The sequence below is a fragment of the Jaculus jaculus genome, chromosome 14 (genome assembly GCF_020740685.1).
Source record: "Jaculus jaculus isolate mJacJac1 chromosome 14, mJacJac1.mat.Y.cur, whole genome shotgun sequence".
NCBI lineage: Eukaryota > Metazoa > Chordata > Mammalia > Rodentia > Dipodidae > Jaculus > Jaculus jaculus.
In genome coordinates, this window is record NC_059115.1 from 42,859,832 (window position 1) to 43,004,010 (window position 144,179).

Sequence of the window (144,179 nt, forward strand, 5' to 3'; positions counted from 1 at the left end):
GTCTCATTGGAGTCCATCATCTTGGCTCTTCATAGGAGTCTAACTCAGTTCTCAGTTCCAGCTATGTGTTCCTTCTTTCTTAGTAAATCAGAGAGCCACTGATTACTCACCTAGGCTGTGTGCCACTATTGCACAGGTGCTGGTTGCTTTCATATTGCAGTGTCCCCTGCTTGCTCAAAATATTGTTGGCCATTTTTGCCCAGTAGATCATGTAGTGCTTTTCATCACTACATGGGCTAACTATCTGGGAACTGCCTTCTTTCCAGATTCGTCTGGATCTCTTGACATTCTGCATTGGCAGCATCTGGTGTCTTCAGCAATAGGGTCTCACCTTTTACCTCAGATAGTAACTAAGTGCTTTGACTGAAGCCTGTCTTGTTTTGTGAACCTTGTAATTCTCTCTGAGATGAGCAATAGTACCACTTCTGCAGTGAGCATGACTGCATGGGCCAGGGTGATAGAGGCAGAGTCTGTAGATGTTAAAAACACACCAACACAGAAATCCAGAAGCTGCTGAGAGCTCAACACTAAAGTAGACATAAAACACACAAACATTGTTCAGGGAATTTTGTGAGAGAGGGGGCAGAAAGAATGCAAAAGCCACAGGGTGGGAGGGAATGTACAGGGGCATAGTCTGCCCCCCTGACAATGACTGACTGTTGTTCTCACAACTCAAATCCCACAACTGCATGGCTTATACAAGTAATTCCACTAAGAAGGTCTGTTAGTGGAGTGGGGGCAAGGAGGAGGAATGATGGTATCAATATATGATGTATTCATATGACATTTCTACTTATTCATCATCATTATCATAAAAGACAGTTCTCTAACCAAAAGTAAGATCATGATTAATCAAGGACCTTAAATATATACATTTAGAAGTCTGTTTGGTAGGCATTACATCTCTGTTTAACCAAAACACAGTAAGGATAATACTGTTGATTTCCATTAACTTCCAAGCCATAGATTTTGTTTATTTCTCAGTACCAGGCATGAAATTCACCCCACTAACTGGGCCTCATATCCAATCACTGAGCTGTTGATTAACCCTGTAACCTAAGTGTCCCTATTGTACCAGTGGATACAACTCGCTGGGCTGCTTGAGTTTTGTAGCTTGCAGAATCATTGCTTGCTCAGGCTGCTGGAGATGACTTCTCCCATAGCAGCTCAAGACCAGCATGGTTCTGAGCCCATCAACATTGGGTCATGGAGGCAGGGTAGGGCAAAAATAATGGGAAAAAAGGACAGAGGTAGGGATATCTTAAATGAGAATGAACCTCAGGGAAAGGGAAGTGGAAGAGAGGGGACTAAAGACAATAAAAAGACAGAAAGATGATCAAATTACTGTATGTTCATATATTGAAATTCTAAAGAATAAAAACAATACAACTTTTAAAATATTAAATTTCAGGAGTTCATAAGTCCTATAATTTAGTTGTTAGGAAGTCCTTTGGAGGTACTAGGGGAATGTTAGCTTTTCAAAACTGTGACCAATGTAATGGACATAAACAATTTAAGGAAATTTTTACTTTTTCTCCATAATTTCAAAGAATTTATTTCATTCTTTGGTTTTATGCCAGGGAATAATATTATCATCATGGAAGTGTATGACAGAGAAGGTATGTCACCACACTGTGTACTGGAAACAAAGGGTGCAGGACAGAAAGGGATAAGGCGTACTGCAGATATCATCTCTGTGCCTTCTATCATCCAGCTAGGTCACACATCCCAGAGTTTCATTATATTTGCAAAATTGCCTAGGGATGAAGCCCTTAGTACTTGAGTTTTGTGGGATGGGTCAGGGTACATTTCATATAGAAAATATAACAGAGATGAATTCCCTGGGTACTTCCTTCTGCTTTGTAGACATTACCTGCATTCCCTGGATCATGGGATCTTTCTCCATTTTCAAACCAAACAACAGTCATCTCCCACTGTTTCTTGTGATCTTTTCTTTCTCCACTTTTTGTAACTTATTCTCTTGATTCCTTCTTACAAGAACCCTCCGCTTATGAAACACTTACTTGGCCACTAGAAAATTTATGATAATTTTTCCATCACTAGTTTCTCCACATTACCATCTGCTAAATCTCTTTCATTAGATAATGTAACACAATAGATTTTTATAACTAGGATGTCCTTAGGGTTATATCATCTTGCCTCCCATGTAACAAGACTTGAATTTTCAAAATTGACAATGATAATATAAGAAGTGCAAAGTTGTTTATAACAAGTCAGACATTTTCCTTTTCTTAAATTTTTATTAGCATTTTCCATGATTATAAAAAAAAATATCCCATGGTAATTCCCTCCCTCCCCTCCCCACACTTTCCCCTTTGGAATACCATTCTCCATCATATTACCTCCCCATCACAATCATTGTACTTACATATATACAATATCAACCTATTAAGTGCCCTCCTCCCTTTCTTTTTCTTCCCTTTATGTCTCTTTTTAAACTTACTGGCCTCTGCTACTAAGTATTTTCATTCTCACGCAGAAGTCCAATCATCTGTACCCAGGATCCACATATGAGACAGAACATGTGGCACTTGGCTTTCTGGGCCTGGGTTACCTCACTTAGTATAATACTTTCCAGGTCCATCCATTTTTCTGCAAATGTCATAACTTCATTTTTCTTCACCGCTGAGTAGAACTCCATTTTATAAATGTGCCACATCTTCATTATCCACTCATCAGGTGAGGGACATCTAAGCTGGTTCCATTTCCCGGCTATTATAAATTGAGCAGCAATAAACATGGTTGAGCACATACTTCTAAGGAAATGAGATGAGTCCTTAGGATATATGCCTAGGAGTGCTATAGCTGGGTCATATGGTAGATCAATCTTTAGCTGTTTTAGGAAACTACACACTGATTTCCACAATGGCTGGACCAGATTGCATTCCCACCAGGAGTGTAGAAGGGTTCCTCTTTCTCCAAATCCCCGCCAACATTTATGATCATTTGTTTTCATGATGGTGGCCAATCTGACAGGAGTGAAATGGAATTTCAAAGTAGTTTTAATCTGCATTTCCATGATGACTAGAGGCATAGAACGTTTTTTTAGATGTTTATATGCCATTCTTATTTCTTCCTTTGAGAATGCTCGATTTAGCTCCATAGTCCATTTTTTGATTGGCTTGTTTGATTCCTTATTATGTAACTTTTTGAGTTCTTTGTATATCCTAGATATTAATTCTCTATCAGATATATAGCTGGCGAAGATTTTTTTTTTTCCCATTCTGTAGGTTACCTCTTTCCTTTTTTCACTGTGCCCTTTGCAGTGCAAAATCTTTGTAATTTCATGAGGTCCCAGTGATTAATCTGTGGTTTTATTGCCTGACCAATTGGGGTTGTATTCAGAAAGTCCTTGCCAAGACCAATATGTTGAAGGGTTTCCCCTAATTTTTCCTCTAGGAGTTTCAGAGTTTCCGGTCTGATGTTAAGGTCTTTAATCCATTTGGACTTAATTCTTGTGCATGGCGAGAGAGAAGAATCTATTTTCATCCTTCTGCAGATATATATCCAGTTTTCAAAACACCATTTGCTGAAGAGGCTGTCTCTTCTCAAATGAGTATTTTTGGCATTTTTATCGAATATCAGGTGGCTATAGCTACTTGGGCTTACATCTGGGTCCTCTATTCTGTTCCACAGATCTACATGTCTGTTTTTGTGCCAGTACCATGCTGTTTTTGTTACTATGGCTCTGTAGTATAGGTTAAAATCAGGTTTGGTGATACCGCCAGCCTTATTTTTTTTAATTTAATTTTTTTTTGCTCAGTATTATTTTAGATATTCGAGGATTTTGTGGTTCCAAATGAATTTTTGGATTGCTTTTTTTCTTCCATGATGAATGCTTTTGGAATTTTGATAGGGATTGCATTAAATGTGTAGATTGCTTTAGGTAAGATTGCCATTTTCACAATATTGATTCATCCAATCCAGGAAAAGGGGATATTTCTCCACTTTCTAGTGTCTTCTGCAATTTCTCGCTTGAGTGTTTTAAAGTTCTCATTGTAGAGATTCTTTAGTTCCTTGGTTAGGTTTATTCCAAGGTACTTTATTTATTTATTTTTTTTTTGATGCAATTGTGATTGGGAGTGATTCTCTGATTTCATCCTCTGTGTGTTTGTTGTTAGCATATATGAAGGCTACTGATTTCTGTGTATTTATTTTGTATCCCGCTACATGACTGTAGGTTTTGGTCAGCTTGCTAGTAGAGTCTTTAGGGTCCTTTTTGTATAGAATCATGTCATCTGCAAATAATGATAACTTGATCTCTTCCTTTCCAATTTGTATCCCTTTTATGTGTGTCTCTTGCCTTACTGCTATGGCTAAGACTTCCAAAACTATATTAAATAAAAGTGGGGACAGTGGACACCCTTGTCTTGTTCCTGATTTTAGTGGAAAAGTTTCCAGTTTTTCCCCATTTAGTAATATGTTGGCTGTAGGCTTGTCATAAATAGCTTTTATCATATTGAAATATGTTCCTTCTATTCCCAGTCTCTGTAGGACTTTTATCATGAAGGGATGTTGGATTTTGTCAAATGCTTTCTCTGCGCCCAATGAGATGATCATGTGATTTTTGTCCTTCAACCTGTTTATATAATGTATTAATTACATTTATAGTTTTGCATATATTGAGCCATCCCTGCATCTCTGGGATAAAGCCTACTTGGTCAGGGTGAATGATCTTTTTGATATACTCTTGTATTCTGTTTGCCAATATTTTGTTGAGAATTTTTGCATCTATGTTCATGAGGGAGATTGGTCTGTAATTTTCTTTTTCTGTTCTAACTTTGCCTGGTTTTGGTATCAGGGTGATGCTGGCCTCATAGAAGGAGTTTGGTAGAATTCCTTCTTTTTCTATTTCCTGGAAAAGCTTAAGAAGCAATGGTATTAGCTCTTCCTTGAAGCTCTGGTAAGATTCAGCAGTGAATCCATCTGGGCCTGGGCTTTTTTTGGTTGGGAGATTATTGATAAGTGTTCAGATATCCATGTTTGTTATAGGTCTATTTAAGTGATTAATCTCATGTTGATTTAATTTAGGTAGGTCATATAAATCAAGGAAATCATCAATTTCTTTCAGATTTTCATACTTAGTGGAGTATATGCTTTTATAGTATGTCCCTATGATTTTTTTAATTTCTCCAGAATCTGTTGTGATGTTACTTTATTCATCTCTGATTTTATTAATTTGTGTCACTTCTCTCTTTCTTTTGGTCAAATTTGCTAAGGGTTCATCGATCTTGTTTATCCTTTCAAAGAACCCACTGTTTATTTCATTAATTCTTTGGATTGTTTTTTTTTTTTTGTTTGTTTGTTTCTATTTCATTAATTTCTGTCCTAACCTTTATTATTTCTTCCCGCCTACAGATTTTTGGTTTGCCTTGTTCTTCTTTTTCCAAGGCTATAAGGTGAAGCCTTAGGTCGTTTACTTGCGACCTTTCTAATTTCTTAATATAGGCACTTATGGCTATGAATTTACCTCTTAGAACTGCCTTCATTGTGTCCCAGAGATTTTGGTATGTTGTGTTCTCATTATCATTTGACTCTATAAAGTTTTTGATTTCCTTCTTGATTTCTTCATTGACCCGTTTATCATTTAGTAGTGTATTGTTTAGTTTCCATGATTTTGTGTATGCTTGATAGCCTTTCTTGCTACTGATTTGTAGTTTAATTCCATTGTCTCAGATAGAATGCAAGGATTTATTTCAATTTTCCTGAGTTTGTTAAGATTTGCTTTGTGTCCTAATATATGGTCTATTTTAGAGAATTTTCCATGTGCTGCTGAAAAGAATGTATTTTCTGCAGCCTTTAGATGAAATGTCCTGTATATATCTGTTAGGTCCATTCCTTCTATGACTTCATTTAATCCAGATGCCTCGCTGTTTATGACCTGCCAATTGATGAGAGTGGGGTGTTAAAGTCACCCACCACCACTGTGTTCAGTGTTATCTGTGACCTTAGTTCTAATAGTGTTTGTTTGATGAATTTGGTAGCCCCCATATTAGGTGCATATATGTTTAGGATGTAATGTCCTCCTGTTGGAGTGTGCCCTTCATCAATATAAAGTGACCTTCCTTATCTTTCTTGACTAACGTCGGACTAAAGTCTACCCTGTCTGATATTAGGATAGCAACCCCTGCTTGTTTTCTAGGCCCATTTGCTTGAAACACCATCTTCCAACCTTTCACCATAAGGTAATGTCTATCCTTTGTAGAAAGGTAAGTTTCTTGGATAAAACAAATTGTAGGATCCTGCTTTTTAACCCAGTCTGCGAATCTATGTCTTTTCATTGGGGCATTGAGGCCATTGATATTAAGAGATATTATTGAAAGGTGTGTATTTATGTTTGCCATTTTTTTTTTTTTTGTGTGTGTGTGTTTCTGTTTCTACCTGTGCTCTCTTCTGTTAACTAGTATTTGAGTATTGCTTGTTTTTTCTAGGTTCCTTATATGTGTGCTTTTCCTTTTCTTCAGCATGGAGGATTCTGTCAAGTATTTTCTGTAGAGCTCGTTTTGTCTTCAAATACTCCTTTAACCTGCTTTTGTCATGGAATGTCCTTATTTCTCCGTCTATTTGAATGGATAACTTTGCAGGATAAAATAACCTTGGTTGACAGTTGTTATCTTTCAGAACTTGGAATATATTACCCCAAGCCCTTCTGCCTTTAAAAGTTTGTTTTGAATAATCTGCTGTAATCGTGATGGGTTTGCTTTTGTAGGTAACTTGATTTTTCTCTCTAAATGCTTTCAATATTTTTTTTCTTTGGTGTGTGTGTTTGGAAGTTTGATTATAATATGGTGAGGAGAGGTTCTTTCCAGGTTTTGTCTGGCTGGGGTTCTAAAGGCTTCCTGTAACTGCATTGGCACCTCTTTCCCAATTTGGGGGAAATTTTCTTCTATGATTTTGTCGAGGACACCTACTATGCCTTTATAGTGAAATTCTTCTCCTTCTACTATGCCCTGAATTCTTATGTTTAATCTTTTCATAGTGTCCCTGATATCTGGAAATTCCCACTCATACTTTCTTATTAGTTTGCTTTCTCTTTGTTAGACTGTATTAGGTTGGCCACTTGGTCTTCTAGCTTAAATATTCTTTCCTCTCCTTCATCCATTCTAGTGGTGAGATTTTCTACAGAGTTTTTTTTTTTTTTTTTTTTTTTTTCATTAACTGTGTTCTTCATTGCTTGTCATTCTGACTGGTTTTACTTTATTATTTATATTTCCTTATTTATCTTGTATTGCCTTGTTTATTTCATGAAATAGGTGTGCTGCGTCTTCTTTGATTCCTTTTATTTCCTCTTTGAGTTCTTCTTTGACTCCTTTGATTTGTTCTCTGACTTCTTTGAACATAATTACAATCATTCTTTTGAAACCTTTCTCAGGCATTTCCTATAACTTATTCTCACTGGAGGTAATTTCTGATGCATTAATACTTTTAGGTGGGTTTATATCGTCTTGCTTTTTAGTGTTTCTTGTGTAGTAATGTATATATTTTTGCATCTTGGATTAAGTTAATGCTTGGATTTTCTAGCTAGCTGGGTATTCTTAGCTGTATCAATTGATTTGATGTTATATATTTTCAGGGCAGGAGCTTAAGGTGTTAGGTGTGGCTCTTAAGACTCTCAGAGTGTCTACAAAGGTGCTCCTAGGGGTTGAGTTTTCCTGCTGTGAGAGTATTCAAGTAGGCTAAAATACAGGTAGATTCTAAATGTTAACTAAACACTGTACCCATTCAATCAAAAACAACCCCAAGTATCATGCCAGAATAGTAATTATAACAACCAGTTCCTCTATCAACATAGAGGCTAAGATTTCTGGTCTGTTGAGGGATCCCAGTCAGCTTGTGACCAAGTGAGACCCTTCCCTGGTGCAATCCCAGTTACCTTGGATGATTCTGGTCTCAGTCAAGTTGCTGCCTGGTCGTCAGGTTGCTGTTCTGATTTCTGGAGCTGGGCACTGGCTTTTCCTGTGGGGCAAACTGAGCCTGGAAACTGTAGCCCTGCAGATCAGTCAGCACCCTCGCTGCTGGAACTGCTGCTGCTAAAGCTGCCTCTGTTGGGTCTGTCAGCAGCTGAAGCTGCTGCTGCTGCCTCTGCTGCTGCTGCTGTAGCTGCCACTTCTGGAGCCACCGCTACTGCTGGGTCTGCCACTGCTGCATTTACTGGATCTGCTGCTGTTTGGGCCTCTGTTACTGGTGCTGGAGCTGCTAATGCTTTTTACTGGACTCTCCTCCTGCTTGGATCCCGCTGTCGGCTCAAGTTGGCATGGCCAGGTCTCGGTACCACTGCTCTGTTCGCTGGAGCTGGGCTCAGGCAGTGGGGGAGGGGAGGGAGCCACAGCTGCTTTGGTTCTCTCGCTGTTCCATGTGTTCTTCTTCCTTGTGGTCTGCTCCTCTATTGCTCACTGCCGCTCTCCCTTCATGTTTCCTGAGTTGCAGAGAGCTCTTGTATGAGTGGAAGCTCCTGCACCTGGCTTTTCCTGTGGCTGGAGCCGAGCCTGGTGGCTTTCTGATGCACCGCCGCTGCTGCTGCCGCAGTTGGCGGAGCTGCCGGGGCCACTTTTGCCAGCCTGTGTGGCCTCTGGATGCTCTGGATCTCTTCTACTTCTCCACTGCTGCTTCAGTTTCCTATACACCTCAATTTTTAATAAAAGTGTATTTTGCTGAGTTTTTTTGGTCTTTTTCCCCCCATAGGCTGCTTTGGCATGGTACCTACACCGCCATCTTAACCAGAAACAACATTTTCTTATATAACTAAACACAGCTAAGTTTATACAATTAAACTTTATGACCCATCAATTCTAGCCTTGTGTAATTCATCATAATGAATGTAAAATAGATATTTACAAATAGTCATAAGTAAGAATTCATTTAGCATCCTTAACCAGCATAGACAAATCTTAGTTATCCATTTATTATTAACCAAATGATAAATGTTCACTTTGGGACATTCTTATATTAGGACATCATTCCACAATAAAAAGAACCAAACTGGGGCTAAGGAGATAGTCAGTAAAGTGATTGTTATCAAAGTGAGGCCCTGAGTTCAGGTCCTAATAACCATGCATACAATTGGGTGGGCATGACAGCCTGCCTGTAAGGCAGAATTTTAAGGTGGAGGCAGGGATCTGCCAGGCATGCCAGATGGTTAGATTCACAAAAAAAGGCAAAATCTAGGTTCAAGTGACTCTGTATCAATATATATGGTAATGAATCACTGAGGAAGGCACAATATCAACCTCTGTTCTACACACACACAGAAGTTGCACATGCACAACCACATATATGAGCCCGCATTATGCAGTCATGCATATGACAGACATATACTTGCAAAGAGAACAGATTAATCAAATTAATGCTGCATGATACAAAATCCATTGGCCCTGAAATCATTTTTCAAGGGAAAGAAATTAGGCACAAAGGATACCTACTGCATGATTTAATTATAAGGCTCTAAGAACAGACAAAACTGATTTGTTTCTGTGAAAGTCTATGAATGGTTTCAATTTATGGGTGGAAGGTGGAAAGGAACAGTATGTGAAGGAGCTTTCCCATATGATGAAACCCTCTGTGGTTTGGCATGTCAGTTATATGAGTGTATACCAATGTCATAACTTATCAAAAAGGAGACACATGTTTTAGAAAGCTTTAGTATATGATATAACCATAATAAATATTTTTTTCAAACAAGTACAGTACCAGAAATTTCTTGCTACTCATATTGAGCTGTTGACCAGAGAGAACTACGAGGACCCCAAATTAAGACAGCTTTCTATCAAAGCACTTGATTACCTGCCTGAGGGGAAAGATAAGACCCTATTGCTAAAGACACTATATGCTGTCAACACAAAGCATGGAGAGATGTGGCTGGAATCCAGAAAAAAGCCAGTCCCCAGTTAGCCTGTCTAGTGTTGGATAGTTCTACATGAGCTACTGTGGGAAAGTAGCCAACAATGGTCTGAGCAAACAGATGTCTAAACTACTAAAGCAAACACCCTGACAGGATGTACATACCAGTGCAATAGTGGCACATAGCTTTGGTAGATAACCAATAGATTTATGACTGGCTGAAAGATCTGCTCAATATAAAGGAACCCATATCTGGAATAGGGAACAAAATTAGAATCCTATGGAGACAAAGATTATGCTCTCCAGTGTCAAGCTCTCACTGGTCTTTGGCTAAAAGAGGGGTTTACAGACATCAAATTCTCCCTAAATTAATAATGTTTATCCCATTTAAACTATACTGAATTCACTCTCCATTGAAGAATCCATTCTTCTTTTACAGAAGATAGAAAAACCCCAAGACATAAACTACCTCTCACACTTCAGCCAAGCCACAGCTGAAACCACAGAGAAATTTGGGGAGACTAACATGAGTGCTGCTTCCATGCTGAACCTGATAATCAGTGCCAGGGTGTAGGGGACAAACCCTAAATATACTAAACGCCTATCAAAGCAGAGATCCAGAGGCTACTAAAAGCTCATCACTGAAGCAAACTTAACACTCACACACCATGGCTCAGGGAATTTTGTGGAAGAGGAGGAGAAATGATTTTGAGAGCCAGAGGTTGAGACATCATGCCCAGAGGCATTCCCTCCTCCCATAAGAAAAACTGACTGCTGATCCCATAATTCATAAACCACAACCCCATAGAAATACCTGCAACCCCACTGAGAAGGGGCCCCAGCAGAATGGGGATAGGAATGAGGGAAAAGAGGGTAGCAACACATGATATATCCATACAAAATATGTTGTTAATAATAATGACTAAAATATATTTTTATTTATTTATATTTATTTATTTGAGAGCAACAGACAGGGAGAAAGAGGGAGAGAGATAGAGAGGATGGGTGGGCCCTCCAGGGCCTCCAACCACTACAAATGAATTCCAGATACATGCGCCCCCTTGTGCATCTGCATCTGGCTAATGTGAGTCCTGGGGAATTGAGCCTCGAACCAAGGTTCTTAGGCTTCACAGGCAAGTGCTTTAACCAGTAAGCCATCTCCTCAGCACTAAAAGAGATTTTTTAAAGTACATTTTAATTATCATAACAAAACATCAAGTTTCTCTGTAGTATTTTTCTGTTAAATTTTCTTCAAGGTAGCATACTACATTATATTGCACCTGTGTAAAAGAAAACACCACCACCCCCAAGAGAGTTTCCCTGAGCAGCGCTATGAATCAATGGTGCCTTCTCTTTACTCTTTGTTTCTTCTTTTCCTCTTCCTGGATAATTGATTATACTGATTAAGAGCCAGCAACTTGACCTAGCAAGTAGAAAATGATTTTCTTCATTTTAATGTTCCAAAAAAAGGCCCAAGGCAAAATATATTTTACTGCAGTCCATTCTAACAATATTTGGATTCTGAAGTAAAATTCCCTACATCTTTAACTAATGGTTTTCTTTAATATTGTTATGTTAAAATGATTATGTGGATCTGGAATTAATCTATCCTTATCTATGTATCCATCTATGTATGTATTTATCTATATGGAATATGTACATTACAGCATGTTCAGGATTTTATATTTTCCATTGAACTTTATGCTAATTTTTCTTAGAATACTCTGAAACTTCATCAGAATTATTAGGTCACCTTAAAAAGAAAATTGTCTGGGCTAAAGGGATGACTTAACAGTTAAGGTGTTTGCCTGCAAAGCCAAAGGACCCAAGTTTGATTCCCCAGGACCCAAGTTAGCCAGATGCACAAGGGGGTACACTTGTCTGTGTTCATTTGCAGTGGCTGGAGGCCCTGGGGCACCCATTCTCTCTCATTCTCTCTCTCTCTTTCTCTCGCTCTCTCTCTCCTTCTTTCTCTGTCAAATAAATAAATTAAAATTTAAAAAATATTAATAAAAAGAAAAATTAAAAAAATAATAATGATCGGTTATTGAATAGGGCTTTTTTATACAAAAGGATTTATTAAAAAAAAAACAGTAAGACACTACTACATCATGACACTGTCACACTGGGCTTTGAACACAAGACTTGCTCTACAATACTGGGGGGAAGAGGAGGGCATGAAACACAAGTTGATTCTGAAGCATAGCAACTAAGAAATAAAACAATGAAAAGTAAATTTCTTTTAATGAGAACTTAGAATTAAACTTCAGAGGGACCCAACGTCATACTTCCATTCAGGAACTTGATACAAAAAATTTAGTTTGAACTGCTATTAAGTAGGTGGCAGGAGCCACCTTCAAATGAATCTTCAAATTGGAAAATACTGCTTCACCACCTGCTGGGGGATAAGTTGCAAATGGAATAATTTAGTATGGTTTGTAGCTATTTTGATGACCACCTCGCCTGGATACTTTCCCATAACCACTCTGCTGGTCACCACCTCTTCCACGAGCTCTTCCAGCAAACCCTCCTGTAGATCCCCACTGTTGTTGTTGCTGATACTGTTCCTTCGACATGGCTACTTTTATTTCACATTTACTAAGACCAACATTGTGGTATTTCTTTTCCATTTTCTTCTTCACTGGTTCTTCTTCCTTAAAGGTAATAAAGCAGACCCCAGGCCTTTTATTGGTCTTGTTGTCCATAGGGAGCTCTATGGATTCCACCTCACCAAAACCACCAAAGTACTCCCTTATTTTCTCTTCAGGTGTATCTGGAGAATGGCCACCAACATTTTTTTTTTTTTTAAACAGGCTCTTTTGTTTTCATGGCTTTGGCCCTTTTAGGATCAATCACTTTCCCATTCAATTTATGTTCTTTCTGATCCATGACCTTATCTACACTCTCCGACTCTTTAAATAACACAAAGCCAAAGCCCCTCGATCGCCCTGTGATAGGATCTAACTTCAGAATGCAGTCTACAACTTCACCAAATTTGGAGAAGTAGTCCTTCAGATCTTTCTTTGTAGTGTCCCAGCTAAGGCCTCCTATAACCACTGCTTCAGTGTGTCCTGGGGAGGAGTTTGAATGGCTTCGTAGCAGCACGCGCCCCGGTCGCGCAGCGAGGGGCCTTTAAAGGGAACTGGAAGTCTTGAATAGTTTTATATTGGCTACTTATAGACTGGAGAGCTTGGGAATCTAGTAACTCTTCAGTTCAAGAATCTAGAAATTTAAGAATAAGAGAGGGAGAAGAGAGGAAAGTTCATTGTGGTGGTTTGAATGTGATACTTTCAATATATGGCCCCCAATGATTCATGTGTCTTATTAAAATTAAGTTTGCAACTTGATCCTCTAACAGGCAGATCCAATGTGTCACTGCGGTTGGATCTGATTCCAGCCCTAGTGGGTGTGTTTAAGAGCAGTTTGGAGCTTTAGCTGTAGGTGATTGCTGGTAATGATGTTTGCTGGCTGTTTGTTGATGTCTCTTTCTGTTTGGATCTATGGATATGAGCCTGCTCCTCTGTCATTGATATTGTTTCCCTGGAATCTGTAAGTCTGAATTAAACTCTTTCTTTCTATAAAAAATAAATAAATACATAAATAAATAAATAAATAAAAGAAAATTATCTGTAAGAACTATAATTAGTGCTCATAATTTTCTTGTTGAAAATGCTTGGGCATACAAAAGGAGTTTTGTTTCCTTGTAACTAGCATGTGTTTCTCACTTGAAATGCCACAGTATTTTGTTCAGAGTCAGGGATCTGACATAGTCATAGTAATCATTTCAGCAAAACCAAAGCAAACATTGCTGTGCTCCAAGAACTTCTCAGTCTGAATACTGATAAAATTGACAGTCTTCTGCTGGCTTTGGCCAGGACCTCTATTAACTCAAATACTGTCAAAAGAGTGTAGTGGATGTCGTTTGTACATCTTTGAGTTACTCAATTAATAATGCTTCTGTTTTTTGGAAAATCATGCATCAAAGTTGACTTCATATACATATATGTGTGTGTGTGTGTGTGTGTGTGTGTGTGTGTGTTTGTGTATGTGTGTGTATAAACTTTCTTTTAAATTATATCCATTTATTATTGGTGACTTAATTATAAATCTCAAAGACACAATTAATACATAATGATATTTGGAAATTACAGTGAAGGGAAATATTTGCTTGATATAGGCACACTCATTGTGAGAACAAATTGAAAACTTCATTGATAGTATGAATAACCCCAATGACACAATACAAAAACATAAACTAAAAAAGATATATGTATAAATACAACATGTGTACTGGATGCCTTCTTTGTTTTTTGTACTACAGAACTATGGTTTATGTTTTCCTGTTGGCAAGTATCTTTGAGATGACCCAAACCACTATGCTCAAAAAACCTTATGGTAATTCAACTGTTATTTGACTATTAAGGAGAAATTATTTCCACTAACTTTTGAGGATTTCCCAGGAATCAATAAAAACAGTAAAATGGTAAAGACTGACAGTTCACATATAATTTAATACTTTTTATAATGGCTTTTATGAGGGACATAGGTTATGAAATTATCATGCCTTAAATTATCTTATCACTGCCAAAACGGACAGATCTTTAAGAATGCAAACTTGAGTCCAACCAACATTTAATAGCAGCAATGGTTCCCAATATTATATGCCATATGACAAAAATATTTACATAGTTACACAAATATTTTAAACATATATTGATCCATACCCATGTGTTCCTCCAATTTCCTACAAGATAATGGTATTTTGTCAAACTGTTTAAAAACACTAACTTTTTACCCAGTTCACATATTATTAAAATATTTTCTTTGTCCAAATAACAAATATGTGCAATTATTATGGATCTTGTCCAGGTATTAAGTATAACTTAATATGCTATTATTACTTTCCACTTAGTAATAATGGAGCCAATGTTTGATTTATTTATTTATTTATTTATGTAAGAGGGAGAGAGAGAATGAGAGAGAGAGAGAGAGAGAGAGAGAGAAAGGACATACCAGGGCTTCTATCCACTGCAAATGAACTCCAGATACATGCGCCACCATGTGTATCTGGCTTACATGGTACCTGGAGAATTGATCCTAGGACCTTAGGCTGCACATGTCAGCTTAATTGTTTTCTATAGGACTCCTTGATGTACCTTTAAAATGTCTCCTTCTTAGGAGCCCACTCATCAAATTCACAGTGTATGGTGCTATAAAGATATCTGTTACTTTGTCTTTCTCTAAATGAAGGTCTTAATGGCCATACAGAAAGAAAAGGAAACTCCAGATAGGTCAGTGAATTGATTTACTGTTCATGGATAAAAAGGCATCAGAGACATTCTAGATTTAGACGTGAGCTCAAATCCTTCTATAAAGGGCATTTCATGTCTAAAGTTACTAGTATAAATAATCATGATCCATCAACTGGATAATAGAAAAAAAATAACACTCTCTGAGCATATAGCTGCAGCTTTTCACCTTGCAGAATTAACACGTTTTTATAAAATTTTCAAATATGCTAGTTATTATTTTTTTGTGAGGAGAGAAAGAGAGACAGAACTGGAGTTCTTGGACTTCTTGCAACTGTAAACAAAGTTGAGAATCATGTACCACTTTGTGCAGCTGGCTTGACATGTGAACTGGCAAATCAAATCTGGGCCATGAGACTTTGAAAGCAAGTCTCTTTACGCACTCAATTGACTCTCCAGCTCCCAGAACTGTTTTCTGTGCAAGCCATGGTTCGTTTAGTAAACCAATAGCGATATATAACTTCTGAATTAATATATGATAACAACTTTCTTGTGTAGCCTACAGAGACAATTTCCATTTGTTTTTGATTATATAATTCCTTCCCATCACGTGCATGCTTTATCCACTGACAATTCTAACACATTGTGCTCTGAACATGGTGCATTAGCTTCCTTGGATGGTGATAGCAGAATGAGTGGCTTAAAATACCAGAAATTTCTTCTGTCAGTTTGCAGACTGAAGGTCTGATGATCAGGGCTCAGGGTACCTTGGACATCCTGAAAGAAGTTGACATATATGTATATATATATATATATATATATATATATATATATATATATATATATATATATTTTTTTTTTTTTTTCTTAGCTATATTGGGTTACTTGGCAGCCATGGACATTCTTTGCAGTTGCATCTCCAAGCTGTTTGTCCTTACTGATGCACAGCATGTTTACTTTTTTTTTTTTTAATCTTCACCTGTTCTCCTCTCTTTGTTATGAGGCCCATGTCTCCAAAATTTCTTAAAGAACATTATTAATATTAAATCAAAGTCAGTCTTCCAGGATGATGCCAGCTTAATGTGATTCTGATTTAGGTCTGAACACATCTTCTTGGCAAATGTAGCCATATTTGTAGGTACTGAGATTAGCAGAACAGAATAAAGGTGGCGTGAGAACAAAGCTCTGCCAACAAAGGGAATAAGTGTTTATGCTGCCTCTTTTTTTTACTCATTTTCTTTGCATGTTCCTCATGTTTTCCCCACACCCTGCTTGGACAATGATCAGTTTGTTCAACTTAACATACCATCCAAAATGTCTAATTCGTGATATATTGTTTTATCTTTTTTAAAATTTAATTATCACAATGTATTTGACAAGAAACCCTTAAGAATATGAAAATAGCATCCATTCAAGATATTTATTTTCTTTTTTATTGCTTGATAAATGATCTCACACTCTCTCAGGCTGGCCTGACACTCATGGAAATCCTCCTGCTTCAGCCTTCAAAGTGCTGGAATTACAGGCATGAGTCATAGGGACCTGTTTCAAGGTAATTCTTTATAAGATTTATCCATTTAAATTAAGTTGTTTTTAAAACCTAGTTATTTATCTGAACTCAAAATCACATGATAATCATTTAATCTATTCTGGACTAAAATTATCCCTCAAAAAGTATTGACTTTCAGATTGTATTTCCTTTTTATGTCTTTCATTTTAGTAGTTGTATTGGAAGATAGATGATAAAAATGATCATTTTTGTATAATTTAATTAGTAAAAATACAGAAAACATTCCATTAATATCCATATTCTATAAAAAGTCATTATTTGCATTGTTAAAAATACATAAATATTAAAAGTTCACAAGCCACAAAGTATTATTTAAAAGCTATTATGGTCATTCTTTGGGTGTAAAATTCCCAGACAAAAAGAACTGCAAATGGGCCATTACAAATAGATATTTAGCAATTTATGATGGATTATGAGAAGGTCTTGGTGACTTTTATTTTATTAGCTCTGAATGGAATTCATATTGCAATAAAATGAAATTTAGAGAAATATCTTTCATAACATTTACCTGTGGAGTTGTTACCAGGAAGGTGTTTCCCTCTAAATTGTGTGTTAAGTGTAGGAATGTGAAGGTTATTATCTATTGTCAATTTCATTGGGTCAGAAATCAAGTTAAATACTTGAGTTAGTGTTTCTTGTGGGTGGGTCTATAAGGGCATCTCCAGGAAGGATTAAATGAATGTGCACCACCCTCTCAAAGAGTGTGCAACCTATATATAAAGAGGTGCCAGGAAAGATCAGTGGTTGTTTATTCTGTCTTTCCTTCCTTCCTTCCTTCCTTCCTTCCTTCCTTCCTTCCTTCCTTCCTTCCTTCCTTCCTTCCTTCCTCCCTCCCTCCCTCCTTTCTTCCTTTCTTTCTTTTTTTCCTTCCTTCCTTCCTTCCTTCCTTCCTTCCTTCCTTCCTTCCTTCCTTCCTTCCTTCCTTCCTTCCTTCCTTCCTTCCTTCCTTCCTTCCTTTCTTTCTTTCTTTCTTTCTTTCTTTCTTTCTTTCTTTCTTTCTTTCTTTCTTTCTTTTTGTCTGCCTGCCCTTGCTGCTTACTGGAGCCTCTGCCCTGTTACTGACATCAAAATGCATCTTCTTCATCCTTCCAACATGGACTGAAGACTAAAAGCTCTCCAGGAAACTTCCAGGTCTTCAGTGCCAGATTGGAATGGAAGAAGCATTCAACCTAATTGACTGAAAAGCTACTGGGTTCTCAGCCTTACTAGCCTGCCAAGAGCCATTGCAGAATATATTAATTCAGATGGGATTTTGCCCCAGAATATGTTAATGAGAAGTTGATAAATGAATAATTATAAGACTTGTTGTTCAAGACATTATTGCAGGTATGTGATATGTATTTATGAATTGTTAAGTAAAACTGAGTATGGGATACATGCCTACAATCCTAACACTCAGGTTGTTGGAGGCAGGAGAATCACCATGAATTTGAGAACATCTAGGGCTCTATAATTATCTCCAGGCTATCCTGAGCTATGCATTGAAACACATTTCTCAAAAAGTCATAATGAATTTGATATTGCTTTGAAAAATTAACATATGCTACTAAAATCATTTGATTTGATTTGAAATAAAAGACTGTGTTTTGCCCTGATTTCCAAAAAAAAAAAAAAAAAAAAAAAAAAAAAAAGCTTTTTCCATCAGTCTAGCATGGTACTGGAATAATATTAAAATTATTGTTTCTAGTAAATTTAGGTGATTTTATTATTATAGGACGTGACTGATATTTTTTTCACCTTTTAAAAATTTTGTTCTTGTTGTTGTTTGTTTTGTCTTGTTTTTCATTTTTTTCTCAACTTTTATTAACAATTTCCATGATTATAAAAGATTTTCCATGGTAATACCCTCCCATACCCCCCACTTTCCCCTTTGAAATTCCACTCTCCATCATATCCCCTCCCCATCTCAATCAGTCTCTCTTTTATTTTGATGTCATGATCTTTTTATCCTCTTATAATGGTCTTGTGAGGTAGTGTCAGGAACTATGAGGTCATGGATATTTTTAAGCCATCTGTATTACTTCAAAGTTCTGAGTGTTATGTTGATGACCATTATTGACACAGTTTCATATTTATATTATGATTTGTTATTCAAGGTTTCTATATGCAGAACACCTCCAGTTCTTGTACTAGTGTCTTATTTAAACTAATAATGTTTCATATTTACATACATAAAATATGTACATTTTAAAGGGATATATATTTGTGGGTTTATGTCTGTATGAGTGCATATTTTCCTGGAAATATATCCCATTTCTTTGTAAAATAATTAGTTTGCAATTTATTATCCTAAAAAACCACATAAAACAACTTGGAGCCAAGCGTGGAGGCACATGCCTTTAATTCCAACATTCTGGAGGCAGAGGTTGGAGGATCACTATGAGGTCGAAGCCAACCTGAGACTACATAGTGAATTCAAGGTCAGCCTGGGCTAGAGCGAAACCCTACCTCAAAAAAAAAAAAAAAAAAAAGGAACTTAAAGTCTAGGTTTTACAATATACTACATATCTTATCACCTCCCAGACCACACCTGATACACATCAACCATAGACTGCTTTCTCCATCTCCTTCCCTTTTTGCTCATTCTGAGATTGAGCAGTTTTGTCCTCAATGGGCCATTTTCCATGGTTCAACCTGTAATAAAGCTTCATTAATCCCATCCCTTGAGTCAGGGTTTCTCTGCTAAATACACTAAGTGTTTTGCCCCAATGCACTTAGAAGCCTGCCAATTTGGAGTTCTTCGTTATTAGAGCAGAGGCAACTCTGCTTTGGAATCCCAAACTCTTCAGAGTCAGCAAATTCCAGGTCACCTTTATGCTCTCATCTGGCAGCCAAGCGCCTGGTCTAGAGAGTCATTGAGGATGTGTTGTGAACGGGTGTAAAGAATAACATGAGTCCTGCACAAAGAATATCTTAGTAAGGAATCTTGCCATGGGGAATCCACCAAATCGTACAACTTTGTGTACATGTCTAGTATTGAAAAGATAAAACTTGAAATCAGAACAGAGAATAAAAATAACATCTATTACATACATACCATTCCCTACTGGGCAGCCAGGATTTTATGTTCTATATTCTGTACCTTCTGATTTTTAGATGTAATGGATATGCATTCCCACAGGATAGAGGTATTTGACAAACACACAGAGGAAGAACAAAGCACCAACAGGTCCCAGGTGGCAAATCAAAATCTCTGTAGCACCCTAAGTCACACAGGTATAGGGTCAGTGTTAAAGTGAGAATGCATATGAACATACACAGTGGAAAGTCATCCATTAGTGACTCTAATTCATACACTGAATAAGTGAAACTAGATGTGGAAATGGATCATCTACTTGTAACCCTTCAGATCTTCAGATTCAAGAGTTCTGATGAATGAAATACAGTTACTTATATTTTGAGGACCTTGGGGACAACCTGTGGCTAGGTAATAGTTCATTTGTTGTATAACATTATATTTTAAAGATTTTAAGTTAATAGAATTGTCTTTATTAATATAAAACTTGCCTCAAAATTTTAGGAACCTTTCTATCAGTACAGAATTTTTAAATTTTTTTGTTTACTTTTATTTATTTGAGAGTGACAGACAAAGAGAGAAAGAGGTAGAGAGAGAGAGAGAAAGAATGGTTGTACCTGGGTCTCCATCCACTGCAAACTCCAGACGCATACACCTCCTTGTGCATCTGGCTAACGTGGGTCCTGGGGAATGGAGCCTTGAACTGGGGTCCTTAGGCTTCATAGGCAAGCGCTTAACCACTAAGCCATCTCTCCAGCCCACAGTTTGGAAATTTTGTAGGCAGATGCTGTCCACCCTGCCTCACCAATGGTAAAAGTCCATCCAGTATCTGTTCCAAGAAGTTTTATCCCTTCCCAATGCTTTTAATGGAGAAACTGTAGATCACCCTCACAAGGGAATAATACTTGTCAATGTGACTTCAAATGCTCCATCTAGTTAAATAGCTGACAAAGCAGCATGAAGGCTAAATCTAACATGCACTGCAGTGAATAAAATAGGGATTCACAAGATTTCATCTTCATGAACATCTTTGGCTGTAACAAAGAATCAGCAAATCAGTGGTTTCAGTGGGCTAAGACTGAGAAGAGGAAGCGGTGTACATTTTCAGAAGACATGAATAGTCTATCTGTAGTTTTGGTGTACTATATGACTACATGCATGCCAAACTTATAGGAAATATAAAAAACTGAACAAATTTTAGATCATGTAAGATTTATGTAATTTGTCCTTAAAATTGAAAGTGGCTGAGGGAGTCAGTTGATGAGCAAAAGCCACTTAATTTTAATTCTGGATGTGCAAGGGAACTGCTGGAGGCTTGCAAGGAGGAGGTACATGAGTAGTGATGTGCCAAACAGTGAGTGCCCTCTTTGGAGCACAGAGGATGAACAACTCCAAAGAACGATAAAATATTAAAAGGGATGTGTGCTGTAACTTTCCTGAGGTTGTTGTTGCTAAGGAAACATACTTCCAGGGAAACCTATTTACTTTTCCCTTTTGGAGATGGAAAATTATATACATCAAGGGACTGAGAAATCAGTCTATCAACCAATCATTATGTCATCTGCCCATCCATTCATCCATCCACACATCCATCTATCAAAGTTTATGTTCTTTGAAATTTAGCAAACAAGGAAGGAATACTTATTACTTAAATGGAGTATATAAAGCTTAACAATTAACACTACATATTGGATGATTAAAATCACCTTATCTACATAAAACTATCTAATTGAAATAGTAAGAACTCAAGTCATTGTAGTTACATGAGATATTAGGAAAATATGTTGCTATTGAATGTTGGCATTGGAGTTAGTGAAATGTTATGTAAAAGCTTTGCTATGGGTTAACTGGTTGAATTAATGTAAGTGTGGACTAAACTGTGTCAACTTCTGTATGAACAGATATTGTTAACATTAGTAAATTTCAATAATATTTTGTGTTATTTAATCTGGATTGCATTTATGTGGTAAGAATTACTGCATAGGAATCAGCTGATGTCAAAGTTCATAGATACAGACAGAACACTTAGTACTTCCAGTCACATTATTATTCCTACTGCCGATTCTTGTAACCACTAATCCTCTTCTCCAAAGCAAGATAGCCAATGTTATTTAATTCTATCATGTACACTCTAAAGTCACATACTCAATGAAAGTCAGTGTTAAATAATTTTGATAAGTAATATAAAGTAATAATAAAACTAGGTAATAAAATCTATAATACATTCCATTTTCAGCAATACAACAACTTACTAATGATATATCAATATGCCATTAAAATTAATTCATAGTATTTGAAATATCTATGATTTGAGATATTGGGTCTTAACATACTTGTAATTTTCAAGTATCACTAAGAAATAATAAGGAAGAAGAAAATTGGTATGCCATTAAGTAGTTAAGTTGGTTCATAGGCATATTATAAATATTTATTCAAATAAAATTAAATTGACTAAGCAGATGTTTGAATGAATGCTAAACACAAGTTGCACCTGCTCAAATGCAAAGGAATGACCAGCATGTGAGATTTATATACTACCACCATCATTGCTGTTACATCCGGTTTATAACCTGCAGAAATGACTTATTACTGATCTCAGCAATATGAGAAGAATGTTGAAATATATACTGGTATTCATGGACTTAGTCACTCAGCATATTTTGCTTTTTTTTTAGAATTTTTTTGTTCACTTTTACTTATGTATTTGAGTGTGACAGAGAGAGACAAAGAGACTCAGGGAGAGAGAGAGAGAGAGAGAGAGAGGGAGGGAGAGAATGGGCACGCCAGGGCTTCCAGCTACTGCAAATGAACTCCAGATGCATGCTCCCCCTTGTGCATCTGGCTAAGTGGGTCCTGGACTCAAGCCTCAAACTGGGGTCCTTAGGTTTCACAGGCAAGCGCTTAACCACTAAGCCATCTCTCCAGCCCTTGCTTTTTTTTTTTTTTTTTATTATTAAGTAGAACTTGCATGGGCACATCATGTGTTGGTACAATCACTTTCCTCCTCTTTGCCCTCATTCTACTGAGGGCCTTCCACAGAGGGATTCTTGGTATTCACCATGAGGTTGTGGGTTATGAATTGTTAGAGCAGAATTAAATTATTTGGGGGAGTGCAGTGTATCTGAATATTCCCTCCCTTTCTGTGGTTCTGTATTTTTAATTAATAAAAATGTTTTGTTTTGTTTTTTTTAAGTCTGAGTCTCACGTCACCCAGGCCTTTAATTCACTAGGTAACCAAGAATTACCTTGAACTTTTAGTCTTCCAGCCTCTATCTCCCAAGGGGTGGATTATAGGAAGCCCGGCAGTTCCTAGTTTATGTAGTATTGAGGATTTTTTCCAGAGAAACATGCATGTTAGGCATAAACTGCACCAACTTAGCTATATTACCAATTACAAGTAGATATTTTTAACCAAAACATTTCTGAGACACACTTGTATAAAAATCATCATCTAGGACTAGATCTCTAACTTGATAAGGTGATGTGAACATCAAGCTAATGACCATATTGATAAGTTTAGAAATGAACATGTGTTCCACACAGCAAAATCTATTTAAAGTGAAATGTGACTACCTTTATGTTAATATTGGTTGACTGTGAGTAGCTTTGTTTCTACCATTTGTGATGTTTAAATAAAGCTACAATCAAATTAAACATCAACTAAGATAATAATAAAAGCTGAGTTTTAATGAGTTATTAAAAACATTTTATTTATTTATTTAACAGAGGGCTGGAGAGATGGCTTAGTGGCTAGGTGCTTGCCTGTGAAGCCTAAGGACACCAGTTTGAGGTGCCATTCCCCAGGTTCCAGGTAAGCCAGATGCACAAAGGTGGCCATGCATCTGGAGTTCGTGTGCAGTGGCTGGAGGCCCTGGTGCACACATTCTCTCTCCCTATCTGCCTCTTTCTCTTTGTGTCTGTCTGTCGCTATCAAATAAAAACAAGATAAACAAAAATTTAAAGAGAGAGAGAGAGAGAGAGAGAGAGAGAGAGAGAGAGGCTGAGAGAAAACGGTTGTGCCTGAGACTCTAGCCACTACAAAGGAACTTCAGTTTCTTGTGCCATTTTCTGCATCTGGCTTATGTGGGTCCTGAGGTATTGAACCTAGGTCCTTTAGGATTTACAGGCAAGTGCCTTAACTACTAAGCCGTCACTCCAGGCCTTAATGGCAGTTTTGATGATTTTTAAAACCAAGCAATCCTAAAGTTATATATGAGGTATTTGTTTTACCATAGCGCATTATAGTATAATATTAAGTATGCATTTGTATACATTTAGAAAAGCCAAAATCTAGGTTTTGAGTACATGACATGATGGAAAACTTTCTATTGTAAAATGATTACATTCACTAAAATTCTCTGCTAACTCAGGCATGTATGCATTGCAGGAAAAGATGGAATGGAAGTCTTAAATAGTTAAGTTGGTTAACATAAAATCTTGAGCACTGAAAGGGGAACATTTTGCTATTTTTTTTCATCAAAGTCTATCATTGTGGATTTAAAAGAATGTATTAATCAAAAAGGGAATTTAAATATATTAGTGTTGAATGAATCCTTAATTTCTGACAGGGAGCAATATTTGTATGTGTCCAAACTCTGAACTGAACCAGAGTTTGGCTCAGGCAAAGAGGGGTACAGTGGCTTTTAAAAGAATTATGGAAAGAAAATATGCCATCAAATTAAGACAGAATTAACTTCCTTTTAAAGTATACTTTAGATAATTTTCGAGAAATTATGTATTTTCATCAAGTTTAAGACTGAGGAGGGGAATGGTGGTGCATGCCTTTAATTCCAGAAGTACAGAGAACAAGGTAGGAAAATACCCATGAGCTCAAGGCCACCCTGAGACTACATAGCAAATCCCAGTTAAGTCTGGACTAGAGTGAAACCCTATCTTGAGAAAACAACAACAAAACAGACTGATAACTTAGGCTATTCAATAACTAGTACTGTGCTTTCTTCTATAAAATCTAAGAATGAGGAAATCAAATACCCTGCAAACACCTGTGCTCTCAAGAAAGCCACTTATATGTTTTACCAAAATTTCTGTAGGAAAATGGTAGTAGGATGCTGAAATATGTCCTTTTATACCCACAAATGCACATGTACCAAAAATTTTTATCCAACAATAGGTACTTTGCACTGACTTAGTCTAACTTCTTGTTCACTGAAATTTATTCCCAAATTTTTAATGTTCCTTAAACATTATTCAAAGTAGATGATAGTTTACCTTGATTGATTCACAATATGGGATTAATAAAGATTCAACCAAATCAACCCTGATCTACATAATCTAATTGATATTGGCATAAATGATGAAATTTTTATTAGGACAACAATATGAATAATCTGGAAGTAGGTACAGGTTGGCAAAAGATACCACATCACAATGAATTAAAAAAATACAGCTTTTTAAATAAGTAAAGCTTTATTGAGACACAGATGCAACATAATCATTTACATATTGTCTATCACTTCTCTTACCATATAAAGGCAGAAATAAATAGTTCTGATAGACACTCTATGAGTCCTCAAGCTAAAATATTTGACTAACATACCTTTACAGAAATAATTGACTCTCTTTTACTTGAATATATTTGGCTTTTATATAGTTTAGTATAAAAATTAAAATTTACTTTAATCTATATGATCTTATTCCTTAAATAACAAAATAAAAGGATAAGATTCAATTAGTAGAGTAAATCATATTAGTAATGACACATGAATAATATATTTTGAATTGTTTTCATATTTTAGTTTTAGTAAAAAATCTCTGAGTAATGGCCTTGGAATACTTAACATATATACTAAGGAAAGTATTCAACACCAAGCATCTGAGATTCCATGTGCTTTATCACTTAACTTAAAAATATCTATTTTTCCAGCTTTAAGTCTTATGTGTTTGGATATGCGCTAGAATGATATAGCATTTACAGTATAAGTAGCAAGGGGATGTGTTATGGCTGTGGCTAAAATATTGAAATCTGGCTGTGTACTGAGAGATTTCTATGGAGATACTGCACAGTATACAGGGTTCCCAGTACCATGTAAGGTGAGTCTGTGATGGCATTTGACAACGGAATGAAATAAAATAGGACAGAATGGCTTCTCCTTAAAAAAAAAAAAAAAAATATATATATATATATATATATATATAGTTGTAAAGTTGAATGTGTTGGTACATGCCTTTTATTCCAGGACTCAGGAAGCTGATGTAGAAGAAGGGACATGAGTTCAAGGCTAGCCTGAGACACCTAGTGAGTTCCAGGTCTGCCTGGGCTAGAAGGAAACCCGGCCTCAAAAACACAAACAATAAGCCAGGCATGGTGGCACACATCTTTAATCCCAGCACCCTGTACCCAGGAGGCAGAGGTAGAAGGATCCCCATGAGTTCCAGACAGTGCAGAGATTACATAGTGAATTCCAGGTCAGCCTGAGTTACAATGAGACCTTATCTCGAACTCCTCCACCCACAAAAAAAAATACAGTATGTGCATGCATGTCAGAATGCACAGACTCCCACAAATGTTAAATTATATCAGGGGTAACTATTTTTTAATTCCAGAATTATTTTACTAATATGTTTTTTTAACCTTTATTTATTTACAAGCAGAGACACTCAAGAGAGAGGGAGAGAGAGAGAGAGGGAGAGAAAGTGAGATGGAAGGGAGAGAATAGGCTCACCACGGCCTCTAACCACTGTATATGAACTCCAAATGCACTGTGAAATCAGCTTTATGCTGGAACTGTGTGTGTGTACTTTATGCTGGGTCGCTAAGTTTTTCAGGCAAATGCCTTAAACACAGAGCCATATGTCCAGCCCCCCCCCAATATTTTCTTTATGCTGATAAAGTAGTTATGGGAAATGTAGACTTTTGCAACATATGGACAGTGCCCTGGAGGAGTTTATACTCAGTTCCAATAGTTCTGAGGAGAGAGTGTTCTCATTAGCTGATATATCAGGAAAGTAATATAGGATGGCCATATAATTTGAATGGTTGCTGAAAATGATTAGAATTTACATAGAAAAGTCAGAAAACATGAAGGTACAGTATATCTTATGAAAACATCAAATCAATTATATAAAAACATCTGAGAAACCTGGCAATTAGAAAGAAATGTTCTATGAACATATTGGAATATTATTCTCATTTATTTGTCCATATAGTTCTACAAATTCAGAGCATATAGCATATAAGACTGATCTAGTCACTTTTTGAACTTTTCAAGGAATATATGTTTTCATATACCTAATTGCATATTATGTCATATAACTCATAGAACATATGTTTAATCCCCAATATTTTATTTTATTTTATTTTATTTATTTTTGTTTTTCAAGGTAGGGTTTCACTCTAGCCCAGGCTGACCTGGAATTCAATGTGGAGTCTCAGGGTGGCCTTGAGCTCACAGCAATCCTTCTTCCATTAGTCTCCCGAGTGCTGGGATTAAAGGTGTGTGCCACCACACCCGGCTTTAATCCCTGATATTTTAAATACTTATTAAACAAAATAATATATAATAAAATGTTTCGATTTCTCAAAGGTAAATTAGAATTTGGACTCTCCTACGCAAGGTCTGCAGTGACAAACGGCAAAGGAAACACTTTTTCAGGGACTTTGTCCTTATAATGGTTTGATGGATTTGTTTGTTGAAATTTTAAAGCTAAGCCAAAGGAAGGGGAATAATGGAAAGATTTACTTTGGTTTGCTTTACATTACATGCTAGGTGTGGTATAACATAGTAGATCTCACCTTACAAACATAAGTTATTAAGTTGTTATGATGAGAGATCCCCAGTATTACTTACTCTAGCTAGGATTATTGTAGACAATGAGGGAGATTGTTTGATTTGATTTTTTTAATATTTTTATTTATTTATTTGAGAGCGACAGACAGAGAAAGAGGCAGATAGAGAGGAGAGAGAATGGGCGCGCCAGGGCCTCCAGCCACTGCAAACGAATTCCAGATGCGTGCACCCCCTTGTGCATCTGGCTAACGTGGGTCCTGGGGAGTTGAGCCTCGAACCGGGGTCCTCAGGCTTCACAGGCAAGCACTTAACCGCTAAGCCATCTCTCCAGCCCTTGATTTTGTTTTAATTTTTACTATATACATATGTATATATGCATGCATATAAGTGTATACATACATATATATAATATATAATATAATATATAATATAAAATATATAATATAAAATATATAATATATATGTATATAATAGGTCATATGTATACCATATATATGTCATAAATTAAAGCACATACACAGGTATATGCACTTTATCCTATCAACTCCCATTACCATGGAGACCCTCCTCAGTGGTGTTATAAACACCTTAGCCAGTCCCTATGGTGCAGCAGGAGACCATGCCTCAGGGTATCCCTACCCCCTTTGTGCCTCTTACAATCATCCCATCCCTTCTTCCTCAATGTTCCCTGAGCCATGGCAGGCCTATTGGTAGACTGGTATAGTGTTCAATTCTTTGTAGCCTCATATTGATTTTAACTATTTATTTTTATTCATTTATTTATGAGCAGAGAGAGAGAGAGAAAGATACAGAAGAGAGACAGACAGAGAGACAATGGGTGTGCCAGTGATTGTAGCCACTGCAAAAACACTCCAGATGCATGTGCCCCCTTATGCATCTGGCTTATGTGGGTCCTCAGGAATCAAACCTGGGTCCTTTGGCTTCATAGGCAAATGCCTTAACAACTAAGCCATCTCTCCAGCCCTGATTTAATATTAATTGCTTAAATTATTTGTGTTTTTCACATTTTTTACATGTATATAATATATTTTGATACTACTCCCACAAATTGTTCTTCATTGTATCCCTTCCATTCCATTGAAACTCTGCTTCTGGGCAGAAGAGATGGCTCAGTGGTTGAGCCACTTGTCTGCAAAACCTAAGGACCTAGGTTCCATCCCCATGTTACAGAAAGACACAAATATGAAATCTATTTTTGAAATGCATTTTAGAAATATATAGCCAAAACTTAATGGAAACTTACACAAATAAGAATGCATATTCAAAAGAAACACTTTTAAAAGAGCATGGTTGTCCTCAAAAGAAGAACTCAGAGTTAAAATATAAAAAAAAAAAAAACAAAAAACACAACACAAGTTTCATTGTATCTGTCTGTAGCACTTCCATGTTCTTTAATATTTTTTTCTTTCCTTTTATTGCTATGTTTTTGAAAACTTAATTCTCTGTGCTATACTTTTGGCAGTAAAAGAATACCTAAAATGAGAAAACTTCTAAAATTTGGCTTTTTATTAAAGCAAAGATCCATGAAAGCAACAGAAGAGAAACAAACCGCACAAGATTGATAGAGGAAGAGAAAAGGAAGGTGAAATTGATGAATCTAAGGTGATAATGCTGAGAATTTGTTTGGTCCCAAGCTGCAAAACATTCTATAACTCTGCACACAAATGCCTTCCTGCTATTTTTCTAGGTCCATGAGCCTCATATTCCTCTTTATTCTACTGTTGGTTCTTAGTAGTTGCAATTTGATTTCAAAGTTGTAAAGTTAATGTAAGATTTTTATTAGTTTTCATAAATTACAAAAGTCATTCTTGGCATATGTTTCTTTCTTATTAAGTTGATAACATGAGATCTTAATATTTCCTGGTCTCACAATATATTTTGTGATAATTTCATTGAAATTCATTATTTTAAATTAGTAGGTTAATAATTACCTAGAAGAATATAGATCAATTACATCAATTTTGAGTTAAATCAAAGTACAAGGACCTTGTGAAGTATATCATACAGAGATAATGGTCAAAGGTTGATGTACTACAGAGATAATAGTTCGGAACCTATGTATGTTTAATGTGAGCTAAACCACTTGGAAAAATCAGTCATTAGAAAAATGTATTAGTGTGGTAGTTTGAGTATTAAATTCCCCCAATGGGTTCAAAACTTAATTTCTGTCTGACATTGTTCTGAAATTTACTTACACCTTTTGAAGGTGGAAACTTGCTCGAGGAAGTGTGTGATTGCATTTGGTGAAGGCCTTGAAATGTTATAGCTGGACCCCAGGTACTGTTCTCTCTGCTTACTATTTAGTTATGTGACTCAGATTCCTGCCCTGCCATGAACATTCCCTGCAATGATGAACTCTGTTCTCTGAAACAGTAAGCAGAATTGAATTCCGTTTCTACTGTACATTGCTTCTGGGTGAACATTTACTTTCTACAACAGAAAAGGATGGCTTAGTGATTTATTCTATCAATATGCACACGCACATACACACACACACACACACACACACACACACACACACACAAATACACACACATATATATATTCATGATGTCTTAAGTCCCTTTTTTTGTCAAATACAGGTGGTGGATTTTGAATAACATCTTCCATTCCTATGTCAACACCACCCAGTCGCATCTACTGGGCTACACTCAAGGCTGTACAAAGCTCAGTGAGATTCATCCATGCTTAGTTAAGAGGTATTGTAGTTTAGTGGGGTTTTGGTATTTGGTTTAGATTTTAAAAGCACCTTTGCTGAATAAGAGCCATGTGATCTTAGAACATCTGTAACTATTCTAATATTTGGGGTTTTGCTCATGAAATGAATAAAAAATAGCTGATATATGCATTTCCTTATAAATGCAAGATAATGCCATTAATCCACTTAATCTACTGGCTCAGTGAATGTTATTTTTAGAGTGCCTGCTTAGAATGCTCCTCAAAACTAGAGGCCTCCTTTGATGGTTTGGGTATAGAATGTCTATGCCCTTCCCCAAAGATTCATGTGTCAAAGTTTAAGTTCACAACTGGTGGTACTATTGAAAAGTACTTGTATTATTAAGGTGAGAACTTCATAAGTGGACAACATCATTCACGAATGCATAGACAAGTGTGTTATTAGGAGATAGAATCTCCTTTGAGGAGAACTTGTGCATTCTTTCTAATTATACATCTTCTCAATGGATGTTCTCTCCTTTCTCTTCTCTCTTTCTATCCTGCTTTACTGACTCTCTTCCTCTCCATCTCTCTTCACTCATCCACTACCCAGGAAGAGCAATAACTGTTCTAGAATTTGTAATCCCACTATGATGTCTGACCTAAAACCTATGAAAAGTGATCCAGAATAAACTTTTCTTTACATTCACTTTATCAAGTACATTTTTTTTTTTTACAGTGATGGAGGATTAACTGACTTTCTATCACAGTGTCTTAAAAATGTCATTGAATAATGTAAAATAAACATGAGGACAATTAGGTGAATTTTCTACCATGAAGGGCCAAAAAAAAGCAGTTATTTATTCACTTCAGAATCAGTTCATATTCAAATCATTAGTTTTATTTGAAACCATTTCAATTTTATTTATTTCAGGCCTCACAGCTGTTATCTTAGGTAGGCATGCTAAAATCTTTTAAAAAAATTAAAAAAAAATTTTTTGGAAATAGCTACAAATAGTACTTTGGCTCAGAATATTATTTTATTCCTCATAAAAATGTGTGCACACATGTGGAAAGTGTTTATTTTTTCCTTAATCTTTTCCTGGTGTAAAATATCTTCAAGTAAACAGCAAAATTCTATATGATTTGTATCCAGTACTTCTGAGTATCTGAGCAGCTTGCAGGATATGGCATTTACACTGAAGCCAGAGTTGTGATTTCCACACTTACAGAAGTGCATGCCTTATTATTGCTAATAATGAAGAAGCGAAAGTGTTGGACAGCATGCATATGTGTAAAAAATGATAATTAAGAGCTAACTAAACCATTCTGAGCCTTTCTCCAGCTGCTTATTAATTTATTTACTCTCACACTATAGAATATTAACACAGAATTTAAAATAAATCCTTGCAACGTTCTATATTGTGATGAGCTAATTAAGCTATCCCTATATTAATAATCATTGAAGTCTAGCCAATACTAAAAGAAATGTGGCCTTAAAAGAAATTGGGTATTAAAACCTTAAGAAAATTATGTTCGTGTGATTTCAACTATTTTAAAAGTGTGCCCTTGTTACATTCAAAATTATAATGATAAAAATAAAATTCCTATTAAGTAATATCTTCATAAAATTGAGCAAAATGTAAATCTGTAAACTCTAACAATTTAGGGCCAAGCCTGACTTGCAAGCTCTTTGTTTCTTCTGGGAAGCAGAAATATAACAGAACCAAGTAAAGATCATGGTGAGTCCAGGTGGTCAATCCTGCTCCTCTGCTGTAGGCCCATGGGTGCTTTCTCCTGGGCAACTGGGCTGACTCGACTCTTTGTAGTGGCCCCACAACCAAGAGTTGTTCAGCCACCAATGGCAGCTTGCATGAGGGCTATGGCAGTTCAACCACACTATTCAATATCAAATAAACCTTAGAAAAATATGATTTGTTCTGAATTTAGACAGCAAGCTTCTGGATTCTTAATTTCCTATTTTAATTTAATAGTAATTCTCTTGTGTTAGAGAAGAAATGTCTTCTTTATTAGAACTTGATAAATAATTACTCCAACTCCAGAAGAAAATGAGTTGTCTGGCCTCAGGTTCGCTGAGATGAACTTCTAAACCAGGCACGGTTATGGAAGAAGGTATATTTATTGAAGCTTACAGATCCAGGGGAAATTCCATACTGACAGAATAAACTGGCCCTGTATTCATAGGACCAAGCAGAGAGAGAGAGAGAAGCCTGAAGCCAAAAGCCACACAGCACACTTCAGGAACTCCAGGTGGAACTAGGCACTCTGCATGGTTTAGATTGGAATTTCAAATCCATAGCCACACCTTAAGATCCACCCAGTGATACTTCCTCCAGCAAGTTGGCTGCAGAGCAAAACTATCAACTAATAAAACACTGAATATATTGGGGGAACATCTACTCAAACTACCACAGACAGCATGCTTCTGGATTCTTGATTTCCTATTTTCATTTAAGAGTGATTCTCTTGTGTTGGAGAAGAAATGGTTTCCTTTGGTAGAAGTTGATTGACAATTACCCCAACTCCAGAAGAAAATAGGTTGCCTAGCCTCTACTCCCTTACAACAAAGCAAGACAGCAAACCTCAGATGACCAACCTCATTGTGAACATAGTCACATATTGTGTCATGGATGTCTCACTGCAGTCTGTGCTATGAAGGACAATGGGAAAGTGTAGATTGCCCCACTGTGGGTGATAACCAAACTCTATAAAGTATTTCATTACCTAATTTATGACCCTCTCCAACTGCATCTTAGATTTCAGATAAAGCACCAGATATTTTCCTGGGGACTGTACACATGACACTGAAAAGGAAAAGAGAGAAGAAAGGAAGAGAGAGAAGAAAGGAAGAGAGAGAAGAAAGGAAGAGAGAGAAAGGAAGGAAGGAAGGAAGGAAGGAAGGAAGGAAGGAAGGAAGGAAGGAAGGAAGGAAGGAAGGGAGAAGAGAGGGAGGGAAGGAGGGAGGGAGGGAGGGAGGGAGAGAGAGAGAGGAAAGAAAGAAAAGAAGAAGAAGCAGGAGAAGGAGGAAAGGAAGCAAGGAAGGAAGAAAGGAAGAATGGAGGGAGGGAAGACAGAAAGAAAGAAAGAAAGAAAGAAAGAAAGAAAGAAAGAAAGAAAGAAAGAAAGAAAGAAGGAAGGAAGGAAGGAAGGAAGGAAGGAAGGAAGGAAGGAAGGAAGGAAGGAAGGAAGGAAGGAAGGAAGGAAAGAAAGAAAGAAAGAAAGAAAGAAAGAAAGAAAGAAAGAAAGAAAGAAAGAAAGAAAGAAAGAAAGAAAAAAGAGGAAGGGAATGAAAGGAAGGAAGGACGGAAGGGAAGAAGGAAGGAAGGAAGGAAGGAGCTGATTTCAGGCCAAGTACAACTCTAGATAGTTTCCGGCATCATTCTGTGTCATCATTCTCCCTCAGTTATCAGCCACTTGTTAAGATTTTCTGTGACAGTGGGACATTAGCTTCTTTGAAATTCTAGTTGCTCATGCCTAGAGATGGCATACATGTGGACTCACTAATAGTCTGTAAGTAAAACTTTCCAGCATAGGTCACTAAAATTAAAAGCAGTCTGAGGAGCTAATGAGATGTCTCATTTGGCAAGAGGCTTGCTCCTCACATACAAGGATGTAAGATGGGATTTCTGTAATTGTGGGGCTTAGCAATGCACATCTATAATCTCACTGTTGGGAAGGCAGAGACAGATTGACTTGTGAAACTAGCTAGCTGGCTACCTACACAAGGGCAAATGGTGAGCTCTGGGTGCAGTGAGAGATCTTGTATCAACAAAAGAGGTAGAAAGTGACTGAAGAAGATATGCAACAATCATCTCTGGCATCTGCAGGCATACACACATATATGTATGCATTCCTGTACATACACATGGGCCTGCCCACATGAACACTCACAAACACATGTAGCCACACCCCTCTCCACCACACACATGGTACAGCACACTGATGCTAAAGAAGGAGTTCTGAGGAAGGAAGAATGAAACAATGGGATGAGGGATTCTGACTACTGTACAAATGGGGTCAGTGACAACCATGTGTCTATTCATCTATTTAAATAGATGTTATTTCTAGTGTTGATCTCCAAGTTTGTTGTTGAGCTATACTCTGCTATAAGGAAAAGTGCTACCCATCAATGATTCTGGAGATTAACAACTGTCTTCAGAGAACAAAACAGAAAATAAGCAAAACACAGAATAATAAAATATAATCAATTGCACACCAAAAGGGGTAGAAAAATTAATTACTTAAAAAGCAAGAGCACAAGCCAGGAGAAACAGTGGAGGTCATTGAAAGACTAGTCTGTCAAAGCAACTCCCAGCTTAGAAGACCTTTCCTCGGCTTGAAGGAACACTCCTTAATCATCCTGATAGCCCTTTGAGCAAGACAGATATGCTAATTGGATGCCTGGCCCAGTTTTCTAAGATTAAGCAAGTACTTTATTTCATAAACAGCTTTTACACAATTTATATGAGCAAAGGAAAAACCAACACTCTATTATGTATTCCAGGTAACAACCTCTGAAACTATAAAAGAGAATTCATAATATATACTGAAAACAGTAAGAAGACAAGCTTACAATTTTCCCTTCTCTGTCATTAAATACCACATGCTGATATGTCAGGATTGACAAAGGCATCTTTGGGACATGGCTGGGATTCTGAGATTTCTTTCTTTTAAACTCCACACCCCCTTCACATCAATAAATTCTTTGAGCTTCAGTCTCTCACGTCTCTGATTCATTATTTATTGTTTGCTAGGACCACGTATGAAGTACATGGGCAAGTGAAGATTTTGACATCCATCATTTATTCCACCTTTACTTGATAATAGTATCATGATTTCCCATTGGGACACTACTTGTCTCCATTGTAAGCATTAGCATAGGAGTATCAGTTTAAGTTGGCAACCTTAAATCCAGCAATGGATTTATTTATTTATTTTTATTTATTTACATTTGGTCAATGCAATCTTCTTTTCATTCTCTTCTGATTTCTAAGTCAAGAGGAGGAAACCAAGACGGGGGAAAAAGAATAAAAGTAGATCTGGTGTTGAATTTCAGGTTTCACTAAATCCTGTTTCCTAGAGTGGAACTGGTCATTATTTGTGTCCCATTTATACTGGGTCTATCAGATTTTTTTTTTTTTTGAACAGTATTAACAACTTGAAGCATACTGAATTGATATCAATAATGAAGGATCATGATACTTTCCTCAGTACATCTTTTCTTTGCTCGCATGCCAACTCAACTTAAGCACTATAGTTCTTTTTTTCATTTAATACAATGGTATTTAAATGGGTCGAATTCAGGGTTTCATCTTAGAAAGTATTTTCTGGAAGTTAGCTTTTTGGAAGCATTAGTCTACATATAGGGCCAGGGAAAATTCCTATCAGCTAACAGATACTCAATGCAAACAATGGGCATCCTAAATCATATAGTTTCTAGTCCCGCCTTTTCATATCATGACACAATAATATCATCTACAAAGTTCACTTCAGAATCACACAACTGAGTCAATACAGTTTTGAAACATGTCTCATTGTGTGTTAAGTACATTTCTAATTTGGTGTTGGGTTGCTTTTCTGAGCTGCATATAGATGATAACCATAACTTGTTCACTCTGTTATCTCTTTATTTACTGAGTAATGAAAATAAAATCTGGTTTATAAGCTAAAAATATCTTATGATCCTTTAAAATCCCTTGTCTACCACAGTGTAGTATACAATGACTGTTTAATATGTAATATTAATTATATATATCATTTAATATTTATGAATCACACGTGTATAGACACATAATTTATCTTATTCTTGTGGTAATAACATTATTATTCATTAGGAATTAATCTGATCCACAAGAAGCATAATATCACTTTCAGTGTTTTAGACCATTCATGAAAATCTAAAGGTAGGGGAGTGGTGTCTTGTTGAGACCACAGTTAAAGCTATCAGAATTCTGTTAGGTTTTCTATAACATCTAAAATATCTGTATAGATTTATTCTTTGTATTATATCTTCATTTTAAATTAAAAAAATAATGAAAGAGCCAAGTGTCTTGTACAGTCAAGAGGTGAAATACACTTGTATCCATTAGCTGGAATTCTTACAATATAGCCTTTGGCTTCCAAAGAGTCAGAGAGATGGACTACTTAGCATAGCATATTTCCAGGCCTCAAACTGGAATTACTGTGGCAATGAAGAAGGGGTTAGGAAATAGGTAATTGAAAGACAATTGACATTTCACCTGGAATACTTTTTACTTAGTGCTTTGCAGTGTTAGAATAATGTCACTAATAGGCACATAAACAAATTACCACATGACAATTGATGAAGAAATCAATTGAAGCTGTGGAGGCTGGTGAAGAATGAATGCTCTTAACATGAATGGTATCAACATTCAGAACCACAGTGGGACAAAGGCTATTCACAAGGTCCACCTATCACAATTGAATTAATGGTGTCAGATTTGTAAAACATTAGTTGTGAATCTGCATGAATTATGGCAGAGACTATTTTGTTCCACATTTTTTTTTTAATGTGGATTCTGGGTCTTAAATCAGTTTCTCTTCAAAGGAATTACATTAAATCTTTCATACCACCATATGTCAACATCTTATGATCTTGGCACATACTATAAGCTTTGGTAAAGCAAGCATAATGAGGTGAGTTTTAGAATGCCAAAATTTAGGTTGGAAGCATGACATAACTTTGTGTGAATTTTTGTTAATTAATAACAAATAATGGCTGCAGTTTATGAAGTAAATGATGTTAGATTAGTCATTTTTCAGAATAAATAAAAGCTGTACAAAATTTATGTCAGACATCATGGAAGATTTTAGATAATAAAGAGAAAAAACTTATTTTTCTGAATAGTTCTCAGATTCTTCAATATATATATTTCATATGTATGTATTCTGCCATTAAACAATAGTAAATAATATGATTATTTTATTTAATAATTATATATTTGCTTATTTAGTAGACTAATTATATCCCCAAAGTAACTAAAATTTTGTTAGAGAAACTATTGTAAAATCATGATCTACATCCTTACACTTTTGTAAATTTGATTCACCTTTACTAAAAGGACAACTCAAAACTAATGTAGATAATAAAAATATAAAATATTTCTTGATCTGCCACTTATGCAAAACACTGGCCTCCAACTGTGGAAAGCAAGAATGGGCATAATTTGTTTGATATTCTTTGTAATTTTCTTCCTATACAACTTATATACACCATACATAGCACTACGATGTTTCTTATAGAATACATATTATATGTTACATTTGAATGGTTTAATTTTAAGCATTAAATAATATACTTAAAATTTAATTTTTGTCGCATTAACATTCTTCAGAGTCTCACCTATTTCTTTCTTTCTCACTTTCCTTAATTTTAATAACTACCTTATGCTAGTTATCCTTTAATTTCACAGCATTATAGGATTTATTTTAATGACTATTTCATATTACATCTAAAACCAATTTTATTACACTTTGGCCTTAGGTTGAACTAAAACCTATTCCTGTATTTATGATACCAATATTTCTATTGTCCAATAAACTGTTATTGAAATATGACTTTTCTTTATCCCCAGTGGAATATCTAGTATTGGTGTAATAAACAAAATTTCATTATGATCAATTTCAGATAAATCACCTCTTACAACTGCTGAAAACTACTGCATAGGATAATTTTCTTCATAATTAGAACATGATTTTCCTGTAAAAGTTTGTACTTTTCCTCGGGGTTATAATTGCTTTCTTCTCTCTTTCTCTCTTTCTCTCTCTCTCTCTCTCTATTTTTTTACTTAATGTTTTATATATTAAAACTTGACCCTACCTCACAAAAACAACACCAAACAAACAAAACCACAACAACAAAAACTTTTTCTTGATATCTAATATGACTGTCTTTCCTGGGGTACTCATGAACACGGCTTACCACAGTGTTAATTCGGTTCCAATCCAGAGCATCTGTCTGCTGCCAACCTACTAGTTAGTATATATCTTCTGGGTCCATCCACAGTTTCTGGATGCCATGTGCTCTTTTTTCTTGGGTTACTCTTTGATTTTGTAGGGTTTTTCTTTATATTATAGTTATTTTAAATCATGCTTTTGTTAAAAGTACCAATGCCATTTCATGTCATACATGTACATATATCTATATAATTGTAATTTGTTTCATTTGTACTTTTTTCAGTATTAAATTCAAAGTTGTAAACATTTTAAATATATTTATATTTCTGAGACTTCATTAGGGCATGATTGGAATCCTTGATTTCTTTACAGTTACATTTCTAGAAGTTTATAAATAATTTTATTCTACATTTAATACCCATTTTTATTTCTTTGATTATTTCCAGGAACTTCCTTTATTAAATATTTGTATCTCATATTTTCACTTATATTTCTCTTTTTTTTAGATTATTTATTAATTTATTATGAGAGAGAGAGAAAAAAAATGAGTGTGCCAAGACTTCTAGCCACTGCAAACAAACTCCAGACACATATGCCACCATATGTTCCTGGCTTTCGTGGGACTTGGAGAATGGAACCTGAGTCCTTAGGCATTGCAGGCATGCATGGTAACCACTGTCATCTTTCCATTCCTCTCTTTATTTTTCTATTTGAACTCTTTGCCTATGTTTACTATCAGTGTTTGGTTTCTCCCTTTTCATGCTAAGGCTTATTCTATGCTAGAACTCAATAATTTCTCAAGTATATAATTAGTGACTCAATACTACTAAATTTTCTCTTGTTTGCTGAGTTATGCCTGCTTTCTTCTACAGTAGGTCTGAAGTCTGAGTTTCAAGATCCTTCAGTTTATGCTAATATCTCTCTTTTTAAGAATGGCTGAAATGTTAACATCTGAATGCTACTCTCCTCTTCTTTATCTTAATCAGTAGTATGGCTTCATTTTAGTTTCATGGGAGAGTTTGGCTTTTGATCTAACTCTTTCCAAGTTGTAGGTTTAGGTTGCACATGTTGGCTGTCTGGGTACCACACTTCCTCTACCAGATAAAGGAAGAAAGAACACAGTCTTGACATTATTAGCACTGGCAGCCATGTTTGGAGTCTTGAAATTCTTCCAAATATGTACTTTGTATGCACTCAACTTGGGATCTTGTTGAAAGATAAACATCATGTGCCAAAGCCTGAATGTGGGGTTGCTAGCAGGCTTAGTTACTGTGTATAGTATTTACCTAATATTCCATTTGGCCCATGACCTTTGTAATGCTCCCTGTCTCTGACTTCACACTTTCCAGAGACTAATCTTATTTTCTGTTTCACAATCCCCTCAGTCTCACATATAGAAATAATTGAATTTCTTAATCCTTTCAGACTTATTTTAATCCTTATCCCATTTACATCTTCAATTTGTGTTTGCTAAGCACCCATTTACTTATAATTACCATGTAATTTTCTCAATTGTTTGAATATAATAATTTTATATTACAAGTTGATAACATAACAAAAATGATTGGAATGACATTATTTCTAGTATGTTTGCATATACACAATGGGATATATTGGGGATGATACCTGTTACAGTTTCCTTCTTGTTGCTTACACAAAACATGCAGTCAGAAGCAGCTTACAGGAGGAAAAGGTTTGTTTCAGTCTTAAAGTTTCCATGGGAAGCTTTATCACAAAAACGGGCTCACTTCATCATATATCCTCAGCAATGGGACAACAGAAAGAACTCAGGCTGGTTCTGAATATACAGGGCTGGACTCAAGATCTTCCTTCTGCAGACTAAGTAGGAAGCTTTATCAAAAATACCTGAGGTTGCTGAGAGCTCAATACAAAAGAAGACTTAAACCGTACCCATCAAGGCTCAAGGAATTTTGTGGAGAAGAGTATAAAGAATGCAAGAGCCACAGTGTGAGAGGGAACGTCCAGAGGCACCCCCCACCACCACACAACACAATCACTGACTACTACCACAACCCACAACTCCATGGTGAATATCAGCATTTCCCCTGGGGATGGCCCTCAGTGGATCCTGGACAAGAAGGAGAGCAATGATGGAGCCAACATACGATGTATCCATAGAAATTTTCTACTTAATAAAAACAAATTGTGCATTCAAACCATCACACTAACCAAGTTCAAACCTGAAATTGATTTGAGTTTCATATACAGATAATATTATGTTTTATATAATTTTTGTTCTCACATTTGAAGCTTTTAATTTTTCAAAATTATACATGCCCACCCCACCTTTTTGTTTTTGTTTTTGTTTTTGCTTGTTTGCTTGCTTTTCTGAGATAGAGACGTATAGAACCAATGTTGTCTTGAACTCAAAGTGTACATGAAGCTGGCCTTTAACTCCTTCTCCCCTTGCCTTAGTTCCCCAAGTACAGAAATCAGAGGCTGAGCCACCAGGCCCAGCTTCCAAATTATGCATTAAACTTGGGGAATTGACTCTTAAAACATTTTTAACATCAAATATGACAATTTCAGGTGGGGGGACTTATGTACCACATACATTCTATAAGCTAAACTTTCTCTTTGAGATTTTTGTTTTCATCTGTTGTCAACAGAGATAGTAATAATGCAAGGTATATATTCTACAGAGAGCCAATGTCCCATCTACGACTTGACAAGTGGCTGCTTTGCTTCCATACATTATACATGGTTCATGGCTCTCCTCTATATTCTCCAGCATAAGGGAGAAACAGAAGGAGGCGAGATTTGAAAAAAAAACAGTATCTGTGTGTTTGTTTACAACCTTAGATGTTACAGCAGCTTCCCCAGCAGCACAGTAAGGTGGCTTTGACATTACTTTGGTGCCCTCACTTCCGATGGCTTGGAAGTTTGTGGTAGTGTAGGTAGAAATGTGATGTAACCCACAATCAAAATACTGAATAAAAAGTGAAATCTTCATCCATAATCCAATGTGTGTATATTGAGCTACTGTTTTTCACTTAGCCGGTTGTGAACTAAAGTTCCCAGAAAAGCACTGAATCTTTTACACCTACCTCCAGCAAGGATGAATGAACTAATACAACTTCTGTGAAATGCTGCAATACCAAAGCCTAAGTGCCATGGGCTATCTGCAGCCCCTCAGTAACCATTCATTGCCCAGCTATGTGTCTGACCTAACATCCACATGACTACAACTTGATCAGATGCAATCTGTTTTGGAATATACTGACAGACCACCAGCTTCCATCAACCCAAGGGTGAAAGATGTCAACAGATAGCATCTGAGCCCTGTGTTGGATATTTCTCCACTTTGCTGTAACTCTCCTACCTGATGGCCAGTCAACATATTTGAAAAGTGCCTTGATAAATTGTTAACACATTGGAGCATGGAATTTGGGGTAAGCTTAATCTGTGTGCCCAGGCGGTAGTCACTCACATTTGGCTCCAGAATAAACTATCTCATATCTCTTTAGAGATAAGAGCTGTGTCATTTGTGTCAACGCTATGAAGGAATTCCTCAAGGACCAAACCAACCTCCCCTTTCTAATTATAATGCTGCTTAAAAGATGAAATTAACAATTTCTTCTTACCACAATAAAGCTATAGCTTAACATGATTAATTATTTGAAGTCTAAATGGTTACTATATTCACATTTTTAAATTGTGGTAAGGAAATATATTGAAAATATTGATCTAACTTTGCTGTGTTATAACATCAAAACTTTTGTAGTGAAATTATTTTTAAGTTGGAAACAACTGTAATAAAAATATGAAGTTTTGTGAACAGGCATTGATTTGCTAGTATTTGGAATCCAGTTCCCATTTTTGCTTAGATGGTCACCTAGCACAATTTTGCCTCATGATTTGTATGTGTGTGTGCGTGTGTGTGTGTGTGTGTCATGACACATCATGATATACATGCACACTCACATATATTCCAATTTTCTAGCAACTTAGGTGCTCACATGATCCACAAAAGCCCAATAACCCAGAAGAAAGTGGTCAAAATGTGACTGTCTTCTTAGCTGAATGATTCTGATCAGGACCTCAAGAATGTGAGTATCATTTCCCATTTCCAAGACTTGCCTTTCAATTATTTTCAATTTTATGAGCTACCCTTCTACTTTAGAAATGGAGTCAGTTCATGAAAAAAGAAATTTCAGCAATGAAACTTGTGTTGACCAACTGTGATACTATAAATAAACTATGTGGGCCAACATTACTAAGAAAGAAATGATTCCACCACCAAGGTCAGACACAATCTTACCAATTTATGAATTGAATCTCACTCTATGCAAATACAACAGATTCAAATATGACTGCTACATGATTTTTGAATCTTATCTACAAAGTTTAGTATAAGACTAAGAGAAATGATGAAATAAGGAGAAAATAAAGTTCCAGAAAAATGCTAACAACTCTTCCCCCTAACTTAGTTTATAAATACATTATGTTGATATCCAGAAAGATATACTTAGGCAAAAGCTACAGCTGGAAACCCAGTAATAATTGTGCAAAGTAGAATTAAATTTACTGCATATGCATTAAAGTAATGGAGAATGAGAACATATGCTTATCTAAGGAGTGAAGCTGAATGTCTCCCAATATGTGTAGGTTGCTTTGACAAAGTCATACAGACTAAGTTGTTTTTGGACAAAAGAAATTTATTTCTTACAGTTCTAGAGAGTATAATGGCAAAGACACAAGAATATTCTGTATCTGGTTAGGGCCACTAACAAACAAAACCACAACAACAAAAACTTTTTCTTGATATCTAATATGACTGTCTTTCCTGGGGTACTCATGAACACTGCTTACCACAGCGTTAATTCGGTTCCAATCCAGAGCATCTGTCTGCTGCCAACCTACTAGTTAGTAACATCAATGGAAATGACTTCTAATAGTGTATTCCACAAGGTTTTATTCCCTTGCACATGGCTTATAGCATACAACATTTTGATAAACCTGTATGAATTATGAAGGGCAAAGGTTTTTTTCAACACACTGACCATCAAAGTATGGCTCTTCTAATATGGTTACAAGCCTTTTGTTTTTGTTGTTTATCCAAGAAATTTCCATTGATGTTTCTTCTTAGAAAGAAGATTTAAAAAGTTTGAAAGACTTCATCATTTTTTCCACTTTCATGAATTTTCAATAAATAGGCATTTTGCAATGGCATTGTGTGATTCTGAAAATTTGAAATATAGTAGAGCCTTGGGATTACTGCACATGTGTCCATGTAAGAGTTTTGAGGTGGAAGTATTCTGTGCAACTCTCATTTGATACTTGTTATTCATTTCCAGAGCTTGATCTCAGCTGATAAACATTTTTCACTTAGTTGAAAGTGAAGGAACTGAAAGGAAGCAGGTTTCATCTGGGGGATGTTACAGTCACAGTTACTTATGGTTCCCAGCTTCTTACTTCACACCTACAAATGTGTGAAGATACCTTGATAGTGCGCTGTGTGGTATCAGATACTTATTAGTATTCTTAGACATGCCTTTCTGTCAATAAGAAAATGAGGTTTTTTTTTTTTCCTCTTGGAAAGCACTGGTAAAATAAATGTCTCTTCCTAACCATCTTTGAAATAAAAAAGCATTATCAGTGGAAAGATTACAGGTAGTCACAAATTCTTCTCTCCAGAACCATCTGTTTATTTGAAAAAAAAAAAAATTCATATACCTTGCAAAACTTTCTGAATTAAGATTCAGAATACAATCTCAAATAGGTAGTTACAAAATTGAGGATATAGAGTTTCAGCTCAAGGCCAGTCCTCTAACTCCTTGTACCTCATGCCACCTTTCCTTTAAGTATCCAATAGTTTTCTATTCCTGGAAGGAGCTGTGTGAGGAGACTAGGGCTGTCTAGTCAGCGTTAGTGTGTATCAGCTTAATGGAAGACAAAAATCCATGAGAGAAATAGAAATCTTCAAATTATTATTATAATGTTTAATACCTTGTTCAGAGAAGCCATTTAAGTCTGTTTTGAGTATGTTTTTAAAGAGAATCAGTGATTATTGGAGGAAAAGCCATATACCAATACACTACTAGTAAAGATAGGAAGCATTTGCAACAGATACAATATGGGTCTCTGATTTTCTTTGAGATAAACAGAAATTATTTTTCAAAGACTATGAATTTCCAAATTATCCCTGACCACAGCAATGAAAGATATGGAGCTAGCAAGATACATTATGTGGTCAGTTTTTATGTACTATTAATATGACAGGGTAAAAGGCAAATGGTATTTATTATGCTTCCTCATGAACAGAAAGAGGTAGATTGTCAAGAACACAGGAAAATTCTTCCAAATGAAAATAGATACGAAGATTTGCCACTCAGTTTCAGTGTGATGATGGGATGTATGTTATACTCTTATCTATGGAAAGAATACTGTCTCATTCTTGCTTGTCATTCATTCAATTAACAGATGGTTACTACCATAACAAATACTTGAGGTCCAAATAAATTAATTTGAATCACATCAAAGTATAATTATAGGTTATAGAATATAAATTAGAGAGGTGTAACAAAACAAAATGTAATAAGTCTATAATTCTATGCAATGATGGAATTTATGTTTGAAAGGATGGAGACAACAAGGGATGAATTAATATATTGATTTACCAGACCCTTCAGAATCCAATTATTTGCCACAAGCAAGCAGTTCAGAAAGACGTTTGTGAGTCGTACCATGATAAAACCACAGTATTCTGAAAATAGGTTCAAATCTCTTTTAGTACCATTTAGAATTCTATTAAAACAGCACACACTGGGTTTCTCAGAAATCCGTAACAAAGTGCCTGTGGATAGCTTAGAACAGAGACTCATTCCCTCATAGCTCTGAAGGATACATATCCAAAATAAGTGTGTCTATAACAGTAAAACTTTCTCTAATGGTTTTATGGGGAGGGTAATCCCCTTTTCCAGATTTGATGTTCTTTAGTTTGTAAATGCCTCAAGGTAGTCTTATGGTCATCCACACCTTGTTCTTGCTCTCCTTTACATTGTGTTCCTTTTGTCAACTTGTGAATTCATGTACAAAATTCACAATTTTACAAGACCATCGCATTATTTTATCTCAACTTGCCTAATTTTATTTTGTTTTTTTTTCCTAACATAACTCACACTGTTTGGAAGTTCAAAGTGTCCATTTATGAGAGATACAAGTCAACTAAGAAATCTGTATTATATTCTCAATGTGAAACTTGAATTAAATTAAGAAATGGCTGGGATGGTTACAAAGTTAAGATGAAAATGCCTATCTTCCCCTGGTCATTTTTACATTGAGTCTTTGTGATAGCATGCTTATAAGAATTATTCATGTGCCATCATTAAAGAGTATCTTCTAAATTTCCATTATTTGTTTCCCCACAGTCCATGCTGTAGCTATTGTAGATAATACTGCCCAATTTTAAGTAGTTGTGTACACCTGCCTAGTGTTTCAAACATTAGGTCACCTTTTACTTTTCTTTTATGGGACAAATTAAGCACAAAAATCATTAAGAATGAAGCAACAAGCATTAACCACATAAGAATGACACTTAAGTTTACATAGCATTCTGTCTTCACTCAACTCATTATATTAATGCATAGTAGAACACAATCTGATCCTATGAAGGTTAAGATGTGTTGAAGTATTCATACATACATGTTTGAAAACAGTGTTTGTCACATGCAAACTATTTCTACCAGTTTTTAAATAACTTGTATAAATATGCAACGGATGTAAAAAAGGTACTCATATCTATTTGATACACTAATGAATACTGGGCACAATGTTATCTGAGATATTAAAAAGAAGGAGACACCAATTTAATAAAAAGAAATATATTGGGCTGACAAGATGGCTTAGCGGTTAAGTGCTTGCCTGTGAAGCCTACGGACCCCGGTTCGAGGCTCGATTCCCCAGGTCCCACGTTAGCCAGATGCACAAGGGGGCACATGTGTCTGGAGTTCGTTTGCAGAGGCTGGAAGCCCTGGCGCACCCATTCTCTCTCTCTTCCTCTATCTGTCTTTCTCTCTGTGTCTGTTGCTCTCAAATAAATAAGTAAATAAATAAATAAATAAAATAAAAAGAAATATAAATAGAAAAACATTCACATGGAACATGGTAACTTATACATGGGTTTTACATACACGGATTTGGAGAACATGCCGATGGGAACAGCAGAAATTTAGCTCAGAAATTATTTAGTAAGAAAGATAAATAGAAAAACACTCACATGGAACATGTTAAGTTATATCTGGGTTTTATATACACTGATTAGGAGAACATGCTGATAAGAACAGCAGACATTTATCTTGAAAATTACTTAAATATTAACATGCATAACATTCACTTCATTTCTAAATTACAGAGTCTTTTTATTTAATTTATATCAGTGTAGTGCAGTTGATGGAGTCTTCTATTACATTATTCCCACCAAATTCCTACTCATTCCACACATTCTTGAACTATGTTGTTAGGTAGAATTTTTTTTTTAATAGCACACTTCATTAGGGGTCCTAATTTATTAATATTTGTCATTTGTTTTCAAATACCTTTCCCAATAACTGATAGCTGTATTTATGTAGTAACAGTTTAATTTGAGCTTTGTTTTGAAAAAAGATATGTATAGATATATACTGCTATTAATATTTTTATAGTAGAACTTTTTGTTTAATTATTTTATGATAATATATCTTGTAGTTCAGGCTGTTTTCATACATACTATGCAGCTGAAGTTGGCCTTGAACTCCTGATCCTCAACCCTCCATCACAGAGAATAGGCTTGCATCACTATGCTAGACTATAATATTTCAACTTGGATTGTGGTTATAGTCATCGTGGCAGTTTATTATGAATTCAAGTTATTTTAACTTATATTTCATATTAGTTATTTTATCTTGAAAAGCTACCAAATAAAGAAAAATGTCACTTGTTGGCCAGCACACAAAGGGTTTTCATGTGTGTCAGTCTTAAATTACATTCCAATATATGAATCCAATAAAAAGGAAAAGAGCAAAAAACAGGAAGATGCTTCCATGCTTACATTCACCTTTGTAAAACAATGACATATATGTGTAACAGTGAAACCTTCCGGCAGTTACCAAGTAACAGAGCAGCATGACAGTGGTTCTAGGCTTTGAACTTCAGTACTTCAAAAGGCCTTCGGCCTCATAAGATCAGAATGCCTGTGTTTTTGCATTGTTGAAAGAGAGTCCATGTGGGCTCTACTTTTATCTAACTGGTAGTAGAGATGTGTTTATTCCAGCATTACTTCAAACATGTGTGCAATATCTTGCACTATGAGGTCAGGACAGTCAAGGTCCCCAGGCAACAGCTCCATTAGTAAACTTTGGATGTGCACAACAGTGCATGTGGTGTGCTGTTGTAAAAAGTATTGTCATCATGCATGTGACTAAAAAGTCTCTATGACACTAGAACCTTGAGAAATCAAGATCTTAGGGAAAAAGCAGCATGTATCTTTGCATAGTTATGTTTGATGACAACTGTCAGGAAATAAGACTGAGCTAAAAATACTCAGAGTCCATGGTAATACTCTGGGGAACGTTTAAGTCCTGTTTATCAAGATTCTTCTTCATATCCCTGTATTCAAAGGTGAATATGCTCCCTTCCCTTCAGATGATGAAAAAGTACTTCTCAGTGAGGAGCATTAGGGTGAAGTTAAGTGGGATGTACCTAAATTACTGACCTTTCTGTTTCTAATGGGAACACCAGGTGTGATGCTGTGGCGTAGTGCCTTCTGCAACCTTTCAATATGTGTGTCCCTGCTTTCTTCCTACAAACCAACTGAGTGATGCTGCTAGAGAATGAGTTCTCTAGATGTCATCCAAATCCTGGGCGTTTTGCTCTGACTTCATCATACCCTGGCAATGCTTTCCTAAGCCCCAGATGTCATCTACTTAAGCTCCCTGTACACTTTCCAGGGACAGCTCCCATAGCAGATGCTGCCCTTCAGAATCTGCATGGAAATCGGTGACAAGCTCCTTTGAAAGTCAGCAGGTAGATGAAGGAAGGCAGACCTTGTTTGCTTTCTATTTTACAGTGTGTCTGTTATTAAAGCAGAGGTTTTTTTAAATCTCTTTTTTATTTAAGAAACTGACCTCACTATCATAATTATAGAACATGGCATGATTTCTTCTGCAAACAAACAAACAAACAAAAAAACAGAAATTACTGCTAATGTGATTATTGGCTATGGACTGACCAGTTCTATTTTCAATTTTCATTAAGACTAATGAGGGAAGGCATTATGATAATAGTTAAAATATAGATATGCCATTACCACCAACACAAGATGGCATTCAATGACCACCATGAAGGAAGAATACAGCTCAAGGTTAAAGGGAGATGGCATTAAGTTTGGCTTTTTTTTTTTTTTTTGCATTGGGAATGGAAGTATGAATGTAATTATGTTGGACAGAATAAATGATTAATTAGACATAAAATACTTGCACCTACCTGAGAATTGCCTAAATTTTCAGCCAGGTTTTGTAAAATTATCATTATAGGAATTAAAACAAGATGTTGTGGGCCTAGAGAGGTGGCTTAGTGGATAAGGTGCTTGCCTAAGAAGCCCAAGGACCTAGGTTTGATTCCCCAGTTCACACATAAGCCATATACACAAGGTGGCACATGCATCTGGGGCTCACTTGCAGTGGCTGGAGATTCTGGCTCTCTCTCTCTCTCTCTCTGTCTCATGAATAAATATAATATTTTTAAAAATATGTAGTATGGATATGTGTTATTGTTATCTTCTCATTGCTGGAATGAAACACCTGACCAAATGTAGTTGAAGGGAGGAAAGTTAATTTAGGCTTATAGTCTCAAGGGGAAGCTTTATCATGATTAGAGGCTGAAAATCACTACTGCCATAGCAGGTGGAAAACATCATCAAGAGAAGAGAAGAATGAGTCAAACTCAGGCCACCACAATGGCTTGGCTCCACCTTGCAAAGATTCCACAACCTTTCTGAACAGTGCCACCATCTGGGTGGGGATAACTACTGAAACGTATAAGTCTGCGGGGAAAATTACATTCAAACCACAACATTGTTGGGTTTTTGTTTTTGTTTTTTTTTTTTGTTTGTTGTTGTGTCTATTTTTTTCACTAACTCTAAGACTTCAAAAGTCAAAAGTCTCATGTGAGACTAGAAGCAGCCTCGTAACCTTGAGCTTGGTAAAATCAAAACACAAGTATATACTTCCAACCAGATGTTTCCTTTTCAAACGTGAGGAATTGTGATAAAGCAGAGCACACTGGACTAAAAAACTAAAATAAAATAAATGGACAACACAAAAATATCTGAAGCTCCATATATGTACTCTGAGATTCATGAAGATGTCCTTTAGGATGCAAAAGTTCCACCTTTCCAGCCATGCTGCCTGTAGCCTCTCATGTCAGCTGGATCTGCTCAATTCTTCTGCTCTTCTTGGCAGATGTGCAGACATTTGTAAAATCTTGAGGTCCCCATTGCAACTCAGGATTCACCTTCATAACTTCATGTTCTTTAGCAATTACCCACAATTTTTACCCTCAGAAGTTCTTTGTCATGGAGAAATATTTCATGACCTCCATATTTGATCCCTCTTTCCATTAGTCATTCTTTTAATTTGATGTCATCATCTTTTTCTCGCATTATGATGGTCTATTGTGTGTATTGCTAGGCACTGTGAGGTCTTGGATATTGAAGCCAAATTCTGCCCTACAGTTGTATGTAAGGAGTGGTACTTCCTTTGGCTCTTACATTCTTACTGCCACCTCTTCCATAATGGACCCTGAGTCTTGGAGGGTATGAGATGTTTGAGTGCTGGACACTCCTCTGCTGTCCCTTCTTCTCAGCACTCTTAAGGTAGTGAGAAGCATCATTAGGATATATACCTAGAAGTATTACAGCAAGAACATATGGCAAATCTATTTTTAGCTATCTCAAGAACCTCCACAGTGATTTCCACATTGGTTGTGCCAGATTACATTCCCATCAACAGTGCAGAAGGTTTCCTCTTTTACCCCCTCTTCAGTGACATTAATTGTCATTTGGTTATTTTGATGATAACCATTCAGAAGGGGAGAGAGGTGGAATCTCAAGGTAGTTTTAATTTGAATGTTCCTGATGGCTAAGAATGTAGAACAGTTTTTTAAATGTTTATATGCCATCTGTATTTCTTCCAGTGAGAACTCTATATTTAGTTCCTTAGCCCATTTTTTTTTTTTGATTGGGTTGTTTGATTTCTTTTTTTTTTTTAATTTTTTATTTATTTATTTGAGAGCGACAGACACAGAGAGAAAGACAGATAGAGGGAGAGAGAGAGAATGGGCGAGCCAGGGCTTCCAGCCTCTGCAAACGAACTCCAGACGCGTGCGCCCCCTTGTGCATCTGGCTAACGTGGGACCTGGGGAACCGAGCCTCGAACCGGGGTCCTTAGGCTTCACAGGCAAGCGCTTAACCGCTAAGCCATCTCTCCAGCCCTGGGTTGTTTGATTTCTTATTGTTCTTTTTTTTTTTTTTTTTTTTTTGAGTTCTCGCTATATTCTGGATATTAATCCTCTGTCAGATGTGTAACTGGAAAATATTTTCTCCCATTCTATAGGTGTATCTTTGCTCTATTGCTAGTGTCATTTTCTGTACAAATGCTTTGTAATTTCTTGAGATTTCAGTAGTTGACTAGTTCTTTTATTTTCTGAGCAACTGGGGTTATATTCAGAAAGTCATTACCTATGACAATATGTTGAAGGATTCCCCCTACCTTTTCCTCTAGCAATTTTAGAGTTTCAGATCTGATATTTAGATTTCTGATCAACTTGGATTTGATTCTTGTGCATGGAGAAAGACAAGAACCTATTTTTATCTTTTGACATATAGATATGCAGTTTTCCAAGCACCAATTGTTGAAGAGGCTGTCTTTTCTCCAGTGAATATTTTTGGCATTTTTGTCATAAATCAGATGGCATTAGCTGCCCGGATTAACATCTGGGTCTTCTATTCTGTTCCATTGATCTACAAGTCTGCCTTTGTGCCAATACCATGCTGTTTTTGTTACTATGGCTTTGTAATATACCTTAAAATCATGTATGGTGATACCACCAGCATTATTTTTGTTTCTCAAAATCATTTGGACTATTCAAGATTTTTTGTGCTTCAAAATGAAATTTAGGATTTTTTTCTATTCCTGTGAAGAATGCCATTGGAATTTTAGTGGGGATTGCATTAACTGTATAGATTGTTTTTGGTAAGATTGACATTTTCAAAATATTGATTCTTCCAACCTAAGAACATGGGATGTCTTTCCATTTCCTTGTGTCTTCTGTAATTTCTTGTTTGAGTGTTTCAAAGTTCTCAATTATAGAGATCCTTCACTTCCTTAGTTAAGTTTATTCCAAAGTGCGTGCTTGCTTGCTTGCTTTCTCTCTCTCCCTCTCTCTCTCTCTCTCTCTCTCTCTCTCTCTTTCTCTCTTTCTTTCTTTCTTTCTTTCATTTTGAGGCAATTGTGAATGGGAGAGATTCCCTGATTTCATTCTCGTCACATTTGTTGTTAGTATACAGGAAAGCTACCGGTTTCTTTGTATTTATTTTGTATCCTGCTACTCTGCTAAAAGTGTTTATCAGCTCTAACAGTTTGCTGGTAGAGTTTTTAGGGCCTTTTATGGATAGAATCATATCATGTTCAAATAGTCATAATTTGATCTCTTCCTTTCCAATTTCTATCTCTTTTATGAGTGTCTCTTCCTTATTGCTATAGCTAAGACTTTCAGTACTATATTAAATAAAAATGCGGAAAGTGGATACCCTTATTTTGTTCCTGAATTTAGTAGAAAAGTTTTTCACTATTTACTATTTTGTTGGCTGTAGGTTTGTCATAAATGCCTTTTATTATGTTGAAATATATTTCTTCTATTCCCAGTTTCTTTAATGCTTTTACTATGAAAGGATGCTGGATTTTATCAAATGCCTTATCTTCATCTATTGTGATGATCATGTGATATTTGTCCTTCAGATCATTTATATGATCTATTACATTTATTGATTTGCATATGTTGAACCATCCCTGCATCCCTGGCATAAAGCCAACGTGGTCAGGGAGAATAATCTTTTTGATATATTCTTGTATACTGTTTGCCAATATTTTATTCAGGATTTTTGCATCTACATCTATGTTCATGAGGGAGAATCATCTATAATTTTCTTTTTTTGTTCTGTCTTTGCCTAGTTTTGGTATGAGGGTGATGATGGCTTCATGTAAGGAGTATGGTAGAATTCCTTCCTTTACTATTTTATGGAAAAGTTTGAGAAGCATTGGTGTCAGTATTTCCATGAAGGTCTGGTAAAATTCACCAGTGAATCCATCTGGGCTTCAGCCTTTTTTCATTGGGAGACTTTTTATAACTGTTTGGATATCTATACTTGTTATAAGTCTATTTAAATGGTTTATCTCATCTTGATTTAATTTTGGTAGATCATATGAATCAAGGAAATAATCCACTTATTTCAGTTTTTTGAACTTAGAGGTATATATATTCTTAAAATATCTCCTTATATTTGTCTGAATTTCTTTGGTAACTGTTGTAATGGTGCCTTTTTCAAATCTAATTTTATTAATTTTTATCTTTTCTTTCTTTCTTATGGTCAAATTTGCTAAGGATTTATTAATCTTGTTTATCCTTTCCAAGAACCAACTCTTTGTTTCATTGATTCTTTGGATTTTGGGGGGGGGTTCTATTTCACTAATTTCTGCCCTAATCTTTATGATTTCTTCTCATGTACTGCTTTTGTTTTGTCTTGTTCTTCTTTTACCAAGGCCTTAAGGTAGAGAATTAAATTTTATTTGTGAACACTCTAATTTCTTAATATAGGCATTTAGGACTATACATTTCCCTCTTAGGACTGCCTTTATTATGTCCCAAAGATTCTGGTATGTTGTATTATTATCACCAATTGATTGTATGAATTTATTGATTTCCTTTTTGATATCTTCAATGACCTACTGATCATTCAATGTGTATTGTTTAGTCTCCATGAATTTCTGTATGCTTTGCAGCTTTTCTTGTTGCTGACGTGCAGTTTAATACCACTGTGGTCAGATAGAGTTCTAGAAATTATTTCAATTTTCCTATATTTGTGAAGATTTGCTTTGTGTCCTAATATATGATCTATTTTACAGAATGTTCCATGTGCTGCTGAGGAAAAAGTATATTCTGCAGGATTTGGATGAAATGCTCTGTAGATATCTATTAGGTCCATTTGCTCCATGACATCATTAAATTCACATGTCTCTGTTTATTTTTTGCTGGGATGACCTGTCAGTTGATGAAAGTGTGGTATTGAAGTCTTCCACTACATTGTGTTTGATGTTATCTGTGACCTTAAGTCTAATAGCATTTGTTTGATGAAACTGGGAGCCCCCATGTTAAGTGCATATGTGTTTAGGATTGTAATGTCCTCCTGCTGGAGTGTTCCTTTAATCAATGTAAAATAACCTTCTTTACCTTTCCTTACTAATGTTGGTTTGAAGTCTATCCTGTCTGATATTAGGATAGCAATCCCTGCTTGTTTCCTAGGTGTATTTCCTTGAAATACCATTTTGCATTCTTTCACCCTAATGCAGTTTCTATCTTTTTTTGAGATATGAGTTTCCTGGAAGCAGCAAATGGCAGGATGCTGCCTTTTAATCCAGTCTGCAAGCCTGTGTCTTTTGGATGGTGCATTAAGACCATTGATCTTAAAAGTTATTATTAAAAAGTATGCATTTATTCTTGCCATTCTTCTTATTTTGTAGTTTTTCCAGTTTTCGCTTTACTCATTTGTTTTAACTGTTATTTGAGTGTGTGTTTTCTATTTCCTCCTGTGTGTGCTTTACTTTCTCTTCAGCATTAAGAATTCCTTCAAGTATTTTCTGTAGAGCTGGTTTAGTTGTCATAAATTCCTTTAGCTTATTTTTGTTTTGTGGAATGACCTTATTTATCCATCAGTTTGGAAAGATAGCTTTGCAGGATAAAGCAATCTTGGTTGGCAATTGTTATCTTTAAGAACTTGGAATACGTCATTCCAAGCCCTTCTGGCTTTTAAAATTTTTATTGAGTAATCTCATTCATTCTGATGGGCTTGCCTTTGTAGGTGACGTGCTTTTCCTCTGTAACTGCTTTCAATATATTTTCTTTGTTTTGTGTGTTTAGTACTTTAGTTAAAGCATGGCGAGGAGAGGTTCTTCCCAGATTTTGTCTGTTTGGCATTCTAAAAATTTCTTGTATCTGCATTGGCATTTCTTTCCCAATTTTGGGAAAATTTTCTTCTATGATTTTGTTGAAAACAACTACAAAGCCTCTGGATTGAAATTCTCCTCTTATACCCTGAATTCTTATGTTTGATATTTTCATAGTGTTTTGGATATCTTGAAATTCCCATGTATGCCTTGCTATTAGCTTTTCTGTCTACTTGTTGGGCTGTATTAGATCTGCCACTTGGTCTTCTAGTTTAGATATTTTGTTCTCTCCTTTATCCATTTTACTGGAGTAACTTTCCATAGAGTTTTTTTTTTTAAATTTTTTTTTCACTGACTTTATTCTTCAGAACCAGGATTTAAGCCTCTTTTTTCTTCAGTATTTTTGTTTTCTTACTCATGTCTTTTAGTGACCTCTTTATTTCATTAAGCTGGTTTCCTGTGTTCTCTTTCAGAAATTTGTTTTCTTCTTTGACTCCCTTCATTTCTTCTCTGATTTCTTTGAGCACAGATACCATCATTTTCTTGAAATCTTTGTCAGGCATTTCATCTAAAAGAGTGTCATTGGTGATCATTTCTGATGGATTTATAGTTTTGGGTGGGACTATATTGTTTTGATTCTTTGAGTTTTTTGTATTATATTGTAGTGACTTTTTCATCCTAAATTGATTTGATGCTTGGGTTTTCTACTTATCTGCAGTATTCCTAGATGTGGTAATCTACCTCTAGATACCCTCAGGATATGAATTCAAGGTGCCAGGTGTAGCTCTTGTCCCCCAGTCAAGCAACAGAAGTAGTCCTAGGTGTTGAGTTTTCTTGCTAAGCAAGTATTCTAGTGGACTGGGTGGAATAATTTACTGGCAAATTCTAAACTTAAGCTGAGTAACATACACACACACACACACACACAAAAAAAAAAAAAACAAAACAGCACAAAGTATGCAATTGTGGGGATTAAAACAAACAGATAGTCACGTAAAGCCAAAAACCCTAAGGATGTGTGTTGTTCTACACCCTTAACCTTTTCAGCTGAGAGGTAGTGATTTCTGTTCTGAATTTGGTTCCAGGTCAACTTGGATATGGATCAGACCCTGCCCACAATAATGACAAAAGCAAAAAAAAAAAATAAGGCCCTATATATATGAAAGCACCAAAGGCAACAATATTCAACCCCAAAATAAGGTTATTTGAAAATGGTTAAGCCAACCAAGAATATATATCCCCCAGTCTCTGCCCTGACAAGCAAAGAGAGATTAGCTTTTGCAGGACATGTTTTTTTTTTTTTTTTTTTTTTTTGTCAGTCAGCCTTGTTACCTTTTGGGGTGGCTTCCAATCTCACCAATGCTGAATGCCCACCTCCAACCCTCTATGCTGTGCTGTGAAGCTGTACCTCTGATCTGCTCTGCTGGCTGTGCTGCCACTGGGGGCTGAATGCTGGCAGTTCATGGTTCTGATGGTGGGTTATGGGAGAGTTCAAACTTCTGGAGTTGCTCACATTTTCAGTAGCTCTTTAGTTGTCTTTCCTTCAGATTTATTAACTTTGCAAGAAGGCTGATGGAATTGAAAAAGTGTTGCTTGGTCTCTGCTGCTGTTGCTGCCTGGCTTGCCTGACAGAACTATGCTGGGTGGGTGCATGGATCATGGGCTGTCTTTGCCTCAGTGGGACTCTGGCTGTTTTCCTCCTTTCTGGTGGGTCTTGCTCTCTCCTGCTTCTCTGCTGTGTCTAAGAATAACCTATACTCCTTCACTTTTCAAAAGAAGAGTGTATTTTGCTGGGGTTTTGCTTAAATCCCTCCCTAGGCTGGTTTGGCATAGCTCCTAAGCTCCCATCTTACCTGGTAGTCAAAAGCTAGCTTTTTTTTTTAAGACAGTTTCAGTTAGGGCTTGAGGTTCAAAGAGAACCATGAGATACCAACTCACATGCTACCTTGCTCTGTACACAAGAATGCAGAAATGGAACTTGTGTCTGATCAAGACTGAGCTATACCTCCCCATGCTGCCAGCCTAGCACGCTTCTTAGACAGATTGTCCTGGATGGGCTGGCCTAGAGACATGCCCTCTAAATCTACCAACCAATAGAGTCTTTCCCTTGCCTATAAAGGCGCCTGTCTTCTTGCAAGGGACTCATCTCAGCTTCACTGCTTGGTCTGCCTACTTCTCTTCATTTGTACTACAAGGACACATGGGATTCCAGCTCCTAAGTACCCCTGCCTAGCTGGGGGGGTGGGGGGGAGCATAAAACTGTTTCTTGGTTTGGATGGCTTTTCTGCTTGTCTCTGATTTAAAGTTTGGAGTAACTGCTCTATTATTATATGCATGAGTTTCCTCTGGTTTCAGAATCTTCCATGTGCATATTTTTTCTAACACTGCAGATCTACCACGTGGATGTTCTCACCAACCCTTGGTTTGTTACCTGTGTAATCTCTTTAAACTCAGAGTAACTATGAGTGTAACTCTCTTAATTACTCATTTATTCTCTGAATCTCTTTGTCTCTGCTTTGATATCAGTCCTCTCATATTTTCTTGAGCCTCAGCATTTGTCCTTTTAACTTCTCTAAAAACACATGGTAGATGCCATGCATATTTCACCTAAGTTTCTCGACACAAGCTTCTAGATTTCTGCTTCCCCTGTATTCATCAATCTGTTCTAGCTTTACTTCCTAGATACTAATGTCCCCTAACTCCACAAGTTTTGAATTTTGACTCAATAAATAATAAATAATAATTCATACTCTATCCTTCTTGAGTCTGCCTTTATTCTTTATTAAAGGTGGGACAAACCCAAAACTTGGGGATCATAAATTCTGGAAGACACCTCCTGATCTCCAAATTCCCAAAACAGTATCACATGAACTGCTTGTACCCCATTTTATAATAATAGTCATTTTTCCTCTCTGAAACCTTTTCATGAGTCAAGCCTCCATGGTCCATATTTCTTTTGACTTTTTGGCCTTTCAAATTTCCATGAGAATGGCACATTAAACCCTGCTTATAGCAGTGTGAGACTAATATCTACACAGCAGAAAAATCATGTAAGAACAAAATCCCCAATGTATCCTCTAAGGAAGTGATGTAATAATTCATGCACATGTACTTCTTCCCCCCCCCCCCAACCCTCCTGATTTCTAGAAAGGGAAAATTACTTGTATTGCATAAATGAAGAACTAACCATCCATTACTAATGTCCATTGCCAATTCTAGGCACATTTTCTGGCACTAAATCATAAGTCCTTTGAAAACTCTTCTTAGCTTCTCCTAATATCTGTGGGTAAAGCATAGTCTTTGGCAACCCTGTATCCTAGGAGTGGTATCCAGTGCAAAATTTCTATGGGACAAGCACCCATTTATAAGTAGTCCATGATTACATGATTACATGATTTCATTAATAGGCTCTCTTAGGATTAGGAGGAGCTTTTCTTGTAGAACAGTCCTCAAATATACCCAAAAGTATTTTCTTGTAAGCTCTTGTCTTGCATTCTTTATAAAGTGCTAGTGTGAGACCATTATATCCTATGATATAAAAGTATCTAATAAAAATATTGACTCTATGTTATTTTCTTATATTGTGTTTATTAAAGAATTTAACTTAGACAATAGTGATGAAAAATGCCCAGTAAAACACTGAAGGCCATACACCAAATGGGATGAATCATAAATAAGCTATTGTCATCTCCTGATCTTTAAAAAATGTTGCTATGCTCTGTATTGTAGATTATTTTGAACTTTACTAACTTTTAGGATCTTCCCATAGACTTTTCATCAGGTAGAAAAGAAATAAATATGAGGGTCAGGAAGGATAAGAACTGAAATAATTTAAAACGGATATAATTGAATATTTACATTGGTGTATTCACTGTATTTTATAACAATAATGAATTTCTTTCTACTTGCTCCAAAGAGTTCCTTAAATTATGTGATAAATGACTCTTGAGATAGGAGCTGGTATATTTGTTGACCAATAATATGATTAATCATGTTATCATTTTAACATGGTTTAATATTTTTTAAATGACAATAGTGTTTCAAGCACCACGATTAAGAATCCCTTCAAAATACCACAAAGAAATCATTAGTCTAGTAGAGTATATTTTGGTATAATTGATGATAAGTGTTTAATGATGTAGTAAGCTGGCAATTAGGCATAATTTGCTTATGTAAGTAGCTGAAAAAAATTGGGATCAATATTCAATCTACACCTATGTGAAAAGCAATTAGTTTAATTGATGGGAGGAGAGTACCCTCCCCAATGCCTAATTATGGCAGAATGACCTGAAACAGTCATGCAAATTAGTAAAATTAATTATACATGAATGGTTTTATTATATAAATCATTTTTAAAACCTTGAAGTTTCCACAGTTAGTCATTCATAAAATATAATGGAAAACGTAGTTTTATAATATCAAAGACTCATGTTAGAATAATCATTAGGATTGTACTGAGTTGGTATTATACCATCCAAAAATAGCCAATAATGAATATAAACAAAATATGTGCCATAATTTCACACTCAGGTATAACAGTGTAACAAGTAAATATTTATCTAGAAAGCAGTATTTTATAGTGTTACTATTTCTAAACTCTTACATACAGTCTATTTGAATTCTGTGGAGACTTGTAACAACTATTTCCTTCATAGGTAAAACTCAAATACCATGATACACTTATATCAACCTGGAACTCATGTATGATGTTGACAAGGATGGATTCTGTTCTTATCCTAAAGTTTGTACTTCAGATAACTGTACTACTCTCATCATCACTTATCAGGCTGAAACAGATCACCATTACCTATCTAATAAGTGTGCTTATTATCTACATTAACTTTATGTTAATTCCCCATTGGTTCTCATCATCAATATGTCAGGTTTTTACCTAAATACACACGGTGCAATTTTGTGCCTTTATTGAACTCTAAGCAATAAAGCTGAATTTCAGTACACTTTTGCAATGCCACAAGAAAAAACAAAACACTTGAGTGTAGTTTTATCCATTAGATGCAAATGTATCCATTGGAGAACCTGAAGGCATAAAAAAATCTGAATATTTTTCTATATACAGATACTATTTTTAGAATGAATAATACATGCAGGCATGAGAAAAATGGAAAACTACTTAACTTAGACTACTTATTTTGGTAGTACTTTATGTAAACTTATCTGAATATTTTTGACAATAAAAGTCCACATGAATTTTTTTAGAAGCTTAACTTCACAGTGTCACTTAGTTTCATTATGTAATATTTCTAAATGTCCTTAACATTTTAAATTTTTGTCAGATCTTTTACTATAATCCATCAATAGCCTGTACACAAATTTGGTTTTCAACTAGCATTTCTAGTCTTCAGTTTGAGCTCCTCCACTGTGCCCTTTTCCTTGTGTACATGGGCTCCATGATGCTGTGATGCTGTGTGACAATGTTACTCACATGCGGTAAGCACTCTGTACAATTCTTTCAAATTATATAGAGGCATTAAATATGACTCTGCAGAATGTCAGGTGTATTTAGATATAGTAACACTCTCTTCTATATTAAATGTTTGTTCTGCTCTTGAGGATGGAGGGGTAGAGTTACCAGCTGACAGAGAGTATTGATGAGATTTTTTTGTCATGGAAATTTTGCACTTGAGAACTATACATGATTTTTTTGGAATATTCTGTGGTTCTATAAGGGAAGTAACAAGTATAATAACAAATAACAGAAAGTGTAGGGCCCTGAGCTTGGCTACTGTATATTCATCATTGTAAGCCTTTTTATCACTGGTAATTTAACCTATTATACCTGTCGTTAAGAGCCTTGTTATTTCCAGAGACATGTAATCTGAGCTTTGGAGAATGACCAGGGGCAAAGACACCTTCACCTAAGCAACGCAATAAGAACTTCAAATTTTGGTTGTCTTTCTATACTTATGTTGGAAGTCAGTTTGTGTGAAACAGTTACTTTATTTTTTTTTCCCCACACAGGAAGCATATATTTTATCACACTGTTTATTTTATGATATTATCTTTGTAAGTACCAGTTGTGAAGGTACCTTTTACATTTGCAATGGTAAATCTAGCTGAAAAAAAGAGGCAATCAAACAAACAAATAAATTAAATGACTTCCAGTCTGAGAAAATAATTTTCTTTGTTCAGGAATGACCAAGACCATGCACACCACTCTGGGGCAAAGATCAAAGCTTTTATTCAGGAAAAACACATAGGCTGCCAGAACTGACTCAAGAGTCTGCTCTTGAGAGCCCAGCCAACCTGGAATTCCAGATAGTGCACTTTACAGGGCTTCTTCAGTTGGGGAAAGGTAAGGAAGGGAAAACAACTCCTTTGTTCTTTACATTAGCTATTACAAATAGCTAGGGTGCTTGAGTCCAGTACACTGAGCACATGGCTTAGAGATAAGGGGCCAGGGAATCATGACCTGCGGGCATTGTTAGGCAAGGAAGGCATAATGGCTGCATGGTTTCTTGAGAAATGTGGATAAGTCCCTTTTGCCATCCTGCTTTCCTCAGTGACTCCATTTTTTGGAGCCTGTCGTGACTTAAAATTCTAGTCTTTTGTTAATGATGAGAGAGTAAGGTTAATTTTTTTCATGTTGACCATAAGGGTGATGAGTTCTCTTGGGGGAGGCTGTATAATGCAGTCAATGGGTCTCCCTTCAGGGCTGGCGATGAGGAGGCAGCTTCATGGTGGCTAAAGGTGGCAGAGTGGTGAGATCGAGAGCACCAGTGCAGCATGTGGTCACAACTTGGAGGCAGAGGGCCATCAGTGTATTCAAGAGGAGCATTTTGGAATCAGGGGAAGTTTGAGATTGTTCTTTGGGATTTCTGTGTACTTACCCATGGATGAGATAGGGTAAGGGATAAGGAAGGAGGTGGCACAAGGACTAGCTCTGATTCTGGCTGGGGCAAGTAGGAAGAGCTGTGGTTAGAGAAGGTGAAGTTAATCAGGGCCAGGCAGAGGCAGAAGGCATGAATTAATGTTAGAGTCTAGTATTGTAAGCCAGCATCAGACAGGAGAATGTATTAGTCTGAATCTTTGTTTATATTGTAGCTATCTTTTTCTTACTGGGTAACTAATAACATGTAGGCTGTCAGAATTAACTGTATATTTTGGAAGCCAATAATGGTGCTGTAGGAGAAACTTTTAGGGACCTGTGAGGAGTTTTATTACTCTCATCATTGACAACTGCTGGGATAAGTCAAAGCCATGCTGACCAAGTGGCCCTCCCTCTTTTGGGAAGCCTGAAGAACTGATTTTTCTCCAATGTGACTTTCCTGTTGCAGATACATTGACTTGGAATTCATTTCTGGGTATCCACATCCTCTGTGATCAAGAAGTCAGCTAACTTACCAGAGGCTAGAACTTCAAGTGTCCCATCATTTCCTGTGGTCTTTTGACCTGAGAGCAGAAACCAAAATATTCTTCCTTCTTTTAATTCCAATTTTGCCAGTTGATTTTGGCTTCTAGATATGGTTATTAATCACTCAGAAAGACTATATAGATCTGATTAGCCAAACTGATTCATGAACCATATCTAGTTGGCAAAGCAGATCTAGATAGAGAATGACACAAAATTTTTAAATCATTCTGACTAATATTTAAGTTTATCTGTCAGGTGATAGTGTAAGCTATATCTGGGACATAGAAAGCATACACATTCTATCTTTTAAGTATCTGTCACTTATAAGTATAGGCAGAACATTTTAGTAGCCCTGAAAGCATTTAAACATTTTTTTTTATTAATAACTTTAAGTCAATTGATTTAACCTAGAAATTGTATGTCAGGAAAAGACAAGACAATATAAAAAACTTAGCATCTGTGTTTGAAAACAACTTTGGTTAGTCTATATACCAATGCAAGTGCCAATTGAAAGCAGAATAACAACTTAAGTTTTTTTTTTTTTTTTTAGGGCAGGAAACATTTATTAAGTATCAATATCTTTATAAGCAATGAACCTAAGATACCAGAAATGAGACAATTTATTAAGTGGAACCTTGACTGAGACTGATTGTACATACCTCAAGAATACAATAAAACCTGGTCATTGTTGACTTAAGCAAGCCTGATTTTAACATATGTTAGAAATAATGTTACAGACACAAAGTAATTTCTTAAATAAGTAACTTTCACCATTGAAAAAATTTAAGGTTTAACTAAAGAAATATTTATGACTAAAGAAATATTTATGACTGTTACATGAATCTTAGACAAACTATATTGACATTGTTTGTATACAGTGGATTTTTCTAAGGCATGGAGAGCTTCCTCAATTTTCCTAAGAATAAAATTGCAATAAGTCACTTTTTATAAAACTTAGATTATAACCTCAGTGATAATCATCTAGCAAAACCAGCATGAACTGGACAAGAACCATATATGTTTGATTTAGTACTTTTCAAAGCTAAATAAGATGTACATTCAATCTATAAGTAAGTTTCTTTAATTAATTTAGTTATATTTAACATACCCAAAGAATAGAGGAACTGAACTAAACTGCCATGATGTAATGAAAAGAAGGAGAGAAGTCTCATGGAAAAGAGAGGGAATGGGCATGCCAGGACCACTTGCCACTGAAAACAATTTCCAAATGTATGTTCCATTATTGCATTTGGCTTTGTAAATAAGCACCTTTAACTGCTGAGCCAAAAATAAATATTTTTAATCTTCCACAATTCAATTTTCTAGAACTATATTGAATTATAAATATGCACAACATTTTATGACAAAAATCTATAACTATTGGAAATTTAACCAACTCTGCAATTCTACCTGTGGTACTTTGGTAAACTTGTGCAGTAATGACTTAAGTTAAATTTAAAGTATTGAGACCGATTGTTGGAGGATTTGGGGAATTTCATCTTACATGGGTCCTGGGGAGTTGAACCTGGGTCCTTTGGCTTTGCAGGCAAGTTTGTTTAACCACTAAGCCATAATTGTTGGAGGAATTACATCTTAAAACACAACATAATTTTGTTTAGGATTTTTTTTTTTCTTTACTCACCATGAAGTAAATAGTTTTCAAGTATATGACAGATAGTTTAATGTTTTAAATGTGGTCTATTTACCTCATAAAATAGGGGGAAAAGAGTAAAATAATTCCTCTGTGAGTTTTTTTGAGGTAGGATTTTAGATATAATAATGATATGAGAGAATTAAATATTAATGAGCCAATTTTAACTTTAAGATTTAGTTCAAAGGTTCATAAGTAAAGGAATCTAGTTGACTTGGTTGGGTACTCTAAATTCTGTATTTCATGACCATTATTATGACCAGATTAATATCAGTAATTTAATGTTAAGTTTACAACCTGAATACCACAGCAATCTGCTACCAGCCAGGGCCAGACTTTATTAGTCTTATGTAAGCCCTAGGCTAATAGTCATTTTGTATCTCAAGAAACCTGTAATCTGATTAAGTACTTTATCTTTAACCTTCTGTTTAGGCCTACTCATATTTTCATCTATATATTTTACTTTACAATTTATGTAATAACCCTGTAAATATCTTTTTCATCAAACATCTAATATCCAATATTTAAAGTTTTCTCTCCAGTTTATCTTCTTTAGTCAGTTCCTCTCACAATTACCAACAAAAACTTTTATTGTCATCACCATAAGACTTTTAGTATGACCATTAATATTTTTTCCTTAAAAGCCCTTTTGAAATAACTTTTTTTTTTTAATGAAAGAGTAAACCAGATTTCACTTATACTATTTACCCAGAATAAACATATATATTTTATCATTTATTGATTTGGGAACTTTATTTCTTCTAACTTTTCTGAAACACCTTTTTGAAAAATTATGAAAGCAGATTTGAACAGTACTAGAAATTTTCTTACAAACAGTATTGAGTACTTCTAAATTTAAACACAAATCTTGAGGCTATTGTCTGTTAGAAGCATAGAAAGATAAACATAAAATGAGTTACAAATTTTTTATAAGAAGTTTCCATCTGTTCACAGTGACTTGGCATTCACTCATCATCATGCTGGGGCCAGGATCTGGAGATTCCCTGTGCTTGCAGACCCCTGGCTCTGCAAGGCAGGGAAACTAAGAAAGAGCCATATTGTTTTTATTCCTAAATTCAAGGGAGAGTTTTGGTCTTACCACAGGGCTACAAGGCAGCTTTCTGATCCTGACACTCTACAACTCTTTAATAGTAGAAGAATCTTGCCCTGGCCATTGGGGAGTTGAATAAGAACTCAAGGAGAAGCTAACCTGGGTGAAAAAAGGCAAAGAGACACAAGAAGGAGAACATGCTAAGTGTTTGTAATGGCCTCGAGAGTTTATTCTTACATGTAGGTTTATATAGAGTTGTAGAGGGAAGGGAACATAGGGCAAAGATCACAGAGTTACTGGTTAAACTGCAATGCCTTTGTTTCTCCATTAGCTACGGGCAGAATGGGGGAGCAATTAGCCAGGTATATGATCCCATTGTTTCTGGTAGTTGAATATTAGGTGAGGAAGTAGAAAGTTAACTTGCTATATGGCAGTCTTGGTTTCTGGTAGTTGAGTATTAGGTGAGGAAGTGAAAACTTAACTTGCTATATGGCAGTTTCTGTTAACATGGCCAAGGTGTGGTTCATAGCTCCCAACAGAATCTTGGGCTGGAAGATGGCTTAGTGGTTAATGCACTTGTCTGCAAAGTCAAAGGACCCAAGCTCAACTCTCCAGGACCCATGTAAGCCAGGTGCACAAAGTGGCACATGCATCTGGAGCTCATTTGCAACAGCTGGAGGCCCTGGTGCACCCATTCTATCTCTCTCTCTTTCTGAAATAAATAACTTAAAATAAAACATTTTAAATAATATTCAGGAGAATCTTGCTTTTTTCACCTATGATCTTAATTACTTTTAGTGTTTCTTCTGGAGGACACTCAACATAAAAGTTGGCTATGCCATCTGATATACAGTGGGTTTGGTGGAAAACATCCCCGCAATGAAATGGCACTGCTCAGAACAGAAATCATTCTGCAGCCTTAGGGCTGTGAGCCACCTACATATTCATACACACATATTCATTTTAAGTGCACTTTTTATATAGACTCCAGACAACCATTTTCCTTTCACATATTCATTCAGAATATTTATTCAGAAGCTACGCATTCCCATTTTATTTGACTTAATTTTTTGCTTGTTTTTATTTATTTTTTTGAGAGTGGCAGAGAGAGAGCTAGAGAGAGGATGGGTGCACCAGGGCCTCCAGCCACTGCAAATAAACTTGAAATGCATGCAACACCTTGTGCATCTGGCTTACGTGGGTTCTGGAGAATCGAGCCTTGAACTGGGGTCCTTAGGCTTCATAGGCAAGGGCTTAACTGCCAAGCCATCTTTCCAACCCCACATTCCCATTTTAAATTTCCATTCTATTTATAACTCCAGAGACCAAAATCAAACCTTGTTACCAGGCAGGGGATCCGGAGAGGCTGAGAGAGCTGAAGGACCCAGAGTAGCTGTTGGGGTGAGGTCATCTATGGCATCCAGGTCAAAAGCAGAGGGTAAGGATGAGTATGAGGAAGGGGTTGAATGAGATCACATTCCTAAGACCTTGGCTAGGAGGGCCTGGTGAGAAGAGCAGGTAGAGCAGAGAGAAGGCCTTGCACACAGTTTGAAAAATGCTTGAATATAGGGTATTTTGGACCTTTTGCCTTTACATTGGCACAAGTTTTTTTTTTTTTTTTTAAACAATGAGAATTTGGAACTCAAAAGTACCATTCTCAGGCCATTTGGAACCAATGTCCAGCTTATGTTGTGGCCTGGCAGAGTTTCAAAGAAAGAAAAGATCCAAGAGCTGTAGAGGCTTTAAGCTCTTAAAGAGACTGGGAAAGAGAAAAACAAGGGTAAAAGAAAAGGAACCAGGGCGTTAGCTGGGTTTACAAATAACATCAATATGAACTCCTGGCCCATCATGGTGAATGTGGCCTGCACCTCACACATGGGCAGAGACCTAACAGTTCGCAACTGTCAGCTTTTTAGCCTGTTAGTGGACAAGGCAGATGACTGTGCTCCTGATGGTGAAAGCAGCTGGCAGTGAAAGATGAGACCTCAGGAGGGAGATGGAAAGGGTCTCAAGATGGTGTAAATGAACCAAAAGGCACTCCTTAGGGTACAGTAGACCAGAGAGTGAGAAACTCCAGGTGTTAACAGTGCTTCTCAGGACCGGGGGTTAGGGACCAAAAGATGCTGAGCGTGTATCCTGGCATGCCAGCATGGCTTCCCGAGAAGGGATTAAACCCTAGAGTGGGCCAATCCAAGAGCGACACTTACTGAGAAGGAGGGAAGAGACAGAGAAAGCAAGGAATGGTAGGCGAATTGTAGTGGAGTGAAAGCCAATACCAGGCAGAAATGGTCCGAAGTCATCAGATGGTCAGTGGTCGCTCAGTGGTCTGGTCAGGGGAAAGGAGGTCTGGCCTCCGAGGAGGGCAACGTGAAGCCTCCTCTGAGTCACAAGCACCAGATATAAGTAAGGTTCTGGAGTGCTCAAGATCACACAAACCACTCTGAGGCGAAGATGAAAGTTTTTATTCAGGTAAAACAGGAACTGCAAGGACTGACTCTCAAGACTGGAGCACAGCCAACCTGGCATTCTAGATAATGCGCTTTATAGGGCTTCTTCAGTTGGGGGAAGGTGAGGAAGGGAAAAGAACTCTTTTGTTCTTTACATTAGCCAGTTCTAATCGCTAGGGTGTGAGACCAGAACAGTGAGCAGGGGACTTACTAGAAAAAGGGGCAGGAAACCATGATCTGGGGGCATTGTTGGAAATGGCTGCATGGTTTCTTGAGGAATGTGAATGTCTCTTTTGCCATCCTGCTATCATCAGTGACTCCATTTTTGGGAGCCTGTCCTGACCTAACACTTACATAAAAAGAGAAATTTTGTGCTCGAACTAAGATTTTTTTATGACATTTTTTTTAAGTCTTTGCAGACATGATTGTCTAGCACGGTCTGAATATCTGAAAGGCTAGAATGATTTTCAGAGTTTAGCAAAACAAGGTCCATCTCAATGCCCAGCACAAATTCCAAGCCTGCCACACACAACTTATAGATGACATATTGAACTGCTGCAATCTTTACAACAATTGACTTCTAAGCTGCTAGGGTTGAGACTTCAGAAAATTTAAAAAACAAAAAAGATCTTAGCGAATACCAAGAGCAGTGGTTTGCAGGCTTGACTGCACATTAGGATCCCCTGGGAAGCTGTTAACAGGGAAATCTATAGATATTCTAATTTAATTGGTGCAAAGTCTACCCTGGATATAAGACTTCTAAATCTTCCCAGTGGATTTATACATACAGAAAAAGTTGAGACACTGTGTCCATATTTCAGGAATTATATCACATAAAGGAGACAGGAAGTTCATGTAACAGTGGAAATCAGAAAAAATGTAAGAAAGTAATGTAACTATCTCACTCAATGGATATTTCCCCATTTTTGACTTAGAAATAAGCTTTTAAAAAGTAAACTATAAATTAGAAAACAAAAACACAAGATGGGTCTTGAGAGATGGCTTAGCAGTTAAGGCACTTGCCTGCAAAGCCTAAGGATGATTGTTCTACTTTTCAGATCCCATGTAAGCCAGATGCACAAGGTGACATAAGCATACAAGGTCACACATGCACACAAGGTAGCACAAGCATCTCGAGTTCAATTGCAGTGGCTTGAGGCCCTAGTGTACCATTTTTTTCTCTCTCACTCTCTTTCTCACTTTTCCTGTCACTATCTCACATTTAACAAAAAAAAAAAAAATGGCCTATCTGTTGAGCTTGCCTCAAAAAATATTGCAAGGTGTATGACTAAAGTAATTAATACTTGTTGTTGAGTGGGAAGTACTAGTGCTGATGATTGTGAACTTTAGAGAATGCATGAGCCTCTATAGGATACTTTTATTTGAAGGCAAGATGTCCTCCTCAGGCCCATGTGTTGGAATAATCGGTCTCCAGCTAGTGACAGTATTTGGGAAGGTTATAGATCCATTATCGTGGCAGAGACTTGCTGAGGGCAGGCATCCCGGTTTTAATGTGACCCCAGTTCTTGTTCACCTCGACGGGATGCACTGCAACTAACTGGCCTCTGACTCCTGCCACCACCATTTCCTCCCTTCTATGATGGAATGTAGCTCCTCAACTAATAAGAAGAAATAAGCCCTTCCTTCCATAAACTGGTTCTTGTTGGGTATTTCACAATGGCAATGAGAAAAGTAATTAAAAGCTCTGTACTTCAGCTAAGTTGGGGATTTCAGTTGCAAAATCTATAGATATTTTTGAAGAGATTGTAAAACTTATTTTATATGTGAAATTATTTAAGTGTTGGTTTATTCTTAAAAATAGAATGCAATATCAGAGACTGTGTATTTGGAGGTTCTATGGGCTCCAAATGTATGGTTTCTTGACTCATGGTGATTATGAGTTTAACTACTAAATTAAATTAAAAGTATTTGGGGCTGGAGAGATGGCTTAGCGGTTAAGCGCTTGCCTGTGAAGCCTAAGGACCCCGGTTCGAGGCTCAGTTCCCCAGGTCCCACGTTAGCCAGATGCACAAGGGGGCGCATGCATCTGGAGTTCGTTTGCAGAGGCTGGAAGCCCTGGTGCGCCCATTCTCTCTCTCTCCCTCTATCTGTCTTTCTCTCTGTGTCTGTCACTCTCAAATAAATAAATAAATAAATAATTTAAAAAAAAAAGTACTTGGACCTTTCTTTTGCACTTTCTTTTGAACTCTCTTTTAACTTTGAAAAGTTGGAATAATAAGATAAAGAAAATCTTACAGAGATGATTCATGTAGAGCTTTCAAAATTCTGCTTGACAGAGAACAAGCAATATTTTAAAGGTGACAAATCCATCCAAAGTATATAATTTTATATGAATAGTACATCTTATCCCAAGATCATGTTGAGGAGAAGAGACAGAGAAATAATAAGGAGGCCTTGTGGGTATATGTGTGTGTGTGTATGTGAGTACATGTGCATGTGTGAACATCTGTGTGTGGAGGACAACCTCAAGTGTTGTTCTTCAAGTGACATACACCTCTTTTAGGAAAGGGAGTCTCAATGGTCTGATGCTCACCATTCAGACAAAATGGGCTGGACAGTAAGCCCCAAGGCTACTCCTATCTCTACTTCCACACTGGCTTACAAGTAACTGTGTTTGTATCTGTCTATCTCCCCCTCTCTTTTTCCCTCTCTCTCTCTCTCTCCTTGTACGTGTGTGTGTTTAAACACAGAGTTTGAAGATCAAGCTCAGAAACTCAAGCTTTCAAGTCAACCACTTGACCAACTGTTATCTCCTTAGACCTTGACATTATATTTGCTCACAAATTAATATCAATGAATTTATTGCAGCTTCTCATCTGCTTGCTGTATGATAATTTAGGCAAGATATATATTATATCTTACATATATTATATATTAATCTTCTATATTAATTATATATATTATATATAGTATAAATATAATCTTATATATTAATCTTTATTAGCCATGTTTTACATTTATTATTACTATCATGCCTATAGCAATCTAAATAGCTTCTAGTCTCTAAAGTCCTACATGATTCTGACCCATGTGAATTTTTAATTTGTACTTCTCTACACTAACAAAAAAGGTTATTGTTTGAAACATATATTAAAAATCCAAACTCCAGTAGCTCTCAGTATATGTTCACTTGAGTACTCAACTTACCAATGGGAATGCATAAGGACATGTTATAAGCATCCAAATCTTGCCCAGTGGGAAAAGGAATGTAGACACTTCAAGTAGGTAAGTGAACTAAGAGTGAGGAGGATCTTTACAACTCAAAAGATGACATGTAGAAGTGGCTCTTTTAGAAGACAGTAAGTTCTGTCACTAGAAAATTTAAGTTGGAAATTGAATCCTAGAAGAAAACTCAGTTGCTTAGATGCTTATACTCCTACTTTGCATGCAAACTTTCACAGAAAAGAAGCTAAGAAAAAAAAATCAAAACACAAATAACTTAAAATAGATGTTAACATAGAATGCCCCCTTTTCTCTCCCTGCTTGCTAGTATGATTCTCCACTTAATCATCATGTCACAAATGTGTCTTTTCTTTTAAAATGTTCTGCCAAGGTGTGCAAACCCAAGCCTAGTTTACAGCAGCCCTAATAAAGGAATATATTTGGGAGTGGAATTTGTTGAGTTGACATCACTGCCTGTCATTTGTTTATTTGGTTTTATTGGCTTCAATTGCATTCTCAGGTGATACTTCCCAGATTAACAAGGAGATTGTTTGCACAGAGGAAAGTAAACACTTCTTTCTTAATAAAATGTGTTAAAGAATTAACTTTATGTGAGTCCATTTTATAGAGGTGGTATTTCGAAGCCCTGTTAAAATTGTTTTTTATAGAGTTCCCAACTGCTGGAACACATTAGTAGGTAATAACATTAGGTGTTACCTGCTGAGCTTGGCAAGACCTGGTCAGTAGTTTAACAACACCTTCTGTATTTCATTGAGTTTACAGATAGCTACGTGACTCTAATTGACATATCCTCACTGACTATTATTCCAAATGAGCATCTCATGCCCATTTATGCTTCATTTGATAATGAGGCTTAGAAAACAGTACTCATACGAATGGGCTTCATTGTAATATTGCTTTCAAGTATCTAGATAATGGCAATTTATCATAGGTGAAGATTATAATGATGCAATTTTGAAATTAGTTGTATGATGAGTTTGATTGCAAGTAAGAATGACATATGCAACAAAACTACAAAAATCAGGAATGGTGAGATTATTCAGCAGTAACAGAAACTTGCTTACAAATGCTGGTGGTCAGGGTTCAAATCTTTAGCACCAAAATAAATTGAGATGCAAAATGAGGCCTGCAGATTCCCAAGAATCCAAGACTTGTGAGACATCCAGGCCATCATTAGTTTGCAGCCTGGAATTTTGATTTCAGCAGTAAATGACAGTGTCTAAAAGAAGGTAGAGCACAGACAACTTGAGGTTGTCTTCTGACCACATATATACTGTGGTACATTCCCCCCACATAAATAAACATAAAAATCCTTATGTTATAATATATTTCAATATGTTAATTTGAATTAAGCACTATCAGGTTAAAAAATGTATTTGTTCTGACATCATGGACCAATCCCACTTTTCATGCTGCATGACAGAAACCATGATTTATAACTATGATTGATAGACTGAATGATGCTGTGCTCTGTGATCATCACATCCCGGTAATTTGACCTTTGGATTGTCTTCTCCCAGGCTAGACGAGGTACAGTCTGAATGTGTGCAGAATACTAAGAAGTGATGATAAGTCACTTTCCAGGTCAGGTCATTCTCACTGTCACAGGTGGTGCTGTGTGGATGAAACCACCTTCCATGCTGTGTGGATGTTGAGGAAGCACAGAGGGAGAGCCACAGGGCACAGAAGTAAGGCTCTTGGTCCTGTCAAGTTGATCAACTAACAAATGTTTGGTATCTTAAATTATGAGGCTCATCCTTATATAATTAAATTGAGATTTCTGTATCAGAAGTGGCATGCAATATTAACAAAAATTTTGAAATACAAGGAGGATTTTGGACCAATGGAGTCAGAAAGGAGATTGGAACTCAGACAGTTATAAGTATTTTGAAAAGTGTACCTATAAAAGGTTAAAGTATTTTGTACACTAAGACCTAAAATAAAGTGAAGGAAATCATATTTGTACATGTACCTAGCAACATCTTGCCTATGGTAATGTGCAGAGAATATAGCTGTTAAATCTTTTCAACCACAGTATACAAACTATCCCTCTCATTGCTTCTTGTTATTATAAGAAAATCTGAGATGAGTAGGAGATAAACTAAAACTTTTGGGCAAAGATGCCATTATGATACAAATATTATGTTAATAAATATAATAAACAATAGGCATGAAAATAGGAAATAAACAGAGGTAGGGACATAGTTCTGTGGATAAACCTCTTTACAAGCATGGGTGAAGACTCAAGTTTGGATCCCCAGCTTGAAGAAAGGAAGGAAGAAAAGAGGGAACAAGAGAGTAAAAAGAAAGGAAAGGAAGGAAAGAAGGAAAGGGAAAGACAACTGAGAGACACCAGTAACAAAAAGAATTTAGAATACTCAAATTCATTTTGACATATTATAGAGTAACATAGAAATATAGTCTGGTATTTGGATTGAATTGTGTCTCAAAAATCCTTTCTATCCAGGGGAGGGACCACACGTTTTTAGTCCCTTTAGAGCTCTAGAGAGGCAGAGGTAGGAGTATCTTAGTGAGTTCCAGCTCCCCACCCCAACCCCAGACTACATAGTGAGTTCAAGGTCAGCTTGGGGTAGAGAGTGAGATGTTGCCTTGAAAAAAGCAGAAACAAAACAAAACTAAATCCTTTCTTTTTTTTTTTAATATTTTTTGTTCATTTTTTATTTATTTATTTGAGAGTGACAGACAGACAGAAAGACAGATAGAGGGAGAGAGAGAGAATGGGCGAGCCAGGGCTTCCAGCCACTGCAAACGAACTCCAGACGCGTGCGCCCCCTCGAGCATCTGGCTAACGTGGGACCTGGGGAACCGAGCCTTGAACCGGGGTCCTTAGGCTTCACAGGCAAGCATTTAACCGCTAAACCATCTCTCCAGCCCACAAAATCCTTTCTAATGTCAGAATAATGATAGCTTTCTGCTTCACAGAGACTAGAAAGCTAACAATATATTTTATACATTCCCTGTGAACTAAGATTCTAGAAACAATTTACGTGATTACCAATTATCAGGTGTTCATATACTCAGAAGATGGGACTAACACAAACCTGCTCTCCTATACCTGAAATCATATAATTCTACATATCCAGCACAGAAAAATTTTCTGTTTATTTAATTTTAATTTGTTTTTGTTAAAGAGAAAGAAAAAAAAATGGGCAAGAAATGGCCTCTAGCCTCTGCAAGTGAACTCCAGATGCATGCACCACCATGTGCATCTGGCTTAAGTTGGTTCTAAGGAGTTGATCATTGGGTGCTTAGTCTTCACAGGCAAGCACCTTAATGCTAAGCCATCTTTCCACCCCAACCACAGAGTTTTTAAGCATATTAGGACTGTTACCATAGTAACAGTGCTACCCTCTTACATTATATAACATGCCTTAAGTTTGATGGGACTGTACATTCCCCAGTAAAGAGGGAAGGACATTATTGGTCAATTCCAAACAGCAAAGTTCTATTCATCCTTTCTACACTCATCCCAGTCACAAATCCTGCTTGACACCTGATTTTTTTTTTTTTTCCTATAGGGATGACTTCAATTATTTTACCCTACTGGAATCAAAAAAATTATGCTGCAGTCAATGGGTCACAGATTTCCCAAAACTGCAATTGACCTTGTGCAAGCACAAGACATGCCCACAAATAAATATAATACACTAGCACAAATCTAGGGACTTGCAAGAGCAATGGCTCTGGACTTTTTGTATTTATTAGCCAATAAATCTCCTTTACTGTACACACCAGCTTGAGGAGAACTGCAGGGAACAAAGAGCATCCTCATTGCATTGCTGGTCTTTGATCCTTTGTTTTTCACTTCCTGTCCAGTAGCATACGTGTGAATGCTTCAGTATTGATATATGTGCCCAGATATTGTCAGACAGAACACTGTAAACTTCAGCAGACATAAACCTTAATACTTGAGTAGTAACATGCAGTATTGCTTAGTGGACACACACACACACACACACACACACACACACACACGTCTATATATTACAAATGCAAAGAGAATCATTACTCTGAATTTTCCCATATACAATATACATTTTGGGGAAAAAAGCACAGAAATAGCAGCTTTTTCATATAGATAGATGATAGATAGATTTAAATATTATTATTGGGCTGGAGAGATGGCTTAGTGGTTAAGTGCTTGCCTGTGGAGACTAAGGACCCCTGTTCAAGGCTTGATTCCCCAGGACCCACGTTAGCCAGATGCACAAGGGGGCACACGAGTCTGGAATTCATTTGCAGTGGCTGGAGGCCCTGGCGCGCCCATTCTCTCTCTCTCTCTTCTCTTTCTCTCACTCTCTCTTCCTCTGTCTGTTGCTCTCAAATAAACAAATAAAAATAAACAAAATATTAAATATTGTTATAGACATATACATCATGTGTATTTGTTTCAGAATATAAGGTATTTTAATCTCTTGGTGCTTATATTAGTATAGGCATTACTATTACCATTTTAATGATATAAGTGTAAAGAGATTTAAAGATATAAAATGTCCAGCATCCTTCTGTTTATCTTGCAATCAATTTTATTGATTTCCACAGTATTAAATGAGATGTAGAAAAGATCATCCTTAACTTTGGATTCCTTCTCTTCTGTCGATGTATTTCACAGCTTTCCCTTTATTTCAGCATAGTTCACAGGTAAATTTCTATATATAGCCACACTTTGAAGTTGCTTAAAGATATAACATAATTGAATGCACCTTTAACCCAGTGTTTTAAATTCCTAAAGGAATGGTGCACACACAACATCTTCTAGGATTAAACAGCCTGAGATCAAATAAAATGCGATGAACAATGTCTGCTCTTACTGAACTGGAAATGTTATTAGTGAGATACTGGACCACAGTGACAGTGCTACCTCAAGAAACATAATGAGGGAATTTTGTCAAGCCAAACCTTTTAAAATATTTGGACTCCATAAAAACCTGCAGGCATGGCAGATTAGAGGTAATGCTTACCTCTGATTCTAAACTGTAGCCTGTGTTGTGTAATTTCTGTAAATAAGAACAGTTTTGCTTTTAGAGCGTTTTGAGTTGTGTTTTCTTTTTTAACTCATCAAGAAGATTGTGGTTTTTCTATTTAGAGCATGGTAAAGTAGCTTTGTTTTTTCACTCAAGCTTGTCAGAAATTGAAAGAAAAATAAGTCTTATTCATCTCTACCCTATTAAAAGAGAGGCCCCAAAACAACTTCCAGAGTTGGATGTGTGCTTTAAAGATTGATGAAGAGAGACAAATCTACTGAAATGTGTCATGAAATATTTAGAGCAGGAGAAAAAAATACATTATTTTAGCAAGTTTTGAAACATAACAATTAGGAGTTCAGCTTGCATTTATGTTTTAAGAGCAAAAACTTGAGAAGTCAAAACACACCTAGAAAAGTAAACAGAGTGAAGATGCAGGAAACACCCCATTTCTAAGCAAGCCTTTCACTTCAATCAATCACATCATCTTCTTTAAAATACATGTTGTACTTTGCATACAATTGCTTTCATGAAACAGATGTCACAACTTTAGCACATAGACAAAAAGTAATTTCCAAGTTTGACCTTATCATTTCTGTTGTTGACAATTTAGTGAGGACCTCTCCAATCTAATTAAACAGTTCATAGACACAACTTTCAACATAGTCACACAACAATGGTACGGGAAGGATGATGAAAATATTTTTAATTTATATTGAACATTTAGTGCAAGAAACTAAAAATAACATGCTACGGCTAAACTTTCACACCATCTTGGAATAACATGCAAGTCTATTAGGATGAAAGTTACATAGCTGAAAATAACAAAATAAAACCGACAGGAGGCTTAAGGGTTATTTTTCTCAATTATCTTAAATCTTGGCTATAATACACATATTAAAATTATAAGACAGAAAATTTTGAACTTTCTTTACATGATTCCACAATCACAGCAAAGAAAACTGTCTAGTCCTTGCAGACTCTTTCTGACTCTGAAACATAATGATTTATTTAGCTTTTTATGATTTATAAATTAATCAATTTTTTAATGTGATACAAATACAACTTTTACATATGCACCTACATGTATACATTCTACTGAAAATGAAAAATGACATTTGTAATAGAAAACATTCACAAGCATATGTAATTTGTAACATAGCTAGATTATAAATAAGTATTGACTATTAATATTAAAACTGCTATTTAATTTTGACCTCCTTATGAATGGTTTAAAACCTGCTTTGACAGAAGGATGTATATGCCTGTGCCATTTTAAGCATACAAATGTAAAGTAAAATGTAGTGTGAACTAAAGTTCCGGGAAACAGCTGTATCTGAGGTACTAACTTCCAGCAAGGCTGAGTGGATTGATAAAGCTCCTTTGATCACAGAGAGGTGTTCTCAAGTCAAATTACCTTGGGCTGCCTTTAGCCTCTTAATTGCCATTTATTGCCCACTCCTGTGTCTGAGCTAACATCCTGGTGACTATCAGTGGATCAGGTGTGATCCTCTTTGGAATGCAAGAAGATACCCCAGCCTCCACCAACCCAACTGCTAAGAATGTCATCAGATAGCACCTGAGACCTATGGTAGAGATTTCCTCCCTTCACTGTAACATTGATAACATTGCATAGGTTGTCATAATTCTATAATTTGAGATGATAAGTTTGTCTTATGTCATTGAGGATTGATGTAAATTTAAGAACATAATGTATCTTGTATCTTACAAAACCAGCTCCATATTAAATTGAACAAGAGTTATTACTTATTCTAGATATAGTTGCTAAGTCAAATTTTAAGGATGTATAATGAAAGGATGCATGTAGCTGGGTGAGGTGGGACATGTTTGTTAGCTTAGACTTTGGAAGCTGGAAGCCAGAGCATCAGATGTTCAAAGTCATCTTCTGCTACATGCTGAGTTTAAGACTAGCCTGTGCTATATGAAACTCTGATTCAAAAATAAAGCAAAGCAATGCGCTTGCCAACTATATGGGCTTAGACATAAAGAGATCATTGGCTGAGAGCATTTGTCAGATACACAAATTTTTAAGTAGCTAATTGTCATTTTGCGAATTTATCCAGGTTCCTACCTTTACCATCTAATTCTGTTAGGAGAATCAGAGAAGCTAATCATGAGTGTCAACTTGACTAGAATGAGAGATGCCTAGGGGATTAATTAGTGTGTGAGGGCAATTACAGAAATACCCTCATCCCATATGTCAATTACAGAGATGATATGTGGGAGAGAAACGTAAGGAAAAGACCCACCCAACAGCACTATCCATAGGCTGGGAGCTAGATCAGACTAAGGAGGACAAAGCAAATCAGAGGATCGAAACTGCTTTCTTCCTGAGCAAGGGTGAGCATTGTTTCTGCCACTATTTCAGTTTCTCATCTTTTCCAGGAAGACTCACACTAGAATATTTCCAGGAATATTCTAGGCCTGCAGCCTGGGTTCTCAGAACACAACACGTACACTTTGCACTACACATACTGTCTCACCACATAATTACAGCCAAATGGACAAACATGTGCTGATTCTGACCTGCTACCACTGCACTCACCAAATGAGAATCCCCAAGCCCCTCACAAGCACAAGTTCTACACAAAAATCATGAGATATGCAGGCAGTCCACGAGGTATTCAAGTAAGAATGATAGGAAAGGTCATGAGCATGACAATGGGAACGTCAGATGGCTACAAAATTTACTTCTACAGAAAATAATGCTATGGAGTAAAGGCCAAAATACAAAAAACAACAACAACAACAACAAATGTTCATATAGAAGCTTCTGCCCCACCCTGATCAATTTCTACTCTACACAAGGGAAACTAGTATCTATGTTTTAAATTACGGGGTTTCTTCGGGATAAATATGCAGATGCATGTACATACATATCTTTATTTTTTCCTTCCATGTACAAGAGATAATCTATTGTATATTGAACAATTTGAAATCAGTATTTATAGTCATTTCATACTCTAAATATACCTCAATAAACACTTTTCTGTCCTTATGGACATTACTGAATGATCAGAAAGGAAACCTAAAACTTGGAGAAGATAAACTGTATAGGGGATTCTCACCTCAGTATCAATTACATGTCACAAACATTGATCAGTTTAATTAAATCTTTCTAGGTGGAAAAGAAATGATAACTGGAAGAGACTGGTGTCTTGTAATGTAGGCAGTGATAAACAATAACTGGTAGAAGACTTGGAAAATTGTTTTATGGATTAAAGAGAGAGAGAGAACACTGGGAAGAATGGTACAGAGTTGTTGTCAGACTGAGCTAGAGGCTAAGGTAGAAGGTTAGTGCGTCTGAGGCTAGCCTGTAATACATAATAAGACCCTGCCTCAGAAAAGAAACAGAGAGTTAGACACATAAACACACACACACACACAGAGAGAGAGAGAGAGAGAGAGAGAGAGAGAGAGAGAGAGAGAGACAGAGAGACAGAGAGACAGAGAGAGAGAGAGAGAACATGCAAACTACTTTAGCAATGGAGAGAAACTCCATTCTACTACTTTTTTTTTTTTTTTTTTTTTTTTTTTGGTTTTTTGAGGTAGGGTCTCACTCTGTCTCAGGCTGACCTGGAATTCACTATGTAGTTTCAGGGTGGCCTCGAACTCTCGGCGATCCTCCTACCTCTGCCTCCCGAGTGCTGGGATTAAAGGCGTGCACCACCATGCCCGGCTACATTTTTTTTTTTTTTTTAGTTAAGCAGTAAACATTTCATGAGAATTATTAAAATTGCATCTTGATATTACCCCCATATCCATTCTTCTGCACACATACCAGGCAGGAATCTCTGTCAATATAAGTTTCCCTCAGATAAGTTTGTAAAGATTCCATTAAATGTTCCCATGTTACCACTTTAAGTTGATATAGAACAGAAATTAGCAGAGTTGTATACACTTAAAATGTTTCCAAAATTAGCCATTTTTATTTATGGTGTTACATTGCTTAAAGCAGTTTACATTCCCAATAAATAATTAAAACATGTCTATTCTACAACTCATAATTCTGCTTCTGGGGGAAAACATTAGTAGAAAACAAATGCCATGTTCATGTTTTACCTAGGAGCTCTATGAGAAGTAAATACAAAACAAAAAGAAAAGAAAAGAAAAATAAAATTGTAGGATTTCACCATCTTTAAAATGAAGAAAGAAGGAAATCTGCTATTTTCCCCTGTTCAGTTTTGTTATGTACAATGTTCTCACATATACATTATGTTATCTATCATGCCTACTAGTTTTATGTTCATTTGCCATTCACACAACATGTTGAAAACTAACCTGAGTTTCATTATTCTATGCAAACTCTTATTTTTAGTTTAATTGAGAGGCAAATGGAACTACAAATTTAAAATAAATAATTTGGGCTGGAGAGATGGCTTAGTGGTTAAGTGCTTGCCTGTGAAGCCTAAGGACCCCGGTTCAAGGCTTGATTCTTACCCTCATTAGCCAGATGCACAAAGGGGGCGCACGTGTCTGGAGTTCACTTTCAGTGGCTGGAGGCCTTGGTGCGCCCATTCTCTCTGTCTTTTTCTATCTGCCTCTTTCTCTCTCTGTCTGTTGCTCTCAAATAACTAAATAAAAATGAACAACAAAAGAATTTAAAAAAAAACTTGTTTAAAATAAAATAAATAATTCAATGAAATTTCACAAATATATACACCAATTAACCCTCCCCAAATGACACAATCAGCCACTGTCCCCAATTTTTGGTTCTATTTTTATTGCTGTACCGAAATACTCAGCCAAAAGAGATTCATTGCTTTATTTAACTTTTAGTAAAACAAAGTTTCATTCTTCTAGGAATATATTATGCTCAAAAGTTGATGGTGAAGTTTTTCTGATATTGTTACATAAATCACATTTTCACTAGTTTATGAGTATTATTCCATTGTATGAACAAATATATACACTGGTTTTTCAAGGTAGGGTCTCCTATAGCCCAGGGTGATCTGGAGTTCACTATGTAGTCTCAGGGTGGCCTCAAACTCTTGATGATCTTCCTACCTCTGCCTCCTGAGTGCTGGGATTAAAAGCATGCATCACCATGCCTGGATTAGACATATATTTTATTTTCAAATTCTGTTAATTGACATTTAATTTCTTCCTTCAAATGTAAACAGTGGCCAATCCTTGAAGAAATGTGCTAGCTGATTGCCAGAAATCACTTCCTTGGACCACATAGTGCTTGAGTCTGTTGTCTGCATCTGTGTGGTATTAGGCTCTACATGTCCTGATCTCAAATCCCCTACTTCATTAAGGCTATAATTCAACATTTCTCACAGCTTCTCCTGTGATTTTCTTGAAATTGTTCCCTTATATGACTTCTAAAAGAAGGTCCTTTTATTCACTGTCCAAAGTGTTCACTCTGTCTTTCCGCTCTTTGGAGAACACCTATCGCCCAGGCTATATCCTAGGCTGAAGTTGTCATCTTGGAACTCTGATGATTTCAAGAAACCAAAGTTCCTTTTCTCAACCTCCTCCCCTGACCTCACTTTGGGCCTTCTTAAAGGAAAGGTGGAGGGAAGGCTAATCAAAATCTAAAAGTATATAAAAAAATCATATGGAATTCTCCGATTTTGGACAATGGAACACTCAGAAACTATAGATCACTGCCAGAAAATTTTCAGTGCCAAGGAGGGGATACCTTCCAGTGAGTTGTTGGCCAGGGAGGTCCCTGATTCCCCCAAAACATTACAGGCCATTGCTGAGGCCGTTGGTTTCACAACAGGAATAGATGGTAAGACCCTATTGCTGAAGACTCCACATACTTGGGCTGCAAAGTCACTGAGAAATCCTGTTGGAACTGAGCTAATAACTGCATGCATGTAGATCAGCTGACAGAAAGCTGGAAAAAGCCATTCTACATGCCATTCAATGGGAGAAAGAGATGCCACCAGTGAAGATACTCAACAGTGGACACTGCAAGCCTTATAATTGATCAGCCAGGCCAAATGAGCCAACAGTTACAATAGTGGCACATCAGTCATGGTGGAAACCACCTGCACTCCAATTGGACTGGAGGCCTGCTCCAAGGGAGGGAATACATCCCTGATACTGAAAACTTAAAACAGGGTTAGTCATGATGCCTAGGGGTGTAACATCTGCTGATGTCTGGATCAGTGTATATGCTATGCTTATCAAACTGCTCAGCAAGCACTTCTCTGAATATTTATACCCTTATATTACTGCTACTCTCACTTTGGGTAGAGAATCTTCTCTTTTCAGATGGCAGTGACCTTAGGACGACTCAGAAGGTATCATGGTGCTGGAAAGAAGTGAATGGAGTACTATGAAAGATCTCGATCACACCTTCCAAGGCTCAGGGTCTAATGCGGAAGAGGTGGCAGAAAGAATGTAAGAGCCAAAGGAAGGGTTGGACTCCTTACAACCTGCTCCCTCCAGACATAAAATGGCCTGAACAGCTGGAAAGATGGCTTAGTGGTTAAGCGCTTGCCTGTGAAGCCTAAGGACCCCAGTTCGAGGTTCGGTTCCCCAGGTCCCACGTTAGCCAGATGCACAAGGGGGAGCATGCATCTGGAGTTCATTTGCAGAGGCTGGAAGCCCTGGCGCGCCCATTCTCTCTCTCTCTCCCTCTATCTGTCTTTCTCACTGTGTCTGTCGCTCTCAAATAAATAAATTAATTAATTTAAAAAAAATAAATAAAATGGCCTGGATATCCATGACCTCATAGCACCTGACACTACCTACACAAGACCATCATAAGAGGAGGCAAAGATCACAACATCAAAATAAAAGAGAGACTTATTGAGATGAGGAGGGGATATGATGGAAAATGGAATTTCTAAGGGGAAAGTTGGAGGAGGGAGGGTATTACCATGGGATATTTTTTATAATAATGGAAAATGTTTTTAAAAATTGAGAAAAAATAAAATAAAATTAAGAGAGAGAGAAAGAGAGAAACTGAAGTTCCACACTCATTTCTTTCAGTTTCTGTCAATCTACAAATCTCCCACAACAAACATCCTTCAATTCACAGAACCATGTGGAAATTATTTTCCAATAATAAGGCACTGAGTCTTCTTACTTCCAAGCCATGCCTAGTTTTTCACTCCTGATCAACTTTGAAATTTATTCAACATCTAGATTTGTAATTGCCATGATAGTATACATTATTGAGATGCCATTATGGAAAATTCAACAAAGCTTACTTTCAGTTAAAACTGGTTTCTTTGGCCTCAAACATTGTTTCATCTGTGATAACATCAGTTGTCAAATATTCTAGAGCGATAATGTGTTCATTATTTATTTTTATGATCCATCAATCTTAAGGCACACTTACCTTTGTATCATGTCTCAGAGTAGTTGCTTTTCCTTAATTGCTTCCAACTCACATTCCTTTGAAGTTCTCATAATTTGAATGTAAGTACCCCCTCCCCCATAGTTGTATGTGCTTTAATACTTGCTCCAAGGTTCCTGGCATGGTTTCTGGTGATCTAGGAGCCTATAGGAGGTAGCCTAGCTGACAGAAGTGGGTCACTGGGGGTTAGCTTTTGAAGTTAAAGATTAGTCCTAGTTGAGGTCTAATGTTCTCTGCTTCTACTTTGCTTCGATAATGTGAGCAGGTCATGCAGCAAAACTTCATCCATAGCCATGGACAGACATTTCCTGCTATAATGGAATGTGCCCTCTGAATTGGAGGCCAAAATATATCTTTTCTCCATTAACTTGTGTCCATTAGGTAATTGTTCTTAGTAATGGAAAAAATAGGTAACAAAAATGTGGTGTTTCTATTGGTTCTCCATTTTCCCTGTTGTTTTCTAGTCTCCTTGTTCACTACTATCAAACAAATCTCTCCAAACACAACTCAATCTTGCATTTGCTGACCCACAACTCAGTGGTTTGTGTTGTATTCTATTTTTTTTTTTTTTTTTTTTTTTTTTTTTGGTTTTTCGAGGTAGGGTCTCACTCTGGCTCAGGCTGACCTGGAATTCACTATGTAGTCTCAGGGTGGCCTCGAACTTGGCGATCCTCCTACCTCTGCCTCCCGAGTGCTGGGATTAAAGGCGTGAGCCACCACGCCCGGCTTGTGTTGTATTCTATATCAAAGCCTAGCCTCTCCCGTAGCCCCACACTGAGCCTAGTAACATTTCCTTTTGTCATTTTCCAAAAAGATATTCCTCTTCCCCAACAGGTGCCTAGCCTCTGTAATTATTTTGTTCCTGTGTTCACACCATGACTTTAACATATATGGGCTGGAGAGTCAAACTCATCAGCTAGCATTTCAGCTTGACCATTTTGTATTTGTGACAATGGATGTGAAGAATAAAGGAAGCAATTTGTATCAAACCATGGCATACATCATGTGATCAATTAGTGCTAACTACTCCTGTTGGGTAAATCCTACTTCTTTCCATATCCCAAGTCAAATGTCAAAGAGTAAAAAGCAATTTAAATTGAAAATCTGTAGATGGAAGGGTCTGAGAGAAATGGTTCTTGAAATGAGCAATCAGGTCTGGAAATATGGCACTGACATTTATGAAGCTGTGACCTGTATTTGGATGTAATATTTTTTACAGTGGGGATTACATCATCACTTACATCATAGAACTTTTCTGAAAGAAGATCACCCATTGGATGAAACAATAAAAACAAATGAATAAAGCACCTGGAACTATGGCATTACATACTTAAACTTTCATTTCTCATGAGACCCAGGTCTGAGGCAGCTTATGAGCTTATGTTTCTGGAAGTTCTATACATCATTGAACTACACTTACTTACAACTTAAGTTGGATTGATTGTTCTTTCTATTCTGCAACAATGAAAGATGTAAAAAATAACTTCTGCTAAGTATTGGCTAGGGTTGGAATCATCAGCATTGCAATCAGATCCGGTTCCAACATTGATTCCTATGAAAGGTTCAGATCCGACTTCTAGTCAGGGTTCACCACCACTCAGTGATGACTTAATAGTGTAGCTTTGGTCTTCAACTTTATATAAAACTGTTCCTATTTTATTTATTCATTTATTTTTGGTTTTTAAAAATAGGTTCACACTCTGGTCCAGGCTGACCTGGAATTCATTAAGTAGACTGAGTCAGACCTTAAACTCACAAGCAATCCTACCTCTGTCACCTACCTGACTGCTAAGCTTAAAGGCATGCACTACCATGCTCAGCTCCATAACGGTTCACAAGAATAGATGGTCCAAAACTTGGCAAAGATTTGACCATGTTAAAAACACTGAAATAAAAGGCAATCATATACATTAGCTGGCATACCACCCATGGCTATTTTTACCCTATCAAAGCAGACTTGAAAATCATGACAAAGAACATTTGTCCTTCAAAACCTCCAAATTTCTATCAGTAGAAAAGTTTGCTCAGTCCTTTTATAAACAGTATTTCTTTCAAATTAAATATGTCTATCCAACAATAATGATCAAATACACAATGTCAATGGCTCCCAAATGGTATGAATATGACATGTATATTTGACAAGTTGCTATGCCTTACACTATAGATTTTTATTATTCTGTTTGTTGTTGTTGTTGTTTTATCAGACAGATCTTCCTTGCATAGCCCTAGATGGCCTGTCGCTGACCAAGTAGAACAGGCAGATTTTGACTCATGGTGATCATCTGCTTCTGCCTCCTGCAAGTATAAACCACTGTGCCTGGCTCTTTCACACTCCAGTTAATATATCAAGTATTTCTCTTGCATTTCTATTTGCCTTGAATCATATAAATAACTTTGTAAAAAGTAACCATTCAGTCAATTTTAAAAACTCAAAAAGAAAAGAAGTGCTGTTCTTGACAGTCTGTAGTAAAATACATGGTTGGTTGTAAACTTATTTATTTATTTATTGCCAGTTGCTTTATTTTTTTTATTAGTTTTCTATTCAGCAAATACAGGCAGTTTGGTACCACTATTAGGCTCATCTGTGACCTATCCCCTCCCCATTGGCCCCTACTTGTTGATGTATATGGGTCATGCCTTGTGGAGTTAGCCCAGTTATTGGTACAATAAATGTCTCTGCATATCCTGACCCAACATGTGGCTCTGACATTCTTTCTGGCCCCTCTTCTGTAAAATTTCCCTGAGCCGTGATAGGTTCATTTTTTGTCTGCCTCAGTGATGAGGTGTTGGGGGCCTCTTAGGCTCTGGCTCTCTGATTTGGTGGGAGTTGATTTTTCTCTGTGTTGATCTCCTTCCCCTTTGTGCTGGTATCTGGTTCACCAGGAAAACATCACCCTTGCTTGTTTCACCAATTTTTCTTAGTTTCAGCTGGGACCCTTTTGAGGTATGATGGGGTGGCTCTTTCTTGAGGATCTACATCTTTTTGAAAAAAAGAAGCACATTCCCCAACAGAGAGTAAGTTAGCACCAGGGCAAATGAGATAACCCTTACTTTTTTGTTATAGAGAATTTAATAGGTGTAGGCACTCTTGTAGCCCATGATTGATGGTAACTTGATATTGGAGAGTGGGCTTGTTTGGATATGGTTCTGACTTGTTTCCCAGCTCCAGGTATGGGTCCCATACCACTGAGGGAATCAGTTAGCCAAATCAAGAGCAGTCGGTTCCCCACCATGGCTTTGTACCACTATTGCACTTGTGTGGGCATCACATCAGGTTATCAGGTTGCTAATTAGGTTAGACCATGAGTTGCTTGGACAGATATTGGTCATTTCCCCCAGTTGCCCATGTAGCACCTTCTGGCACTAGACGTGCTGACTGTCTGGGGACTGACTCTCTCCTAGCTTCCAGCCATGCCCTTCCAATTTACGTGTCTTCAGCAATAGGGTCTTACCACTAACCTTTGGTGGGTCATCAAGTACTCTGACAGAAATCTGTCATTCTTTTAGGAAAACTTGTAGGTTTCTCTGATCAAAAGCTCATTGTGGATGGTAGCCCCATACTGGTACTGGGAGTTACAAGTCAGTATCCACTAAGAAAATGAGGAAAAATATAACTAATATGCAAGAGTTAGAGAGGAGAGAGAAAGAAAGAGAGGGAGAGAGTGATAGAGAAAGAAAGAGAGGGAAAGAGTGATAGAGAGAGAGAGAGGGAGGTAGAGGGAAAGGGAGAGATGGCAGATGTAGAAGATTTAGGTTAATCTTGATCCTACCCTCTCCAGTGTCTTGTGGTTTATGTGTTTCCTGTAAGGTCCTGGTGAAGGTTCAACCATTTGGACCGCCTTTTAGGAAGTAGAGTTTTATGGTACCATTGCCTTTTGGGTCTATATTAGTGTTTCCCTCCCCTTTGATGCCCTCCCCTCCCTCCCAATCCATCCTAGTGTCTAGTTCATGAGATTCTTGCTGGATATGTAAGGTATCTTGGGTAGATTCAGGTTAGGTGCTTTCGAGGAGTGAAAGTACGTGATCTGCTCCAGGTTGACACATTTTTACTCAAATTTCTTTGTGTCATTTTTTCTTACTGCTGTGTAGAATTCCATTGTGTAGATATACCACATATTAGTTATCCATTCTTCTAGTGATGGACATCTGGATTGAATCCAGCTTTTAGCTATTACAAATTGAGCCACTTCAAACATGGTTGAGCAAATCTCTCTGGCCTGTGGTTTGAAGGTTTTATGGTAGATGTCCAGTACGAGAATAACTGGGTCTGTTGGTATCTGTATAGTCAGCTTTTTCAGGAGTCTCCATATTGCTTTCCAAGGTGGTTGTACCATCCTACATTCCTACCAACAGTGGATGAGTGTTCCTATTTCTCCACATCCTCACCAGAATTTATTTTCATTTGATTTTTTTTGATGTTTTCTATCCTTATTGGGGTAAGGTGGAATCTCATAGTTGTTTTAATTTGCATTTCTCTGATGATTAGGGATGATGAACATTTTCTTAAGTGTGTGTTTGCCATTTGTGTTTCTTCCTCTGTGAAATGCCTGTTCAGCACTGTGCTCCATTTTGTGAGTGGGATGTTTGACTTCTTACTATTTAGAGTTTTGAGTTCTTTGTAGATTCTAGAAACTAGGCCTCTATCAGTTGATTAACTCACAAATATTTTCTCCCATTGTGTGAGTAATCTATTGGCTTTGTTTATTGTATGCTTGTCTGTAAAGAAACTCTTTGGCTTCATGTGATACCATTGGTTGAGTGACGGTTTAAGATTGTGAGCTACTGGGGTTTTGTACAGGAAGTCTTTTTCCATTCCTATATCATGGAAAGTACTTCCTAAATTTTCTTCCAGTAGTATTCGAGTTTCTGATCTTATAATCAGGTCTTTGATCCATTTGGATTTGAGTGTAGTGCATAGTGAAATGTGTGGATCAAGTTTCAGTTTCCTACATGTGGTTATCCAGTTTGTCCAGCACCATTTGTGGAAGATGCTGTCTTTTTTCCAGCCTATATTGTTTGGGCCTTTGTCAAATATTAAGTAGCTATAGTTGCTCGACCCAAAACCTGGGTCCTCATGTCTATTCCATTGGTTTATACTCCTGTTTTTATGCCAGTACCATGGTGTTTTTATTACTATGGCTTTGTAATATAGCTTTAGATCAGGTAGGGTGATGCCACCAGAGGTATTTCTTTTGCTGAGGATATGTTTGGATATGTGAGGCCTTCTTCCTTTCCATATGAAATTTGATATCATTTTTTCTATCTCTGTGAAGAACACTATAGGGATTTTAATTGGAATTGCATTAAATCTATATATTGCCTTTGGTAGTATTGTCTTTTTCACAATGTTAATTCTGCCTACCCAGGAGCATGGGAGGTCTTTCCATTTTCTCAAGTCCTCATCAATTTCTTTTTTGAGTGTTTTTATGTTTTCATTGTATAGATCTTTCACTTCCTTGGTTAATGGTAGTCCAAGGTATTTTATTTATTTATTTATTTTTTGTTGCTATTGAAAGTGGGGCTATGTACCTTATTTCTTTCTCTGTACCTTTGTCATTTGCATATAGAAATGCTACTGATTTTTGTGCATTGATGTTGTATCCTGCTACTTTGCTATAGGAGTTAATCACCTTCAGGAGTTTTGGGATGGAGTCTCTTGGGTTTCTTACATGTACAATCATGTCATCAGCAAATAGAGCTTACTTAACTTCTTCCATCCCATATTTTATCCCTTTTACTTCCTTCTCCTCTCTTATTGCTTGAGCTAGGATTTCCAGTACTATATTGAAAAGCAGAGGTGAGAGAGGACAACCCAGTCTTGTTCCTGATCTTAATGGGAATTCCTCCAGTCTCTCTCCATTAAGTATTATTTGGGCCTTTGTAGCTTTGTATATTGCCTTTATTATGTTAAGATATGAACCAACCATGCCAATTCTCTCCAATGTTTTGATCATGAAGTGATACTGTATCATATCAAAGGCCTTTTCTGCATCTATTGAAATGATCATATGGTTTTTATGTTTAACCTTGTTTATGTGGTGCATTACATTGAAAGATTTCCTTATGTTGAACCACCCCTGTGTTCCTGGGATGAATCCCACTTGGTCAAGGTGGATAATACTTTTGAAGTGTTGCTGGATTTGGTTTGCAAGGATTTTGTTCAGGATTTTTGCATCTAAATTCATTAGGGAAATAGGCTGATCATTTTCTTTTTCTGTAGCATCTCTGTCCAGTTTGGGGATTATGGTTATACTAGCTTCATAAAAGGAGTTGGGAATCTATCCCTGTTCTTCAATTGTGTGGCACAGTTTGAGGAAGATTGGATTGAGTTGATAGAATTCAGATGAGAAGCCATCTGGTCCTGGACTCTTCTTTTCGGGGAGGATTTTTATTACTTTTTCAATATCCATGAGTGTGATGGGTTCTTTAAGGTGATTAATCCACTCTGCATTTAACTTTGATGGTATTCGTCCAGGAATTTATCCCTCTCCTCCACATTATCCAGTTTTGTAGAGCACAGGTTTTTGAAATAAGTCCTGATGATTCTCCCAATTTCACTTATGTCTGTTGTGATCTCTACTTTTTCATTTTGAATATTGTTAATTTGAAGCTTCTCCTTTTTTTGTTTCATCAAATTGACCAAGGGTTTGTCAATCTTGTTATTTTTTCAAAGAACCAGCTCTTTGTTTTGTCAATTGTCTTAATTGTTCCCTTGGTTTCCAATTCATTAATTTCTGCTCTGATTTTATTTATTTATTTCCTTCTGGAGCACTTTGGGTTGGATTTTTCTTGTTTTTTTTTTTTTTTTTTCCAGTGCCTTTAGGTGGATCGTCAGGTTTCTGATTTGGGATCTTTCTGTCTTTTTTATGAAGGCATTGAGTCCTATGAATTTTCCCCTGAGGGCCGCCATCATTGTGTCCCATGTGTTTTGTTATGACATGTTCTCATTGTCATTTAATTCCAGAAATTTTACAATTTCATTTTTTATTTCATACACTATCAATTTATTGTTTAAAAGTGTGCTACACAGTTCCAGGTGCCATTGGGATTCTTGGTGGGTCTGTTGTTGTTGATTCCTAGCATTATAGCATTGTGATCTGATATCATGCAGGGAATTATGTCAATTTTCCTAAATATGTGAAGGCAGTCTTTGTGACCCAGTATATGGTCTATTTTAGGGAATGTTCCATGGGCTGCTGAGAAGAATATATTATTGTGGATTTGGGATGGAAAGTTCTGTAGATGTCTGCTAGGTCTAAGTGATCTGTGGTTTTGTAGAGCTCTCTTATTGCCTGTTGAGTTTCTGTTTGGATGATCTGTCTATTACTGATTTTGGTGTATTAAAGTCCCCAGCTATGATGGTGTTGGTGGTTATTTCTGTTTTATTGTCAAGTAGGTTTTGTTTTATGAACTGTGGTGCCCCTGTGTTTGGTGAATACAGATTTATGATTGTAACATCCTCTTGATGGATTGTTCCCTTGATAAGTAGGAAGTGTCCACCTTTGTCATTTTTGATTATTTTTCATTTGAAGTCTATTTTATCCGATATTAATATAGTTATACCTGCCTGTTTCTTATTCCCATTTGCTTGGAATATTGTTTTCCATCCTTTTACCCTGAGAAGGTGTCTGTCTTTAGTGGTGAGGTGCATTTCTTGAAGGCAATGGATTGAGGGATCTAAATTTTTGATCCATCTTGTTAGCTTGTGTCTCTTGATGGGTGAATTAAGGCCATTAATATTGAGGGTGATGACTGTCAGATTAGATTTTATCCCTGCCATATTGTGATGTTAGATGTGTGTTGGTGTTTTCATGGGCTTTGAAGGTTTTTTGTTCCTACTCTGAGTTTGGTTATTGTGATCTGCTTCTTGTAGGCATTTGAGTTTGATTATTTGTTTCTTCTCTGTGGAGAATTTCCTGAAATACTCTCTATAGGTTTGGTTTTGTGTTCATATGATTGTAAAGCTGAATTTTGTCATGGAAAGTTTTACTTTCACCATATATTATGAGGGATACTTTTGCCAGATAGAGTAGTTTGGGTTGGAAGGCATAGGTTCTTAGACTTTGGAGTGTTTATTTCCATGCCCTTATAGCTTTCAGGGTTTCCATTGAGAAGTCTGAAGTAATTCTGATGGAGTTACCATCAAAAGTGGTGTGCTGTTTTCCCCTAGCTGCTTTTAGGATTTTCTCTTTGGTGTCAACGTTTAGAGTCTTAATGATAATATGTCTTGGAGAGTTTCTCCTTTGGTCCAGTATGTTTGGAGTTTTGCTGGCTTCTTTATCTTTTTTTTTTATTTATTTATTTAATTTATTAGTTTTCTTTTCAGTAAATACAGGCAGTTTGGTACCATTATTTAGGCTCATCTGTGATCTACCCCTTCCCATTAGACCCTCCTTGTTAATGAAAATGGGTCGTGCATTGTGGAGTTAGCCCCCAGTTATTGGTATGATAAATGTCTCTGCAAATCATGACCCAACATGTGACTCTGACATTCTTTCTGCCCCCTCTTCCGCAAAATTTCCCTGAGCCATGTTGGGTTCATTTTTGGTCTGCTTCAGTGCTGAGGTGTTGGGGGCCTCTGAGGCTCTGGCTCTCTGCTTTGGTAGGAGTTGATTTTTCTCTGCATTGATCTCCTTCCCCTTTGTGCTGGTATCTGGTTCACAGGAAAACATCACCCTTGCTTATTTCGCCAGTTGTCCTTAGTTTCAGTTGGGCCCCTTTTGAGGTATGTTGGGGCAGCTCTCTTCTTAGGATCTGCATCTATCTGGAAAAAAGAAGCAGATTCTCCAACGGAGAGTAAGTTAGCACCTGGAAAATTGAGATAAGACTTACTTTTTTGATAGACAGTATGGTAGGTGTAGGCCCTCTTATACCCCATGATTGATGGTAGCTTGATATTGTAGAGTGTGCTTGTGTTTGGGTATAGTTCTGACTTGTTTCCCAGCTCCAGCTATGGGTCTAGTACCACTGAGTGGATCAGTTAGCCAAATCAAGAGCAATTGATTCCTCACCATGGCTGTGTACCACTATTGCACTTGTGTGGGCATCACATCTGGTTATTTGTTGCTAATTAGGTTAAACACTGTGTTGCTTGGACAGATCTTGGTCATTTCCCCCAGTCGCCTATGTAACGCCTTCTGGCACTAGACACGCTGACTGTCTGGGGACTGACTCTCTCCTGGCTCAACAAAACCATAGAGCACTTAGACCTAACAGACATCTACAGAACTTTCCATCCCAAATCCACAGACTACACATTCTTCTCAGCAGCCCATGGAACATTCTCTAAAATAGACCATATGCTGGGACACAAAGATAGCCTCCACATATTTAGGAAAATTGACATAATTCCCTGCATGATATCAGATCATAATGCTATATTCCTAGAAATCTACAACAAAAAAAAAAAAAACAAAAAAACAAGAACCCCAACGGCTACTGGAAACTGAATAGCACACTCTTAAACAATAAATGGATAGTGGATGAAATAAAAAATGAAATTGCAAAATTCCTGGAATTGAATGACAATGAGAACACATCATACCAAAACTTATAGGACACAATGAAGGCAGTCCTCAGGGGAACATTCATAGCACTCAATGCTTTCATAAAAAAGACAGAAAGATCCCAAATCAATAGCCTAACAATCCACCTAAAGGCATTGAAAAACAAGAAAAATCCAACCCAAAGAGCTCCAGAAGGAAAGAAATAATTAAAATCAGAGCAGAAATTAATGAATTGGAAACCAAGGAAACAATTAAGGCAATTGACAAAACAAAGAGCTGGTTCTTTGAAAAAATAAACAAGATTGACAAACCTCTGGCCAATTTGATCAAGCAAAAAAAGGAGAGACTCCAAATTAACAAAATTCAAAATGAAAAAGGAGAGATCACAACAGACATCAGTGAAATCGGCAGAATCATCAGGACTTATTTCAAAAACCTCTACTCCACAAAACTGGAAAATGTGGAGGAGATGGATAAATTCCTGGATGCATATCATCTACCAAAGCTAAACTCAGAGCAGATCAATCACCTCAATGAACCCATCACACTCATGGAGATTGAAAAGGTAATAAAAAACCTCCCAAAAAAGAAGAGTCCAGGACCAGATGGATTCCCAGCCGAATTTTATCAAACCTTCATGGAAGAACTCAAACCAATCTTCCTAAAACTGTGCCACACAATTGAAGAACAGGGAAGGATACCCAACTCCTACTATGAAGCTAGTATCACCCTAATCCCAAAACCAGGCAGAGATGCCACAAGAAAAGAAAACTATCGGCCGATCTCCCTAATGAACATAGACTCAAAGATCCTCAACAAAATACTCGCAAACCGAATCCAACAACACATCAAAAGCATTATCCACCTTGACCAAGTGGGATTTATCCCAGGAACACAAGGGTGGTTCAACATACGAAAATCTGTCAATGTAATACACCACATAAACAAGCTTAAACATAAAAACCACATGAACATTTCGATAGATGCAGAAAAGGCCTTTGATATGATACAGCATCACTTCATGATCAAAACATTGGAGAGAATTGGCATGGCTGGTTCACATCTTAACATAATAAAGGCACTATATAAAGCTCCAAAGGCCCAAATAATACTGAATGGAGAGAGACTGGAGGAATTCCCATTAAGATCAGGAACAAGACTGGGTTGTCCTCTCTCACCTCTGCTTTTCAATATAGTTCTGGAAGTCCTAGCTCAAGGAATAAGACAGGAAAGCAGCCCACTTGCAAAACTGGGCCAAGAGCTGAACAGGCAGTTCACAGAGGAAGAAATTCAAATGGCAAACAAACACTTAAGATAATGAACATCATCCCTAATCATCAGAGAAATACGAATTAAAATAACTATGAGATTCCACCTTACTCCAATAAAGATACCCAACATCAAAAAATCAAATGAAAATAAATGCTGGCGAGGATGTGGAGAAGCAGGAATATTCATTCACTGTTGGTGGGAATGTAGGATGGTACAACCACTTTGGAAAGCAATATGGAGACTCCTGAAAAAGCTGACTATACAGATACCAACAGACCCAGTTATTCTCGTACTGGACATCTACCATAAAACCTTCAAACCACAGGCCAGAGAGATTTGCTAAACCATGTTTGAAGTGGCTCAATTTGTAATAGCTAAAAGCTGGATTCAATCCAGATGTCCATCACTAGAAGAATGGGTAACTAAGAAGTGGTATATCTACACAATGGAATTCTATACAGCAGTAAGAAAAAAACAACACAAAGAAATTTGAGGAAAAATGGTTGAACCTGGAACAGATCATTCTCAGTGAACTTACCCAATCACAGAAAAAAAAAAAAAAAAAATCGACACATAGTCCCACTCATCAACAGCACCTAACCTGAATCTACCCAGAATACCTTACATACCCAGGTAGAACCTCATGGACTAGACAATAGGATGGATGGGGAGGGATGGGAGGGCATCGAAAGGGTGAGAAACAGTAATCTGTACCCAAACAGCAATGGTACCATAAAATTCTACTTCCTAAAAGGCAGACCAAATGGCTGAAACTTCACTAGACCCTTACAGGAAACACTTGAACTAAAAGACACTGGAGACAGTAGGATCAAGACTAACCTAAATCTTCTATATCTTCCCTCCCTCCCTCAACCACTCTCCCCACCCTCCTCACTAACTCTTGTATATTAGTTATGTTTTTCCTCAATTTCTTCATGGGCACTGACCTGTATCCCCCACTACCAGCTTGGGGCTATCATCCACAATGAGCTTTTGATCAGAGAAACCTACAAGTTTTCTTAAAAGAATGACAGACTTCTGTCAGAGTACTTGATGACCCACCAAATGTCAGTGGTAAGACCCTATCGCTGAAGACTCCATATGCAGCTGACATGTAAAATGGAATGGCATGGCTGGAAGCCAGGAGAGAGTCAGTCCCCAGACAGTCAGCGTGTCTAGTGCCAGAAGGTGCTACATGGGCAACTGGGGGAAATGACCAATATCTGTCCAAGCAACTCATGGTCTAACCTAATTAGCAACAAATAACCTGATGTGATGCCCACACAAGTGCAATAGTGGCACACAGCCATGGTGGGGAACCAATTGCTCTTGATTTGGCTAACTGATTCCCTCAGTGGTAGGAGATCCATAGCTGGAGCTGGGAAACAAGTCAGAACCATACCCAAACATAAGCCCACTCTCCAATATCAAGCTACCATCAATCATGGGGTATAAGAGGGCCTAACCTATTAAACTCTCTATCAAAAAAGTAAATGTTATCTCAATTTTCCAGGTGCTAACTTACTCTCCATTGGAGAATCTGCTTCTCTTTTTCAGGTAGATGCAGATCCGAAGGAGAGAGCTGCCCCAACATACCTCAAAATGGGCCTGAGTGAAACTAAGGATAGTTGGTGAAACAAGCAAGGGTGCCGTTTTCCTGATGAACTGGATACCAGCACAAAGGAAAGGGGAACAACACAGAGAAAAATCAACTCCTACCAAATCAGAGAGCCTGAGCCTCAGAGGCCCCCAACACCTCATCACTGAAGCAGACCAAAAATGAACCCAACATGGCTCAGGAATATTTTGCGGAAGAGGGGGCGGATAGAATGTCAGAGTCACATGTCGGGTCATGGATATGCAGAGACATTTATCATACCAATAACTGTGGGATAATTCCACAATGCACGACCCATTTACATCAACAAGGAGGGTCCATTGGGAGGGGGTAGATCATGGATGAGCCTAAACAATGGTACCAAACTGCCTGTATTTGCTGAAAAGAAAACTAATAAATTAAATTAAAATTTTAAAAAAAAAATGTGGGGCCATTGGGGAGGGGGTAGGTCATGGATGAGCCTAATAATGGTACCAAACTGCCTGTATTTGCTGAATAGAAAACTAATAAAAAAATTAAAAAGAAATGTTTTCTCCTGTGTGTCAAAATTCTTCTATGTTTATCCATCCAAAAAGATTTTTAGAAAGCTTTCATTTGTGGTTATAACCAGACAATTTAAGCAAGTATCCATATTTAAGGTACAAACCAAACTTCTAATCAGTAAAATGAAGAGGTGTGATGAAGGAATTGGACACTGCACAAAGGAGTTTGTTTCCACTCAGATGAATTCCTGCCCTAGAGTGTAACGTGTACTCACGAGACTTTTTGGTTGTGACGTTGACTGGAGGGCTGGCGGGGCCTGTCCCTGCAGTGTTGTATGCTCTTACAGCAGCAAAGTACACTGTGTTAGCTTTTAGCCCCGTGATGTTTTTTGTTGTGACATTTCCACTGACTCTAATTTTACCAATCATGGATTCTTTGGAATTGTCTGTCCAGTACAAGACCTAATTATCAAAACAAAAGAATAAACAGTTCATTATTTTCCATTAACTCATTATTTTCTATCAATCAGAGCTAATATAGCAATAAGAAGACAGGAATAAAAATGATTTTAAAAAACATCTCTTTTGAATTAAAATGGAAATGCAAAGATCTCACCACAATAAAATAATCAGTACCTACTATTTATAAGATATAAATCAGAAATACTATATGTAAATATACATTTATAGTACAAATACAGAACCTTGGCTTTCTTTGGATTAACAAAGAAATTGATGGTCTATATAAAGGTTTAACAAAGGGCATATAACAAGTCAGAAGGAAAGAAATTCCATGTCATCAATCAAAGAGTTAGGTTCTGAAGCTTTGTTATTACTATTTTCTCCATAATTCTTTTGGCCACAGGTTAATTGATATCTGTCCTCACAATAATATCTTGGTAGGCAATTGCATTGTGTCAGTTATATTAAAACAAGACATTAGAATATAAAGTTCAGTTCTTGATTTCACTCCCCAAAAAAATCTAGTAATGAAGCTGTTCAGAAAGTCAGGGATGCCTTAAAAAGGAATGAAAGCAGGAAAAATGCTCTGAGAATTTGAAGAGAAGCAATATTGATGAGCAAATCATTCAGAGACTACAGAAAGTCAGGATTCAGGTAAGAGGCATGGTGTGGCGTTCCAGACATGACATGGCAAAGACATCCACCATATGAGTAGACTTTTTATTTGTTTGTTTGTCTAGTTAACAAGGTTTATGGAAAAATAAAAGTAGAACAGACAGTTAAAGGCATTTAGAATCATACATTACTCCTGCCACCCAAAACAATAAGCCATGCTATACATTGTGTGCGTCATTGCAAGCTGAAGAACAGTGAGGGATTAATGACTTTACATTTCCACAGCCTCATCCCTTGGCAAGAACATAAGCTTATGAATGTGATTCTATGCAGTCTAAAGAGAACAGATTTAGGAGAAACTACTTTTTTCCACCACTTATCTACCTCTCACAGAATGATTGCATCTTTCCATCTTTCCAAGGCATATTTAATTTCATTTGGTCATTGTCCATGAACTAAGATCATTGAGGATTGGATTTTATCGCTCCTGAAGAAACAAAACAACTGCTATTTGAATAATTAAATAAAACAATTTCCTGATCACCTTTAATAAGTATTAATGTGCTAGGAACTCAACCTGAGAGCTAACCTTTTAACACATCTTATTGCATTATTGATGGCTATAACATCCTTATTGTATGGCATTCATCTTGCTTAACTGGAACAGGGCACCTTCTACAATGGTTATCATTTGATAAGTTTATTTTTTTTAATTTCACCTTGAAGGAATCCCTTTACCATAGTCCTGTCTTAAGCATTAAACTTTGCTATAGTTTTGACCTGGGCTGCTTCTCCAGCATTCCATATATTGAAGGAATGGACATAGGTCCAGGGCATTATTGGGATGTTCTGGAACCTTTAAGATGTGGGGTCAAGTGCATAGCAGTTAGACTACTGATGGCACACCCTTAAAAGAGCTAATATGACCCTGGGCCACACCCTTTCTGTATGTCTCCATCTTTTGGTTACCATGAGGTAAGCAGCTTCTTTTGCCCTGTGTTTAAGAACACATGAACTGCTACAACAAGCCAATCAACCATAAACTGAATCTACCAAAGCTTTGAGCCCAAATAAACTCTGCTTCCTATTAAATTGATTATCTCAGATATTTTGTTAAGACAATGAAAAATTGACTAACATATGTACACTCTATTGCATGCTAAGAACTAGACCAGTGGTATCTTACTACCGTGGAGGAGCTACTGTGTTGTGAGCTGACTTAACTATAAGGAGAGTGTAGTCAGGGTGCTTTACCTCATAGCCCAGTACTCTTCCCGTGTTTCTATTCCAAGCAATGGCATTCCAGGAAACCTCCATTTCAGAAGCAGAAAAATTCTGGACAGAAGTTCCTCGTGGAGCCAGCTGAGGTTTTACCATCCATGGAAAGGTACAACTATCTTTAGCAGAATGACTCACAGAAAATTAAATGTAAATTGTGCATAAATTCTCAAGGAAAAGCATGTCAGAACTGAAGAGGGCTTACCATCTTCCCCAGAGTAGATTATGGACACAGTACTCAAGGATCCTTCACCTTCATTGTTGTACACACCCACTTTGACTTCAAAAGGAGACAGGGGCATGATGCTTTCATTTCTATACACAAACCTTGAGGATTCCACAAGTGCTACTTTTTCTTTTTTCCATGTTGTTGAGCCAACGGGTCGGAACATGATGATATATCCAAATCCATCTCCATTCTGTAGTTCTTCTGGAATGGATTTGGGCAGAATGCAATCAATCACTGAGCATTAGCAAAGATACATTTGAGATAGTATATTTATTGAATATTTGAAACTTCTTTAAAAAAGTCATTTATACATATCTATGACACATGAAGAACTGAAATGATGCTTTTCTTTGGAATTCCAATATGGAAACCAATCCCAATGAAAGTACTCAGTAGTTCGAACTTTCTAAAAGAAATTTTAGGAGCCAGGCATGGTGGCTCACACATTTAATCCCAGCACTTGAAAGGCAGAGGTAGGAGGTTTGCCATGAGTTTCAGGCCACCCTGAGACTACATAGTGAATTACAGGTCAGCCTGTACTAGAGTGAGACTCTACCTTGAAAAAAAAAAAATAATAAAATAAATAAATAAAGAGAAACTTAAGATAGAATTAATGCATATCCACACATATGTACATATATATATATATATATATATATATATATATATATGGTATCAAGTTAATGATTCTAATTAAACCATTATTATATTAAATTTTAAAATTAGCACCAGGTTAACTTACTGTTTTAAGGTTAGATATGTTTTAGTTTAAATATTTTCAAGAAATTCTTTTAGGTTGTGGGCAATGTAATCATTTCTCAATAACATAAATTCTGGAGCATGGAATAATTCTCATTATCAAAGTTTAAAGAAACTCTCACTGTTTTTAAAGCCTGCATCTTCATTAGTAGTAACATCAGTGTAACATAAAAGTGCATTGTTGGAGCTGGGCATGGTGGAGCACACCTTTAATCCCAGCACTTGGAAGGCAGAGGTAGGAGGACTGCATTGAGTTCGAGGCCAACCTGAGACTACATAGTGAATTCCAGGTCACCCTGGGCTAGAGTGAAACCCTGCCTCAAAAAAAACCAAAAAAAAAAAAAAAAATACATTGTTGGGCTGGAGAGATGTTCAGCAGTTAAAGGTGCTGGCTTACAAATCACCATTTTCCAGTTTTCATTTCCCAGTACCCATAAAAATATATGTGCATTAAGTAACACATGCATCTGGATGTCTTTGCAGTGACAGGAGACCCTTGTAAACTCATAAGCATTCTCTCTTTCTTATATAAAGGCACAATAAGTTAGTATACTGTTAATTTATACAGATGTCAAATTATAATAAAGAACAATTTATAACACAGGTTATTAAATGAAAGATAAACTGAGATATATGTTCCTCTAGACTTTGCAGATATGCTTAGCAAATGAAATGAACTTGTGCCCTAATGTGGGCAAACAAGCCCTCTACTTATGGGAAGCTTTTTTGATAAATCAGTGACATTTAATTTGATTTTTCAAAGGAAAATATATTGCTATGTTTTCTAAATATTTTGATAGACAAAAAAGATATAACTCAGCATAATTCCCTGAATTCTTAAGTCACGTGTCCTGTAACACACTTCCTCTTCTCTAGTGTACCATGATTACCAAGTTAAACATGTCAGAACCAAAGTCACCATATGGGTCAGGATCTATAGGAGTTTGCGCACAAAATCTTCGTAATCTATAGGAACTCACAGAAGTAGTAAGTTCCTTTTTCTGAGTTTTCATGTAAAACTGAGGTCTAGGGGAGAATAATACAAGAAATCCAGAGTAGATTGTAAGCAGGAATATGCAATACTGACAACACTGTGGAAGTAGAAACAACATGGCAAAAGTAAGCTCTGAGGAGAAAATGAGAAATAATGTAGTAGAAGTCAGATACAAAACTATAGTGGAAGGAAATGGAAAGAACTAAGGTACATGGTCAAGGGGTTGACAAGGCCAGGTCGGTTTGCAAGGACACGTGACAGTGGGATACAACTCTGCACAGAACAAAGGCAGACAACGTTTTGCTTCCTCACTTGACCTGCTTGCTTGCTGTCAGATACATATTAATGTCCTTGTTACTTTTCAAATAGCTTTAAAATAAATCCCCATGAATGAAGATGACCTGAACTTGTCTCTCTCCTACCATGTGGAACAATATAAAATACTGATAGTGGGCATAGTCACTGTGTGGGCAGGTGTAGTGGTCTCGAGTGAGAAGGCCTGACACATTTCTGGACTCCTTCCACTTCCCCAGCTTTGAGTTCCTTGCATTGTCAGTGTGTGTGTGGGTTCTGAGGTCTGGAGTGAGTAGGCTAGACCAATTTCTGGGAACATCCCACCTCCCTGTTCAGAATTCCTTGCACAGACAATGTGTGGGTGGGCATGGAGGTCTGGAGTGGGTAGGCCAGATCCACATCTGGGATCCTTACACCTCCAAGGTTTGAGTTCCTTACAAGTTTAAGGTGTGTACAGGTGTGGTGGTCTGGAGTATGTAGGGCAGATCCCTGTATCTGGGCTCCTCCCACCTCCCCATATTTTTTGCCTGCACTGGTCGGTGTCCTGGAGAACATGACATGAAGTAGGCCAGACCCAAGTTCCCTTGTCCTCCTAGTCCCCTGGTCCTGGTAGATTCCATTGTGCCTTGACTGAGGAGGTCTGTGAGCTGTGGGAATAAGACTTTCCCTCTGATATCTTGACTGGCCAATAGGTACCAATATTCCTGTTGAACTGAGTAAGTGGGTGAATGGGCCAAAGGGCAAAAACTTGCTTCCTCCTCAATAAAATAAAGAGTCTTCCTAAAATGGGTAGACCACAATGCAAAAAAGCCAACAAAATCAGAAACTGATAAATCTCCACCAAAGACGACTACTCATACTATGGAAGCATCCAAAGAAATCATAGAGAAGTCAACAGAAATTCTTTCCCACAATGAAGACACAACAACCAATGAGACCCTGATTAAAAAAAAAAAAAAAAAAAATCACTGAACTTGAAGCAAACTCTCAAAGAACCAACAATCATATCAATGAAATTGAAAAGAAATATCTCCTAGAGAATTCAGCCATTGACAGTAGGCTTAATATGATTGGATAAAATGTTAGAAACCTCCAAAGAGATGTGAATAAATTGAAGATAAGTCAAGAAATGGATGACCTCAACTACTGGTTGATTAAGCTTAATGAAGACTTGATCAAATGCAAGAATGAACTACAAGAAGCATCGAGAAAATCAGAATCCAAATTGAAATCATACGTCAAAAAAGAGATGAACACCATATAAAACATCACACAAAAATCAAATAGAATTTATGTAAATGTCTCTAGAACCACTCACCAATAGAGTTACTCATGTGGAAGACAGAACCTCTGACCTGGAATATAAAAGAGAGGAAATTGATCAGAGGTCAAAAACTTTGTTAAGTTCAAAAATTAAAGTGAACAGAATATGAAAGAACTATGGGACACCCTGAAATTACCAAACATCTGGATTACAGGTATACCAGAGAGGAAATCCAGACCAGAGGTATAGAGAACATACTCAACAATATTATTGAAGAAAGTTTTCTGAATCTTGCGAGAGAGGCCCATCCAGATACAAGAATCCCACATAACACCAAACAGGCAGGATCAAAGAAAAACTCTCCAAGACACATCATAGTTAAGACTCTTAACAAGGAAAACAAACAGAGATTATCAAAAGCAGCAAGAAAGAAGCAATTCACAACATACAAAGACAATCCCATTAGAATAACATCATATATCTGAATGAAAACCCTGAAAGCCAACAGGTTTGGAAAGGAACACTTCAAAGTCTGAAAAAAACAGACCAAAGGCATGGAGAACTTATTTAACAAAATAATTGAAGAAAACTTCCCCAGTCTCTTAAAAGAAAGGCCCATCAAGATAAAGAAGCAATTGTGTAGATATACCACATCTTTGTTATCCATTCTTCTAATGATGGACATCTGGGTTGGTTCCAGCTTTTAGCTATTATGAATTGAGCCGCTACAAACATGGTGGAGCAAATCTCTCTGGCTTTTTGTTTGAAGGTTTTAGGGTAGATGCCCAGTAAGGGTATAACTGGGTCTGTTGGTATTTCTATAGCCAGCTTTTTCAGGAGTCTCCATATTGCTTTCCAAAGTGGTTGTACCATCCTGCATTCCCACCAACAGTGAATGAGTGTCCCTGCTTCTCCACATCCTCGCCAGCATTTATTTTCATTTGACCTTTTGATGTTGGCTATCCTTATTGGGGTAAGGTGGAATCTCATAGTTGTTTTAATTTGCATTTCTCTGATGATTAGGGATGATGACCATTTTCTTAAGTGTGTGTTTGCCATTTGTATCTCTTCCTCTGTGGGGTATTTGTCTTCTTATTGTTTAGACTTTTGAGTTCTTTGTAAATTCTAGAGATAAGGCCTCTATCAGTTGGATAGCCTGCAAATATTTTCTCCCATTCTGTGGGTATTCTATTGGCTTTGCTTATTATATGCTTGTCTGTAAAGAAACTCTTCAGCTTCATATGATCCCAATGGTTGAGTGACTGTTTAAGAACTTGAGCCACTGGGGTTTTATTCAGGAAGTCTTTTTCCATTCCTATATCATGGAAAGTACTTCCTAAATTTTCTTCCAGTAGTTTTCGAGTTTCTGGTCTTATGTTGAGGTCTTTGATCCATTTGGATTTGAGTGTTGTGCATGGTGAAATGTGTGGATCAAGTTTTAGTTTCCTGCATGTGGTTATCCAGTTTGTCCAGCACCATTTGTTGAAGATGCTATCTTTTTTGCAGTCTATATTGTTTGGGCCTTTGTCGAATATCAAGTAGCTATAGTTGCTTGACCCAAAATTCGGGTCCTCAAGTCTATTCCATTGGTCTATACTCCTGTTTTTATGCCAGTACCATGCTGTTTTTATTACTATGGCTTTGTAATATAGCTTTATATCGGGTATGGTGATGCCACCAGAGGTATTTCTTTTGCTGAGGATATGTTTGGATATGCGAGGCCTTCTACCTTTCCATATGAAATTTGAGATCATTTTTTCTATCTCTGTGAAGAACACTGTAGGGATTTTAATTGGAATTGTGTTAAATCAATATATAACCTTTGGTAGTATTGTCTTTTTCACAATGTTAATTATGCCTATCCAGGAGCATGGGAGGTCTTTCCATCTTTTCAAGTCCTCCTCAATTTCTTTTTTGAGAGTTTTTTATATTTTCGTTGTATAGATCTTTTACTTCCTTGGTTAACGTTATTCCAAGGTATTTTTTTTTTGTTGTTGCTATTGAAAATGGGACTATGTCCTTTATTTCTTTTTCTGTGTTTTTGTCATTTGCATAAAGAAATGCTACCGATTTTTGTGCATTGATTTTGTATCCTGCTACTTTGCTATAGGAGTTAATCACCTTCAGGTGTTTTGGGATGGAGTCTCTCGGGTCTCTTACATATACAATCATGTCATCAGCGAATAGAGCTAACTTAACTTCTTCCTTTCTAAATTGTATCCCTTTTATTTCCTTCTCCTGCTTTATTGCTTGAGCTAGGACTTCCAGAACTATATTGAAAAGCAGAGGTGAGAGAGGACATCCCTGTGTTGTTCCTGATCTCAATGGGAATTCCTCCAGTCTCTCTCCATTAAGTATTATTTGGGCCTTTGGAGCTTTGTATATTGCCTTTATTATGGTAAGATGTGAACCTGTCATGCCGATTCTCTCCAATGTTTTGATCATGAAGTGATGTTGTATCTTGTCAAAGGCCTTTTCTGCATCTATCGAAATGATCATGTGATTTTTATGTTTAAGCTTGTTTATATGGGTTTTTTTGCATTTGATTTTTCATGTTATTTCTTTTGTGCTGTGGTCTGTTCATGACAGTGTATGGGCAGGTAGGTGGGTGGATCAGCCTGGGCTCTAGCAAAATGGGAATCTGGGGCAGCCTGGGACAATTGCCAAGCAGCCTGTGCTTTGGCTCCCACTTGTCAAAGCCACCTATCTACTGCTTGAAAAGGGCACCAAAGTTGTCTGAATTCTCAAGTGCTAATGTGCCAAATCTGCCTGCATTCAGGCTTGGAGGTGGACTGAGGTACCAATCCCTGAAGCAGCCCAAACTCTGGCTAGGAACACTAGGACCCAGAAACAGTCTGTGCTCCCCTGCCACAGGAGAATGTAGGATGGCGGGTGCGGCAGCTAGGTAGGGGAGGGCACCTGGGCAGCACAAGCAAGAGACACAGTCTGGGCTTGTGTGGCTTTTGCTGTTGGACTGGGCTCACTGAACAGTAATGTGGGCAAGTGGGCAGAGCAGTTTAAGCTTTCGCATGCAGGGATCAATCGGCACGTGATTGGAGTGCAGCGCGGCAGTGGTGGGGGCGCAGGGCTGCAATGGCGGGGTGCGGTGCCATGGCAGAGGGGACGCAGGGCCGCAGTGGCTGGGTGTGACAGCTATTTTGTGTTGGAGGTGGTCTACCCACCCTCAGGGGGATCCATGAGCCCCTGTCGCCCCCAGCCCCATGTCCTCCCACTGATAAGAAGACCCAGGAAACCCTTAATATCTTGCCTTTCTTTTCCCAGATTAGCAGTGCAGCTAGGTGGTCGCCATCTTGGCTGGAAGTTGCCAGTTGCTTTATATGTGGACAAACTTGGAGTGAGATACCTGGATGAACAGCATTCAGACTGAACTCTCTTCAATAGTCCCATAAGCCAAATTGATGGTAAAGGAAATCAGAGATAGTAGGCGTAGTCATTTCATACAAACCTTTGTCCTTGTAGGTAGACTAAAAGACTAAATACTCAACAGTTGTATGGGGGTTAGAGACATCTGTAAAGAAGGACCCTGAATAGGGTGGGATAAAACCAATCCTCGAAGTATCTGGCTCTGGCCTGTAACTTTCAGTATAACAAATTGGTTACTACACACATTGAGCTGTTGATAAGAGAGAACTAGAAGGTTAGCAAAACAAGACAGGCACTTTATTACTCACCAGAGGTAAAAGGTGAGGCCCTATTGTTGAAGAAACCATATGACACCAACACAGAACATGGAGAAACCCTGCTGAAATGCAGAAGAGACCCAGTCCCCAGATGGTTAGCCCATTTAGTGCTGGAAAGTGCTACCTTAGCTACTACAGGAAAGTGACCAACAATAGTGTGAGCAAGCATAGGTCAAAGCTGCTCAGAAGCAACTATCTTGAAAAGAAATATACACAAGTGCAATTGTGGCACACAGCTTTAGTGGGTAACCAATGGCTCTTTGATTGGCTTAGAGAGCTGCTCATGGAAAGGAAACCAGAACTGGAACGGGGAAACAGGTCAGAATCTTATAGAGACAAAGATTATGCTTTCTAACCACAAGCCCTCACCAGTCTGGCTAACAGTGAGTCTATGTCCATCAAAATCTCCCTAAATTAACAATGCTTTTCACTTTTAATCTATGTTGGTTCATTCTCCTTTGGAGAATCTGTTTTCTTTTTCATACTGTAGAAAGACCCCCAGAGATAAACCAGCCTCCACACTTCAGCCAAGGCCCAAGGTGAAACTAGAGAGGAATTTTGGTAAGCAAGAGTGCTGCTTCCATGGTGAGCCTGACAATCAGTGCCAGAGTGAAGAACATAGAAGCTGGGGATATTTAACACATACCAAAGCAGAAAAAGAGCCTTCTGAGCGCTTATCTCTGAAGTAGACTTAAAACACAACCATGGCTTAAGGAATTTCGTGCAAGAGGGGGCAAAAAAATTGGAAGATCTATGGTCAGATAGCATACACAGAGGCATTGCCACCTTTCCCCTCCCCATTAACTGAATGCTGCTCTCACAATGCACAAAGCACAACCCAATGGGGAGTACCACCAACCCCACAGAAGAAGGTCCTCAGTGGAATAGGAGTAAGGAGAAGGGAGAAGATGGTACAAACACATTATGTATCCATACAAAGTATGTTCTTAATTTAATAAAAAAGATATAAAAATATCAAAATACCAAAGCTCTCAAGTTTTCCTACTCAATGTGTATGACTACCATTCAAGACTCTTGTATATGTAGTTTATCATTTTCATATCTTTGCCAAGTTATTTTCTCTGTGTGAAATTCCCTTATCTCTAACATCATTTTTGTCTATAAAATACTCTATACATAAAATTGCCCCACGTGATTGTTACTCCACAATAATTCCTAACATTCCATCCACTGTTATTTTGTGATTCTTATTTCTGTCTACGTGGTGTAGTATGAACTGATGGTCATGTCTGTCTTCAGTGATTACACTGTAAATTCCTTAACATGTAAATCTTTTCTACCCAGCACTTGGGAGGCCAAAGCTGGAGGATTTCTGTGAGTTCAGGACCACACTAAGACTACTGAGAGTGTAACAGGTCAGCCTGAGCTAGAATGAGACACTACCTCAAAAAATATTAATAAACAAATACTTTTCTTTTAAATATCAGTAGAATTCACTATGGGTCTGGTTATAAAATTCATGCTGCCCAGTAAATCTGAAGAGAAGGAAATAAAAGAAATCAAAGAGGAAACTAAAACCTTCCAAATTAGAGGAATTTATAAGAGATAACTGAGAAATGAACATTTAGTGGAGTTAATAGTATTGGGTATGGATAGCTATGTAGAATCCAATTTAGTGGAAATCTCTCTGAAATGATCTTGAAATCATTACAGAGAATCTAATGAAGACATCTGCCCCATTTTTCACAGCAAACGCATCAATAAGAATGATTGTTAGGGTCCATTCAGTCATAGATTTCAACAACTTTACATAAGATAATGATAATTTTCTTGATGAGTATGGCTTTACTTTAGTGAAGTAATTTTTAAAATATAGCAGAAGTAGAATAAAGAAATAAGACCGTGTTGCTGAAAGAATATAGTTATTTGGGCTTCTTACTATGTATTTTCACTAGGCACTATCCTCATTTAAAATTCTCAAAATGAGAATATACACACAGATGTAGTCATATATGTGCATATAACCTGTCTATATATACACATGCACATGCATATATAGGCAAAGATAATGGATCATATCTTCAATAAGGTCATATGTAATGCCACTGTGTTGGAATATCTGCTACTATATTTTCATATGGACACACACAGAAGTATACAAATTAATCTCTATGTAACACCATAATAACCATCAGCTGTCCATTTTAGCTTCTTAGAAATTAAGTGTACTAGCAGACAGAGTTCAAATCCAATGTGCTCCTAGTACCTCCACTCTCCTTTCCTGCATCTCCCATTTGCCATGTCACCCCACATTCCATTCCTCATAAGTCTTAAAGCTGTTCTCTTACTCTGCCCTGTGGAATTCATGGTTCTGGTAAGTTAACTCATATTTTTAGCTTCTCTACACATTAGCTTAACAATTGAGCAATAATAGGATGACTTTTGACAGTAAGGGAAAGGTGCTCATGTGTAAGGGAAGGGGGATGGTAAAATAAGAATACTTTAAACATTCTGCTTAATCTTACTCTGAATATAAAATCATTTTAAAATCAAATCACTGCAAAAATGGAACTAAGTGAGACTGTGTGAATTACCTAGCAATAACTGGGGTGCATTTCACTCCCTTTTCTTCCTTTTCCTCTTCAGCCTTTCTCTACCACCTACACATTTTTTCTTTTTACTCCTGAAGGGCAAAGTTGAACTTAGTCCTATAAGTAAGAGGAAATTAGCCATTTGTTGTAGCTTCTGATGCCAGCACTCAGGAGGCTGAGGTTGAAGGACAGTAGTTTGAGGCCACCCTAAACTCCAGAGTGAGCTCCATGTTAGAGTGGGAGAGAGTGAAACCAAGCCTCAAAAAGAAACAAACCCGGGCTGGAGAGATGGCTTAGCGGTTAAGCGCTTGCCTGTGAAGCCTGAGGACCCCTGCTTGAGGCTCGATTCCCCAGGACCCACATTAGCCAGATGCACAAGGGGGTGCACGCGTCTGGAGTTCGTTTGTAGTGGCTGGAAGCCCTTCTCTCTCTGTCTCTCACCCATTCTCTCTCTTTCCCTGCCTTTCTCTCTCTGTCTGTCGCTTTCAAATAAACAACAACAACAACAAAAGAAAAGAAACAAAACTGAGGAAAATAAATTAGCTCATGAATTAAAAAAAAAAAAAGGTGTTTAATCCCTTTTCCCAGCCATTTTCTTTTGTCCAGTGCATACTTACTTTTTCCTCTCTTAAAATAGTATCAATTATAAACATGTTATATTAGTCTTATAGAAAATATTTAATAAATAGCTTTGACAAAACCTAAGGTTGGGGAATTTTGGAAATGCTAGCTTTATTTACCCTAACAATATAATGAATTCTTTAATTCAGAAATCATTTTTTTTCTTATCTATACAAGTATAAAGAGTAGAATCAGACCACATTCACATTGGTTCTGAAGAATTTTCTAGGAATAAATTTACGGGAATTATAACTCAAAATCTTTGTTAAGTCATCATGAGACGGAGTGGGGTCAATACCAATATTCTCAAGGTCACAACTTCTCTCTCTCTCCCTCTTTGTGTGTGTGTGTGTGTGTGTGTGTTTGGTTTTGCTTTAGCTGTTTGTTTGTTTGTCCTGATGTAGTGTATTACTATGTATCCCTGCTTATCCTGACCCTTGCTATGTGCCCCAGTGTGGCCTTTAAGCCAGGGTGATCCTCATGTCTCAGCCTCCTGAGTGTTGGGATTATAGATATGTACCACCATCCCTGGCTTTCTACTATTTTACATAAGAAAAAATGGTCTTCAGTGGTACAGACCTGCCCTTGGATTCTGATTTCCAATAGTTTGAACTGAATAATCTAGAACAAGGCAAGACACCTTTCTGAGTAAGACTATCTCCTAATATATCATAATGCATAAACTACAAATCATGCTTTGACAGCCTCGGGAAGAGACAAGGTATAAAAGCATGTAACCATTAACAATAAGCAGGAAAACATGTGTTGAGTTTTCAAACCGTGACAGCCTATCGCTACAGGGAAGTCACTGAATTCTCCCCTTTAATAATAGGTCACAAAAATATTTCTGGAAAAATTACAAGCTATTTATTGTCATTTCCTGAAAGGGTAGAATATTAGAATGAACTGTACAAAATAAACATGCTATAGTGTGCTAAACCACAGGCAGTTCTGAGTAAAGTCACATAGCAGCTAAAACCTACAATTGAACAGCTTTGTTTTGTTTTGTTTATATTTTTCTCAGAATTAAGCATCCATTTATCCCACTGACACTCACATTGATTGAAAAGGGAAGTGAATTCCTGAGTAGGTGGAAAAATAATATCAATGAGTCATATTGCATATTACCAAGAGGGTAATTGAAAATATTTAACTTTGAATCATACCAAGTGAAAAAGTCTTTGTCTACTACATAATTAGTACAAGTCTGGGTCAACACTTAATATTGAAGAGGTTAGTAAGAATTTACAAGGCAGCATGGATAGCAGAGTCAGCATCAATGGGCCATATCCCTCTTGGGCTTGTAAAGATAAAACTGCATAGCAAGTTCAATCTGTGTGTTGATATTGCTGTAATTTCACAGCCTCAAAGACATGTATCCTAAGAATGATGCTTATAATCAGCACAGAGCTATCTTTTTGACTGTGACCACCACTTCTGATTTCTACTGGATTGCATGTGGATGTTCCACTTTGAAAACCTGAACCTGAGATTGGGGGATTTGGAAGGAAGGGTCTACACAGGTTAAAATGTAAAATGAATCCCCATTCAAAGTTCGCTATTGTGAATTTTTTCCCTTCAAGTATATTTGATAATTTATACTTAAGTCTTGGATTACACTGAGGTCTTCCTTATTATAGAAAATAATAATATTATTTATACTAATCAAAATTTCAAAAATTCATTCAATATAAAAACAAGATCATGTTTTAAACTTTTTGCTGATAATTTTTATACATGTAGATAAGGTATTTTGATACATTTCTCCCATTTTCTTCTCTTGCCTTCACTCCATAAACCTTTCATTAAACATTTTCTTTTCCAATCAGCCTCTTTTCTATTGTCATTGTTATATCATTTTTCCCTTCCACCACCTAGCCATGATAAAATTTTGATGGGTTTTAACAATGTGTAGATCCTGTGTAAATAATGACACTTGCTCTGACCTCATGAATGAAATGGGCACTTGAGGTCCAAAAGACAGCATTCCATAACACCCCCCCCCATCATTTGGTTCTTACTTTCTTTCTACTCTATCTTTCACAATGTTCCCTGAGCTTTGGAAGGTATAAGAGTGATGTCTCATTTAGTGCTAAGCAAACACCTCTCATAAAATGTGAAGTATCAAACTTCAGAATCATGTTCATTATCAATAGTATTACTACAGTTCTCAGTGGTAAGGCTATGTTTCATGACCCATGAGCCAAAACAGCAATATTTTTAGAGAGGTATTTAACTCCCAGCTCTGCTCACTGCAGATTCTGTAGATTTTTTTTTTTTTTTTGCAAAGAATTTAAATCCCACACTATATGGAGTAGTACTTGAGAATGTCAGTCTTACAACTAATCTCAGTTATCACTAAGTACTTTTATTTTCTACATGACAAAAATTGACTTATATGATATGGTAAAAAATGTAGATTTCTTTAAACTCTTTCAAGTTGTATTTCTAGTTTACCACATACAGGAATCACTGTTAGTTTAGAGAACCAAGAATTCTCAGCACATCTTCGTTTCTCAGAAGGAAAGTACACCCTAGTGACATCTCTCAGAAACCAGCGTCCAATTGTCCACTCCCTTCTTTGCGGTAATGAAGTGAAAATAGAAAAGATTACCATATTGGAAAGGACTTTTCATAGTTATTTTGTTCATATGAAGATAAAATTTCTAGCAATATTTAAAAATATGATGGACAATAGTTATATTTTTATGTTTTTTTTTTTAAGAAGACAACTGTATGGTTCTAAGAAGTGACTTTCATTCTTTAGGAACAAATATCCTCAGAGTGAATAAGTTCATTTCACTAGATAACCTAGAAATATTCTGTAAAACCCCAAATCCCTTTGCTCACAAAACAAACTTCAGGTCTATAATTTGATAAACTGGATGGATTTTCCCAATAGAAAGGTTATGCTCCACAAAGACAAACAGTTCTGGATCTTAGGTCACATATATCTTCACTTTTAAATCAACTGTCATTCAGGTTTGTTGAGAGATCCCTGGTGAATTGGGTCTATTTCATCTCCCCGATCTATTGTCAAACAAAATGGTAACACTGAGCTTCCAGATGGACAGTCACTCCGTGAAAGTTTGCTGTGACCTGCTACAATACTGTGTAGAAAAGCATTCAAGGTATTTGCATACAGACCACATTCATGCAAACACTGGATCATCTTCTCAAGATCCTGTAGTCAGAGAACACTTACCATGTGCAATATGGCTTAAACTGAATATCCTCTACAGGCAAGTGTTTTGAGTGGGTGGTCCCCAACTGGTAGTAACATTTGAGGAGGATCTTTGGGAAAGGGTCTAAGCTGTAGGAAGCAGACCACTGGGAGCATCTACTTGGGGATTTTAACTTGTGTAATCCCTTTCTCATTCTATTTCCTGTGTGATATTAAGTGAAGAAGCTTCTTCAAAGAACATGAAGCCATGAACTGCCCCTCTGACACTCCGAGAAAAAAAAACAAAAAACGTATACATATATGTATATACACATCTTTCTCACTTGTGACGTTTGCAGCTATTTTGGTCACAGCTACACAAAAATAACCAATACATTATTTTTTTCTAAGCTTAGAAAATTCACAGGTAAGAATTAGTTTTACCTATTAAGGTTGCTTTATTTAATGCATAAAATCAAATGAACATGTTACATGGATCAAAACTGTTGAATTTTATACTACTCTCCATCCTATTACTTCTCAATAACTGTGAAGCACATAAGGGTTATGTTCTCATTTACAGTCTTGTGACAAGAAGTTATTATTTATTAGATAAAAATGAAAACATTTCATTTCAAACAGATTTTATCAACATATTTTACAAATATTTTCTATATTTTAAATTGAATGAACTCAAATACTTTAGAATGATCATATTTCTTAAATACTTTTCTGAAAGTAATATGTTTTGTCTCATGACTATAACCAAATTTTACTATAGTCCAAAGTTATCCCCTTTCTTTCTGTGAGGTCAAGCAAACTACTATTCACTTAGTATAATATGCATGTTTCATAAACTGTCATATATGACTCAAAACTTATTAGTTTGTACAAAAATTGATTTGAAAACCTACATATTTGTGTTTTCAAAAACAGTTATGCACAGGTATAATGAACAGTGGTTTATTTTGATAGTTTTTTTAGTGCATATAATATTAAAATAGTCCATGTTATACTTATATAATCATAACAGTCTTGTTAAAATAGTGTCATCAAAAAGAACTTTCATATGTGCTACTAAAACTATTAAACTAAATCAGTGTGATTTAGACACAAAACAATAATATGCCCAGGGTTTTGCTTTCATATAGAGCTTAAAAGTGGGATGGTAAACTTTCTGACTTTATTTACCCTCCTGTAATGTTAAACAATTGGGTCTTTTGTGTCTTTTTCTCCTCTTCATTTAGTCATAATCACAAATAGATGACAATCATGTGTTATAATATACATGAATGGGATTTAACCGTGTTGTTGTGATAATAATTTTCTTTTATACACAAGAAACTGATAAGAGTAGCTGGTAAACTTTTTTTGTGGACACACATGTAATATTTACTTCAATAAGCATAGGAAGTAGGATTCTGAAGCCAAACCCCTATTCTTTCTACCTCTTCAAGCAATATCCAATATCTAGCAGACATAGCTATCTCATATCTGGGTTAGTAACATACACATATAACACTGTCTGATAGCAGTGTTTGGATGCTAACATTCATATCAAGCAAGTGTGTCATATTGGGTTTCTTCTGATCTCATTAAAAAACTATGAAAGATCTCATTTGTTCCTAATTTTATAGAAAACACATACAATATAAAAGTTGTGCTAAGAAAACAAGAATGAAGGAGACAAGAATAAAGGTAGAATGGAAAAAGATAGGAAAAAAGGAGAAAGGAAGGCTTGGTAGGATGAAAGAGAGGGAAAAGAGCCATAAGAGAAAGAAGAAGAAAATATAAGATATATACAGAAGAACAATATTCTCAAAAATTGTAATGACTTTCAGTTATTTATATGTTATAAAGTGTAGATATTATAGATAGCCATATGTTATATTTCCATATAGCAAAGAAAATTAACATGTGAATGCACTAAGACCATGAGTCTGTGCAAAGCATGTTTCCTTTAGCATGCAATTGGTAACAATGTAAACATTTTGAAGAAAAAATGGTTGGCAAACTAAGAGCCAGATTCTTCACTGAACAAAACCTTATACTTTTCAATAGTTAGATTTTTAAAAATGACTAAGAAACTTCAATTAAAAGAAAATTTCAGGGCTGGAGAGATGGCTTAGCGGTTAAGCGCTTGCCTGTGAAGCCTAAGGACCCTGGTTCGAGGCTCGGTTCCCCAGGTCCCACGTTAGCCAGATGCACAAGGGGGCGCACGCATCTGGAGTTCGTTTGCAGAGGCTGGAAGCCCTGGCACGCCCATTTTCTCTCTCTTCCTCTATCTGTCTTTCTCTCTGTGTCTGTCGCTCTCAAAATATAAAAAATAGACGAAAAAAAATTTAAATAAAAAAAAGAAAATTTCAAAGTTGGACGTGGTGGGACACACCTTAAATCCCTGCACTCAAGTGGCAGCCATAGGAGGATTGCCATGAGTTTGAAACTACCCTGAGACTACATCGTGAATTCCAGGCCAGCCTGAGCTAGAGTGAGACCCTACCTCGAAAAACAAAAAAAAAAAAAAGCAAATAATTGTATTAACGTCACATTTATAAGTAAAATATTTAAAATAAGAAAAAAAATATTTGAAGCACTGGCAAAAATGGGCATGTGTGTCAATCTGCTAACACCAGTTATTTTGAATTTTAGGCATAGAGCAAAGAAAAAATCATATACAATTTTAATCCTTTTGTATACCTATCTTTTATTGAAATGTTTAAAGTACCATCACCTCTAAATTAACAGTAGAACTTTCACTGTGTATTTGACATATGTTACTTAAATCAAAACCTAGACAATTATTGTTCTGTGATTTAAGTTACTATGTGTTAGTGTGGGTATTAGTCATGCTTATAATTGCTGTGATAAAATACCTACAAGAAGCAACCTAAAGAGGAAGGTTATAGTTGGGCTCACTTTTAAGCTCACTCAGCCTGTTATGGGGGGAAGGCAGAGTAGTAAGTGCTACTTGGTCCAAGAGGCCAATCCAGAGTCTGTGAAAGAGATTATAGGGGTAAAGTCCCAAGGTACAGTATTGGAATGAAGAGAAAGAGAGGATGGCTTGCAGCAGCCTTTTTTTGTTTTCTCATTAATTCAGGCCCTCAACCACTTCAGGATAACTTTTTTCTCCCTAGCTAAACCACTCTAGAAATACTCTCATGTACACACACAGAGGTGCTTCTTTGAAAAAAAAAAAAAAAAGAAAAGAAAAAATTATTTATTTCTTTTTGAGGAAGAAAATATGGGTATGCCAGGGAAAACAAATTCCAGATTCATGAACCTGGCTTTAGGTGAGAATTTTGGAATCAAACCCAGGAAGTCAGGCTTTGCAAGCAAATATCTTTAACAACTGAGCCATTTCTCCAGATGCAGCCTCCCAGAACTGCTTGTAAATCAAGTCAAGTTGGCAATAAATATTAATTTTCAAATAGGTTCAATTGAGTTCTTTAAAGTACTGTCTGAAAATGCTAAATAATTAAATATTAACATAGCCAAACACAATGGTAACTGCTTTGTGATCATTTACTTTTTATCCTATACTTTATTGAAATCCTACCTTTGCCACTTGGCAGACATCCAGATTTAAAGCCAGAGTCCACTTCATGTAGGTATGACACATGTCAGAAGACAAAGTAGAAACAAATAAACTGAATTAGAACAAAACTTCATGTGTGCAGAGCACAAAACAGAAACACATGTGATCAAAATCACCTTGTCATAGACCTTGGCATAAATGTGTGGATTATTTTCATTTTCTTATGAAATTTTCCTCATTAGGTTTTAAATATTAAAGTTAGAAGGAAATTAGATAATCCTTAGTATATTATGTGGACACAATCCAGGCTAACATTGTTTCCATGAGCCATTCTATCATCTTGGTTCAAAACAACTTTGGCCACAATGAAAATAAAGGAAATTTACATAATTACACAAATTCAGCAATCATTTCTTGAATGTGTATTTCTAAGGCCTCAAATTGCAGTGTTATTTATAAGATGAAGACAGAAGCACAGACAGGTATCTTAGAGTAAGGCTGAAACACAGAAACATATTAAAACCTGAAAACTACATAAAAGAACACATTGAATGTACAATAAGTGTTTGTCAACTGAATTACTTTAGATTAAATGTTTTACAATATATATGTACATTCTAGAATGTCAATCACAGACTCTTTCCTTCTGAACATAAAAGAAATAGAAAGGAAATCAATAGACGACTGACAAGAGCTGTCTGTGATGCATCCATCCTCTGAAAATGAGGCTACAAGTACACATCAGTACACTCAAAATGATATCTGATATATCAAAGATAGAAAGGATCTGATGTATTTCATGAAGGACATAAGCTCATTTTTTGTTTAGCATGTTTTTGAGAAATATAAATACTAATATTGACAGTGTTCATTCCCAATTTATGTGTAGACCATTAATATTTAAAATTAAATAAAAACAAATAAATTTGTTTCCTATTCAGAGAGAAGCAGAATATGTAAAATTCCATAATTTAGTAAATTATCTATCATGAGATAAAGCTCCTATATATTTTCAAGGTAGCCTGCATGATTTACTGAGGCAAACAGAATGATGATGTATCTTCACAAATTGTAAATTAAAACTACGGTTCAGATGAAATCCACAGATCCTCATAAAAGTTGTGTCAAAGAATGTGTTTGTCACTTGGACATGATGGGGTGGTAATGATGCTTTCGGACCATCATGTGTGTTGGCTCAATATTGAAATGAAATGAAAAGAAAAAAAAAATACTGATACTTGGGTTTTAAGCAACAAATATTCTGACTTAATTTATCCTTCTCTGTGGACTAAGCATGTGCATTTTCAAAACCTCTGTCAGTCATCTTGGTATGTAGTCAAGGTTGAAAAGTATTACTGACATACTTCTTTTTCAAAAATCAATTTCTTCAATCACATTTTCTTTTGCTATAGGCTCCCCAGTTCACCTCTAGCTTTTTAAAATTGCCAGTAAATTATATTTCTTCTATATTATATTTCTTCTAAATATGGCTTTTTACCCTATAGTTGCTTTAAAGCAAGCTCCTCTCTGAACCACTTCATAGTGTGATGTAAAACCCAGAGATTTTTACAGCATTCCTGTGTAATGAGCTGTTTACATTATAATGATGTGTTCAATTGTGTTTCTTGTGTTCCCTAAAACTCCTGAGCATGTATCATGTGCTCACCTCAAATGCTGGAATATATTTCTAGAATTTACCAGCTTTATGATGGTATATATGCATATGATATACTAACATATTTAAAAATTTTTTAGAAGTACTTGTACATGAAATAAATATCCTTAATTATTTGTTTTATACTAGCTTAACAATACATTTATATATACATATATATGATATGATATGGATGTCATCAAGTAGGATCAGATAGGCTAATAATTCTACAATATCTCAAATATTAAGGCTAGCCAAAATAAAATACCTTTTAAGGTTGCACTTCTCATCAGAATGACTCTAGCACTTCACCATTATCTCATTAGTCCCCAGAATATGGAGAAGCTCTCACAAAGATGTATATGGAATTCCTCAGCTTAAGGCAACACAAAATTTAACTGCCACTATCCATCAAATAGGTTATATTCAAATGCAAATTTAGCCTTTTTAAATTTTCTATATTCTATTTCATACTATTTATCATCTTGTTCAGTATGGGCTTTGAATACTGATGGAAATAACTACATGATTTAACCATCTAATGGGCAGTGGTGATGTTAAATTTAGTAAAACTTCCTCCATTCAACAAAATGCTTTTAATATGTTCTTACTTCATTCACATTTTTATAATACCTTTAGAAAATGAGCATATAGCAGATTGTTCAAGGGAGATAATGGTAATATAATGAAAAGTGTGTAATATTCTACCATTGTGATAATTTATAATTCTATAATCTTATTGTTAAATATTCTCATATCTATCTATCTATCTATCTATCTATCTATCTATCTATCTATCTATATATATATATATGTGTGTGTGTATATATATATATATACATACCATTATTATAACTGTGAATTTGTGACTTTTATAATTAAAGAATGTATCAAATCTATCTGGAACATCCTTCCCAATATCAGACACAAATGCCACACATAAATTTAGGAATTGGTACCATTTTTAAAATGCATAAAAGCTACCTGTCTCATCAGTTAACTGAAGGAAGCATTTTGAACAATTGGGGTTCTCATATTGTAAGACTCTGAAATTTGAAAGTTTCAGGAAAAAAATAAGTGAGTGAAAGTGGAAGCTGGTTGATAATCACAATGTAGACAAAGGATGTACTCAGTACGTTTAGTGGAACAGACACCACAGAGAATGACAGGAGACCAAGGTACAAAGGCCTCGGGAGGTATTTAAAGTTCAGTTTTATCATTATTTTATATAAAAATGTCAACACTTTAAATTTCTCTTGAGCCCAGCATGGTCACACACACCTTTAATCCCAGCACTTGGAAGGCAGAGGTAGGAGGATCGCCATGAGTTCGAGGCCACCCTGAGACCTGGACCAGAGTGAGACCCTACCTTGAAAAACCGAAAAAAAAAAAAATTCTGTTGAAATAATAAAATACAATAAAGAGCAAATAATGTAGGTTTTAAATGTTCTCAAATGCATAATATTTAACAAAATGTAAAAATACCCTATTTAATTCTATGGAATATATCTGCTACAGATAATTCAGTGAAGAGAATGAAGTACTCATGTTTATTTTCTGTTTGATTTACAAATATAGATATATTTCTGTATAATTATATGCATATATACACATGAAATATTTACATTCACTTGGGTGTGTACATACACATGTTTGTATGCATTGACTCATTTGTTCAAATATGTTTTCACAAGAATGTTTATAGTTCATTTATTCTCAAAATACCTGATAGTTTTCTTGAGGGAGAAAGAACTTAACCAAAGTGCTCAACAAACAATGGAAATTTTAGATTTTTATCAAAGGGCAGAAGACATAATTAGTGGATCTCAAAGCATTATAAGCTATTGTGATAAAATGGCCATAATTAGCTTTGGAAGTTGCTCAGTGGTTAAAGGTGTTTCCTTGCAAAGCCTGCTGGCCTGGGTTGTATTCCCCTGTACTTGTGTAAAGCCAGATGAACAAAGTGGTGATGCATGTATCTGGGGTTCCTTTGTAGCAGCCAGATGCACTGGAGTGTCTATTCTCATCTCCCACTCTCTCATAACTAAGTTAAAAAACATAGTAAAATGCTCCTATTATATCATCCTTACTACATATCATAGGTGGAAAGATTGAGAACATAACATGACCTGATGATATTTCAGAAGTGAGGCACAGTCCATGTGTTTTGTTTTTTTTTTGTCAAATTACCCCCAAACAAATAATTTTCCCAAAACCCATATTTTGGTAGATAATGTGAGAGATAGTTTGGATATGATGGGAACATGGAAACAAGCTAAAGAGGATAAAATTCTTCATAATTTCCACATTAACATGAAACCCTATTTCTGTTAGACTTAAACCTGAAATAAAATGCACAATTATTTAAAACTTAACTTCATATATTATACTTACTAACTTTTGTTTATAAATGGGAAATACCAGTTTAGACATAAGTGCTGAGAACTTGGGAACTGGTTTTCTATTGTGTATCTATATAAATCAAAAATGTAACAGGGATTTCTTTGCATGATTTTACTTATTCTGGAGGTTATACTATAAGCTAAGTTTTTAAATCTATAACTCATAGAACTTTATAGTGAGAAGAGTCTTTAGTGATAAGAAATGGATTACATAACTTTTTTCCCATAACCTTATACCTAGGAAGGAGGATATGAGAAGATAGGCTAAAAAGGTTACTAGAAAATAAAGCCTACTAAAAAGCGGAAAATACTATCATTGAAAAAATATACATACATACATATATATACATCCATGTTCCTACTAGCCATACATGTTTAAATTCTTGGCCACTTTAAAACTTTTTAAGCTATATTTAGAATGTCATTCCATGTCAAAGTGTGTTTGCTTAGAAAATCTGCTTCTAGCTTTTCACATTTATCACATGGTGGACACTAATAAGTTCATATTTGCTGTTCCTACTACACTCTTTCAATCCTTTCATTTGTGTGTGTAAAAGTTGTTGCATGAATATTAGTTTTTCTTCCTAAAAAAGAGGGAAAAAGTGGCTGTGTAAGTTATCTTATCATGTTCCTTATTTCTGTACTCTATTTAAATTAATAAAGTCTCCTGCAATTACAAAATGTCACAAAACATGACACATTCCATAACAAATGACAAATCAAGATATTAAGTTGATTCCAAAATATCTGGTGAGATGGATATTATAGAAAATTTAACCCAGAATCTTAGGATAATAATGGTAGATTAAGTGAAGTCCTGGAAACCAATCATAATCTTCCATTTACTAATGAGTACCACTTTGGTCTTACTTCAAAGTTTAAGCCAATTATGCCAAAAGTTGTGCCCAAGTAACAGATGGGTGTCGAGTATGTGAGTGAAGAAATCCATTAATGAAATTTGGGAAAAAAAAAATGACAGTGCTTCAGAAGAGCAGTTGGTTTACTTGTAATGGAAAGGTAGGATATCACACCTCATAAAGAAAATCAAAGGATGGTCACTATCAAACAATGAATGCCTATTTTTTTTTTGAGTAAATGTCAATTCTTCTTCATCCTTTCTATTTAATTCATTTATGAGTGTTTTCCAAGGAGTACCTTGTTTCTCTCTGAAGTAGTCTTTGGTTTGTATTTATTTTATAAGCACACATCCAATTTTATCAACTTACCAGCTTTGTAAAACTTTGAAGATTGAATGCATCATATTTACAGACCCATAAGTAGGCATCACAGAACTCTGAAAATTAGTTATGACTGTTACTTCCTGGCATCTTGTTCCCTTGCGTCTTATGTTGTTTATACAACCTATCTGTTTTTCATCTTTTCCCACCTCAGCTTCTCTGCTTGCATTATACGCATACATCCTATAGGTTTCCATGTAGGTCATACATTGCATTTCTTTTTTTACTAATATAAAATGCCGGAAATTTTATTAAGTTGTATTATGTTTTCCATGGCTAAGATAATCAGGCAGGTGGAAAAGATTCTACAGTCTTAGCCCATCATTGTTAATATTAAATGAACTTCATCATTAACTGTCAGGGCTCTCTCTTCCCTGCCTCAAAGAGTGAAAATTATCTGAATTTCCTGAGTTCCTTATTGTCCACAATTCAATTAATGCTAATTAAGGAAATGAAAAATCCTATGCATATGTGAGATGTGTATAGAATAGTTCACTTAAAATTTATTTCTTGGGCTGGAGAGATGGCCTAGCGAATAAGCGCTTGCCTGTGAAGCCTAAGGACCCCAGTTCGAGGTTCGATTCCCCAGGACCCACGTTAGCCAGATGCACAAGGGGGCGCATGTATCTGGAGTTCGTTTGCAGTGGCTGGAGGCCCTGGTGCGCCCATTCTCTCTCTCTGTCTCTCTGTCACTTTCAAACAAATAAATAAAAATAAACCAAAATTAAAAAAAATATATATTTCTTACCCTAAAAATACTTCAGCTCTTACTAACCAAGGGATAATTCAGTCACCATTTTCCTTCTAATGGGGCTCATATTCTTTTATTTTTTTAGTCTATATTTTTTTATTGACAACTTCTATAATAACAGATGATAAACCATGATAATTCACTCCCCTCCCCGACTTTTCCCTTCACAAATCTACTCTCCAACATATCCCCTCCCTCTCTTCATTAAGTCTCTCTTTTATATTGATGATATCGCCTTTTCCTCCTATTATTAAAGTCTTGTGAAGTTATTGCTTTGGCAATAGTCTGTTATGTTTTGGAGGTAACAGGGATCTCCATGACCAACAATTCACTGGAAGGTATCCCATCCCTAGCACTTAAAAACTTTTAGTAACAATATATGGCTTCTGGATGTGCCATTATCCAAAAATGTAGGCTTTCATATATCTTATTCAGAATATCTTAAAAATGATTTACCCTCCCCCATGCTTCTTTTACTCAATCTATCTCTATGGCCTCACCTGGGCCATTCCACTCTCAGTATTCTGTTCCTCTACTTACATATATGCAATACCATCCCCTAAGTCCTCCACTCTCCTCCTTTCTTTATAACCTTCTTCTAGCTTACTGGCCTCTGCTATCATTTTTTGGTTCCAGCTCACTCACAAGTCTAAATATTTGTAGCAAAGATCTACATATGAAAAAGAACATGCAAACTTTGGCTTTCTGGGCCTGGGTATAATCCTTTGCAGATCCATCCATTTCCCTGAAAATTTCATAATTTCATTCTTCTTTACTGATGAACAGCACTCCATTGTGAAAATCACCACACCTTTATTATACATTCATCTGTTGAGGGACATCTAGGCTGATTCCATTTCCTAGCTATTGTGAGTAGAGCAGCAATAAACATAGTGGTGTGAGTATCTCTGGGGTAGTGAGAGAAGTCCTTAGGATGTATGCCTAGGAGTGGCATAGCTAGTTTACATGGTAGATCTATTTTTAGCTGTCTCAGGAACCTCCACATTGATTTCCACAATGACTGGATCAGATCACATTCCCATCAACAGTGTAGAAGGGTTCTTTTTCTGCATGCTTGCCAGCATTTATCATCATGGGTTTTCATGATGGTAGCCTTTCTGACAGGAGTGAAATGGAATCTTAAAGTAGTTTTAGTTTGCATTTCTGTGATGGGTAGGGATGTAGAACATTTTTTAGATTTTTATGTGTAATCTGTATTTCTTCTTTTTAGAACTCTCTATTTAGTTTGATAGCCCATTTTTTAAATTGGGTTGTTTGATTCTTATTATTTAAGGTTTTTTTCCAAGTTCTTTTCTCCCATTCTGTAAGTTGCCTCTTTGCTCTATTCACAAGGTCCTTTTCTGTAGAAAATATTTGTAATTTCATGAGATCCCAGTGGTTGATTAGTGGTATTATTCCTTAAGCAACTGGGGTTCAGAAAGTCATTGCCTATGCCAATATGTTAAACAGTTTTCCCAACTTTTTCTTTTTTAATTTTATTTGATACTTTTTATATATTTTTATTAGTTATGTATATAGTATGTATACACCATGTATACATGATGGTACCATCATTAGCCTTCTCTCTGTCATCCCCCAATGAGGACTATGGGTATTGCATTGTGGGAGTCACCATCAGTTAGTGGTCGGAGGCAATGTTTCTGTGCATAATGACCCAATTTATAGCTCTAGCACTCTTTCCAACCCCTCTTCCATGAGGTTACCTTGGCCATGTTGGGTAAAGTCTATTTCAGTGATGAGGTCTTGGGAGTCTCTGTGCCTCTGGATATCTGGTTTGGTAGGAGATGCTTGTTAGGCATGACAACATCATGGAGAGATTCAGGTTAGGAGCCACAGATGAGTGAGATAATGTGGCAATTATTTTTCTGTGATTGAGTGAGTTTGCTGAGAATGATCTCTTCCAAGTTTGACCATTTTTCTTTAAATTTCATGTTGTCATTTTTCCTTTCTGCTGTGTAGAATCCCATCATGTAGTTATACCACAGCTTAGTTATCTATTCATATAATGATGGACATCTGGGTTGATTTTAGCTCTTAGCTATCATGAATTGAGCTTCTATAAACATGGTTTAGCAAATATCTCTGAGGTGAGGTTTGGAGCTTTTAGGATAAATGCCCAGTAAGGGAATAATTGAGTCTGTTGGTATGGTCTCTATAGTCATCCGTTTTAGGAGTCTCCATATTGCTTCCCATAGTGCTTGTACCAGTTTACATTCCCACCAACAGTGAATGAGGGTTCATTCCTATTTCTCCATAACCTTACCAGCATTTGTTGTTATTATATTTTTTTTCATGTTTGCTATCCTTACTGGGGTAACAGAGAATCTCATAATTGCTTTAATTTGCATTTCCCTGATGATTAGGGATGTTGAAAATTTTCTTAAGTGTATGTTTGCCATTTGTATTTCTTCCTCTAAAAACTGCCTGTCCAGTTCTTTGCCCCATTTTGTGAGTGGGTTGTATGACTTTTTTATCATTTAGGTTTCTGAGTTCTTTGTTGACTCTAGAAATTAGGCCTCTGTCTGATGTGTATCTGGCAATTTTTTTCTCCCATTCTTTGGGTAATCTATTGGCTCTGCTTATTGTATGTTTCTGAAACAGCTTTTCAGCTTTCTGAGATCCTAATTGTTGAGTGACTGTTTAATTTCCTGAGCAACTGGGGTTTTGGTAAGGAAGTCTTTTCCCACCCCTATATCATGGAAAGTCCTTCCTATTTTTTCTTCCAGTAGTGGAAGAGTTTCCAATCTTATATTGAGGTTTTTGACACATTTCAACTTGATTTTTGTGCATGAAAAAATGTGTGGATTGAGTTTCATTTTTCTCATTATTGTTATCCAGTTTGTCCAGCACCATTTATTGAAGATGCTGTCCTTTATCCAGTCAAAACTTTTAGTGCCTTGTTGAATATCAAGTAGCTCCTGTTATTTGATCCAAAGTCTGGGTCCTCAATTCTCTTCCATTGTTCTATATTCCTGCTTTTATGCCAGTACCATGTTATTTTTATTACTATGGCTTTTTAGTACAGCTTTAGATCAAATATGGTCATGCCTCTAGAGGTGTTTCTTTTGCTGAGGATATGCTTAGATATCTGAGGCCTTCTTCAATTCCATATGAATTTTGAGATAATTTTTTCCATCTCTGTGAAGAGAGATGTTGGGATTTTTATTGGTATTGCATTAATTATATATATTGCTTTGCTAAGATTTCCATTTTCACAGTGTTAATTCTGCCTATCCAGGAGCATGGAAGGCCTTTCCATCTTTCAAGCCATCCTCAATTTTTTTCTTAAGTGTTTTTATGTTTTCATTGTAAAGGTCATCACCTCCTTGGTTAATGCTATTCTGAGGTTTTTTCTATGCTATTGAAAATAGAACAACATCACCTCTTTCTTTCTTTGTATCTTTGTCTTTTGCATGTAGAAAGGCTACTGATTTTTGTGCATTGATTTTGTATCTTGATAGTTTACTGAAGGAGTTAAACACTTTTAAGAGTTTTGAGATGGAAGTTCTCAGGTCACTTATATAGAATCATGTCATCTGCAAATAGGGCTAACTTTACTTCTTCCTTTCCAATTTGTATCCCTTTTACTTCTTTCTCCTGTCTTATTGCTTGAGTTAGTACTTCCAGTACTATGTTGAAGAGCAGAGGTGAAAGTGGTCACCCCTCTCTTATTCATGATCTCAATGGGAATTATTTTAGTCTCTCCCCTTTATGTATTGTTTGGGCTTTAGGATCTTTATATATAGCCTTCATTATGTTGAGATATAGACTGTCCATGCTTATTCTCTCCAGTGTTTTGATAATGAAGTGATGTTGCATTTTGTCAATAGCCTTTTCTGCATCTATTGAGATGCTTATGCGTTTTTTTTGTGTTTAAGCTTATTTATATGGTGTATTACATTGACAGATTTTCATATGATGAACTATCCCTTTGTTCCTGGGATGAAGCCTACTTGATCCAGGTGGATAATGCTTTTGATGTGCTGTTGAACTGTTTGAGAGCATGTTGTTCAGAATTTTTGCATCTAAGTTTATCAGAGAAATAGTCCTGTAGTTTTCTTTTCTTGCAGCATCTCTGCTTGATTTTGGTATTAGGGTGGTGCTAGCTTTATAAAAGGAGTTGGGGAGCTTTCCTTTTTCTCCAGTTGTGTGGCACAATTTGTTAAAAATTGGTTCCAGTTCTTCCATAAAGGCTTGATAGAATTCAACTGAGAAACCATTTGGTCCTGGACTCTTCTTTTTAGGGAGGTTTTTGATTATCCTTTCAATCTCAGTGGTTGTGGTAGGTTTGTTTAGGAGACTAATCTGCTTTGAGTTTAGCTTTGCTAGGTAGTGTATGTCCAGGAATTCATCCATTTCCTCCATATTATCCAATTTTGTAGAGTAGATGTTTTTGAGTTAAGTCCTGATGATTCTCCCAATTTCACTTATGTCTGTTGTGATCTCTCCTTTTTTATTTTTAATTTTGTTAATTTGAAGTGTCTCATTTTTTTCCTTGATCAAATTGGCCATGAGTTTATCAAGCTTGTTTATTTTTATAAAAGATAGGCTGTTTGTTTCATCAATTTCTTAATTGTTTTCTTAGCCTCCAATTCATTAATTTTTGCTCTGATCTTAATTACTTTTTTCTGTCTGGAGCTTTTGGGGTTGGATATTTCTTGTTTTTCCAATGCCTTTGGGTAGATGGTTAGGTTATTGATTTGTGATCTCTGTGTCTTTGTTAGGAAGGCATTTAGTGCAATAAATTTTCTCCTGAGTATCACCTTCATTGTGTCCCATAATATTTGGTACATTTTGTTCTCATTGTCATTAATTTCTAGAAATTTTTCAATTTCATTTTTTATTTTGTCCACTACCCACTTATTGTTTAAGAGTGTGTTGTTCAGTTTCTAGGAGTTGGTTGGATTCCTGGTGCATCTTTTGTTGCTAATTTCTAAGAATATAGTATTTTGATCTGATATAATACAGAAAATTATGACAATCCTCCTAATACATGGAGGCAGGCTTTATGACCCAGTATATGATATATTTTATAGAAGGTTCCATGGGCTGCTGAAAAGAATGTGAAATCTGTGAATTTTGGGTAGAATGTTCTGTAGATGTCTGTTAGGTCTTATTGATCTATGGTGTTGTTGAGGTCTCTTACTTCTTTGTTCATTTTCTGTGGATGATCTATCTATTGATAAAAGTGGAGTATTGAAATCCCTAACTATGATGGTGTTGGTGGTTATTTCTGTTTCATTGTCAAGTAGATTTTATTTTATGAATTGTGGTGCACCTGTGTTTGGTGCATAAAGATTAATGATTATGATATCCTCTTATTGGGTTGTTCCCTTGATAAGTAAGAAGTGGCCTTTTTTGTCTTTTTTATTACTTTTTGTTTGAGGTCTATTTTATCTGATATAAGTATAATAACTACACCTGCTTGCTTCTTATTTCCATTTGCATGGAATATAATTTTCCACCCATTCACTCTGAGGAGGTATCTGTCTTTATTGGTGAGTTGGGTTTCATGAAGACAGCAGATTGAGGGACCTACTTTTCTGATCCACCCTGCTAACTTATGCCTCTTGATGGGTAAATGAAGGCCATTGATGTTTAGGGTAATAACTGTGAGGCTTGATTTAATACCTACCATATTGTGGTGGTTTATGTGGTTTGGTGTTACCTTGGCCTTTGTAGTTTTTGTGCCTTTTCTTCCCCATGAGGTGAGGTGAGGTTAGGCGGATGCTATCTTCTCCTCTACTTTTTCTGTTACCTGCTTCAGTATTTTAGGCCTGATATTAAGATCCCTGATCCATTTGGATTCTATTTTTGTGCATGGAGAGAGACAAGGATTTATTTTCATATTCCTACATATCAATATCCAGTTTTTGAGCACTGCTTCTTGTACAATTCTTAATATACTATGTTCCTAGCTGTGGAACAAGATGTCCTAGAGTATTTGTCCATCAAGGCATGTGACAGAAATAAGTTTTCCCTTCATATTTTGTCACTCCCACAACTATGACTACTGATTGTTTCCCATTAAATATATGCAGTCTCTAACAATCAATTCACAGTTATTTGCCTTTACAGGGGACAAGGGCTGTGATAATAGCAACAGTTAGGAAGTCATTAGCTCTTGAAATATGTCTCCCCAGAATACTTTTGCTTATACTGTACACTGATGATTACAGGGTTAGAGTGAGGGAGGCATGAAGTTTACTTACTCAGAATAAAAAATAATACCTCATTTATTTGAGGAAACATATTTTTAAAGATGATCTATTTGTTCAAAAGAAAAAAAAAACATAGATATAAAAAATGTGGCATAACACCAAGAAATCCACTTACATTAGAAGCACTGTGCATATGGAGGAAGAATATCTAGTATGTTTGCTGATATGCAGAAAAGTTGATGTTGCTGAATCAAAATGAAGCCTATCAAAAACAAAATAAAGGGCTAGAGAAATTGGTTAGTGGCTAAGGCCTTTGCCTGCAAAGCCAAAGGACCTCAGTTTGATTATTCAGGACCCATGTAAGCCAGATACACAAAGCAGTCCATGCTTCTGGAGTTCATTTGCAGTGGCTGGAGGCCCTGGATTGCCCATTCTCTCTCTCCTCTCTGCCTCTCTCTCTCTCTCATAAATAAATAAATAAAAATAAAGCTGAAAAAAAGCAAAAGAAAGAAATAAACTTTATATTGTTTCCAAGTAGTTACACTTAGCACATTTTAAATGGTTGCTTTCCTTGCTCTGTGTGTGTGTGTGTGTGTGTGGTGTGAGTGCATATGTGTAGGTGCAAATGAGCCTGCACCATGTGCAGACATGTGGACACTAGTGGAGGTAATCAGGTGTCTTGATTGATTACTCTTTTCACCTTTTCTCTTGAAAGAGTCTCCACTGAACTTGGAACTTCCCTTTTCAGTTAAACTGTCTGGCTGATCAAGAAACACATGCTTCTCCAGACTCCTGCCTCCTCAGCATTGAGGTTATGTGCATATGCAACCACACCTGGGTTTTTACCTACATGCTAGGGATCAAATTCAAGTTCAGGGGCTCATGCAGCAAGTGCTCTTAACCACTGATTCATCTCCCCATTACCTAAATTACTCGCACATGTATCTATTCTCTTATTCCATTTTTTCTTTTGCCTCTTTTGTTTGAACCCAGAGTTTGGAACCTGCTATAAAAACACTCTAACCTATCTGTATCTATATCCTCGTACATGGTGCACACAGATGCAGCTGTTATGTTCAGGTATCTTTCTTGACATTTTCAGGGTCATGTTTATACACCAGAATAATTATCAGTGTTCAAGCTGGATTAATTAATAATTATAACAAGCTTGCTACTTGAATGAGAAGCAATAAAAAAAAAAAGTCTAGGGGCTGGAGAGATGGCTTAGCGGTTAAGCACTCGCCTGTGAAGCCTAAGGACCCCGGTTCGAGGCTCGGTTCCCCAGGTCCCACGTTAGCCAGATGCACAAGGGGGCGCACGCATCTGGAGTTCGTTTGCAGAGGCTGGAAGCCCTGGCGCACCCATTCTCTCTCTCTCCCTCTATCTGTCTTTCTCTCTGTGTCTGTCGCTCTCAAATAAATAAAAAAAAATTAAAAAAAAAAAGTCTAAAATGAATGGCTTAAAGACAGAGAATGATCAACTGTCATTTAATTACTTAAGAAAGTAGAGGAATGCAGATGTGAAGAAAAATATTAGGAAAAAATAATTCTACCAGAAAAAAAAATATGGTATGTGTATGTTTTTTTTTTCTATTCTAACAGCCCACAATAAAGCAAGGTGCTTAGGTAAGATTTATATCTTAAACAAAGTTTTGCAGGTAAAATTTAAATTCTTTGCCACAAATGGTGAATAGCTGATTATCTTAAATAAATCTTTCAAATACTTGAACACAGTTAAGTATCCTCTTAGCTTGCTTTCCACAATATAAAATTACTTGCAAACTAACTTATGAATCATGCACTTACCTTTAGAACAAGCATAGTACATAAATTATCAGTTCCCTTGAGGAATAAACTCATGCATTCTTTTAAAATATATACGACACTTTCCATTTATATAACATTTTTCTGCCAAAGTGCATGGGGAGCCTCACATATATCATTCTAATAGTGGGGCTCTGTTTACATTGAGCATCTTGATGAAAAGAACACAAACTAATTTGGAATCAAATTCACTCTTTACAACTGTTCAGAGACAGAAAACATCTCTGAATTTAACAATTGTTATTCTTTTGAAAAACTCATGAATCAAAATTTAGGGCCATTTCCACAGTTGGGAGTAGAGTATTAAAGGGAAAGAATAGTGGGAAGAAGAAAGTAAATAGCAGAAATAAAGTCTCAACAGAATTGATTGATAGATTATTTGCTCTTTCACTGACAATTTATTCCATTTACTCTTTTGCATGTGTGGGTCAGAGATGTCTGAGGACACATTGTGTTGGAGCTCAAACCTGTTTTCTCATCTATGATTCGCAAGTGTTCTACTACTGAGCTACATTCTACAGTACATTAACCTTTTTTCTTCTGGTGACAGTAGTGATAAGTTTTAAAAAATATTTTATTTATTTATTTGTGTATTTGATTATTTGTTAATTTATACAGAAAGGGTTTGGTAGGGCCTCTAGCCTGCAAACAAACTCCAAATGTGTACTGAGGAGGAATCAAACTCAGGTCCTTAATCATTGTAGGCAACTACCTTAACTACTGAACCATCTCTCTAGCTATTCATTATGCATTTATACCCTTAGTTGACTGTCATCAGAACTCAGGTTCCCTCTTAGTTTATATTCTATCAATTCTACTTCCTGTCACAGTGCAACTTAGACTATGACTTTCAGTTCCTCATTTATCCTTCATTTAGTCCATCTCAGATTAAACCTGTTGTATTATCCAGTCACCAAGTCAAAAGATGCTTCCTCAGATTTCACCAGATGAACATTCTCCCCTACCAGCTCCACTGTGTCCTCTTTGCATAAGGTTATTCATTCTGGGCGCATGTTGGAACAATCTTTGTAAAGCTCCCTATCTGCTTTCCCGACCACTGAGACATATCTACCCCTTTAGGCTCCTTGGTTTTCTTAAAGAACCATTTCTCTTCTTCTGTTTCTTAAGCAGGGACATCTAATTTATCAGTGCTACTTCTCACCAATTATGGAAAATACACATAAAAGTAATTTGAATATTAGAAATATCAAAATAAAAGGTTTTTTCATACCAGTCATTATATATTCTAATTTAAAAATGATATTAGCAAGTAGCAATATCATACATTAACAGAGAATGTTGTCTTCACCAGAAATGGGAACTAAAGGATGTGACTTTATAAACTTCAATAGGTCATCCACATTCCTAGCACATGCCCCTTTCCTTCATCTCCAAGGTGAAGCACAGAAGGTCAATTCCTAATTTCTTTCTATCTGACTCAACTGGGACATTTTCTTTGCTTTGAAGGACACATATGAGCAGATGATCTCACCTAGAAAATGTACCCTCTCTAGGTCTGTGTCTTTAGCAACATTGTTAAGCCTCTTTTGATATGAAAGGCATGCATTTATGTATTCTGGAGTTAAGAACTTAAATCATCTTTGGGGAGGTGGGTTACCATATTCTATAAATACATTAGTCAGCTATCTGAAAATTCTTTTATAAGCAACTTACTATGCCTGAGATAGTATCAAACATGAACACTTAAAGAAAGAAAAGTAAAGTGGGCTGGGGAGAGGGCTCAGTAGATAAAGTGCTTTATATACTAGTGTGTGAGCCTGAATTCTGAAGGTCCTCAGAACCTATGCAAATCCACATGCAGAGGCACTAAAGTCTAAAATGCCAGAGAGCCTACAGAAATAAGGGAAGAATAGACAGGATAATCACTCAGAATCTTTTAGGCCAGCTAAACTGACAGTTGCAGTGTGAACAATGAAATGAGAGACCTTGTATCAAAGTGGAAGTTGAGGATCAACATGGAAATTTGCCCTCTGACCTCCACACATAACATTAAACATGTGAGCCTGCAATCACACACATAAACACACACACATGCATCACACACAAAAATAGGAAAATAACCTAAAAGAGAGATTGAGTAACTTGGACTAGGAAGAGACTCTGCAAGTACATAAACAGTCTTGGAAGCTCCACAGAAAGAGGCAAACTAAGTGATTTGATATCTGTCAATATTTTTCTGGAAGATTTTAAATCCCCAGTTCTCATGACATTGTGTCAATCTCCGTTTAGTGTGGAGAAACTGCTACCTAGCCCCAAGTTATACTAGTTAACCAAGAAACAGTCTAATGGATCCTCTGACCCTCAAAGAGATTATGGAATTCATGTGCACGCAGAATACAAAGAAATTCAGTTTTCACTTTTAGATATTTTTTCAAACTCTCTTGTGCACCAAAAATTTATGATTCTCTTCCTTGTATAACTCTTTAAGGCAGTTTCTTTTTTAATAATATTATTTATTTATTTGTGATGAGAGAAAGACAGCAACAGACAGAGAGAGAGAGTATATGTTGCATGAGAGCCTCTTGCCACTACAAATAAACTTCAGAAGCATGTGCCACTTTGTGCACCTGCTATTAGGAGGGTACTAGGGAATCAAACCCATGCCTACAGCCTTTGTAAGCAAGTGCCTTTAACCAAGAAGTCATCTCCCCCGCCTTTGAGGTAAATTTTTTAAAGTTGACTTATTTCCTCAAATTTCTTTGGTTATTTCAAAGCAATATAAATACTTATGCCAAAATTATTAGCAACATTAAGAAAAACATGCATAAAGGTTACAATTTGTAAGGGCTGAGGAAATGGCTCATTTCATTAGAGCAATTATTACACAAATGTATGGGTCTGAAAGGGCTTAACTTTCATCCCCAACACCCATTTAAGAAGCTAGGCATGACCATGCATATCTATAACCCCAGAACTGCAAGGGAAAGAGACAAGGATCACTGAGGTTAACTGGCCAAACTGTATGATAGAAAATAGTACTTCCAGGTTCAAGGAAAGACTATGTCTCAAGGAAACAATGCAAACAAGCTCCAGAGGAGGGACTCATATGTCCCCTCGGGCTGCCTAGGTATGTGTGGGGCATCTGCATCTGCACACACACACACACACACACACATGATTACAGCCTATTATACATACACTTACCACAGGCATAGCCCACCCTACATACTACACTGCACATACTACCACATACAAACACACCAAAAATAGGATTGCCAATAATTCACTTAACAGTCAATGCTTAAGCCGGGTATGATGGTGCATGCTTTTAATCTCAGCACTCTGGAGACAGAGGTAGGTGGATCACTGTGAGGTTGAGGCCACCCTGAAACTACATAGTGAATTCCATGTCAACCCAGGCTAAAGAGAAAGACCCTACTTCAAAAAACAAAACAAAAAAGACAATTCCTAGATAAACAGGTTGATCAAAAAGCAAAAGATAATAGATGGCAAAGTTCCTTAATGTTACAGGGTTTACTAATCTTGTCTGTGGCCTTAGGTTCCATTATAGGGCAAGGCATACATGTGCACAAATAAATAAATGAATAAACAATAATAAAACACTAATTATACAAACAAGTGCCCAGTGAGTATATATGATACTGTTATGGATAAACAAATGACTTCCAAGGGGAGGGACTCAAACAACCTACTTAAATATCTTATTCCAATTGAAAGTAAAGTATGCAAATATAATTGTAAAATGTTATTCTTAATATAACTTGTATAACAGAAATATATGAGAATCCTGAGGCCTTTTGTAATCTTCTCTCCCGTATGCTCTCTTACTTTACTGGAAATCACCAATTTTTCTGAAAAAAAAAAGTATGAATACATATCAAGAGATTAAAAAAAAATCTTACAAACTTTAGTTTCACTTAGGAACTTTTATTATATATATGCATATAAATGAAGACTGTGGTTTATCTAAATGGTTCACTACACAATTACTTGAAAGTGTAAGTTACTGCTCGGTAAGGCTCCCTAATGTTCTGAAGCAAGACATAGTCTAATGGAATTTTTCCCAACTTTAGAAACCAACCTCTCTCTTCAAAGTTAAGGATATATTCTTTCTGACTGACACTTGGAAGCAGAATTCCATGTCTGATATTGATTGTGTATTTTAACACAGTGTTTTCAAATTCATCTGGTCACATTAATATTTAGTTACTTAGTACCAATTGTGGATCGAATTAGGTGTCCTATCACCTTATGTGTTCTGAATGATAGATACCCACCTGCTGGCAATTTGGGAATTGGAGACTTGCTGAAGGAGGTGTGTTATGAGGCCAGGCTTGTGGGTATTAAAGGCTGCTTCCCCTTACCCATGTTCAATTCATTCTACTGCTACTGTTAGCACCTGCTGTAGGAGAGGTAATGTCCATCCTCTGCTCATGGCAAGCTATCCCCTACCATCGTGGAACTTCTGTAAGCCAAGGTACTTTCCCCCAGCAGCTGCTTTTAGTCAGGTGTCATGTACCAGCAATAAGAAGAAAAACTACAGCAGTCCCTGTGTTCTACCTATGATCTAATCACCAGTTGAGTCTTTGTTTCTTCTCATCTGGATTATTAGACCAAATCTTGAATCCATAACCAGGCATGTTAACATACCTTTTGTCCTTTTATCTAATGATTTTGTATTAGTTTACTAACCATAACTAAATACCAGATAATACATTGTTCTTCAAGGCAATAGATACAAATTTTCCTGTCATTTTGTTATTTAGCAGAAAATTCATAAAACTTGTTTTACTTTATCACTTATAATTTCCAATATAGACTTGAATTCTTAGATTGAATATTTCTACAAAATTTCATTATGACACCATGCAGGCTGTATTTTCCACAAGAAAAGTCTTTCTCTTTTATGCTTCCAAAAGTCTCACTTGCAAGCAATTACTACACCTCCTTATCACATGTACTTACATACTTACTTTATTCACTTAAAATCTTGGAGACATTGAGGACAAGATGTTAAGAGAATGTATGCAACAAAAATAAGGCTGGTGGTATCACCATACCTGATTTTAAACTATACTACAGAGCCATAGTAATAAAAACAGCATGGTACTGGCACAAAAGCAGACATGTAGATCAATGGAACAGAATAGAGGACCCAGATGCAAGTCCAGGTAGCTATAGCCACCTGATATTTGATAAAAATGCCAAAAATACTCATTGGAGAAAATACAGCCTCTCAAGCAAATGGTGCTGGGAAAACTGGATATCTCTCTGTAGAAAGATGAAAATAGATTCTTCTCTCTCTCCATGCTCAAGAATTAAGTACAAATCGATTAAAGACCTTAACATAAGACCTGAAACTCTGAAACTGCTAGAGGAAAAAGTAGGGGAAACCCTTCAACATATTGATATTAGCAAAGACTTTCTGAATACAACCCCACTTGTTCAGGCAATAAAGCCACAGATCATGTGCTGGGACCTCATAAAATTAAAAAGATTTTATACAGCAAAGGACACTGTGATTAAAACAAAGAGGCAACCTAGAAAATGGGAAAAAATATTTGCCAGCTATACATCTGATAGAGGAATAATATCTAGGATATGCAAGAACTCGAAAAGTTAAATAATAAGAAATCAAACAAGCCAATTAAAAAATGGGCTGTGAAGCTAAATAGAGAGTTCTCAAAGGAAGAAATAGGGATGGTGTATAAGCATCTAAAAAAATGTTCTACATCCCTAGTCATCATGGAAATGCAGATGAAAACTACATTGAGATTCCATCTCACTCCTGTCAGATTGGCTACCATCATGAAAACAAATGATCATAACTGCTGGTGGGGATGTGGAAAAAGGGGAACCCTTCTACACTGTTGGTGGGAATGCAATCTGGTCCAGCCATTGTGGAAATCAGTGTGGAGGATCCTAAGACAGCTAAAAATTGATCTACCATATGACCCAGCTATAGCACTCCTAGGCATATATCCTAAGGACTCATCCCTTAGAAGTACGTGCTCAACCATGTTTATTGCTGCTCTATTCACAATAGCTGGGAAATAGAACCAGCCTAGATGTCCCTCAACTGATGAATGGATAACGAAGATATGACACATTTATACAATGGAGTTCTGCTCAGCAGTAAAGAAAAATGAAGTTATGACATTTGCAGGAAGATGGATGGATCTGGAAAGGATTATACTAAGTGAGGTAACCCAGGCCCAAAAAGCCAAGTGCTACATGTTCTCCCTCATATGTGGATCCTAGCTACAGATGATTGGGCTTCTGTGTGAGAAGAAAAAAGTCAGTAGTATAGGTCAGTAATTTAAAAAGGAGATATAAAGGGAAGAGAAAGGAAGGGAGGAGGGTTCTTAGTAGTTGGTATTGTATATTAATAAGTAGAAGAATAGATGAACGGGGGTGCAAAGGTCAGGGGAAGAGATTGACTAAAGGAAAGGTGGAGCGACAGCTAATCAAAATCTAAGAGGATATAAATAAATCATATGTAATCCTATGTTCTTGGACAATGGAACACCCAGAAGCCATAGATTGGGGCTAGAAAATTTTCAGTGCCAGGGATAGGATATCTTCCAGTGATTTGTTGGCCAGGGAGGTCTCTGGTGCCCCCAAATCATTATAGGCCATTGTTGAGACTCTTTGTTTCCCACCAGTAATAGATGGAAAGACCCTATTGCTGAAGACTCCATATACTTTGGCTGCAAGGACACCGAGAAATCCTGCTGGATCTGAGCTTATAACCTCCTCAATCCAGATCAGCTGACAGAAAGCTGGAAGAATCCATTCTGCATGCAGTTCAATGGGAGAAAGAGAAATCAACAGTGAAGATACTCAACAGTGGACACTGCAAGCCTTATATTTGGCCAGCCAGATGAAATGACCCTACGGGTGCAATAGTGGCATGTCTAATATGGGGGATACCAACTGCCCTCTAATTGGACTGGAGGCCTGCTCCATGGGAGGGAATACATCCCTGATACTGAAAACTTAAAACAGAGGTAGTCATGAGCCCTAGAGGTGTAATGTTTGCTGTTGCCTGGCTAAATGTATATACTATGCTTATCAAACTGCCCAGTAAGCACTTCTGTTACTGTTCACACCCTTATATTAACGCTACTCTCACTTTTGGTAGAGAATCTTAACTTTTCAAATGGCTGTGACCTTGGGACAACTCAGAAGGTATCATGGTGATGGATAGAAATGACCGCAGTGTTCAGTACTGCAATATCGCTATCACACCTTCCAAGGCTCAGGGTCTAATGAAGAGGTGGTGGAAAGAATGTAAGAGCCAAAGGAAGGGAAGGACTCCATATAACATGCTCCCCGCCGCAGACACAAAATGACCTGGATATCCATGGCCTCACAGTGCCTGACACTACGTGCAGAAGACCACCATAAGAAGAGGAAAAGATCATGACATCAAAAGTAAAAGAGAGACTGATTGACATGGGGAGGGTGTATGATGGAGAATGGAGTTTCAAAGGAGAAAGTGGGAGGGGGAGAAGGAGGGTATTGCCACGGGGTAAGTTTTATAATCATGGAAGTTGTTAATAAAAAGAAATAAATAAAATAGATTTTAAAATATTAAAAAAGAGAATATATGCTACATAAGAACAGTCTGTGGTTTTGATACAACCATAGATAAATTGCTCTGAAGCATACACAGAAACAGAAATGTAAAAGGGGAAAAAAAAAAAACTGTTGCTATTTTAGAAGGTAAGTGGTTGTTGCTATGTATTAATCCAGCAACTTATGCATGCTATACACACTGTCCAAGTAAATTACATCTTTTTCTTCAAGTGTATTGTCCCATACTTGGTATGACCAGTCTCATATACTATTCTGGGAAGTATAGTGCATGTCTCAACTTACTTTAAGCTAGAAAAGAAAGGCACATGCTGCGGCCACTGTGATTTGGCTCAGAATCAAAACCAAAGTCCCTTCTGTGGTTTAGCCCTGCCTTAAATCATGCTGTTGGAGTAATACAACAACTACACATATGCTCATGCTCATTTCCTGGTGGGTACACGTGTAGTTTTGCATCTCTGCAGGTTGTATCAACTGTTCCCCTTTTTAATTCTGTTAAGACAGAGAAAACCTACTGCCGATAGTACTCAGGGAGACTGTTTCTCTTTGGAGTACAAAATCACACTACAAACTACTTTAAAATATTTCTAGAAAAAAATGAATCATTAATTTAAAATGAATCCTTATTACAAAAGCTTGAATGTACTTGAAATCCCTGAGAAACCTTTGAAGTTATGAATATATAAAGCTCAAAGGTAGTCATTTTATAAATAAAAACCATTAAAATTTAATCAAAAGAAGATTTCTTCAATGTAGACTCGTGAATGTTTAATATCTGATATTCAGTGAAAGGTTTATTCTGTCTGACTACCTTATTCTTGAAACCCTGATCATTCTGTTTACCTTAATCATAGGTACCACTTTGCCAAGTGTATAAAATTGATATTGTAGAACTTAAGTGTCATGTCCTGGCATCCAGTCTTAATGATGCAGAAAGCAATATGGTCCCTCTACTTATTGTTTTCATTTCAATTTAATTTATTTCTGAATTATTTTTAAAACTCACTTTGCAGCCAAGGATGACTTTGAATTTCAGATCCTCCTACCTTTATATCCCTAGCACTAGGATTGCATGCATGTATCCCCACGTTTGATATTTTTCAGGGCTATGGACTGAACTAAGGACTTTAAGCAAGTGCTCTACCAACTGAGGTACATATCATTCCATAAACTTAATTATTTAAAAAAATAATTTATTTGAGAGACAGAGAGAGAAAGAGATAGGGTATGGACAAGCCAGGGCCTCCTGCCATAGCAAATAAACTCCAAATGCATGCACCACTTTGTGTATCTGTCTTTATGTGGGTAATCGAATCTGGGCCATCAGGCTTTACAAGGAAGCACTTGTGACTGCAGAGCCACCTCTTCAGTACTCCCTTTTTCTAAAGCAGGATCTCACTCTAGCCCAGGCTGACCTAAAAAAAAAAATTCAGTTGGGCTCTTTCTTTAAAGTCCAAATAGGTAAAGTTTTACTATGGGAGAAAACACTGAATTTAGCAAAGTTGGCTATTTAAATTATTTGGTGAAGGAAATAGACACAGAAAACAATCAACCCCCAACAAACTGATATCCAGAGATGCAGAGGCTCCCAAGACCTCATCACTGAAGCAGACCTAAACTGAATCAAACATGGCTCAAGGAAATTTTCAGAAGAGGGGTCAGAAAGAATATCAGAGCCACACATTGGGACAGGATACAAAGGGACATTTCTTTCCTTCTACCCAAAACTGATGGCTAACCACATACTGCATGACCCACATATCCCAACAAAGAGGGTTTCTGTGGAGGGGGAGGCGTGGGAGGGGGATAGCAATGGTACCAAGTTAACTGTATTCACTGAATACAAAAATAAAAAATTCAATTTTAAAAAATATTTCCAGAATCACATTATTTCGTTAGTAAGAAGGTAGATAATTATTCTTCTTGGCAATTTTATAAATGCAAAGAATACATTTTAACCACTCTGTTACTCCTTTCCACTTCCTCACTCAGTATAGCCTTTCTGCCCAATAAATTCCCATCCCTACTTCCATGATGTGTTTATTTTATATCAATACTTATTTATTTATACATCATTTCTCCATTAAGTAACTTAGGATTGTGTGCATCCTCATGGATGGGAGGTTAAATCTTGGAGATTGGACAATCCTCCAGTGGCTTCCAGACTAAAGGATATGTCTACCCCTCTAACAGGGTTCATAAGTTTACCACTATTTACTAAGTCATGTGTGGGTATCATGGATACCTCGCCTCCCTCATTTATGATGATATATTTCAGGCTCAATCATGTAATTTCATGAGTGTAGGGGGTTGACATATTCAAAAGATAACTTTCTGAGGTTAAAGAAATGGCTTAGCATTTAAGGCACTTGCCTGCAAAGCTTAAGGATCCAGGTGCAATTCCCCAGAACCCCCGTAAGTCAGATGCACATGGTAGCACACGCATCTAGAATTCATTTGCAGTGCCTGCCTGGGGGCCCTGGCAGGCCCATTCTCTCTCTCTCTCTCTTTCTCTTTTTATCTCTCTCTCTCTTTCTCACACACACACACATAAATAAGTAAGTAAATAAGTAAATAAATAAATAAATAAATAAATAAAAATATTTAAAAAGACAACTTTCTGTATCTCTGCTTCTCATGTTCTTGCTTTTATCTTTATTTGTTCGTTTGACCTCCTTTTCTCTGAGTTCCCCTAAGCATATGCAGGTTTGGTTTTGATGTCATGTTTAGAACTGAGGACATACTAGTCATTTATTCTATGGGTCTCTTTAATAACATCTAGTCTTTTGAGAAAGAAATTGCTATGCTAGAGGCCAATCTGGAGAAAAAAAAAAAAACACAGATTTAGAAAGCATTTTGATATGCTGTCCAGTTATCATTGCCTTCTCCTTCTCCTTCTCCCCTCTCCCCTGTGTTGTCCCTAACCACAAATTTTGTCCATATTTATAGTACAAACACTTTTTCCTTCTTGTAGAACATGTCTCAAACCCAATCAGAGAGCAATTGTTTACGCTCATAATTTTCTTGTCAAAAGTATACCATGAACATATCTTGCCTTGCTGGTCGATTGTGAAGTACACAGCACCCACAGTTTGGTACGGCTGTTAATATCTTTTATCCCAGAACAATTTGCATAGCATCTTCAGGTATGAGGAAAGCTAGCCAATAAGTAATAACCTTCCAGCTCAGTTCTACCTTAGTTCCTGTCTTTCCTTTAACCAAACTGTGAGATGTCTTCAGTAATAGAGCATCACCATGTTGTTTTGGTGGGCAGCCAAGAGCAATGGCAATACTAATAGTCTTTTCCAGCCTTTATGGCCTCTCTGACCAACAACTCATATAGAAGGTAAATACTTTCAGTTTCTTTTAAGCAAACATTTTAAGTCACATTTTTGTGACAAATTTCTTGTTACTTGGATCTCAGTGTATACGTAGATGTCAAGTTATAAGTTCAATGGAATTTAAGTAACAAAGAAAGAAAGCCTATACAAAATGTTTAAACAAAATTTTAATACCCAATTCTTTGTTCTCTGGAAGAGTACTTTTAATGATGTACAGTGTGGAAAAAAAAAATCAAACAGACCAAAACAAGAAACTAAGCTAAGATAAACTGCTTTGCAGTGCTGAGATTTGAACCTTAGGCCTTCTGTATGCTATCATAGCTTTCTACTATTAAGTTCCATCTGCAGCTGGTAAAATTGTTTTAAATTAATTTCATATCAGCATAGTCATAAAGCACTGTAGACTTATAATAGCTATTACTGAGTATACTCCTATGTATAATGTCAAAAACTGAGGCATTTTAATCTACTAAAAATGTGGCTATACATTTTCAGATATCTTGCATTTTGGTATTTTAAAAAGTCAACAAAGAGAGCCTAATTATCTTTGGAAGTGAATGGTGGTATCTGAATCCAAACCAAAATAAACTTCATATAAGTACTCTACCCTAGCTGGTAAATTTATATATATGGGGCACAGTTTAAACACAGAAAAAGCTAAATGTTTGGTTACTGCCACTGGAAAATCTAGTAACTGGATGCTAGGAAGTGCTATGGTTTTAAATTGTGGAATATATGAGTAAACATAAGAAATTGAAGGACATTTAGAATAATCCAAGTTATAATGCAAGAGTAAGAACTACAATTTATCAGGGTCTATGTATAGGTGTAGGCATATGCAGACCTATTCACAAAAAGAAACATAAATCATTGGTTTACACGGAGAATATATCAGAAGATTGTAAAATATCTTGTACAGACATGGAGTAAGAAAGTTTTAACAATAGAATCAATAACAAAACACATAAAAACATAACAGGAAATGATAAAAGGGCAAGACAGCTAACAGAGAGAAGTTCTAGTGGTAATAGCAAGAATAACAACAGAAACACAGTACAAAGCTGGTGTCAAATTACAACAAAAAGTGTAAAATACATCTCTACAATCCTGCAGTTTTACAAGCAAACTATTAATAAGTAGAGAGAAGCGATTTTTTAATAAATATATCAGTATAAATGCACAGTATATGAAAATTCTCCTTACTAAAGAAAGTCAATGACAATTATGTATACTGTAAGCTTTCTATAAGGTTTCCTTCCAGTGAATATTTTCTATAAAAGGGGAAAAGTAGAACTTGATAGTGAGGGAAAAAGAAAAAGAGAGCACCAGTCAATTACCCATGTAAACAAATAAGCCGACATTAGCAGTGATAAACTGCATTGCTAAGTTAGCTGAATCAGTGAGTTCTAGATTCAAGAATAGGCAGTGAATCAAAAACATAAAGTAGAGAGCAATTGAGGAAGATAACTATAATTGACCTCTGACGTCCACATGCATGTGCATCTGTACACACACACACACAAATACACACATGTTCATACACTTACACACATGCACTTGGAGCAGATGCATATAGATGCAATTTAAGAAATATGCATAATGAATAACAAACAATACACACTAGTACTGTTTGAAAGAAAAACATCAGGCAAATTTTCACTGGGTGCATTCAATAAATTCTTCAACTAACCAACTTAAAATCTACAAAGTATTTGTGTGTGTGTGTGTGTGTGTGCGTGCATATGTAGTACACATGTGATGTATTGTATGTGATGTGTACACGTGTGAGCATGCAGAGGCTGGAGATGAATATCAGGCCCCATTCTCTCTCAGCTGCATATTTTCCTGAGTCGAGGTCTCTTCTTTAATCTGCATCTACCATCAGGCAGTGAGCCTCAGGACTTTTCCATTTGTTTCCCCTCCAATTGGGGTTATAGACATGTGTTTCTCATGTGGGTCTGGGGAATCAACTCAGTGATCTTCAGCCCATGGACACTCATGTGTAAGTGGCAAACATGGACAACTGCTGAGACATCGCCAAGGAAAATCTATAAAACTGTCAACATGTACAGCAGCCTAAGGATTAAATACAGTGCATAGCTTGGATGGGGCTATGGACCATATAAAGATGAGAAATGTATAATAGTGTATAACACTAGTTCTGAAATATAAGACACTGGATGGATAAGATACATGAGGAGTTTCTTTCATCTTCATAACTTTTATCTACATCTGAAATTTTGCATTATTATTTAAAATCAATGATGAAGCATATAAAATAATGGAAATGTCTTTGTTGATTCTTGCACTGTTTATATCTGTGTGTTCATATCTGAGTCCCACTTTTGCTACTTGCTACCTCTGCAAACTTAGACAGGTCAGCTCCCTCATCAAACTACACTTTCCATCTCATTACAATGGGAATAAAATACTCATTTCACAGAACATTTTAAGGGTAAAATAAGTTTAAAGTAAGTATCAGGCATAGATGGGAAGCAGCATTATTGTAAAGCTGTAAGGCATGATTTTATTGATTCTAATTTAATCTCAGTCAATAACAATACAACTATGTTATACATATATATTAATCAAATTAAATTAATATATGTATACACACACACACTTACACACATATGTGTGTGAGTGTGTGTGTGTGTGTGTGTATGTGTGTGTGTATATAATGAAGACGGAAGGGTAGAGTATCTGAAAACTACAATAATAAAAGACAAACCAGACAGTTCCAATAATTCTCATAGTCAGTCTATTTTTCTCCCTGGCTTCTGATATAATGTAAAAATGAGAACTAATGCTAAATGTATGACAGTCAGGTCATAGAAATTCTGCTTGTGTTTGTGTGAATAAACAGCCTAATTATGGTACTTCTACAATGACCAATTTCCTTCCTCTGGAAATCTAGGTTAAAGGGCTCACTTAGTGGATTTTACCCATACAATGAAAACTATTTTTCCTTTCTGATAAATTGTGTAACTCAAAGGTCAATAATGGTATCATGCATCACAAGTGCCTCCTTGAGCCTCACAGTGCCTGAGGGCACCCATTCTAATGTGATCTGTCAGCCTCTACCTAACAGATTTAGTACTTACTTGCAATATATTAATAGCTTCATTTTTAGATTTTGCTTTCTTCCCAAATAGCACCAAGAAATTGATTGCCAGCTCACTGAGTTGAGGAATGGAAGCAGATTGTTGAGCATGAATTACGATCACAAAAATAGCATCAAGATTGCAGATTTGAATATGATAAATAAGAGATAAGTTACAAAGTATTTGAGAACCCAACCATGTGGTTTCACCATTAAAAATGGAAGAGATGGGACTTTTTAAATGTCTTAAACTTCAGAAAAACTTGTAAAATCATGCAGGAAATTATAGTCAACTACAATACATGTGAACATTTGTTTCACCTTTTTCCTAAAACATCGTGATTTCATAGGTCATTCAAAGGACACCAAAAAGGAAGGCAGGTCCTTGATAAATCTATATTAAAAGTGAAGAATGTATATTGGATATGAACTTAAAATGTCTACATTTGGGGACTTGAGAGATGGCTTAGTTGTTAAGATGCTTGTCTAAGGACAAAGGTTTAATTCCCCAACATCCAGGTAAATCAGATGCACAAGGTGGCTCATGCATCTGGAGGTTGTTTGCAGTGGCTAGAGGCCCTGATGTACCCATTGTCTTTCTTTCTTTCCCCCATCCAATAAATTAATATTTTTTTACAGTATAGATTCACATGTGATATTCATGTATCTATTGATACAATATCACTGATGAAAAATCCTTTCACCTTTTTAAACTAGTAGGTCTTTTATAGTCTGTATCAGAATGTGTGTTTGAGAATCACCTCAGTGAAAAGTGATAGAAAAAGCATTGAGCAATGATAGTAGACTGCAATTTCTGGTTGACCTAATTTTCACTAAGTTCTACCATGTAGTAATTGCATACGTTAAGATTGATTCTCCAATTCTCCGGGTGTATATTCATGTATCTCAATTCATAACCATTGTGAAAGTTCTTTGAAATAACAGATGAGACAAAGACAAGTAAATGGAGTACTGGGGGACATCAATATTTATTATTGTTACCATTTTGTGTCCTGTTATTTACTTCTGAACAGCTTTCATGAAATTCCAGAAAATAAAAACTAGAAATATAGAGACTTCCGTTTAAGATGGCAGCATAGGTACCATACCAAAGCAGCCTGGGGGGGGGGGGGGGAGGAAAAAAAACTCAGCAAAATACACACTTTTACTAAAAAGTGAGGTGTATAGGAAATTGAAATGGCAACAGAGAAGTAGGAGAGATCCAGAGCATCCAGAGCCCACACAGGCTGGCAGAAGCAGCTCTGGCAGGTTCGCCCACTGTGGTGGTGGCAAAGACACACCAGAAAGCCACCAGGCTCAGCTTGAGCTGCAGAAAAAGCTGGGCGAGGGGATTTTCCACTCAAACCAGAGCTATCTGCAAACTCAAGAAATGTGAAGGGAGAGCGGCAGTGAACAATGGAGGAGCAGATCACAA

The 144,179-nt window shown here is 36.6% G+C and overlaps 1 protein-coding gene across 1 annotated transcript; it reads right to left on the reverse strand.

Annotated features, from left to right (window-relative positions):
* Nucleotides 1–12,068: 12,068 nt before the first annotated feature.
* On the reverse strand, nt 12,069–98,740 carry LOC101610956 (heterogeneous nuclear ribonucleoprotein D0-like). Its single transcript, XM_045133381.1, is given in 8 exon segments — nt 12,069–12,665; nt 12,667–12,988; nt 14,583–14,602; nt 85,284–85,303; nt 95,478–95,664; nt 97,534–97,676; nt 97,763–97,987; nt 98,668–98,740. Coding segments are annotated over 8 exon segments (1,371 nt in total). The 3' UTR covers nt 12,069–12,284.
* Nucleotides 98,741–144,179: the final 45,439 nt, after the last annotated feature.